This window comes from Electrophorus electricus, unplaced genomic scaffold (assembly GCF_041902795.1).
Source record: "Electrophorus electricus isolate QZ-2024a unplaced genomic scaffold, ASM4190279v1 Scaffold32, whole genome shotgun sequence".
Taxonomy (NCBI): Eukaryota; Metazoa; Chordata; class Actinopteri; order Gymnotiformes; family Gymnotidae; genus Electrophorus; species Electrophorus electricus.
This window is the reverse complement of record NW_027658605.1, coordinates 1120889-1265067: the sequence shown is the minus strand read 5'-3', so window position 1 is coordinate 1265067 and position 144179 is coordinate 1120889. Positions and strand designations below refer to the sequence as shown.

The 144179-nt window shown below is 40.5% G+C and overlaps 4 protein-coding genes and 1 long non-coding RNA gene across 5 annotated transcripts; all 5 read right to left on the bottom strand.

The window, feature by feature from the left end:
- Positions 1 to 29322: 29322 nt before the first annotated feature.
- LOC145655694 (homeodomain-interacting protein kinase 1-like) lies at positions 29323 to 72778 on the bottom strand. The gene is made up of 9 exons (XM_081709184.1): positions 72738 to 72778; positions 35146 to 35497; positions 34213 to 34580; positions 33536 to 33659; positions 33144 to 33248; positions 32941 to 33027; positions 32458 to 32639; positions 32184 to 32263; positions 29323 to 29601 (listed from the first exon to the last, which is right to left on the bottom strand). The coding sequence occupies exons 1-9, from the start codon at positions 72776 to 72778 to the stop codon at positions 29396 to 29398; spliced, it is 1545 nt and encodes a 514-aa protein (XP_081565310.1). The 3' UTR covers positions 29323 to 29395.
- Positions 72779 to 74805: 2027 nt separating this feature from the next.
- On the bottom strand, positions 74806 to 75789 carry LOC145655707 (uncharacterized). The gene is made up of 3 exons (XR_014121686.1): positions 75731 to 75789; positions 75080 to 75183; positions 74806 to 74974 (listed from the first exon to the last, which is right to left on the bottom strand). It is a non-coding gene; the product is annotated as an uncharacterized LOC145655707 (long non-coding RNA).
- An 89-nt stretch (positions 75790 to 75878) lies between these two features.
- Positions 75879 to 77867, bottom strand: LOC145655693 (protein NDRG1-like). The gene is made up of 6 exons (XM_081709183.1): positions 77642 to 77867; positions 77410 to 77530; positions 76910 to 76972; positions 76736 to 76796; positions 76296 to 76382; positions 75879 to 75887 (listed from the first exon to the last, which is right to left on the bottom strand). Exons 1-6 carry the CDS (start codon positions 77703 to 77705, stop codon positions 75879 to 75881), a joined length of 405 nt encoding a protein of 134 aa, XP_081565309.1. The 5' UTR covers positions 77706 to 77867.
- Positions 77868 to 101984: 24117 nt separating this feature from the next.
- Positions 101985 to 109060, bottom strand: LOC145655692 (homeodomain-interacting protein kinase 1-like). The gene is made up of 10 exons (XM_081709182.1): positions 108943 to 109060; positions 105691 to 106106; positions 104987 to 105360; positions 104204 to 104327; positions 103657 to 103776; positions 103450 to 103536; positions 102968 to 103149; positions 102594 to 102824; positions 102211 to 102337; positions 101985 to 102083 (listed from the first exon to the last, which is right to left on the bottom strand). The coding sequence occupies exons 1-10, from the start codon at positions 109058 to 109060 to the stop codon at positions 101985 to 101987; spliced, it is 1878 nt and encodes a 625-aa protein (XP_081565308.1).
- A 25381-nt stretch (positions 109061 to 134441) lies between these two features.
- LOC145655691 (homeodomain-interacting protein kinase 2-like) lies at positions 134442 to 138330 on the bottom strand. Its single transcript, XM_081709180.1, has 5 exons — positions 138211 to 138330; positions 138008 to 138094; positions 137525 to 137706; positions 137230 to 137309; positions 134442 to 134647 (listed from the first exon to the last, which is right to left on the bottom strand). The coding sequence occupies exons 1-5, from the start codon at positions 138328 to 138330 to the stop codon at positions 134442 to 134444; spliced, it is 675 nt and encodes a 224-aa protein (XP_081565306.1).
- Between the last annotated feature and the right edge of the window lie 5849 nt (positions 138331 to 144179).

Sequence of the window (144179 nt, the reverse complement as noted above, 5' to 3'; positions counted from 1 at the left end):
TATTTATATAGCGCTTTTTAGAACAGATGTCACAAAGCACCTTTACAAATGTCCAAGTCCAAGCCACCAGTGAGCAAGCCAAGGCTGACAGTGGCAAGAAAAAACCCCACTAGAGCATGAGGAAGAAACCTTGAGAGGAACTAAAACTAAACGGTGGGCCCATCCTCCTCTGGCCGACAACAGTCACCACAATAATAACAATTACCGAGAAAAATATAATTATAAAATGAAAAAACAAGTAAAGTGTCTTGGTACAGGTAAAGAACCTGCACCTTTCGATCTAAGCAGACATGGTGGTTTATAATGAACTAAGAGTTCTCTAAGGAACTGTGGGGCAAGACCATTCAATGCTTTGTAGGTAATTAGAAGTATTTTATAATCAATATGAAATTTTATTGGGAGCCAATGTAAAGTATCTTAGATAGCCGTGATGGATTCAGATTTTGTCGTTCTAATGAGCACTCTGCCTGCTGCATTTTGAACTAGCTGGAGCTTGTTTAACCACTTAGTAGTACAGCCTAATAGTAGGGCATTACAATAGTCCAATCTTGAAGTAATAAATGCATGGACTAGCTTTTCTGCATCATGTGAGGAGAGCATGTTTCTAATATTAGAAATGTTCCTAAGGTGGAGAAAGGCCTTCCTAGAAATATTATTTACATGAGCTTCGAACGAGAGACTGGGATCCATGATACCGCCAAGATCTTTATCTGTGAGGGAAGATGTGACTGTGATTTCATTGAGGTTCTTTGAGTAATTAGAGGATCTAGCTGTCTCTGTGTCTAATAGAAGCACCTCTGTTTTGTCAGGATTAAGTGAGAGAAAGTTTCTCAACATCCTTTATGCATTCGGTTCTGATTCAGATATGCGCTTAGCTGCTGAACTACAGCTTTTTCTAGGATCTTGGAAATAAATGGTAGGTTTGAGATCGGTCTGTAGTTTGACAGCTGACATGGGTTGAGGTTAGATTTTTTGAGAAGTGGTCTGATTACTGCAAATTTGAATGATTTAGTAACGTAGCCAATATTTAAGGATTAGTTTATTAAATTTAGTAAAGGTTCAATTACTTCAGGTAGAATTTCTTTAAGAAAGTGTGTGGGCAGTGAATCTAGTAAGCACTGGAGGACTTTGAGCGCAACATCAGATATGCAATTTCTGGCTCTTGGATAGGTGTAAAAGATTCAAAAGTCATTTTTGGCTTGGTTGTTCTTGGTTGTACCTAAGTAGTTGCCCGATGTCATATTAATGCTCTTAACGTTATCTCTAATGTGCTTTATTTTCTCATTGTAGAAATTCATGAACTCTTTACTACTATGGTGGTGATGTAATCTGAGCATTGGTGTCAATCTTATTCTTAGTTAGATGGGCAATTGTACTAAAAAGAAATCTAGGATTATTTTTTTCTTTTTCTATTAGGTTTGAGAGATAAGCTGTTCGAGCGGTAATAAGTGCTTTTCTAAACTTGAGAAGGTTCTCCTTCCATGCAAGCCGGAAGACTACAAGCTTAGTGTGGCGCCATTTACGTTCAATTTTTTATTTAAAATGTGAAAGTGTTTTGATTTAAATTGCAAATGTGGTCATTATACCAAGGTACCAATTTTTTGTCCCTAATTTTTTTATTCTTAAGTGGGGCAACATCATTAAGTGTGCAGCAGAATACTGATTCTAAGCATTCAGTTATTTGATGAAGTTCTGTGGCGTTTGAGGGCATCCTAGTCACAAATAGTATGTCTGGGAGACTGCCAATGTCATGTTATGGCCCCACCCCCTCCTCAAACGTCTTGGTTTGTGTGTTCATCCGTGTTGCCATGTCCTCTCGTGTTGTCCACCTGTTCTGCATTATGTGTAATCGTCTTTAATGTATATACATCCCCTGTGTCGTAGTGTGTTTGTTGATGTTTAAGGTGTACAGAGCATGTGGGTTGTTTTATGTATCATTCGTGTGTGTAATAAACGTCTGGTTAATCGTGCCTCTTCCCCGCATCCTGTTTACCTCGAGACGTTACAGAAACACCAACCGAAGAAGGATGCCTGGGAAGGGTAGGAAGAAGGGGAGGAAGGGGAGTAGACACACTTCCCCAGCTCGTGCATGCAATTCCCCCGTGTTCTTGGCTACCCTGCTGACTCCCACAATACGGGAATGTGGTCCTGGGACGGAAGTGGAGGAGTCACAAGGGACTGCGTCCGACTACCATGACTGGTATAATGATTTCCAGTCCTCGGAGTTGTGTGCAGCAGAATACTGATTCTAAGCATTCAGTTATTTGACCAAGTTCTGTAGGGTCTGAGGGCATCCTAGTCGCAAATGATATGTCTGGTAGATTGCCAATAAAACCAGGTGCAGTGGCTGATGTGATTGTGCGTACATAGTTCAAATGAAATTAAGGAATGGTCTGAGATGGAGTAGTATAACTACATCTACACCATACCTCAGTACTAAGTCAGGCATATGTCCACCAGAGTGTATGGGTTCTGTTATACATTGGGTAAAACGAACTGATTCTAATATAGAACTAAAGGCCCATCAGAGGGTCTTGGCCACTATCAAAGTGAATATTGTTGAAATCACCAACAAAAGTGTAAAGGGAAATCTGCAAATTCCTTAATAAATTCTGAGTAGCGTCCTGGTGGCCTGTAGATGCCAATTACTGGAAGAGGCTGGGTGGGCTTTTTATCACTGGCTACATGATTTATGCTAGTAAAAATCATTTCAAAGGCTTTCTGGTTTATGCTTAATGTATCAATAGAAATAACTGCAATGTCACCTCCACGGCTAGTTAGACGAGGGTGGTGTACATAGCTGTAGCCAGAAGGACACGCTGCATTTAAAGCTATGTACTCGTTTGGCTTGATCCAGGTTTCTGTTAGGAAAAGTACATTACATCTATGATCTGTTAGTATTTCAGTTATCATGAGCATTTTAGATGCTGATGATCTAACAGTTAGTAAACCCAGCTTTAGATAAAAGGAGTTTTCTGTGAATCAGTTACTTTAATACTAATTATGTTATTAAGAGCATACTACAGCATCGGACATCGCCTTCGCTAATTGACACACCTCTTCAATATTATTTTCAGTAATCTCTGACTGACGAAGGCGTATATCGTTAGCTCCTACGTGAATAACTATCTTAGAAAACCCATGCTTGCCTAAAACCTTAACACTACCTGCAACATCCGGCGCCCTGGCACCTGCTATACAGCTAACTGTTGCTGCTGGTCTCCCTAAAGGCCTGCTAATTTCACGTGTCGCAAAATAAAGTCCCCTATAACCAGAGCACTTCTAGCGCTTGAGTCTTCTCCGTCAGACTAGCAATTCAACTACACTTCTCACAGATAAAACTATCGCTAACGACGAAGAATAAACATGTTGCAAAAAGCAAAATGTTAACGTTACTTACGTTTCTGGTAGTTCCTTAGATGTAGTTTGTGATGATAAAGTAGTTTTCGATGGAAGTTGCCACCATACCTGGTATGGTATTAATCCACAAAATAGCACATCAAATCGAATTATTTGGCTAGTACAGGGTTATGCAATATTCCCTCAACTCAGCAAAATGCAACAGCTTGAATTCCTTAACTGATTAATAATTTAAAAAAAAATCTTTCCTAACTATAAAAATATAGCTTACCCATTAGAAAGATTAAACATCCAGTGTGTGTACCCTGGCAGTTTAATGTAAAAGGCAGCTCCGACTGGAATACGTTTAAGCGGTCTCGGGCGCCATCTGGTGGCGACTTGGAGTCATTATCACGCTCTCATTTCTTTTATATGGCGGGACAAGTGTTTTGTTATCCTACCTATCGAGCAGTCCTACCTAGATTTAATGCACTTATGTACATTAGTATTCGTCCAGGCTTCTGGTGTTTATTTTGGATGTATATATTATAATTAGGCTACTGTGGACATTTTCTATTTTGTAAAGCTACAGCACCTGTACTTCACACACGTGTAATAATCGGATCTAGAAAGTTGCCAGCCCTGTTAAAATATTAGGTTTATAGTATAATAGTTTAATTAAACAGACAAAGCGTTAATCACAATCATTTGCATGATGATTAATCTTGAACCAAAAATCTCACCGGGAGCTGTAGTTCTCTTTCCAGACACACACCCAATAAAACTGTGCTTGATCATTTCTTGTTGATAGCCACTGACTATAGGATCAATAGAATAGTACAACCAAATAATCTTTATTGTTTTGCTTTACTGTAATACAATTTAGAATTGCGATGTTACCCTTTTAAGAAGAACTGAACACACTGTGATAAGAGCAACTGGATGTAGCTTTATTGACATGCTGGTCAAGGACTCACATCTAATATGTTTAAAATACATTAATTGAGGCCAAATGCAGCATAAAAACTTTTTTAATTTATACAGAACCAAAACAATCAACATTAAAATATATAAAATATATAATGTATAAAAATATGGGTATTGTTAAAAAAAAATTAAAAAAAAAACTAATCCTAACCCTAAACCAGTAGCACAGACGTGTGTCCCAATTTGTCTGGGACAGCAAGAGAGAGGGAGAAAGATAGATAGATAGATAGATAGATAGATAGATAGATAGATAGATAGATAGATAGATAGATAGATAGATAGAGAGATAGAGAGAGAGAGAGAGAGAGAGAGAGAGAGAGAGAGAGAGAGAGAGAGAGCTACTTGAAAAGAAATGTGAGCTATGTCCTATTTTCCTTTCTTTACTGCAACACTGTCATGGGACCCAATGTTAATGCCTTTCTTTTGTTCCACTTTCCCACTGTTCACTTTACTATGTTATGAGATGCTATGAAAGGAAAAATAAAACATGCCACAACTACTGTACGCATAATAAAGCACAAATAGAACATGAAAGTCCAAGCTATTGTGATCTTTGGCGTCCAAGAGCTCGTCTGCGACTGCCTCTTGCCGTAGTTGTGACAAGTCACCACAAGAGGTCTCTGTTAAAGCAAACATACAAAAAAGACAGGTCTTCTGTGACCTACGGCATTAATTCTGCTTACTCCAGATACAAAAACAAGTATACAATTTTGCAAAAGGTGCAGTCTTGTATGTGAGATTTGTTTATAGATCTGGGAAATGTCAAAGTATATGTATCCATACCCTGCCTGTTCAGACACAGAACAAATGTGTAAATATAATAGATAAATGCATTTGTTATAATAATTTTAACAGAATTCAATACATATATTTTGCATAATTGATGAGAGAAACATTATCAAATAAAACCAAGACAAACAGCTGGAAAAGAATCGCGAGGATCCCTTTTTTAAGTGCACACTGTTCAAGTTCAAGTTTGGTTTATTCGTCACATACATAGTCATACACAGTATAACTGTTTGCACAGACAGCAGTGCGAGCCACTGCTAACCAGACTGGATCTGCTTCTCCAGAAAATTGGTTATTTCAGTGATCAGTAACATATAATTTTCTAATTTAAGGCATATGTTTTGAACAGTTTGCATACTTTTAGGGCACGCACACTGGCTTTGAAAATTACGTGAACTGGCTTTGATGTGGTATGAATGAACAAACAGAAATAAAATGGATCATTAACAATGCATTGGTCAAGGAATGTGCAGTCATGCAACCCGCAGTCCCTCGCTCGCCCTTGGCCAAAACTAGTCGAGGAATAGCAAACCCATTCCTGATACGGTAGGCTTGGACAAAACTCCAGTTGTTTCTGCACAGTCCGAGTTCGCTACGTCTCAGCGCCACCGAACCAGAGACAGTAAATCCCCTGGCACTGCAGGTACACGGGCATCTCGTCGTTCACGGAAAAAGCAGGATGTGGTTACTTTACAAGTTTTATCACACTAGGTTCTTGTCCGTTATCACACTTTGGGCTCTTAACACTTCTTTTTATGCTCACGGTTTATCTGAAAACCATTTCCTTTTTTCCCACCTACACTTCTTTCTTAAAGCCGTGTTTTACGGTACTTCACTCCTTTAGTTCACAGTCGTAATTGTAAGCGATACATCTAAAAACTTTTGTCAAGACCTCTGAACGAACATGGACATGGCTCATCCGTTTTGAACAGGTAAGCAATTCAGTAATGCTTAACTAATTCATGCTATACTTTATATTAGTATAAGTTACTAAAAAGGCTGACGTGTATCTAGTTATTTATTTAGCTAATGGTTGAAATAATTTATCATGCACTGTATGATTTAACTCGGTAGGCCTTAGCGTCATAATTAATTTTTAGGTCTAGATAAAACATACATCTTAACAAATGATCATTACATATTATGTACATTATGTACGTATCTATTCTTTTTGCGAGCTAGGAAAGGATATTATCTTTATTCTGATTATTTTTGATCAATATCAAATATGACCATTGTGTTTTAGAGTACGTGAAACATTTTGATTGACTGAAACTCGATGGCTATTCTTATTCTCATGGCTAGCTATACAGAAAAACTTGAACTTCGAAGTAGGTAATTCTATTTCCTTAAATGAATCATTAAATGATGTAACATCTATTTGTTCTGGTAAAGAAGATACCATCATGATGATCTTTTTATGCTCACGGTTTATAATTCTATTTTATGTATCTCCGTAGGTTCACACGATCACGAGTTCCTTGTTCCTGATAACATTGTATGGTGTTATACATGTTGGCAACCTCTGTATGATGAGCTGATGAACAAAATAAACCCGAGTTACAATTTTTTTTCAGTTTTAAAGGCCACTAAAGTCTTTTGCAGCTCCTCTTCATAAAAGATCCCATCTATATTTTCCCCATCAAAATCCCGTAATTTGTATACAGGAGGGTCTCTCCTTAGACATTCAGAAACAGTAAAATATTCATCCATAAAGTGATTCATCCTGCTCGTGCCCTTTCTCAAAATGTCTTTTTAATCGTGACATTCTGATGGTATCACCGACTTTAAACTTCAATCTTAGTTTTTCCACCTTTTTCAGTTGAAACAACTTCACGGTTTTAAACACCGTGAAGGAATTTCCTTCGTTCACTTCAACGGCTTTCATTTGAATGCTTCTGTGAAAGCTGTTGTTATAAGCATGAACCAAGTCTTGTACCACATCGATGTATTTTCTCGTATTGATGGCTGTGAAGTATCTCCACATTCTGGTTTTCAACATCCTGTTGAACCGTTCACACACTGATGCTTTTTGTCCCGTCCCAGTAGCAAATTGATTGACGTTGTTTTTTTCATTAATGTTTTGAATCCTTTATTAAAAAATTCTTTCCCTTCATCAGCCTGAAGTTTTTTAGGAACTCTGCCTTCTTTTAGAATTGAAACAAAGGCTTTGGTAACCTCAGCACCTGTCTTGTTTTTCATCATGCATACCCAAGCATACTTGGAAAGTATATCTATACACGTTAGCATAAATTTCATGTTCCCGTTATGTTGGTCATGTCCACCAAATCGGCCTGCCATTGTTCATCTGTGTTTTTTTTACAATGACTCTGTTTCTTTTAAATTTCACAGAGATTGGTTTATGTAGCATGTATGCATCCTGAGCTGCTAACCAGTTTTTGATTTCCTTATCATCAATCCGTTTACCGATTTCATCCACCACGGACCTTTGCAGACTCTTGACCCCTCCATAGGATCCTGGGTTTGAAGGAGTGTAGTAAATATTTTTCAGCAGACGTTCAGTCATGGCGAAATGATTGAAACACAATGAAAAGAGTGCTAGATTGGATTATGGTTTTATTAGCATCTTTTTGGCAAAAGAGGTTATGTTTACGTTACATTCAATTAAAAATGAAAGCATGCAATCAAAGGTTTTATATACATCAACCTTTTCATCGTTACTTAGTTTCAAAACACATACATCTATTACATATGTGAATATATATATAATATATGCCCGTTTTTACATTCATCGGGTTTTCAAACATATGTGAAATAACATGACATATATATATATATACATATACATATGTGTAAAGGATAACATGTATTATTGGCTTCCGATACTAGAGAACTCCACTGACTAGACTCACATACTACACACATCAGCTTTTCCAAATTATATGCGGATTTGATATTATCGATTTACGGTTCTGACTCTATTTTCAAGGGTTTTACAGAACAGCGTGATCAACTTCGTCCTCAGCACTCTTTTTTTTTTCTCGGTTAAAGGACCAGCGCTGGTGTCCATGCAGATTCCCATTTGGCTCAAGCACCAGGGTTCAGGCTTGTGTGCAGCTTCCAGTAGTATTCGACATCGCCGTGTACCTGCTCCCCGCACGCTATCGTTTTCATTGTTCAGGTTTTCATGCAGCTTCCAGTAGTCCATGACGTCGTCATGTACCTGCTCCATGCACATGCTATCGTTTTTTTCATTCAGGTTTTCGTGCAGCTTCCAGTAGTCCACAACGGCGTCTTGTACCTGCTCCCCGCACACGTTATTGTTTTTTACTATGAACTCTTTGAGAGTGGATTTGATATTCTGTTCTTCCTGCAGGTCGGTTACCACTACCTCAGCGATTGCCTGAATCTTGCTAGAGGATGGAGGTATCTGAATGCCGCACAGCTTCAAAGCTCTGGCTAGAGTATGTATGAACCACGGCTTGAACAGTTTATTGTATCAGCTTAGGTGTGTTAAGGCTGAAATAGGATTCATCCGGATCGTACAGGCATGTGTGCTGACGCTGACTAGGATGGTCAATAGCACAGCCGTGACAGTTTTCTCTCATATCTTCATCAATATTTCTATACAACAGATTCCTGATCACAGCTCGAACGACAACTGCTAGCACCGGTGGGTTGATGCACCCATCGGTTTCGTTGTTATTCATGTTTTCACTAAAGCTTGTTTCAGAGGGTCCGCTCTCACTGTCATTCACACCTGCAAGAGCCACTTTATTGTCATGAGTTCATTGTTGGAGTATAAAATATCGGACCTGTTTCTAGACTCATCGTTTCAAGCTGTAATATTTCGGCGGGTCCATGCCCCCCCTATGCATATTAGATGGGCGGGGGTGTGTGAGGTGGGGGTAGGAAATGTTTCTCTTTGTCTGTTGTTCGTAGGTAGTTGGCTAGGCAGAAGGAATCGTGGGTCTGACCAGGTGGGACCACAGACAAGTTCAAGTTCAAGTTCGGTTTATTCGTCACATACATAGTCATACACAGTATAACACGCAGTGAAATGGTGGAGAGTGCTCTGTCCAAACTGAGGAAGAGAACCAGGGGTGCATAGAGAAAAAAATATATATACAGATAAATATATATATTCTATGTATGTACAAAAATATATTAACAATGTATGTACAATATATGTATATTATGATTATATACACAATGTACAATGTACAATGACAGCACAAGGGACCTTGCATCAATAGATTAAAAATTGCTTCACCAGAGCACTAAAGAATCAAGTTCATTTGCGTTTTTATTACATTTTGCTGTTACTTCAACCCAACCCTGCTGGAAGCAGCTTTTGTGCATTGCCAATGGGGGGAGCCTTGCAATGCCATCCATGGTTGAGCACTTGTTCACCAACCTCTGACATTCAGAACTCTAAGGATTGGAGACACCATTCTTTTACTTTGGGAGGAGAAATTTTGAATGAATGCAATTTTAAATATAATCAGTAAATTAGTCAGCCTGTGATATTGCTGTTTCTGTCCTTTTCTATCCACCTGTTTCCTGTAGGATGACTAAAGAAAGTTTCGTTCCTAGAGCTTCCTAAGTTCAACACTGTTTAGTCAATACACAATTCAATTCAATAGAAATAAAGATCCAGACTTTGAAATAATTGAAGAGAACTGCTGGTCCTGTCTTTATTCTGAGCTCAATGTTACAAATGAGGCATTGACAGGAGAATGTCTAATAGTCTCAGGTGGGCACATCTTTTATACATTTTCTTCAAGGACCCTTACATAACCATTTTTATTTTTTCATAATACTTGTCCAGGTTCCAATATTGTTCTCCAAACCATACATTATTCAGTGTTTGCAAATTGATATTCAATACTTACACCAACCGGTTCTTGGTACCATTATGTTCTACCTGAACTACTTTTTTTTTTTTTTAAAGGCGATCCTATTCTATATCACCGGATGCCCATATTGGTTCTTCCAGTGATGTCCATATTGTTTCTACCAGTGTATTTTTCCGCTTAAGATATCTTTATTACCTCATTTCCCCTCTTTCATGACTTTTGTCATGAACCCATTATAGTCAGCGTTTTTGTTTGCAATCTATCGATATATTTTTTTGATAGTGTTTTAATAGTTTGTTTATATACTTAATATAACTCAATTGGTTAATTGACTATCCCCAACCTTTCATTCCTTCTTACCTATACGTTGTGTCCAAGGCGGCTATCTCTGCCAGCAGAGACCCTATCTAATCATCATCAGGCATGGGGCAGGATAGTTGAGTTGTTCCTTCTACTAAGATATTACACTTCATAATTTTACTAATACTGTGAGTAACTGTAACCTATTGATATGAACTACTGTATGTGAGCTCACTAATACATTCCTAACCATCTAGGAAGTCAGGAAGGTTCTCTTGCTGTGCTGATTCGGTACACTGGATGATTAGACATAATGTATAAAGCAAAGTAAAAGAAAACAACAAAAGTAACTGGGAAATGCGAGATAAGTAGGAACAAAAAACAAAATTGGATAAAATAAAATAAAAACATAAACCGCCATCAAGTAGGAGCTGAATTTATATCCTTACCCAGCAAGACAAGACAGTATTACCATCGCTCTAATTTAGAACGAAATCTACTGCATCACCATGAATGGTCATGCTAAACATTTTATCCAGCCTCTACCTTAAACAAAAATGACCTAATGTCAATCAAATAGAAGAAGACTAAAACAAAGAAAGTCATCATGTAGTCAAACAGTAAAGAAATGATAACAAAACAAAAAACAAGAAAAAATAAATAAAACCATAAAAGCGAAAAAGCCATCATGTAGCCTCCATGCTCCTCCTCATTTCCCCGAATATCAAATACACAAATTTAAAGACATAATTTATGCTGAGGCCTAGAGAGGTCTTTCCTCTATGAAACCAGTTTATTCCGGACCATCCACACTTTTCTGATACAATATCATTTTATTACCTCAAGAGGGCCCCCAGTACAAATGTAGAAATGTGTCTACATATTTGATCTTTTTATTAACCACTGCTCCTCTAACACACATAGACACATATTTCTTATTGTTTAATTTCTTTCTACTGGACAAATTTGTAACTTGCTATGTTTTTCTCAGAACGACGACTGGTTTCCAAAGTTCTGTCCAGGCAACGAGCAGCTTTTACCTTCTCCTTACCGTCATTACTTGGTCTTAACCATCAATATTTGCTCCTTTTCTCACTCACATCCATATCACCCACTCTCCCTGACCTGTCAACATCCTCATACTTTCTGAATGAACCAGAGTGAACAGGAAATAAAAAGTATAGAACGAAATCTAAAAACATTAACGTTGTCTGAATATGACCGAGACCATTGATGAACACTGCATGAATGTGTGACTATTTAACTTTCCAGGAAACTTAGACATGATAAGCTAAAGTCAGTAGTAATGGTTGATTGATTTCGCATTTACAAACTGACCCATTCTCACCAAAAATGTCTGTTTCCACTTAACACAATTACTGACACTTTTAAGTAAAATATTTATTTCTACAACTACAGTTTCAGCGCGAAAGGCCGTATTGACGTTAAGGTTGCCTTTTCCTGCAAATCAAGCGTTAGATAGTCAGTAGTAGTGAGTGTTATAATAAAAAGTGAATCATTAGCAGATGAGAACACTGATGCATCCTAACACAGCTGGTGAGTGGAATATTTAAATGTATTACCTCGATATTGTGACTACAGTCTTGCCTAACATTCATTTTTGCAGACTTGCCCCTCAATTAAACGATACACAAAATCAGCTAGCTAGCAAGATATAGAGTTAACCTAGCTAGCTAATTCTGGTTCATACTGGGTCATTTGACATACAGCTGGTCATAACGACATAGCTACAAGTTTATCCTTCGGTCATACAGTTTGATGCATTAATGACATTTACCATCTCCAGTTAACATTTTACTTCACGTTTTGGCATTTTTACCACAGGTTTTTACCATAGCGTTTGTGTACTCAAAGTTTCGTTGAATAGTTAGCTAGCTGGCTAGCCTAGCTAGCGCTAGACCAAAGGCAGTGATCTAACAGAAAGAAACAAAGCAGAACAAAAATGGATTTTCACATGAATCATTGAAAAATAATTAATCATATTGGTGACCCTTGTTAATAAAAGGGGACAGAATAGCCTCGCCATTACTGGAATTTTCTATGTTTACATTGTGTTTTAGTGCCATTTCTGACGATTTTGTATCATGGCAAGTTTTAGCCACCTACCGTTAGCTAACTGAAGGCTAATCGGTTAATGTAGTTATAACAGGAGGAAAGCAGCATAGGCTACGGTGAAATTTAGGTTACCTTCACATTACGATATATTAATTAGTTAACGTTAGTTTAGTTTGTTTAAGATCAATAAATAATACGATTAGTTTAATTTTAAGTAATTAACATGTCACTGGCCAAATGAACACAGAAGTATCAAGAAGACGTGGGCGAAGTAATGTTATAGCTTTATTACTGGCTTGGCCCACAATGTGAGGAGGGTCGAACTGCTGGCGTGTGGTTCAGTTTAACATCAATATTAACGAAAAGGTAACCAGTATTCTGGTTATTCGATGTATCCTGTTTTGTCGAAATGTCATTTTACTTTTTATGTTATGGTTAAGCACAACATCGAAAAGAACTACGCGGGTCCACCAGAAACCTGACCTGATGGTGATTGATGTACCTGTGTGTTAACGCGTGGTTGCACCGCTCCGTAGGTAATAGAAATCGACCGAACACTGGCGCTTTATGTGGACATAATTTAAGCCCTGCCCTTGAGAGAAAGCAAGATATTTATAACTTGGCTATAGAGCAAAACATCCGTAACCCAGTCCCGTAAGTAGCATATTTTAATCACGATAAAACGAGACAGTCGTGTGTATATTTATGGCATTTGGCGGAGGCTATTATCGAGAACGACTTACAAAAGTACTGTTGTCGTTTACTCATAGAATGAAAACATTCTAGCCAGTATAGTAGGTTAGATACCAATGAACTAGAATACAGTATATTAGCATACAGTAGAATACAGTATATTAATGTGATGCCTAGAAGTGCAAAATACATATAATCTCTCTCAGACAACAATCGGTGCAATAAACAATAAGCACTAGAGCTTCCTTTAGTCAGCATCAGTGCAAAAAACAATACCCTATAATAAGTACTAGAGTTTCAGTTAGTCAGCATAGGAGCATGGAAAGTGTTCATTTAAATATTCCACAAATAGATGGGTCTTCAGTCTGCGTTTGAAGATTGCAAGGGACTCTGCTGTCCAGAGAGCAAGCGGACATTTGTTCCACCATCTAGGATACAGGACAGAGAATAGTCTCCATGCTTCTCTTCCATGAGACTTGAAGCATGGTGTTTCAAGGCGAGCCGTACTTGAGGTTCGAAGTACTCGAGGTACAGATCAGGCTTTTACCATTGACATCATGTATTGAGGGACTGGTCCATTTTTGGCTTTGTAGGTTAACATTAAGTTTGTAAATCTGATGCAGGCAGCTACTGGAAGCCAGTGAAGGGAGCGCAGCAATGGAGTAATGTGTGAACCTTTGAAGACTGAAGACCAGTCATGCTGCTGCATTCTGGACAAGTTGTAGAGGTCTGATGGCTCTTAGAGCAAGACCACCTAAATGCTGTCACCTAAATGAGAAACCACAGCCAGGAGTCTCTAGGTGGGTGCACATTCCTGCAACCAACAACTACATCTGTTTTTTTTTCATACGATTAACTGAAAATGCATCATGGATCGTTGAAACCCCATCTCTGTATTAACAGGCCTCTTTCATTCTCTCTCATTCTGTCTCTGTGTCTCTCTCAGCCTGTATCTCTCTTCTTTTTGGTCTCTCTCTCTCCTCACCGGTGGGCTTACGTGCTGTCTTCTAGCTCCCTGTCCTTCTCCTCTGTCATTTACTACTGATGGATTAAAAGAACTTAGTCATTATGGCAGATACTTATACACAGCCATATTATCACTCCACTGAAAGAAAATGGCACAACTCTACCTGGCTGGGGACTGGAGTTTGCCCCCAGTTTATCATTTTGCTTTTCTTGGGGTTTTTCCTGGGTTCCCGCTGCTCCACTGAGGACAAACCACAAAGCCATTCAGTCAGCATTTTGTAGCTAAATGGGAATGGGTGGACAGAGAAGTATGTGGGCACGGGTTGATGGTACGAGCTCACCTCGACTGCTGTCTGAGAGAAGCCACCCCAGGAAGGGCAGAGAGATCCAGCTCGGACGGGACGTCCATCACGTCTGAGAGCTTTTGGCCCAGCATGTCAAACCGCTTAATGTGGAGGATCAGAATACTGTTCCAAGAGGAAAAGTGACTTAAGGACTGGAAGTGTGTGTGAGTGGAGGAGGGTGTGTGTGTTGGACTGGTTTAAAACTCATTCTTTAAGGTCATCTACGTCAGACGAGACTCACTGTGGCAGTGTGAAAAACTCCACCTCTTCAGTTGCCTTGCAGCCTACTTCACACACAAAAACGCTCAAGTAGTGTTGGCTGAAAAAAGAAAGAGACCCTTTCATTGAGAGTGATAAAATCAAAATGGCAGCATGTCATAACTGTATTCTCTCCTTTACAACACAGTAATGAAGCGTTATCCAAAGAGGGTGTGTGACGTGACAGACCTTAAAGTAAGTGTGTAGACTGTCGGTCATAGTAGGGCTCAGATTAACAGAGAGGTAGTTGTAGACATCCACTCTGCAGCTCTGCTGTCCACAGCTTTCACAAAATGGAGAACAGAAATATTAAAACATTTGCACAGAAATAACTTGCTGCATCCCTTATACAGTGTGTGAGTTATCACATGCTAATATGCTTGTGTATGTTTTACTAGTAGATAACAGCTTATCTAATGTGGAGCATCAAAACAGTAAACATGTACACTAATGGAAAGCCAGCAGAGCACGTAGAATGCTCAGTCCATGTCAGTTATGTTTTCCCAAACTCACACACTCTGGGATTTGAAAGTTATGTGATGAATAGAAGCTGAACTGGTGAGCATTTTAAATGTTCACATTTAAGTTATGTATGTTATGAAACTTTCATGAACACTTTAAACAGATGTCCGGAGAAAGCGCCTGCTCTCGGTGAGAAAATGTACACTTTAAACAAGCACGTTAAGACTGGTTAAGACCAGTCCATTAACACAAATGAGATATGGAACAGTGATACATAATTACCTGGTGCATGTGAGCACAGACTTGATATGAAACTCAAAAGTTTTCCACAGGGCAGATGTAAGAGAAGAAAGAGGCCCCGAGCCTCTCTTCCTCCTCTTTCAGCTGCAGTAACTCAGGAACTCATGGGCATCCTTTGGAGGACAGCACAGGAGAACATCAGAGGAGGCTTTGCTCCTGGACTTCAACAGCAGTGAAAAAACAAAGGTGCCTGTGTTCAGTTCCTGCAGGGTACTGCGTGAGGTTCTGAGGTGTTCTGAATGGCTGAGGGGGCCGTTTAACTGGACATGATCATAATCTTCTTCAAATGCAGGGCAGCGGGCTGAAACACACTCAAGCAGGGCTCCCAGGAGCTGAACCTTCTGCTTTGTGCTCCGACTGGTGAGGCGGGCCTGCTGCAGATCTGCAAAACATCTACACCCAGCAACAGGGAGACCAAGTGGTTTATATCTCTGAGCTTCACAGCACCTCCTTAAGCACTCATGATTAAACTGTTCATTTAGACCCATCTGAAGCCTCTGGTTCTGAACGGACATGTGTGCTGGTGTGTGTAGACATGCCTGGAAGAGCAGGATGTTCAAATATATGGCACAGAAATCCAACCGGAGGGCTCTCGATTGGAAGAATGTGGTTGGACCAAATCCATATAAGAGTCTGAAAGTGTGTGAGTAAAGCGCACTTTTGCGGCAATTAAAGTGTGTAAGGCTCACTCTAGCAATGATGAAAGTGTGTAAAGTGCACTCTAGTGACGATGGTGCGCATAGCTTTAGCAGGCCCGTCCAGAGCGCTCTGTATTTGTCCATGACGTCTGCAGTGTGGATCAGCGCTCAAGGAACAGCTCACATCACACCTAACCTCAGCAGAAAACACCAGACTCCACATGCTGATTGCCTTGCGAAAGCACAGACTGCCTGCATGATCCCAGCAATGTTCCTCTTTAGGACTTTGGGAGCAAGTCCCTCCTACCACACAGTAAGTCCAGTGCTCCCAAATTATATAATCATTTCTGCATTAACCTTTGAGTTTTAATTGGGTTTTTCAGCAAAACATATTTACTGAGCTTTTGCTGAAATTTAGGATATTCTATTAGTCATATAATGCTAATGTTCTTCTTGCTGTCCTGGTTGCCATGCTGGTTGCCATGCTGGTTGCTGTTCTTCTTGCTGTCCTGGGTGCCATGCTGGTTGCCATGCTGGTTGCTCTTCTTGTTGCCATGCTGTTGGCCGTTCTTGTTGCCATGCTGGTTGCTTTTCTTGTTGCCATGCTTGGCGCTGTTCTTGTTGCTGTGCTGGTTGCTGTGCTGGTCGATGTGCTGGTTGCCATTCCTGTTGCCGTGCTGGTTGCCGTTGTTGCTGCTGTCCTGGTTGGAGTGCTGGTTGCCGTGCTGGTTGTGGTTCTGCAGAACTGAGTCTTTGCTCCTCCATTTCCTGTACCATGTAGGTATGCTCAGAGATTGCCCTGTATGCACTCTCAACATCATTTGGTCTTTGCAGCCTTACAGCTACTTCCAATTCATTCCTCATGATTGGTGTTGTGTATTTTGAATACACTATGTCTGCTTTTTCCCTGGCAATTTTCTTCATTTCCTGCAACAAAATGCTGTTGGTTGTCTCAGAGAGGAGTGTATCGTAGTGCTGCTTGTAGCTGTTCCATTCACAATTGCATTTAAAGCAAACCTAAAGGGAAAATGAGTCGTGAGTAACACCACAGCTGCTTAAGAGGTACCATAGAAACAATCCACCAGCCATGAGGATCAAGCCATACGTCTACATTTTCTCTTTCATGAGCATCATTTCTTTCTCTGTTTATAAACAGTATAATTACAGGAGGTAAAAGCAGATACAGTACTCCATTTACATGTACACCAGGTTTGCAGGAGCAATGAAATTCCATTTCAAAGATGCTCTGGAGGATGTAGAAACTATGAAGATGAGAAAAGCGTTGGCAGCCGTTGAGAGGAGGCTGAATAGTTTCTGTGGTACATGAGGTTACTTCACTCAATTCACTCAGTTCAACTTCAGATGAAGAAAAATTGTGAGAAAAAGTTGATGTCCAGCTGCCCAAAAGCCCTGCATCCCGTCTTTAACTTGTGTGATCGCTTTAGAGGTGTCAGCAGTCCAAACAGAATCTGATTCCAAAGGCGAATCCCTCGGAATGCTTCAATTATGGAATGTATCATGAGGAGGACATTGGGTATCCACAGGTTCCTCTTGGAAATATTTCCAACCACATTAGCAAGTTTCAGTATAAGTAACATATGTTAGAGACTTATTGTTAATTTCATATTGATGTGTAAAATTTCTTTTTGTTTTCAGTACCTATGAAAGATTTTGTCTGTTTTCTTGCTTTTTTTTTTACCAAGTTTATTTTTTTGTATGTGATGTTGTTATTAATTCCATTCTTTTCTAGGCTTATTTACATTTCCATTCACGATATTTAGCAGATGTTTTTATCCAGAGTGACTTACAAAAGTGCTTTATCATTTACTCAAGGAATGAATACATCCTAGCCAGTGCAGTACGTTAGAGTCCAAGATACCATTGAACTAGAATACTGTTGAAATACAGGGATCAGTGCTGATGCCTAGAAGTGCAAAATACTCTATAACAGATATCGATAAGTTCGGAAAACAATACTCTAGAATAAGTACCAGGGGTTCAGTTACTCAACATAGGTGTAGGATCAGTGCTCATTTAAATATTCCACAAATAGATGGGTCTTCAGTCTGCGTTTGAAGACCACAAGGGACTCTGTTGTCCAGACAGTAAGCAGACATTTGTTCCACCATCTAGGATCCAAGATAGAGAATACTCTCGATACTTGTCTTCCATGAGACTTGAAGCATGGTGTTTCAAGCCAAGCCATACTTGAGGTTCGACGTACTCAAGGTACAGATCGGGCTTTTAACATTGACATCAAATATTGAGGGACATTTTTGGCTTTGTAGGCAAACATTCAGGTTTTAATCTGATGTGTGCAGCTATTGGAAGCCAATAAAGGGAGACCAGTCGAGACCAGTCTTGCTGATGTGTTTTGGACAAATTGTAGAGGTCTGATGTCTCGGAGGAAGACCAGCAAGTAGCGAGTTGCAGTAGTCTAGCCTTGAGATTACAAGAGACTGCACAAGCACCTGGGTAGCTTCCTGTGAGAGAACGGGCCGAATCCTTCGTATGTTACAAAGGAGAAATCTGCAAGACCGTGTTAGATTAGAGAAGAATGTCAAAGGCTGGTGAAAGGACTAGAAGAATCAAAACACATGACAGTTTGGCAGCTTTAGCAGCAAATTTTTCCGTCACTGCTATGAGGGCCGTTTCTGTAGAATGTGCCGGTTTGTAGCCAGACCGATTGATCACTTTATGCAAGTGCATGTACAACCAATGTTTCAGGAACTGCTTAAATATTAGGTTTCATACCTCAAATGTTAATCAAAATGAAGATTTTGAGGAAAATAAGTTTAATATGTAACTTTTCTCTGAAATATACCACCACTTTACTGGATATTATTGTTACTGACTTGTTCACAAACAGTAAATGTCATTCTTTGCAGTACAAATCTTTGTAAACTTTGCAGAGAATTAATTTATTATGATTATTCTTTATGTCTTTGGTTTGGCCTTTTTTGGGGCAAATATTGTTTGAAACTGGATGTTTGACAAATCACATTTTTTTTTTTTACACACAAAAGGGTCTCTATACGAAAAAAAAGTTGATAGTCATATAAGGGTTCTTTTGAAGAAAGATGTACCCATCCACCAGTACCCATCTATCAGCTACTTACTCGGCTGCTGCTAAAAATAGGGATTTCAAATATTTTTTGAACTATTGACTTATTTTCCCAATAACCAAAATGTCAGTGCAGCATTCTAGAAATGTCACAATTGTCACAATGTCACAATGATTATTCTTTATGTCTTTGGTTTGGCCTTTTTTGGGGCAAATATTGTTTGAAACTGGATGTTTGACAAATCACATTATTTTTTGTTACACACAAAAGGGTCTCTATACGAAAAAAAAGTTGAAAGTCATATAAGGGTTCTTTTGAAGAAAGATGCACCCATCTACCAGTACCCATCTATCAGCTACTTACTCGGCTGCTGCTAAAAATAGGGATTTCAAATATTTTTTGAACTATTGACTTATTTTCCCAATAACCAAAATGTCAGTGCAGCATTCTAGAAATGTCACAATGCATATGACATCACAACAGCTTTGACGTCACTACAAGTATATAAAGGTGAGCGCAAGCATTTATATGTCATTTCACTTGACAGATTTCAGCAGTTATAAAGTTGGAAGACAATAGAGTGAATTAAACCTAATCGTAGGTCAACTTTCCAGAACAAGGTACGGTTGAATAAGTCAATTTTGTAATTACAGAAGGCTATTTTCCATCTAATTGTATGTGTATGTATCTGTCTGTCTGTCTAAATGTCCGCTTAGCTACTATAGCTAGAGCTTTTCTAATTTTATGATGAACGGTCTGTCTGCTGTAGTTTTATATAGTTATGGAATGCATTGACGTTCCACCTGTTTTCTCACACAAGGCTTTATGTCAAGCATAAGCGACTGCTTTTTATGCTATTTAGATTTTGCTGTTTTAAAGGTACAAGACAAGTAATATAAGTGATTAAACCAAATTTCATCACCATACCCGCCCTTTCTCGTCTGCCCACAATTGGTGACGTATTTCGATGTGGTACGTCCACGCTGCAGGTGCGTATAACGTTCCTAAGTGCGGGCAGTTTGAGACGAACAGCTCTACTTAGCAGAGAAGAGTCGATCCACAGTAGCGCCCCTCTCTCTGCGTCTACCTCTGTTCACTCACTAGAGAGAATCTGCTTAATATAAACAATTTAATTTGATAATTTTGACCATTAACACTTTGTGCGCTGTGTGAGCAAAAACAATGTATGTATTCTGTGCTTTCTAACTTTCACAGCAGTTGTCGGTTATGTGTTGATTCTGTCAGATGCCCTCACGGTTATAAAATCATTTTAGCGGTGCCGAGCCACAGGTTGAATATTTGGAAGTGACTGTTGGTTAACACGTAAGCTAGTGTTAATGGGTGCGTTTCAGTCGCTGTCATACTCGTCCCGTTGTCTGAAACGGAAAAAAATATATGTAATAGAATTATCAAAAAAAAAGACTTATTGCTTGAAGCAGTGAAGCGAAAACGGGTTTTATGTTATGAGCAAATTTTTTGGCCCTTAACTCAAAAGAGAGTTCCATTTGAGAGTTCCAAAGTCTAGAGTTTAAAAGTACCTTGTTAATGGCTATAAATGAACAGTTTAAATGCGTAAAAAGAGCAGCTGACCTGTTGCTTGCCATATGGGCTAGTTAGCTCACCTTCATATGTACTGCTAACCTGACTGGTTACTTATCTTAGTTGGCCTTCTCCAACAGTCACCATTACGTGGGGTCAGATATTTGTTAGCTAATAAGTTACTTCCATATACCCACCAACACATTCTACAGGTCAACACATTCCTGCTGCCCCTTTTGTGTATGTGTCATGACTGTTTACTTAATGATGTTTAAGTTGTTTGTGACCTAATTATTAACCACTAATAAAATCAGTTTAAACCATTCATAAACTTTTTGTATTCAATGCAGTAAGATTTAGCCTTTGGAACTAATGGTTTAGGGATATGCATACCCAGCTGCTTGCCTGTTGAAATTTGCCTGTAAAGGTGTGCTGCCATTCTGATTGCTTTCTTGCCTGTTTTCTGTCCTCCATGAGTGTTGGTCTGCATACTGACAGTCTTTCTGAACTGACTGCCATTCACATGTATAACTGTCTGCCTTCTGATCCTCAAGCCTGCCTGCTTACATGTTAGATTGCTGTCTGTCCACCAAACTGTAAAAATGATTTATGCTTTTGACTTCATATTGCCTTTTCAGAACAAAGTATTCCAGGAGAGTCCTAAGAAAACTTGGACCAGGACAAATGGAGAAACAGAAGCGTCTTTTTGGCAGGAAGATGTAAGGCCTTTGCACTACAATGTTAAAAAATCTTAGAATAACAATATTAATTTAAAATGATTCTTATTTATATAGCATATTCCTTATAGAACCCAAAATCTCAAGGTGCTTTACACTGCAATGAACGAACAGTATTCAGTAATAAAACATTGATCAAATAAAACAGTTAAAAGTCACAAAATATAAATGTAGAAAATGAAATTAATTGAAACAGAATTTAAATTAAACCGGCTAAACAAGCTGAACAATTAGATCAAGCTAAACAAGCCACTATTTAATCTGTATTAAACACCAATAGAGCTTGCACTCTAAATACTTTCTGGACTATTCCAAAGTATCGGAACGATGAAACATGAAACAGATGAAACATGTTTCATCAGCCTTGTTATTTTAAAAGATTAGGAAGTAATGTTAAAGGAATTAGTCTTATTTTCCTTATAATGTGCTAAAGTAGAATAAAATAATTTTGATTGTATTGTGCAATTAACAAAATACAACATGGACCTGAGCTCTATGAGTGATTCATCCATTAAATAGAGAATAAGAATAACAATCTATAAACTTAGACACAAGCTCTCTCAAAATAATTTGATCATGGATTTTAGTTCAGGCTGTTGATGTTTGAAGAATGACAAACAAACAACATTTCCTTATATATTTTTTTTGTTTCCATAGTAAAATTCCTTCACCTCCAAAAGTGGCACGGGCTTCTTCAGTATTTAAAAAGGTGAGTTTAAAATGACCAAATTTGTTATTCATCATAAAATCGAATTGTTGCTAATAAGTGAGATGTCAGCACAGTTGTTATGTTATCCTGATATTTAATTTCTTTTTATTCAACCTCTTCTATGGTTCTCAAAACAAGAGCAAGTCAAAAAGCACAAGACAAGACGAGAATAAACCTGTGAGGAATGACAGCAAAATGCTCCTTGATAGAGCCAAAAAAATCATCCCAGACTTGGAGAAGCTCGATATTGCACCAATCTTGACCCATTTTGTGATGGATCTGACTAATGAGTATGCCATTTTTAAACCTTTTTTTCTTCTTCTTCTTCTTCTTCTTCTTCTTCTTCTTCTTCTTCTTCTTCTTCTTCTGCTTTTTCAATTTATCATTTTTATTTTTGGTATACTTTTGAATGTATGAGATTTTTAGAATAAATATTAATTATAGTTCTAAAGAATGCTTTTATTCACATTCTTTTAGGCAGTGGACATCTATCCGGAAAGCAATCCCTAGTCCAGTAAGTCATACTACATTGCTTACACATCAACATATTTTAAATGGGATTCATATTAATTCTAAACCAAACAACCAAAACCATTTTGGAGCAATTTTCAATGTTCGCCTTTCTATGTTATCTCTCCTTTCTTTCACAGGAGACAAAGGTCATGATCTCTCATATGGGTTCATTCATTGCGGACATTGTCACTGAAGTAACTGTGATGGGTCTTCTTTCATCTCTGGAAGAAATGTTAGATGTTGATCTAAAATCAGTGTTGCTTTCAAATTCCAAGAAGGAAACTGCAGATTTGCTGAATGCTTTCCGTACCAGATCTTGTGAGATAAATCATTCAGCTTCAGTCCACGTGAAGGAGGGGACAGCTCATATAGACTCTCTAAGCAGAGATGTTAGGACTGCAGTTATTGATACGCATCGCAGTTGCCTGGATGACCATGAGAGAGACCAAATTGTGATGAAATTCCACTCGACTATGGAAGATACAAATTCAGAAGCAATGAGTGAGCTTCTGATAGGAGATACTGAGAGTTTGACATCGTTATCCTCAGATGTCCATGACGATGGTACATCTAGACCTATAAGTACCATTCCTATAGCTGGCTCTCCGGTTTCGGATATGCTTCAGCGCTTTGATGATGAGATGGAGGAATTTGCTGAACTGTCGCAAGACATCAATCCCCACATAAAAGGAAGGACACATTTTTTGTCCCGTCATTTAATAAATCCTGACCTTGAAGGGGTCTCATCTTGTGAGCTCTGTGGTATGGTCATGCCAATCTACCTAGAGCAGGATGACTTGAAATCATCACAGGCATCATCAGAGCTATGCACAGATAGTATGAACACCTCCTCCGACGTCATGGCAAGCCAAGTTATGGAGTTGGTTGTCCCACCCTCTGTGAAGAAGGCTCAAGAGTCCCCCAGTGTACACAATGACTGGTCTTCCCTGTTCAGCATCGATATACATAGCTCTCCATCACTACAGTCTGAGATGTCTGCTAGGTCACCATGTACTGAGCCTGCTCTGGACAATCAGAGCAAAACCATGAAAGCCCAGAAGGGGAGATTGCATTTCCTATTCCCCTTCAGTAAGGTCTCAAAGAACTTAAAGGTAAAACATTTGACTTATTTCTTATTTAGATTTTGTTACATTATTAATTTTTAAAGTAGTGCATATTTGAATTTCATTTCACACTGAATGTGTATATATCACTTTGCATAAATGACATAATTTGTTCTAAATTATATTCTGTTGCATTATTACTGGTTTGTATCTGTACTTTTAGTTATAAATGTACTTATGCTCTGATATTTTTCTACTAAATCATTGTTTTGTTTTTGTTAGAAACTCAAAAAGAAAAGCAAGGAGCACCCTAACACTGTGGCTGCTGCTGCAACTACAGGTAAGAACATATTGCTAGAAACATATGACAATTTAGTTGTTAGACAGAATATCACAGTTATATCCATTTTTTAAAAATCAATAACTTTTTTGTCTTATGATAGGTAGTGAAGATGTTTCCCCCATCTCGTCACGTTTCACGAGGATGTTATCGTTCTTTACAAGGCAACGCTCAAATCATCAATAAAGCCTGAAACATCAATTTGCTGAAAATGTGCAAAAATGGCTGGTTTTTGATTACATTTACATTTACATTTACAGCATTTAGCAGATGCTCTTATCCAGAGCGTCTTACAAAAGTGCTTTGTCCTTTACTCAAAGAATATATCCTAGTACAGTACAGTAGGTTAGAGTCCAACATACCAGTGAACTAGAATATGTAAAAGTAGATTTGGTGAATACATTGTAACATTGGTAGTGGGATGGACAATTCTTTGTGCAAGAATGATGTTATTGGTTCATTTTTCTGCGGTTGCATTTAATATCACTATCCTTATGTATTTATATATCGCTTTTTACTGCAGATGTTGTCACAAAGCAGTTTTACAAATGTCCAAGTCCAAGCCCCCAGTGAGCAAGCCAAGGGCGACAGTGGCGAGGAAGAACTCCCTAGAGCATGAGGAAGAAACCTTGAGAGCAACCAAGACCCAAAGGGGAAGCCCATCCTCCTTTGCCTGGCAACGCTCACCACAATAATATCAATTTTAAGAGAGAAATAAATAAATAAATGAAAAAATAAGCAGTTAATGTCCAGTCCAATTTGCTAGAGGCCCTAGTCTTGACGCGATGGTGTGCATGTGTCCAAAGCCCATCCCACAAGAGAGCATCCATTAAGAGCAAGGGAGAAGCAGTTGGCTAGGGTGGAGCTGTGGTGGCCTACAGCAGGGCACATCAGGGGGTGGTGGGAAGAGCCATGGCAGCTGAGACGGGCTGAGGCTCAGTAACATCATGACATCAGGAGTAGGTGTACCTCGGCAGAAAGAGAGACTAGATTATTAGGCATGTCCAGGTACAAGGGTGTGTAAATTAGGGAACTATAATGTGCAAAGATGGGCTCCGGCAGATCTAGCTATGGCAGCACAGCTAAAAGGAAAGAGCCAGAAGGAAACACAGGCACGAGGGCACCCTGGAACATCAGCACTCCGCCGCTCTCAGTCAACACACTCGAGTGACAAAAGAGAGGTGAAGTGACAGCATCATAACATCCCAGTTTATCATAACTCTCAAAACCCATGGACCCCCAAGATGGGAAGTAGTTAATAAAATACCTGACTGTACAGATACTAAAAAGAAATCTAGGATTATTTTTGTTATTTTCTATTGGGCTCAAGAGATAAGATGTTCGAGCAGTAATAAGTGTTTTTCTATAGGTGAGTAGGCTCTCCTTCCATGCAAGCTGGAAGACTACGGGCTTAGTGCGGTGCCATTTATGTTCTATTCTTTGAGTGTTTTGTTTTAAATTGCGAATGAGATCATTATACCAAGGTACTACATTTTTGTAGCTAATTTTTTTATTCTTAAATGGAGCAACATCATTAGGTGCACAGCAGAATACTGATTCTAAGCATTCAGTAATTTGATCAAGTTCCGTTGGGTTTGAGGGAATCCTAGGCGCAAATTATTAGTCTGGGAGATTCCCAATAAATCCAGGTGCAGTGGACGATGTGATCGTGTGTCTGGTATGATAGCGAGGCGAGGTTACGATAGTGTGGCTCATGCATAGTTTAAATGAAATTAGGGAATGGCCTGAGATGGCACCTGACTGGGGTAGTATAACTACCTTCTCCATGTCTACACCGTATGGCAGTACTAAGTCAAGCGTATGTTTACATTTACATTTACAGCATTTAGCAGTACGCTGTTATCCAGAGCGACTTACAAAAGTGCTTTGTCATTTACTCATAGAATATATCCTAGTACAGTACAGTAGGTTAGAGTCCAACATACCAGTGAACTAGAATACTGTAGAATACTGGGATCAATGCTGATACCTAGAAGTACAAAACACATAAGGTCTATCTTAAACAATGATAAGTGCAATAAACAATAAGTGATAGAGTTTGTTAATCAACATCATTGTAATAAACAATACCCTACAATAAGTACTAATTTAGTCAGTCAATATGAGAGCAGGGTAAGTATGTCCACCAGAGTGTGTGGGTTCTCTTTGTACATTGAAACCAATTGATTCTAATATAGAACTAAAGGCCAAGTTCAGAGGGTGTTGGGCACTATCAAAGTGAATATTGAAATCACCAACAATAATGGCACTTTCTACTAGAGCAGATCCCTCTCAGTATCTACAGCTAGACAAAACGCACCTGCCACCTTGTGGTCAGTTGAAGTATTTGCTAGTGATTCTAGACAGGTTTTCCAAGTGGACTGAGGCGTTTCCTTGTTCTAAGGAAGATGCCCGCGCTGTGGTTAAAATCCTAGCCAAGGAGATAATACCGAGGTACGGTGCGCCTCGGGTAATAGATTCAGATCAGGGACCCTGTTTCATTTCTATGGTAACTCAGAAACTATGCACCTACCTAACTATTGACTGGAAGTTTCACATCCCTTACCATCCTCAGTCATCTGGCATTGTTGACAAAATGAATTATACATTGAAACAAAGGCCATGATGGAAAACAGGAAAGAAATGGATAGATCTTGTCCTTCCTAGGTCTTCCTAAGTTCAAGACTGTTAACTCAATACACACTTTAAAACACTCAATACACAATTTAATTTTTTAATAATACTTGTTCAGGTTCCACTATTGTTCTCCAAACCATACATTATTCAATGTATGCATATTAATATTCAATACTTACACCAACCGGTTCTTGGTACCATTATGTTCAACCTGAGCTACTTGCATTTTATTTAAAAGGCGATCCTCTTCCATATCACCGGATGCCCATATTGCTTTTATTACCTCAATCTACTGCCAGCAGTGTTGTGTGAGATCAGAATGATGCCCAGTGCCACCACCAAATTGTCACTATTTGAGGTCGTTTTTGGTAGACCATTTACCACCCCATGGGTCAGAGGTAACCCAGGTGTTTCTCAGTCAGGTGACACAGCCATAGCTGATGACTGACAGACAAATCCTCTAAGACTTGGCTTGCGTTGCTTTGGTGTTACAGGAAAGGTTTGAAGCCCTTGTTTTTGTCTGTCTGGCATTCAGATTTCCTGAGCAGCCATGTTGTGGTTCCTAATTAGGAACATGTTCCAGCCTGCTCCATGCAAGCTGGAGCACTGGATCCACTCTTTAAATGTGCCTTTTTAAGGTGACAGCTTATAAAAGTCATCTCTGATTATTTTTTTTGTTGTTAGCTTTTTAATCTGTCAAGTCTGTAATTTTCCAGATTTATATCCATTAAAAAAACAGATGCTCTAAAGGGAGGGGGTGGACTCCTTCAGTGGTACAGCAGAAGTTGATAACTTCAAAATCATTTACAGCAGCTTCAACCTTGTACTAACAGAACAAATACGGACACAGCATTAACTGAACTATGGCCTGAGTGATTTAAGTAATTAGTGAAACTGGCACAGCACCACCAACCGTTTATTAAAGAAAACGTGTATGACACATGATTATCTTAATTCTTTTAATTAAAATAGTCCCTTGCAAGGCATATTATTCAATTATGTTCAAAGAGGTACATAGAGCATGCTGGCAAAACCGAACCGTTGAAGATACTACAGGAAATAAGAAATTTCCATAATGTGAATGAAACATTTATTTAAATGTATTGAATATTGCACATCTCAGAGCCTCCAGAGGTGGAAAAGACCAGGCCAGGTGAGCCATAGGTTGAATTGGACCCCGAATCCGAGGGCCAGGGTGTCCCCACCCGAATCCGAGGGCCAGGGCTCCCGCCAGACGCATGACGCTCGAATTTGATCTTCTTGAAGTAATTAACTAGAGTTAATTGAAAGCGGAAGAGGATGCCTGGAGCTGCGATGCCATACCTTTAGGGAAAGATGAAAAAAGGAACACGAATCAAATAAATGAGACTGTTTGTTCTTCGAGGCTGAATGGGATGTGCCATAATAACCTTCAATTACTATATTGGTGTCCAAGCTGAAATTCAACTTGATTACAATAGCCGCAAGCCATGCAGATCTAGTTATGGGCTTTATTCAAAATTAAAACTAAAACAGAAGTAGATTTTAAAAAACACAACCACAATTCTGTGATTTATCTAATGCCAGCTAGTTAACTTCATAACTTATTCTCTGTTGATTTTCCCACCCTTAATCTTGCAGAAAGAAGGCTCAAGAAAATCAAGCGGATGTAAATCACAATCATCCATGTTGTTTTGCCTCCACATCACCCTGAAAGCGCTTTATTTAAATAATCTAGCTGTGCTGTATCGACAGGTATGAGAAGATTCCCACAGAATATCAATTTACTACTCTATGGATTCTTCATGACTTGGCAGTAAGGTAATAATAACAGGCAGGTGTAGCATCTAAAAGTGGAAAGTCCAAGTGCACGTGTTATTAGCTAGCCAGTAGACAAGATCAAATACAAGGTCACAAATTTTAACCTGCCCTTTATATGGAAAATCTGCAATATTTTATATTTGCCACATCGTTAGTGGATAGGTAGCTAGCTATAGTAATTAACCTGCAAAATGTGTTCTTAATCTGTTGATTGCAACTGTCAAACATTTTTTAAAAATGTGTTGAATATTACCCACTCACAGCCTACAGAGGTGGAAAAGACCAGGCCAGGTGAACCATAGAACAAGTTGAACCCTGAATCCGAGGGCCAGGGCGACCGCGCCCGAACCCGAGGGCCAGGGCTCCCGCCAGACGCATGACGCTCGAATTTGACCCTCTTGAAGCAGACGAGCCCACTAGAGGTAACTGAAGCGGAAGAGGATGCCTGGAGCTGCGATGCCATACCTTTCGGGAAAGATGAAAAAAGGAACACGAATCAAATAAATGAGACTGTTTGTTTTTCGAGGCTGAATGGGATGTGCCATAATAACCTTCAATTACTATACTGGTGTCCAAGCTGAAATTCAACTTGATTACAACAGCCCCAAGCCATGCAGATCTAGTTATGGGCTTTATTCAAAATTAAAACTAAAACAGAAGTAGATTTTAAAAAACACAACCACAATTCTGTGATTTATCTAATGCCAGCTAGTTAAATTCATCACTTACTCTCTGTTGATTTTCCCACCCTTAATCTTGCAGAAAGAAGGCTCAAGAAAATCAAGCGGATGTAAATCACAATCTTCCATGTTGTTTTGCCTCCACATCACCCTGAAAGCGCTTTATTTAAATAATTTAGCTCTGCTCAATTTCAGCTTGATTACAATAGCCGCAAGCCATGCAGATCTAGTTATGGGCTTTATTCAAAATTAAAGCTAAAATAGAAGTAGATTTTAAAAAACACAACCACTATAGTAATTAACCTGCAAAATGTGTTCTTAATCTGTTGATTGCAACTGTCAAACATTTTTAAAAATGTGTTGAATATTACCCAAGTCACAGCCTACAGAGGTGGAAAAGACCAGGCCAGGTGAACCATAGAACAAGTTGAACCCTGAATCCGAGGGCCAGGGCGACCCCGCCCGAACCCGAGGGCCAGGGCTCCCGCCAGACGCGTGATTCTCAAATTTGACCTTCTTGGAGAGGGAGATCCCACTGGAAGAAACTGAAGGGGAAGAGAATATAACTTTAGCGAAAGATGAAAACTGACCACTAACCAAACGAATGAGAGAGATTGTTCTTTGAGGCTGAATATGATGTGTCATAATAACCATCAATTACTATAAAGGTGTCCAAGCTGAAATTCAACTTAATTACAATAGCTAGCCAGCAGCCAAGATAAAAGGTCACATGCCACACAATTTTAAGCTTCCCTTTATACGAAAGAACTGCAGTATTTTAAATTTGCCACATCGTTGGCGGACAGGTACCTAGCCATAGTAGCTAATTATCCTAGCTAGTTCACACTTCATTCTCCCCCAAATGATCCCATTATCGACAGGTATCCGTGCTTAGACATGAAGACAGTTCATCGACCGAGGACTGACATGCAGCTGTCACAGCTCTTTTAGAGCAATCCGACGGTTAGCGAGCCAATGCTAGATAATAACGTTAATTGCAGCTACAGCAAATAGTTGGCAGTTAATCTGCAAGTTAACTAACGTGCTCCATCGCCATGAAAATTAGAATCTGTTGCCGCAAGAGATGTGCATAAGTAATGTGTGAACTAGCTAAGTTAACCATCTCAAATAGACAGCTTGTCTGTTAGCTAACCTAGCTAGAGAGCCCAATGTTACCTGAGTCGTTGAATTCAAGTCCGACTTGACACTTTAGCCTTTCCCATTAGGCCTCATCGTCTTTTTAAACAAAATTAACATACTATTCATAAAATCCATATAGAGCAAGTTTTATGGATGATCTGCTCAGTGAAGCTGCATTATTTCTGTTATAATACGGACACGGCAGCATTTTCACGGCATGTTTTCTTAATCTGTTTATTGCAACTGTCAACACATACGAATGATTAATAATTAATGTAAACTGTTATGCAGCGAATTAAAGATACTATATTTTCCTGTTTCCCTAGAAATAATCCAAACTGCAGTGTCTGCTTATTTATGCTGAAGCACACTTAAGTGGGTATAATTTTTGTGGATTCCACATATACATTAAAAGGAAAATGTTGCCCAATCATGTCAGAAATAGCAAAACAAAAAAACACAGGCTCCGAGTTACTGAAAGAGAAGTACGCGATGAGGTCCTGGTAGAGCATAGGCACAGGTTGGTCATACGTGTTTATGAGGAGTTTAATTTAAGCAAAATCCTCATCACACACCCAAGAAGTCAAAGCCTGCAAAATCCCCAAGCAGCAAGACTGCATCAAGTTAGCACTGGCTGAAGCAAAAATAGTGCTGTGTCCTGCTCTGTGGCTCATCCACTCTACCAGTCTCTTAGTATTGGGCTTAGTGTGCTTAATTCATCTTGATGTCCTAACTGACATTCAAAAAGAAATGGATGTGAGAAGACAGTGTAGGAGTTCAAATTTGAATTGGCTTGAAATGTAGGCTGAAGTGCTCTTCTGCAGCTGAGCAGCTCATTTTCTGCTGAGCATCTTCACAGCCCTTACAAGGAGAGCATGAAAATGATGGAGGGGACAAGAAAAATCAGAATAATGCTTTAAGGACTGGACACATTTACAGCTTCTCACACTAAACAAAGTACTCCAAGGTAAAAAGTTCATCAAAGTAAAACATGTTTCATCCATCTTTCTGTGAACTGATATTTTAATGACTGACAGACAAATCCTCCAAGACTTGGCTTGGGATGCTTTGGTGTACAGGAGAGGTTTGAACCCCTTTCATTAAAGAAAACGTGTATGACTCAGGTGCTAGGGTATTATCAGAATGTAATTTATTCCAAATGTAAACACATGATTCTCTTAATTAGAGATTCCCTTATAAGGCATATTATTCAATAATGTTCATAGAGGTACAAAAAACAAAACAAAACAACAAAACCCTACTGAGTCTGGAAAAGAACATCTTTATCAATAAAAAGTATCAAATGACCTGAACACAGTTGTACCACCATTACAAACTCCTTGCTTGAGTCTGCATGTATACATGTATGATAGTAACATATCAGCCAATGAATGATGGACTCGAGTTTGTACTCGAGGAAAGAAAGAAATTTTCATAATGTCATAAAGAATCAAGTGTTTGGAAAACGTCTAGGAAAAGAAAGAAACATTTATTTAAATGTGCTGAATATTGCACAAGTCGCAACCCTTGAAAAACCAAGAAGAGTTCTCGGTCTGCTTAAGTACTGTGTACTGCAAAAACACAAGTAGAATTGAATTTTCCACAAATACACATACAAGAACCATAGAAGAAAGCATAGTGTTGGTCTTATAGAACGAGAGACACAAAAACCTCAGCTACAATGATCAACAATTACACAATGAAGTTTGGATTCAACGGAATTTCGTTTTGAACTACGGTAGAGGGGCCTCTTTATCGGCTACTCGAATACTAGGCAACAACCTGATTCACCATTTGTGGATCACATTTGAGCAGTAACATGATTTGGTAGAACACTTGCATTTGAAACCATTTTTGTCTTCTTTTATAGGTGGAATCGGAGGCCAGTTTGGTGATGTTTTAAATCTACTTGAAGAATAACAAACAAACAAAAAGCCAACCCTAATGTAACATTTAAAAGAAGCACCAAAGTGGGCATCAGATTTACCATCAAACAGGGTCTTGCTGCTGTCGAAGCCTGTGCACTGCCGCTTGCAGATCTCCATGTTCTGCAAGCAAGATTTCACACTGCAGCGAGAGACACACACACACACACACACACACACACACACACACACACACACACACACAGGTGGGGGGGGGGGGGGTTACAGTACTAGCAGAGAAACTCTGATGCTATTTGGATTTCTAAATTAACACGGTGTTCCTTAAAATGTTTTTGAAACACTGACATGTAGATTGGAAGGCCTGGAGCAACTCACTGTGCACTCTGAGGGAAGTGGAGGAGGTGGGTCATGGTCAGAAACAGGTGGTTCACGGTCTTCACTGGCGTGATCCTTTTGTGAGCGTCTAGCGTGAGCATCTTCTTTAGTAGGTCGATGAACTCCCGCCGGTCGGCCTTCTCCGCCAAGACGTCGGTGCCTTTCAGACTGGTCATATTGACCTGCGAGAGAGACCCATGGGTGAGTCATATTATTCACCAGCAGAGGGCGGCAATGCACCCAATACGAACGAAGTTCTGCAGCAAATTTCTACGCACTGCTCTGCCCTTCGCAGATGCCGTTCTCCAGAGCGACTTACATGCGCTACTCATTATGACAGCAGAAACGCTCGACCTTTCAGCTAGCACCTTGTTCTACCTGCTCTATAATGTGAGCTGCGGGAGCCCTTTGTCACGTTCTTCAATTTCACATCGCAACACTAAAAGAAATGCGTATAGTTACGCGCACAAAAGCCCAAATAACCTGCATCATGTCGTCAAGGCAGTTTAAAATGTACTTCCGAGTCTCTTTGGACTTGATGCCACGCTCCGCCTCATGCTCCGAAGGTGTCTGGAGAAAGGAAAGAAAAAACAAACCATTCAGCTCCACCATTAAGTTACATGAAGTCATTAAGTTACGTCCCTTATAAAAAACACATGGCATTTGGCATTTGAAGACAGGCAAACCTTGAGTCTCCACAGGGGGTAGCAGTAGAAATAGTAGTGCGTCTTGGTCCCTGCGCTCAACATGCACTCTGCTGGTAGGCCCTGCGTCTCGGAGATGTAACGGATCTGCAGAGACACCATACGGCAAAAGGATTATGACTTTATTTTGAGTTAATCCTTTCATTTTCAAAGTGCATGTCTAAAAAAACAGGCCATAGAAACTCATTTATATTAATCCTAAAAATGAGCGGGCCGACAAAGCAGCTAAAAGGTCAAACTACACACACACAAACACACACACACACACACACACACACACACACACATATCACTACAGCCACAAAACCACTACAGGTCTGCACCACTGATGCTGTACGGGCGTTAAGGCACAGCTCAAAGGACCATGTGCTTACCTGATCATATTCGGAGGCTCCGGGATACAGGGGCCAGCCCAGGAACAGCTCAGCAATGACACAGCCCAGGGACCACATATCGATGGCCTCACAGAATGGGAGACCCAGGATGATCTCAGGCGATCTGGACCAAAAACACAGAGATCGCCATCATGAAATCAGCCTCGGCTGATAATTCCGTGGGGGGGGTGTTTGTGTTCCTAGACATTACACACCCACTATTCTAGTGTAACATGGAACCAACACTACAATGCACCAACACTACAATAATGTTCTGTTTTGCATTAAGTAAATACAGAGTACCAATGCAGTTAAACACCCGTTACTCAGTATATTACACTGTTAATTAACAGTGTAGCTACAATGTAATAGCGGTTTTGTACAGACTTGCTAAATACTGATATTACCAAAGCCTGCAGTTCAGCGCATCCTAACTAATCTCAGACACCGAAGACGGTTCATTAGGTGTTTTGCTAAATAACAGCACTCACATGACCCAATAAAAATAAACCACTTATAAATCAATCGTGCTCCAGTTAACTGTAATGCTCATCATAGGCTTTTAATGTGTAGCAGGGTTATTACAACTGTCCACAACATGCAGCTCTACTCTCAAGCACACTAGAGTGCAACGAGTGCATACTTATTTCTAACACGCCTCAGCACGTGTCCCTCACCGGTAGTATCTGGACTGCAGGTAGCTGGGGCCCTTGGAGAAGTGGCTAGCTGAGCCGAAGTCGATGACCTTGACGCGGTACGGCTGCCTGACGGGGTCCACCAGCATGATGTTGTCGGGCTTGAGGTCGGTGTGGATCAAGCCCAGGCTCTTCAGTTTCATGAGCGCTTTGGCGACCTGCTGCAGCACGGGCCGGATGCATTTCAGCAGCAGTGGGCTGAACTTGCTGCGCTTGAGGAAGTCGTAGAGGCTCTGCCCCAGCATCTCGAACACCAGGCATATGTGCTTCTTGTGCTGGAAGCACTCGTACGCGCGCACGAAGTTGAACTCGTCGGCGTTCTCCCTGCTCAGCCGGCTCAGGATGCTCACCTGAGGAGGAGCAAAGGAGGGAAGACAGAATACGCGTTAAGCCGAAGCTACGTGGTCACAGCTTCAAAGTTTGATACTGCTGACAAATAGCCTACTTATTTTCAATAGCATCAAGCACTTTGTGTACTTCCCTTCAACCATTTACTTCTACAGGATTTGGGAGATGCAATTATGGAAGTGGTCCCTTGGAAATGAACCCATGAACTTGCTTTTGGTACTCAAACAATGCAGATTAATGCTCTTTCATAACAATAACATTTTTAATGCACATCCAAACAGGCATGGCTTACACAACTGAAGCTAAATCTTCTTTTTAGAGTAAGCTTCAAGCTGTCCGTGTGTTATCCGAACTAGTTCCTACTGAACTAGTGAAAATTAGAACTAGTGTGCCAAACAAGTATTTCTGTGCTACCCTGGCTGTATACAAATTCCACGGTGTGCGTTAGCACATCTGACACCAACAGAACATATGTTGTAAAACTGAAACAAACAATAACAGAATCAGGGCTACAGCTGATTCTAGGCCATATCAATAGCTCATTTAAAGCAGGCACAACTTTCCCACCTCGTTCTGGCCCTGTCGAGCATAGGACGGATGACTTTTCAGGATCTTGATTGCGACTACTTCACTGGTGCCCCGCTTCCAGCACTTGGCGACCTGGCCAAAGGTTCCACGGCCCAGGGACTCCAAAACCTCGTAGCTGTTGGAGACGGAGCGGAGGATCTCGTTCTGCACCAGTTGGTACTCGCAATCGCTGCCCCTGGCCACACGCTTGGACAACCCAGGGGAGGAGAGCTCCTCCAGGATCTGTACACTGTTGCTGCTGTGTGCCTCCTCTCTCTTCCTCTTGAGGCTGCCCCGCTTCTGATAGCCGTCAGCACGCCGCGAGGTCAATGCCTCGTCTCCGCCCTGCCAGCTGGAAGAGGAGGAAGACGACGACGAAGCCTCGTCCGAGGCTCCAGAGGGGGAAAAGACCATGGCAGGTAAGCCATCGATTGAATTGAACCCCGGATCCGAGGGCCAGGGTGTCCCCGCCCGAATCCGAGGGCCAGGGCTCCCGCCCCGTGCAGGATTCTCAAATTTAACCTTCTTGGAGTGGGAGATCCCACTGAAGGAATCTGAAGGGCAAGAGAATATACCATTATGGAAAGATGAAAACAGGACTACTAACCAAATGAACGAGAGAGATTGTTTGTTCTTTGAGGCTGAATGTGATGTGCCATAATAACCATCAATTAGCTAAATTAGCTAAATCACAGAGCTTTGATTTTTTTTAAAACATCTACTGCTGTTTTAGTTTTAATTTTGAATATTTCTTTCTGAAGCAGAGCAGAGCCCTGATCGATGCCATTGTTTTTTGGGCAGGCTTTAGCAAGTGATTGCTTTCTCTTTACACGCTTCTCAGAAAAGACAAGTTCTTTGTCTTGCGTTACTCAAAGGTGGTTCTGTGTGCTAAAACAACATCTTGACCTTTCAGCGATGCTGCCACACTGAAAAACAGAAGGCCAAGAAAAAAACAGCTTCTATTCTTAGACTCTCTGGCACTCTAAGTGCTTGCTGATACCTTGCTGACTGCAGTATTTCCTACACCTTTCCAACTGAGAGGCTCCTGAACTTGCAGCACCTCTGTCAATTAATCAATTGCATAACAAGAGTTCATCCACTCTATAATTGAGGGAGATACCCCCTCTAATCATTAATGCTCATCATTACAAAGACCATTAGTGTAAGCTGATGAAAAATGTTTCAATGTATTTAAAAGGTAAAGAACAGAGTAGCAATGTAAAGATACCATTTATAATGCATTACATTTTAGTCTTTAACACAATCTCTTGCCCTGAAACAGTGTTTAGGGCGATTACAATGCTGTTTCAATGTGTTTAAAAGGTAAAGAACAGAGTAGCAATGTAAAGATACCATTTATAATGCATTACATTTTAGTCTAAAACAAAATCTCTTACCCTGAAACAGTGTTGTTGGGCGATTACAATGCTGTTTCAATGTGTTTAAAAGGTAAAGAACAGAGTAGCAATATAAATATTCCATTTATAATGCATTACATTTTAGTCTAAAACACAATCTCTTGCCCTGAAACAGTGTTTAGCGCGATTACAATGCTTTGAAACGCTGTTTCAATGTGTTTAAAGGTAAAGAAGAGAGTTGCAATGTAAAGATTCTACTTATCATGAATTACATTTTAGTCTAAAACACAATCTGGGTTTGTGTGTATATAAATGATGTAATGTTACTGTTGTGGAACAAATTACTTCCATTTCCATTTTTAAGGCAAAAATATTAAATGTTGGAATTTATCATTACATATTCATATGAATATGACTTTAATTTGTATACATATTTGTTGACATTAGCTATTTTGATCAGTCATTTTTGTGTCTGGTTGTTCTAGCTCATATTTAGCACGTTGTCCTTGACCATGTCCCTCTGTCCACAGGGTGGTGGTGTTGGACTGTGTTACAGACACGCTGCTGTTTTCCTGCAAGGTGCTAGTGGTCGGATTTGTAGGTGAGAAATATAGAGTGAAGTCATGTGTATATTACCCATACTACACTTCATCACATTCTGACCATGATGGCACATGGCAACACACTTTAATAGGTAACTCTGAGGGTTTTTCTACATTCCCTGTAAGGTCTGCTGGCTTTCTTCTTCTTCTCTGGGAGAATCAGGCTGCCATATGACAATTTCCAGCTTCAGCTGCTGCATTATTACTGGTTGCCCGTTATTGTACGTATTGTAACCTCAGAAAAGCTCAAGTGCTGACACTTGCGTCTGTGTGAGAACAAAACATCAGCATATTCAGTACACTGAAGAAATGGTTCTTTCTTTTTTAGATTCCAAAATGCTTATTGACAGTGATTGTAAAGTCACTTTGTTTGTAAATAACCATGATTTACACATTTATTCTGGACAGCAGTTCCTCTCATAATACTGAAGGCCCAGCATGTATATCTACTACTGCTGTTTTTTTAGACGGTGATTGTGGGAGCTTATTTCATCGCGCAGGGCTTCTTTAGTGTGTACAGCATGTGTGTGGACACCCTTTTCCTCTGCTTCTGTAAGCTGCACACACACACACACACACACACACACACACACACACACACACACACACACACACACACACACACACACACACACACACACACACACTCTCTCTCTTCATTCCAGCAGTTCATAATGACATTGGGCACACACAGTCGAAAGCTTGTATGGTCTCGTCCCTTTACTTCAGGGAGAATAGAATTATAAAAAACATTATTAGCTCACATTTCACTCTCAAGCTACTACACATATGCCAATCATGAGGACTATATTGGTTTTATTTCCACTATGATGTTTCTGTCTCCTCTAGTGGAGGATCTGGAGCGTAACGACGGCACCGTGCAGAGACCATACCTCCGATTTACTCCTCCACATCAGCCGACTTTAAAAAACCATTTAAAGCTCTACACATCATGGATCACAGAATGTCTGTTATTAACGCTATACAAGAACTATACTAAGGCCATAGATCTAGACTAAGACTATAAAGTTATTTCACTTAGCTAAATAACTTTAATACATAATTTAAATCATGCAATGTGTAATAATATTTCTTGTTTTTGTTCAGGAGATGTGCAGACATTATCTGCTGTATTATTTTTGTGGCTGCCATTGTCACCTATATTCTTATTCGCTCCCTGGGTAAGAAACATTTCCAACTACACTTTCATGGGGGAAAAAAAATCATTATTATTGTGGGCTCAAGCGGAAGGTCTTTTACCCATGTATGGCTTGTGAGATATCCTTCTAACGGAGGTTCTAACACAGCGTGGCTGCTTGGAGACTCTCGTCATGTCGTGTTGCCCCAGAACTCCACTGGGATGTTTTGTGGAGCTGGAGTCAATGTGTAAGTCCCTCACATACTGGATAAGTATTTATATCTTCACAGGAATACCAAAACAGCACACCCAGTATGTAAGGAACACCGTCAGTATTCTTTCGAATGGACTTTAGTGAGTCGGACTAGGGTTACAATGGAGCTGTGCAGGTGCAAATCATGTGGAAACATGAAACATCAACAAGACAAGATGGGTTAGACTTTAGCTTTAAGATTTTCATGATTGGCACTGCACAGCAACAAGTGGAACCAATCAAATCACTTGTGTTTAATGATTGTCTCTAAACCAAGGGGTCCAAACTCAGGTCTAGGAGTGTCACAACACTGCAGAGTTTATTGGTTACCCCAGTCCAATTCACCCTCGAAGAAAGAACACTTAGCTGGGTAGTGGTGTGACTCTCCAGCACTGAATCCTGATACACATACTCAAAAAATTGAATAAAAATTGTTTATTTAATTGGCTAATATTCATGTGTCAAGCTGCATTTGTTTCCTGCATCCTCTCGTGTTTCAGTGACAAACCAAACGTCCTCTACTTTGACCTTCTGAAGTGTGCCAGAGCAACGACAGAAATGGACGCCATTCTAGAGGGTCTCCAGTGTCCAACCACTCAAGTGAGATTTCCACACAAATGTCCTGTTGACATTGTACAGAAACCAAACACGTATGTCAGTAGCCTTTTAGAAATATGCACATGAGACTCATTTATTACAAAACAGTTTAGCATGTAGTATGTGAATGCCAGTTTGTAAGTCTGGGGGCTTGGGTCTCCTTTTGCTGCTTGGTTTGGGAGCCTTTTGCTCTATCATGCAATGAACAATGTGTAAATAGTGTAGATAGAAATATAAAAAGCAACACTGTGTTTAGCTACTCAAATAAGATCTCCTTCACTCTGTGTGTTTGTGCGTTGGTTTGCAGGTCTGTGTTAAAAAATGCCCTTCAGAGTTCTGGAAGTTGCCCCCAGAGGCGTATGCCCCAAATGCCCTGCCTAAAGACTTCTTTCAGCAGCAGTATTGTGACCCTAGACTTGACCTCGCCCAAACCACATTGGTAAAACCTCACACTGCAAATAAGCAATGTAACCAGCTTCATCTCTGAGAAATAAACCCTCACCTCACTCTTGACAGAACAGAATTTGTCGTATCAAAAGTCTTTGCAATATGCAACTCTTTGTACATGTAATTCATGCATTGGCTTAGCCACTCACGCATACATAGCATTTGTGCATACATAGCATTCTGCATGTTAATGAGATTTTCACATGCATTTCCACTACAGAGTGTCCAAGACATCCTCAATCAAGAGCTTTGTCCATATTTCTACACGCCAAGTAAACCAGGTAAAGACAGCAGGATTACACAACTACCTGTTAATTTGTCCATTCTGTTTTGTAACAGTTTGACTATGCTATGTACCAAAACATAACCAAACCACCAGGAAAGTACTTATACCTGCAGTGATAAGTCAGCAGGTTTAATTGTTAGTCATATTATTTTCTGTCTCTCCCTCCACCCAGAACTAGGGAGATGTCTGCCTAGCTTTGACTGGCAGGACGTTCCTCCAGACTTCTCTCTCCCTGGATTCGCTTCCGTTAATGAAACAGTCGAGCACATAAAGGGATATATGGAGTAATCCTTCACACACACATTTCACTCTCAAGCTACTACACATATGCCAATCATCAGGACTATATTGTTTTTATTTCCACTGTGATGTTTCTGTCTCCTCTAGTGGAGGGTCTGGAGCGTAATGACGGCACCGTGCAGAGACCATACCACATGCCCAGGTCTCTGTGGCAAATCCTCCACAAGAGAGACAGCTTTCTCCCTTAATGAATAAACCATCCAGCATATATTTGAGTCTTTTTTCTGTTGTTGTAACTGTAAAACTGTTCTCAACAGCATTTCGACCACTGTTTTGTTCAAAAGAGATCTGACGGGGCGGCCTCTGGACTGATCCAGTTTTGACCGAACGGCAGACACACACTGGATGTTCTGGCAAACATTTACATATCTGGCTGGACCTTAACCATGTTGCTCTGTTTATTTGATACGCCTACTCTTTTCATATACCGCACTGCTTATTGTGTAGGAGTAGGCTTGCTCCTAAATGTGGAGTATATGAGAGGCTTAAGGGGAAGTTGATATATTTAATTGAGTTTTAGTTCTTTGCCAACCTCTCTCATTATGTGTGAAAGATCACATTTCATGGGATGCTACAATATATTTTTTTTAATTCCTGAGTGTAATAATGTCAAGATTGGCCACCCTCCTGGACTCCCTCTTTCCGTGGTTTCACGTCTTGCGCTGCAGGCCGCTCCCCCCTGCAGCGTTGGTCAAGACGGGTAGACGCTTACCTGGGATCTCGTCGTTATCAAAATAAACGTGAGCCTGCTTCTTCCGGGAACGACGAGATGCCCGTGTACAGGCAGCCACGACCAAGGCACACAGCAGGGTTTAAATACATGAACTAGAAACGAGGGACAGGTGTACGCAATCAGTGTGAGGACAAAATGAAACCGTGGAACGGAACAAAACACAAGACATGGAAAACACGGAACATGGAAGGGACTGATCGTGACAATCAGCATAGATTATTTAACACAAAGATTCAGAACTGCTGGTGCTGTGTATTTAATCATCTAATATAGACACCAGTACCTCCACTAAAGCCTGCCATAATGATATCAACATCAAATGCAAAAAAAGTAATTTTGTTTCCAATAGTAAAACCAAAAAAAAAAGCCAAACAAATAAAACGTGATGATGGACATGCGCCTCTTTAAAGGATTTTCTCAATAAATATATGTAGAATTTATGACTATAACAGAAAACAGCAAAGAGAAAAATGCAAGAATGCATATGGCGAAGGACGTATGGCAAGTATGGCAAATTCCTCCTAAATGTCTATATGGTTCCATCAATGCAATATTTGAAGCTCTATGAAATAAACAAACCAAATTGTTATCAGAACACTCCACTATATTCATGAAAAACACTTTCTCATGTACTCATGGTATAACTCATTTTTACTGTAGGAATTTGGAATAATAGGATGGCAAAATCCTGTTCATGCCTATTCTGTTCCATATATGCAATAGTTGAAGCACTATAAAATACACAATTCATATTGTTATCAAATCCTTCCAATATATTCTTGAAATACACTTTCTTGTGTATCCATACTATTACGTTCCAATGTTTTTACTTTAATTTGGAGTAAAAGGATGGCAAAACCCTGGTTTTCTGTATGGCTTTAGCCACTCCTGCTGCATGTTGGGTGTCTTTTTTCCATGTTGTCTAGCTGTGTGCTCACATGCATGAGTACTTGTCTCTCTCCCCCTTTCTTAGCTCACAATCTGATTCCAGTTTTCGAGTGCAAAATACAGTCCTTGCTGTCACGTAGGAACCCAAACCAGGCGAAACTCTCTCTCCTGGGGGCTACGTGTTGACATACAAGCTGACAGCAGGGCCCAAACTTCGGGAATTAAACCTTAACAAGCTTGCCTCTCTAGGTAACTCAATTAGCGAGTAGGCTTAGTTAAAATAACAGCTTTAGTGAGCAAGGCTCCGATGAAAAACGCAAGTTATGATGGCCATTCACACTCCAGACACATTTTTTCGTAACTCAACAATGACTCCTAAGTTCTTTCAAACTTCTCAGTAAGGAATTCAAATCTGAAAAAGGACGTTCAAGAATAGTTTTGAGATGTCATTCACCTGGTTCTGAAAACTTGACTTGTAGAGTAACATACCATGCTGATGAGGTTACAGTGTCAAGCGTGAATGTGTGGAAGCTTGACTTGGAAAAAAGACAATGAATTGGCCATCAAGTCTACAACAAAAGCATGCCAGCTAACATTGGTACTCACCCCAACCTGCCTTTGCACTGTGCAATTCCAGCAGTCTTAAACATTGTTTTGCATTTCAAACTGTACAAGACGATGCATCTGAAACCTTGACCAAACTCCATGGCACAGTGCTCCATCGATAGTTGTTCTCAATATTGGTCTACAGATTTTCTGGAAACTATCATGCTAGATCATTAAGATATTGTGCTTTTGTCACAACAAATGTGAAATCAAAAAGGCATTCTATCTGCTGCCACAACTGCACAAAATATTTTTGTGTCCCACATACTTCATGCTCATTTCGCTATACCGCTGTTATTTGTAGTTGGCATGTGAGCTATGGCAGGCTGTTTCCTATTGGTTGTTTTTATACGCGTGTTGCGTATATGTGTACTGCGAGATTTTAGAGCAAAATTTCTGACACTGCATGAGGAGACATGAGATGCCCAGTCCAACATTTCAGTAAAAAAAAAAAAAAAAAAAAAGTCAATCATTCATATTTTGAAGCACTATAGACTTTTTATGGTCTGAAGCTATAGTGGAATGGTTTTCCAGGCTGGACGAGGTATGAAGTGAAAACACGGACTCGATCATCTCCACGTGTGGACTCTGTGTCCAGCAGGGCCTCTCCAGGAGCCTGGATAGTGACCGATTTGTCCCCTCTGCTGTCCCTGCTCTTAGAGCGGTGCCTGTCTCTCCGATCCCTGAAACAGCACCACACACGCACGCGCACACAGATGAAAGGATGGCAAAATCCTCATAAACATGTATTCGTTCCACTATATAATCAGTTTTTGAAACTCTAGAAAACAAACTAGTCAAATTGTTATCAGATCCCTCCACAATATTCATGAAATCCACTTTCTCATGTACCCATGGTATGACTTTCAAGTGTTTTACTGTAGGAAGCTTGAGTAATAGGATGGCAAAATCCTCTTAAACATCTGTTCAGTTCAACATATATCACTACTCGAAGATCTATAAAATACACAATTCAAATTGTTATAAAATCACTCCACTACGTACTTGAAATAAACTTCCTCCTGTACCCATGATATGACTTTCAGTCATTTTTACTGCAGAAATTTGGAATAATGGAGTAGCAAAATTCTGTCGAATGTCTATTCAGTTCCATATATGTAATAATTGAAGCTCTATAAATAAATCAAATCAAATTGTTATCAGATCACTCCACTAAATTCTTGATATACACTATCTTATGTACCTGTGGTATGACTTTCAGTCATTTTTACAGTAGGAATTTAGAGTAATAGGATGGCAATATCCTGTGAAATGTCTATTCAGTTCACTATATATCACTACATGAAGCTGAGTGAAATGCACAAATCAAATTGTTATCAAATCACTTCATTAAATTCTTGAAATACAGTTTCTCTTGTACTCATGAATGACTTTCAGTCATTTTTACTGTAGGAATTTGGAGTAATAGGATGGCAAAAGCCTGTTAAATATCTATTTGGTTCACTACATATCACTTTTCCTTGTACCCATAATATAATGTTGAATATATTTACTGTAAAAATTTAAAGTATTGGGATGGCAAACTCATGTAAATTGCCTGTTTGGTTATATACATGCAACTTTAGAAAGTCTTTAAAATAAACAAATCAAATTGTTATCACATATCACTACTATACTCTTGAACTACTATACTATACTACTATTCTCATAGTCAGTGTAGACGTAGTTTAGGTAGGGGACGGGAGACGTTGTCACTTAGCCTCACAGGTTACATCTTGGCGATAAGCCTAAGGTTACATTATTATGTAAAGATTATTTTATTATTTGTGTAGCTTTTTTTGTACGTTAAAAGCACAGTAACCACGGACAGTTTAATCGTATAGGCCTAAATATTCGATACAGGACATGGAAAATTGAGCGCGAGCATCCCATAGCATGGAAAGCAGGTGCTCGTGACCAAGCTGCCTTTGTTGATGAGCTAAGAACGAGAACGTGCTGTGACTTCCAACATCACAATGTGTCAATAACCTGGAATGATGCGTCATAAGAATAGATTATCGAATGCAAGATTATTTTTTACTGAAACATTACACATTGCGGACTCTGTGTGATGGCGCTTATCGAAAGTGCAAGGGAGTGTACTGTAGTCAGCATGCCAGATTATTGCGGTGAGTTTTGTTGTTGTTGTTTTTTCCAGATATAGCCATATGCCAAAGATTTTATGAGAACCCATACGTCAAATACAATGGTTAAAAAAGAAAAAAAAAATGTACAAAACTAGCTTGTACATTTCATGTTAAAATAATAAATGTTCTTACGTACTTGGTAGGTCTACCTTATATTAAAAACATTTATATAGTGTACGATCTGTAACTGTGTATCAGATCGAAAGCGTATGTGTGCAGAAGGTGTCATAAAAAAAAAAGAAAAGTGTTGTAACGGCCCTAGTGTCGCTGGACAAGGAGCAGGACGGACAGACGTGTATTAACACACGATAAAGACACCGGCGCTCATATGCAACATAAACAGTGAACATAAAACACGAATACAGATAACGAACTATGTGAACACGAACATGGGCATTGACCGACTAAGATGCACACTCCCACAGCGGTTTAAACACACAGACGTTACAAGACTAAACCATGTGCAGTTGCGCGTTAATTACACAGGCGTGGTTACAAACAAGACTATGAACTCCCACTGCACGCGGCGGGCCGTACCACATGGCTAGTGTGAAGGGGAGCGTTCCATGACAACTGTATATAAAATGTGTTAGACAAAATATAGCGTACCGGTCAAAGGTTCAGACACGCGTGACTGAATATATGTTTTTCAAAGGTTTAAATTCATTCTAATGTAATGGTATATACTTAGAATTTATAGAATATATATATTCTTCAATTCTATCTTCTCAGGGGAACCTCCTCCGTATGAGCCCATTTTCAGGCGACCAGTTAACAAGAGGCGAGTCCGGCAATCTCTCAGTGCTTCTCCGATTTACTCCTCCACATCAGCTGACTTTAAAAAACCATTTAAAGCTCTACACATCATGGATCACAGAATGTCTGTTATTAACGCTATACAAGAACTATACTAAGGCCATAGATCTAGACTAAGACTATAAAGTTATTTCACTTAGCTAAATAACTTTAATACATAATTTAAATCATGCAATGTGTAATAATATTTCTTGTTTTTGTTCAGGAGATGTGCAGACATTATCTGCTGTATTATTTTTGTGGCTGCCATTGTCACCTATATTCTTATTCGCTCCCTGGGTAAGAAACATTTCCAACTACACTTTCATGGGGGAAAAAAAATCATTATTATTGTGGGCTCAAGCGGAAGGTCTTTTACCCATGTATGGCTTGTGAGATATCCTTCTAACGGAGGTTCTAACACAGCGTGGCTGCTTGGAGACTCTCGTCATGTCGTGTTGCCCCAGAACTCCACTGGGATGTTTTGTGGAGCTGGAGTCAATGTGTAAGTCCCTCACATACTGGATAAGTATTTATATCTTCACAGGAATACCAAAACAGCACACCCAGTATGTAAGGAACACCGTCAGTATTCTTTCGAATGGACTTTAGTGAGTCGGACTAGGGTTACAATGGAGCTGTGCAGGTGCAAATCATGTGGAAACATGAAACATCAACAAGACAAGATGGGTTAGACTTTAGCTTTAAGATTTTCATGATTGGCACTGCACAGCAACAAGTGGAACCAATCAAATCACTTGTGTTTAATGATTGTCTCTAAACCAAGGGGTCCAAACTCAGGTCTAGGAGTGTCACAACACTGCAGAGTTTATTGGTTACCCCAGTCCAATTCACCCTCGAAGAAAGAACACTTAGCTGGGTAGTGGTGTGACTCTCCAGCACTGAATCCTGATACACATACTCAAAAAATTGAATAAAAATTGTTTATTTAATTGGCTAATATTCATGTGTCAAGCTGCATTTGTTTCCTGCATCCTCTCGTGTTTCAGTGACAAACCAAACGTCCTCTACTTTGACCTTCTGAAGTGTGCCAGAGCAACGACAGAAATGGACGCCATTCTAGAGGGTCTCCAGTGTCCAACCACTCAAGTGAGATTTCCACACAAATGTCCTGTTGACATTGTACAGAAACCAAACACGTATGTCAGTAGCCTTTTAGAAATATGCACATGAGACTCATTTATTACAAAACAGTTTAGCATGTAGTATGTGAATGCCAGTTTGTAAGTCTGGGGGCTTGGGTCTCCTTTTGCTGCTTGGTTTGGGAGCCTTTTGCTCTATCATGCAATGAACAATGTGTAAATAGTGTAGATAGAAATATAAAAAGCAACACTGTGTTTAGCTACTCAAATAAGATCTCCTTCACTCTGTGTGTTTGTGCGTTGGTTTGCAGGTCTGTGTTAAAAAATGCCCTTCAGAGTTCTGGAAGTTGCCCCCAGAGGCGTATGCCCCAAATGCCCTGCCTAAAGACTTCTTTCAGCAGCAGTATTGTGACCCTAGACTTGACCTCGCCCAAACCACATTGGTAAAACCTCACACTGCAAATAAGCAATGTAACCAGCTTCATCTCTGAGAAATAAACCCTCACCTCACTCTTGACAGAACAGAATTTGTCGTATCAAAAGTCTTTGCAATATGCAACTCTTTGTACATGTAATTCATGCATTGGCTTAGCCACTCACGCATACATAGCATTTGTGCATACATAGCATTCTGCATGTTAATGAGATTTTCACATGCATTTCCACTACAGAGTGTCCAAGACATCCTCAATCAAGAGCTTTGTCCATATTTCTACACGCCAAGTAAACCAGGTAAAGACAGCAGGATTACACAACTACCTGTTAATTTGTCCATTCTGTTTTGTAACAGTTTGACTATGCTATGTACCAAAACATAACCAAACCACCAGGAAAGTACTTATACCTGCAGTGATAAGTCAGCAGGTTTAATTGTTAGTCATATTATTTTCTGTCTCTCCCTCCACCCAGAACTAGGGAGATGTCTGCCTAGCTTTGACTGGCAGGACGTTCCTCCAGACTTCTCTCTCCCTGGATTCGCTTCCGTTAATGAAACAGTCGAGCACATAAAGGGATATATGGAGTAATCCTTCACACACACTCACACACACATTTCACTCTCAAGCTACTACACATATGCCAATCATCAGGACTATATTGTTTTTATTTCCACTGTGATGTTTCTGTCTCCTCTAGTGGAGGGTCTGGAGCGTAATGACGGCACCGTGCAGAGACCATACCACATGCCCAGGTCTCTGTGGCAAATCCTCCACAAGAGAGACAGCTTTCTCCCTTAATGAATAAACCATCCAGCATATATTTGAGTCTTTTTTCTGTTGTTGTAACTGTAAAACTGTTCTCAACAGCATTTCGACCACTGTTTTGTTCAAAAGAGATCTGACGGGGCGGCCTCTGGACTGATCCAGTTTTGACCGAACGGCAGACACACACTGGATGTTCTGGCAAACATTTACATATCTGGCTGGACCTTAACCATGTTGCTCTGTTTATTTGATACGCCTACTCTTTTCATATACCGCACTGCTTATTGTGTAGGAGTAGGCTTGCTCCTAAATGTGGAGTATATGAGAGGCTTAAGGGGAAGTTGATATATTTAATTGAGTTTTAGTTCTTTGCCAACCTCTCTCATTATGTGTGAAAGATCACATTTCATGGGATGCTACAAAATATATAGTTTTTAATTCCTGAGTGTAATAATGTCAAGATTGGCCACCCTCCTGGACTCCCTCTTTCCGTGGTTTCACGTCTTGCGCTGCAGGCCGCTCCCCCCTGCAGCGTTGGTCAAGACGGGTAGACGCTTACCTGGGATCTCGTCGTTATCAAAATAAACGTGAGCCTGCTTCTTCCGGGAACGACGAGATGCCCGTGTACAGGCAGCCACGACCAAGGCACACAGCAGGGTTTAAATACATGAACTAGAAACGAGGGACAGGTGTACGCAATCAGTGTGAGGACAAAATGAAACCGTGGAACGGAACAAAACACAAGACATGGAAAACACGGAACATGGAAGGGACTGATCGTGACAATCAGCATAGATTATTTAACACAAAGATTCAGAACTGCTGGTGCTGTGTATTTAATCATCTAATATAGACACCAGTACCTCCACTAAAGCCTGCCATAATGATATCAACATCAAATGCAAAAAAAGTAATTTTGTTTCCAATAGTAAAACCAAAAAAAAAAAGCCAAACAAATAAAACGTGATGATGGACATGCGCCTCTTTAAAGGATTTTCTCAATAAATATATGTAGAATTTATGACTATAACAGAAAACAGCAAAGAGAAAAATGCAAGAATGCATATGGCGAAGGACCTATGGCAAGTATGGCTAATTCCTCCTAAATGTCTATTTGGTTCCATCAATGCAATATTTGAAGCTCTATGAAATAAACAAACCAAATTGTTATCAGAACACTCCACTATATTCATGAAAAACACTTTCTCATGTACTCATGGTATAACTCATTTTTACTGTAGGAATTTGGAATAATAGGATGGCAAAATCCTGTTCATGCCTATTCTGTTCCATATATGCAATAGTTGAAGCACTATAAAATACACAATTCATATTGTTATCAAATCCTTCCAATATATTCTTGAAATACACTTTCTTGTGTATCCATACTATTACGTTCCAATGTTTTTACTTTAATTTGGAGTAAAAGGATGGCAAAACCCTGGTTTTCTGTATGGCTTTAGCCACTCCTGCTGCATGTTGGGTGTCTTTTTTCCATGTTGTCTAGCTGTGTGCTCACATGCATGAGTACTTGTCTCTCTCCCCCTTTCTTAGCTCACAATCTGATTCCAGTTTTCGAGTGCAAAATACAATCCTTGCTGTCACGTAGGAACCCAAACCAGGCGAAACTCTCTCTCCTGGGGGCTACGTGTTGACATACAAGCTGACAGCAGGGCCCAAACTTCGGGAATTAAACCTTAACAAGCTTGCCTCTCTAGGTAACTCAATTAGCGAGTAGGCTTAGTTAAAATAACAGCTTTAGTGAGCAAGGCTCCGATGAAAAACGCAAGTTATGATGGCCATTCACACTCCAGACACATTTTTTCGTAACTCAACAATGACTCCTAAGTTCTTTCAAACTTCTCAGTAAGGAATTCAAATCTGAAAAAGGACGTTCAAGAATAGTTTTGAGATGTCATTCACCTGGTTCTGAAAACTTGACTTGTAGAGTAACATACCATGCTGATGAGGTTACAGTGTCAAGCGTGAATGTGTGGAAGCTTGACTTGGAAAAAAGACAATGAATTGGCCATCAAGTCTACAACAAAAGCATGCCAGCTAACATTGGTACTCACCCCAACCTGCCTTTGCACTGTGCAATTCCAGCAGTCTTAAACATTGTTTTGCATTTCAAACTGTACAAGACGATGCATCTGAAACCTTGACCAAACTCCATGGCACAGTGCTCCATCGATAGTTGTTCTCAATATTGGTCTACAGATTTTCTGGAAACTATCATGCTAGATCATTAAGATATTGTGCTTTTGTCACAACAAATGTGAAATCAAAAAGGCATTCTATCTGCTGCCACAACTGCACAAAATATTTTTGTGTCCCACATACTTCATGCTCATTTCGCTATACCGCTGTTATTTGTAGTTGGCATGTGAGCTATGGCAGGCTGTTTCCTATTGGTTGTTTTTATACGCGTGTTGCGTATATGTGTACTGCGAGATTTTAGAGCAAAATTTCTGACACTGCATGAGGAGACATGAGATGCCCAGTCCAACATTTCAGTAAAAAAAAAAAAAAAAAAAAAAGTCAATCATTCATATTTTGAAGCACTATAGACTTTTTATGGTCTGAAGCTATAGTGGAATGGTTTTCCAGGCTGGACGAGGTATGAAGTGAAAACACGGACTCGATCATCTCCACGTGTGGACTCTGTGTCCAGCAGGGCCTCTCCAGGAGCCTGGATAGTGACCGATTTGTCCCCTCTGCTGTCCCTGCTCTTAGAGCGGTGCCTGTCTCTCCGATCCCTGAAACAGCACCACACACGCACGCGCACACAGATGTATATAAACATTTATATACACAGTATACTCCAAGTTGGTACATAAAGCAACATAAAATGGATAATCGTTAAATAACGATACGGTGGTACCCTCAGTGTTTGCAGTAGTGTACATTCACATTTGTATGTTCTAGACAAAACATCAATGCCCGCCCACATTTAGGCAAAAGGGAAGAATGTCGGGAAATGGCATACGCACCTGTGCTTGCGAGAGCTACGGGAATGGGAGGACTTGTAGGAGTAGCCTGAGTACTGTGACTCGTTGTCCATGTCTGGGGCCAGTGCCTGGGGTTTGTGGACCTCAGCTCCACCCCTGGAACGTTCTGTTGCTCTGCGCAGTTGAGTTTTGCGCTCTGAGATAGATTTAGAGGATAGCGCCAGCGGCAGCTGCAGCAGTTCAACCTTACTCCTGAGAGAATCTATTTTGAAGGCTGAAGAGGAGGAGGACTAACCTGAGGGAGGAAGAGAAATAAGTATACCTTTAAAGCAAATACCATAATCCAGAGCAACACATCTCAGAGTGAACACGCTCCCTGTTAATCAAACCAAAGACTGGTGGTGTCAGCACAAAGCTCTATCTGCTCTTAAAGGTGAGCTACAAGTGCCCACAATTTCATTACAATCTGTTCTCATTCAGAATGAACAAGTGCATATAAAATCAGAGCAACACCATAATATGTAGAGATCTATAAAGATCTCTTTTTATATATTTCAATGAATCCATTAATGTCCCGGAACAGTGATAGTATAAAATTAAGTCACATTTTGAAAATGAACATCTTGAATACACACTGAAAATTCAAACAAAGGTTGTAGTCTTCATCTATTAATTGAACTGTGCAAGAATAATGAACAAACCAGAAAATAGCATTACACACTACTTCACCTTCAAGGTATTAAATGTGTTTCACCCTAAGGAAGCAATTTACAAAAACAGGCCCATCATTCAACAACTTTGTGAATCAGTGCTTTCACAATTCTCACACTCACCACAAGGTCTCATCACACACACACACACACACACACACACACACACACACACACACACACACATACACACACACACACACACACACATTCCCCAGCCATCTCCCATCATCTCCAGGGTTACCAAGCTTGGCTCTTACCAAGGGAATGAATAAGGGGGTACAGGAGCAGTGAACAGTGTGGGGGCTACGTTTCTATGGTTACATGACCTTTAACCACACAACCCTATTTCTGGGGAGAGCAAAAATATGTCAGTGAGCTGTTTGTATGTTTACCTGGGTCTTTGTGTGTGTGGTCAGCTCTAAAATAACAGCAGCAACTGTCATTGAAGAAGCTGTTGTGTGGGCCTGAGTAGGTACTAAACACATTCTTAAGAATAGTGACTCTTAATCCAATTCCTTTAATGAAGAACCACAACTTTCCTCACTTTCTATTTCTAAATGTCTGTCCCCTTCTCTCTGATTGGCTGTATATGAAGGGAACGCAAACTTGATTAGGAAGCCAAAAACACAGACCTCCTCTTTCTGCTGTGTCTATGTGCATGCACTTCTCACTCACCCACTTGTCAGGGATTGTTTACAAAACTGATAATACAGTCAAGGATACTATTTGTCGAGGGCAGACTCCCAACACATGCCACTCATCAATCTCAAATAGGGGCTCTTGGATTCTCTCACACACACACACACACACACACACACACACACACACACACACACACACACACACACACACACGCACACACACACACACACGCTTCTCACAGGAATTGTAAAAACAGTAGGCCTACATTTGAACAGAATAGAATGGGACCATAACCCCATACATTTTATGATAAAGTTTAAAATAAAAACTCATATATAAAAACATAACTCTCGAAGAAAATTAAGAGATCAGTCCAAATTAGTATCTCTGCGTTTGGCAATGATTTCAATTCCACAGTCTGTTGAATTCCACCACATGTACAGCTCTTTGTATTTAATGAGATTCTGATTAGGTAATCAAAGCTTATTTAACAAGCAGTGTGAAAGACTGGTGGAGAACACCTCAAGATGCATGAACAAGCTACAATCAAAATCTGAGATATTCCACCAAATACTGATTTCTTAACTAATCCTAAATTAAAACATTAGTACCATAATCCTTAGTCCTTAACACTGATCTTAGACTATTTCATTCTTTTTTGAACCATAACATTAGCCATTATACAACAAAGGCCAAACTGGAGTCAGTGTAAAGGAGCCACTTCTACCAACATCTTAACAGATCAAAGTATAAATCCTTTCATATGTGTCAAAAACCAACCCTGGCATCACTGAGCCATTTCAAGAGGTGAGGGACGAGCTTCACAGAATTTACACTACACAGAATGTGCCTCTTCATCGGTAATGACATGATATCAGACAACAAATATGTTCCTTTTTGTCCCCTGCAATGTTGACAGGAGTCAGTCCAGAACAGGGCTGCACAAATAAGTATACAGTAATGAGCAGTGAAGATGATGTCTTGCCACAACACAATGGCAATCCCAGTAAGCCCTGCCTTATCCATTGTGCGTAAAGAGAGGCCAAACCTTTATTTTCTATTCTGTAGAACGCTTAAAGAAATAAAATAAACTCCTTCCACACTCTTTATTCTTTGCTCTCGCATAGTGTTAATTTATAAAATAAAGGATACAACATAGACATATGATGATATTAATGCAAAATACCCTCTTGGAGCCCATGTGCCTTGCAGGGGTCCCAGTGCAAAAGAACCTGAATTTGTTTAAGTCACCCATCCACACATTCCATAAGGCGAAGAGAGATGAGGACCACCATCTTGCCTCAAGTTGACATGGGCACATTATGGGTTCTCGAGCAAAATGGCACCTGTTGGATTGCCAGTTTGTCACTGATGGCGTGAGTGAGTATTAACATACATGTATTGGGCAAAGTGCTTGGGGGGGGGGTCCCTTTAGTGGGCAGATTCATTTCCTCAGCCATACATTTTCAGTCTCATTTTAGTTCCATTTCTTCATCTTCACTGACTAATTTTTTTTTTTAAACTGTCACCTCAGTTCCCTTGTTCCAACTTTAGCTTTACCTGATAAAAAAAAACACCTCACATATCTGGACTTTCATTTGAATGCTTTTTATTCCAACTCGGTGCATGTGCTGAAGGTTCGTCTGTCCTGTCTCTCTCTTCTCAGTTGCAGACAATACAATATTTGCAGGTTTCTCCCAGGAGAAAGGCATGCTGGGATTCTAGTAAAGAGCTACACCGGATGTATGAAATGGCAGGAATGCCACACCCTTATTGTGTGTGTTCATGTTTCAAATGTGTAAGTAAAACTCTTTACAATGTCTCGTGTAATAAATCAGAATCCTGTAGAATGGATCTCGGGCTGAGCTGGTTCTGTTGGCCCTTCTTCGTTACCTAAACAGGTTGGAAAGATGACCATACAATTGTTACAGTCTGCAGGGGTAGTACACCATAAGCAACATAATTACATCAACTCCAAAATCAATACTAAACATTATTCAAATACATACATAAAATTCTTAAAGTTGAAATTAGGAATTGCTACAGGTTTGAAGGCCAGTTTTCAGTCTGGCAATAGCAAGACCCAAGATCTGCGGTGATGTTTTAATATTCAACTGTGTGCTCCATTTAAACTCAACCCCAAATTATCCCAGTGATTCCAGATTAGTTCTTTTTGTTTGGTACAATCAAAAAGAATTGTGCTACAGCATTAAACAGGTTTAGCCCCAGTATTTATAAATTGCTTCTTTGACACACTTACCATCGCTCGACCCAAGATAAATAGATGGTGTCCTGATAATGGAGGAAGACCCATGGATGGTGTCATCTGAACTGACTGACAGGTGACTTTTTTCTCACCATTGTGAGCAGTCTACACTGGTCTGCTTCAATCTCCTATGAAAATGAAAACAAGGAGTTAACCAGGATCTCACAAGTGCACAAAGCCATTCTTTTAAAACATAACATGAAAGTGCTAGCTAGCTGCAATGATAGTGTGTGTGTGTGTGTGTGTGTGTGTGTGTGTGTGTGTGTTTGAGAGAGAGTGAGTAATATATCCACTTTACCCTAAGCTGATGCAGGTTTTTCATCAGTCCCTCCATTCTTTGAAAGATTCCATCCACATTTTTTATCATGCGCTGCCGTATGCTTGCTCGTGATTGGCAGGGCCTCGTTTCATGCCTCAGCATCTCCAGGTGTGAACGGCCTTTTGGTGACTGGCAAGGCATCTCCTGCCCTTCTTGCTGTGAGGACAATGATGTCACTTTCTGCTTCTGACTGGCAGCCTCTAAAGGATCCAAGGATCCAAGGATCAACAGTCTTAGTGTCCTGACTGGCAGAACACAAAGGGTGCAAAAAAGTTGGTAAATATCTGAGCTGCTAAAATTCTATTTATAAAAACACCACCACCACCACCAGAAATATACTGTTTAACTATCATAGTGCAACAATGACTGTGTAACGGAGTGTAACAAATTCTTACCATCTTGAAAAGCAGCATCAGCCACTTTAGCTTGTCCTCCCACATAACCCTGCCCACCAGTATGCATGTAGGCTTCTGATTGGTCAGTTGGGATAGTAGGTGTGAGAACATTTTCATCATCACTCTGTGAATCTCTCTCTATCGAACCAGACTCTTCTGATAGGGAGCCATCTAGGGACCAAAGGCATCAGCCATAAGTACCACAGAGAGCAAATCCTATGACATTGTATACAAACAAAAACAAACATGGGCTTACCTAGACGACCGACTTGATTACCATGCAACCGTAGAACCGCAGACCTAGAGGAGATGTCAGGAGTCCAATCATTGTAAGTGCATCTTTGAAATTCTGCCTTCTCTTAACAGCATTACAGCAGCATTAGAAAACTTTAAAAATCCTGAGTACTTACGGAGCTGTTGATCCTTGCTCGGTGGCTTCAATGCCTCCAGAGGCCGAGGAGATGGTCTTTTCTAACAGGTTCTTCCATCTGTGGAAACATCGCTAAAGCCATCAGGTCCCAATTTCTACAACAGCACAATGTTGTTAAAATCATCTGAACATAAATGGCCTGACACCATAAATGTTATCACAAAACAGACACAGCAGTGCTGACTGGTTGACCTTGATGAGAAGATGGTGGGTCAGAGAGAGACAAAAAAACAAACTCACGTGTTTTTCTCAGAGGAAGTCCCAGCCACCAGCTCGTATATCTGTCTCTCTGATGTACTGATCACATACAAGGCCTTGTTATCTGATAGAGAAGAGCAGGCTGTCAAACAATGTATTCAAACTAACCCAAATGCAATTTGTAACTGGCTTCTTAATTTTTTAAAAATAAAATAAAGACATAGTTATTCCAGACCCATTCATCTATTCTGTCTATTCACAGCTGTAAGAATAACTACAAATATACCTGTAGCCACAGATCTGACAAGAGATGAATCCAAGCGAACAACGGGGCAAAAGGGGGTTTTGAGGTCCGTGTTCCTACCCCAAACCCCACCCAGTGAGCGCGCAGGACATCGCAAGATCAAACGGTCACCTGAACCCCTTTGGAGTAGCACCAACAGGTCTGAGAGAAGCAGAGCATGAATGTCTGAAACACACACACACACACACACACACACACACACACACATACAGAGTGAGAATGGACCTGTCAAGTAATCATTTGCAAGAGGAAAAACAAAAATGTGATTTGTTCAGCTGTGATGATCTCTTACCTATAGCTTTATCTTTACTAACTTTCCAAGTCAACGGTCCTTCGTGGATCATTTTCTTAGTGGTCAGGTCCAGATTCTACATAGAAAAAGAATATAGTTAATAATTCATACTCTGGATCAGGTGCTCCAAGACCAGAGAAGCTGTTTGGAAGGCAGATGGTGGATACATAGTAAGGCCGTACCTTGAACTGAGCAGCGACAGGACTGGCCTGCCTCTCCAGAGGGGACAAGTCTAGCCTGCGCTGATAACGGCTGAGCAGTCGCCGGTGCTCCGTCTCCCTGACGACCTCATTGACAGCTCGTAGTATCCCACGGCAGCACGCCTGTGCCCTCACCAATGTCTGCAGGTCTGGAGAACCAGCTGTTGTGGGGGCACATACTAGTGTTAATCCAGGAGAAAGGGTGTGTGTGCTTGCCTCCTTGGTAAACTGGTATGTGTGTGTATACTGAAGTGTTTTCATGGTTCAATACATTGTGTGTGAGTGTTTCTATACATGCCTTCTGTGTGTCTGATGATGTTATCCAGCAGCAAGGGGTATTTGGTGAGTCTCTGCATCTCAGACACTAGAAGGTCCTTTAATTGTAGTCGGCGGCAGTGAGGGCTGGCTTCACATTCCTAACACACACACACACACACACACACGAATGAGCCAAGGACATCTAAGTCCAAATGTGGATTCTGTTGACTGCAACACCAATTTATACCTAAAACAGCATCACTAGAAGTTATGTGCTGCAATAAAAGTCAAATATAAAAGACTGGATAGTCTCCAATTCAAAGTATGGGTCAACCAATTCACAACCCAGCCCACTAACAAATATGGCAGAAGCTCTAGTGTTTGTAGGTTTGTCCAAAGGCTTTATACCTCTAAAAAGTGTTACCTGTATAAGGTGCGCGAAACGCGGGTCTTTGCATTTATTTTTAATGAGCTCCAGTGCCTGACTCTGCTGACTGCACAGGTGAGACACCTGCTCCTGGAACTCCTCTCCTGCAGCGTCTTCAAACTATCACGCACACACACAAACACATGAGCTACTGACATATCAAGTAAAGCAACAAGTATATCCCACACTGCACAGAACAACCCCTTCATTTTAGACAGCACCAAAAGATGATGTGAACTAGAAAGGGAGTAACACTAGCCAGCTCTCACTCTAGACACCATGATGTCTCCGATGCCTTGAACTATAGAAGAGTCCCTCAGCCTCTTCATGGACTCACACAGATTCGCTGAAACACAAATGCAACACCACAAAACAGAATCTGTTTAAGCGAGCCAGTGTATATGTGGTTTGTTAGAAAGTTGTGTCAGTGGGCAACAGAACTCTACTTGTGTCATGAAGGCCACCGCAGAAACAACATGTACAGCCTCCAGTCCATACCTGCTCACAGTAATGGCATGGTGCCGATAGCTGATATTGTTCTGTCATTAAATTCTCAGTTTGGGTGGGTTTTACACTTCTTTAATCTTGATTATGATTTAGACACCAAGTAGGCTTCAGAAATTTAGGTTTGAAAACACACTAAGACAAATGGAGCAGATTTACACGCACACACACACGCTCGCACACAGAGAGACTGACCATGAAGACTGTAGACCTGGGGCAGGTTGGGGAAGATACAGGAAAGTTCTTCGACGGTCAAAAGGTTCCTCATCTTCTGGAAGAACACCTGATCGAGAACCCTGAGAGTCCGCAAGTGAGATGCTTCCGTTGTGAACAGCTCTGAGGAAGAGGATATAGCAAAGTCACTACAATTTCTTACAAACGTTACACAATTCAGAATTCCACATTTTCATGAGTCAGGATAGAATTATCATATGTGCATAATAAATAGAATACTGTATGTTCAAAAGATTTAGTAGCTATTTAGTTTAAGTTAGATCAGTAAATAATTTTTTTCATTTTACATGTTAACTGTGTACTGGGAGTTGTCTTTTATAGTCAGTTGCTGTGCACCACATTTGCTGTTTTACCATATATGACAGCCTGCCGTTCGATCTCCCGGGAGCCGAGAGAGGCGAGTGTGTGCGGCTCCACTGTCTCCTGCCAGTTCTGACAGTGGACCGTGTCCTCTTCCAAAGGAGGTGCATCAGGCAACAACGCCAGTGGTGTATCCACACTCCTACAGGAAGGGAAGGAGGCATGGGGAAAGAGAGAAAGAGAGACAGAGCTTCAGCAGCAACTTACTAAGATAAATCAAGGTGACGGATATGGATGTTAAAGAACTGGACGGCAGGTGTGCATGTGTGCTCATTAGCATCAGACTAATGAGGTGTATATAGTTATAATTACATCTCAGTCATGCTCACGGATCTCTGCGTCCTGGTGCAAGGCGGTGACATACCTGTCCAGAGTAGATGCTGGAGGCCGGACATTCATGGCTCAGGAACCTCAGCAGCTCTTCCACTAGTGTGTCTACTGAAATATCTTGAATGTTGGATGATCTCTTTAGTGTTCGTTTCAGTATCTGTTCATTCAGCTGAAGAACACCTTTTCTGAACGGGTTATCAGACGCAACAATGGTCCTTAAAAATTCCACATTACCTATTATGATGTAATAAACCGAGGTGTGAGAGCTGCAGTAGTGATCTAAGCCAGTTAGCTAGCTAGCTATGTTCTTGTCCAGACACTTTAATGCCTCATGGCTGGTGCAATGACACAATATTCAACATTTCCCTCTGATTCTACTTTTAATTATGTGACATTAGCTAAGCAACTATAAAGCTACTCTTGTCCAAAAATGCCAGTGTCGTTAGACGTATCAAAACGTATCAAACATAGCTTTAGCTAGGCTAGCTAATCAGACCTTCTATGAAACAATCACAACTTAGTAAATTCATAGTTGTTAATCACAGTAAAGTGTTTTTTCTTTTTGTTGTTTAAAAAGAGTTACCTTGTTACCTTGCTAGCTAACAGTTAGCTAGTAACAATGCCTTCAAAAGTAGTTCTCCACTGATACAAGATACCTAAGAGAAGTTTGGCTCGGAATGTGACTGATTGAAAAACAAAAATACATCACAAATAGCGTTATGCAATAATACCTAAAGTGCATGCATCAAATACAAACAGTCCCCAATGCAAACCTCTTTTACAAGGCAGCTATTTAGCATCTGCTACTTCTGCAAAACAAACCCAGTCTTGCATGTTAGTGTTAGCTATCCAGCTAGCTAGGCATTGCTCCAGGACAGGTTTTAGTATAGCCAAAATAATTTGATTGCCTGTTAATTTTTTTAAAAAGTTGATGTAGAGATGTGACATTTTACTAAGCGTGCCCTGATAAAAAGCTAATAAAATAGCTAAGGGCCAGATTCTGTTATATCATTAGTTAGTGTCATGTCCGTTGATGCAGGAAAGAAGAGACAGGAAACAGTGCGTTACCCTGTGGCCTTTTATTAATGCAGAGCTCTTGAGATGTCACTTCACAACACAGTGCGAGTGAGATCTAAAGCATAACTTTGCAACAGACAGACATATTTCTCTCGCCTTGTGCCACTTCTGCTTTTGTGTTTTTCCATCTCAGCCGTCACCTCTGTTTGACCGTCTCGTACACATGTCTTCTTGCATAATCACACATATGCACGTCTAGGGCATTTCCTGTTATGTCTGGACATACAGTAATTATTTTATTTATTCAAGCATTAGTCCTATTCCATTCTGCACATTATTCTCTACTAGTGTAAGCTTAGCATTCATTTAATTTCTGAAACTCCACAATTCCCCCTTTTGATCTCTACAAAGAGATCACCAATCACACTCCTTTATTCTGGCATCTCCTGTCTCTACGTCCCTTTCCCCCTGTATCAGTGGCATCATCGTGGTACCCTCATGCACATCTTTCCTTTCTATCATAGCTGAGATTAGTCTAACCATTAACGCCCTAATACATGGAATACAGCAGCACCCGCATGTCACAGCAATTCCTGTGAATGTGGCTAATGAAACCATCAATGACACAATTAAGTCTTTCCACTGACCGAACCGGCTCACCATTCAGGATTCCAACTGGTTGTTTATGCCTGAATTCTCATGCATTTCCTCTGATAGGGTCTTCAAACCATCCAATGCTCTACTAACCGACCCATCCGGAGCGGTATTATTAGGAATGAATGTACAACACACATCCTCAAGCATAGCGCAGACACCCCCCTTTTCCGCCAACAACATGTCTAATGCCATACGATTTTGCACCGCCATCAGTGAGGTTGGTCCCAGCTGATCTCTAAGTCCTTCCACTGCATCCCTAGTCAGGTTGGCTAGCCTGAGGACATTATAATGTACATAGTTAATCCGATCCACATTTTTATTTGGAGTAATGGGGAATAATGCAGAAAGTATCGGAATATTCTCAAATCCCCCTGCTATCTGGTCTGCTAACTTATATCTGTCCGGAACTCCGCGAGGTATTCCTATTGCATCTATGTATGTGGGGGTATTCCTTGTTAAATCAAAATGGTATGCCTCTCGCTACTGTCTTGCTGCATCAGTTACCGGGTCCCTGTGTAGTTTTTTGCCTATCAGTAATAAAGGAGCTGCTAACCTGACCATGGCGCATGTCGCCTCCGAATTCTCTGGCATGTTAACAACCAAAGTCATCCTTCCACAATAATCATACAATCCTGCTCGTGCCCATGAACCCACAGACTCGTTCCCAGTGACCGTGCGGTTACACCATTCCGCCGGGATGTGCAGCAAGCGTACTTGAGGTGTGCTTGAACTTCTAACGAAGCACGTGTAGTTCCCCTCCCCCTTTTCGGGTGAAAATAGTCCTGTCCTGGTTCTGTTACTGATGGGGGGGAAAATAACGCTCAAAGTGTCACAATTCTTAGGGTTTCTTTCCTTAGTCAGGCCAATCATGCACGCATAACCCTTGGGGTCTTTTTGTGGGAATAGGGGTGCCGGGGTGGTTATAAGTCTGGGTCTTGCGGCTGCACATGCTACACATCCACCAATCTCTACCCCCATTCTTCTTCACCGTCTTGTTGTTAATGTTTTAATCCTTTCCTACTGCCATGCTATTATTTAACCCAAGCGTGACCAAACTGTAAATGGAAACACACAACACAATACACCAACAAATAATCAAACAACACAATTGTCCAGAAGTCATCACTGGTGTTCTGTTCTTCTTACTTCGGGGTCTAAGGGTGGACTACCTTGACCCTTTTGCTCCCGGGGATTATTCTGCCCCTTCCGGGTCAGGTGAGTTAGGTGATGTTTCAGCAAGGTCCCTCGCTGTCTCTTGCAGACTCCTCTGCGGTGACTCTGCGGCGGCGCACTGGCTCAGATGAAACCACGTTTCCCCTTTACCCTTCAGGCGTACGGCGTGGCTGGTTCTTTCTGTCACCTGGAATGGACCTGTCCACCTCGGCTCACTCCATTTTCTCTTGATGACTCTCAGCAGCCCCGAGTCCGTAATGGGTATCGTCTGGGTTTGTCTGCTCCCCATCCGGTCCCCCTCCTGCGTGGAGAAAGCTGAAACGATACTTTGCAATTCATTAAAGTATGATGTGTGTGTGAGATGTTTTTCTTTTCTCATTTATTGTTAAGGGTCCCTGGGGTCCTGGAAATCCTCAACCTGTCTGCAATTCAAAAGGGGTAAAACCAGTTGTTGCATTCACTGAACATCTAATTTGCATTAATGCCAAAGGTAAGGCATCAACCCAATTTAATTTTGTCTGTGCACAGATTTTGGCCACTTTGTTTTTCGCATTTAGATTCATCCTTTCCACCTTACCTTGAGACTGAGGATGATACACTGCCCCAAATGAATGTTTCAGACCCAGCATTTTCTCTAACTCCTGCAAATTGCGCGCTGTAAAATGAGTGCCATTATCTGATCTCACCTTTCTCTGAAACCCATGGTGAGGAATGTACTGGTTCACCAGGAACTTTACCACTGAAGCACTGTCTTCCCGTTTTGTTGGCCACGCTTCCGGCCACCCTGTGTAGTTGTCTACGCACATCAATTCGTACCTGTCACTGTTAAAGCTGGAGACTATGTACTGGTGAAGGTGAGCTCTTACTTCAGTTTGCTACTCCTACATGTATATCTGTCTGTGTTGAGACTAAAACAGGAGCATGTTTTTACACACACACACACACACACACACACACACACACACACACACAGATATATATGAGCTGTATGTGTGGAATATTTATTCTGGTAAGCCTGTCTGTGATATGTAATATACATGGCTGTGAAATATACTGTACAGTTGTGGCTACATTTCCATAATTATTGGTGACTACTCTCTCCTTTAGAGATTACCTCAGCCAGCTCTCAGAGTCTGCAAGGCCACGCCTTCAGCCACGCCTCCCTGAGTGATGGACACCCCAGACGCCTATTGATGCACAAGCAGCTGCATATTAGCCTGTAGGTTCCACCTTCTTAGTATCAGGACTGGGTGGGAGTGTGTGTCACAGACCTATAGGTCTTCCCAGCTCCAGCTCTTGGAAGCCAGTATGCTCAGTGAGGAGTGTTCACTGCCTCAGTCACCCTGTCTCCTCATTATCAAGCTCATTATGAGGTGATTCAGGCATGGTGAGGCAGAAAACCCCTGAAAATATGCAGGGAAGTTTCCTCAGAACTTGAGCTCAGTGTTCCTGAAGTGCAGTTTGAAATGAAATAAGGCTTTTCATTTTTTCATTCATTCATTTATTCAGAATCATGTCTGACTCATGTATGACTCGGTGTTAAAGGAAAGTTTTAACACAGATTTTGTCTGGGTACACACTTTGCAAACTTCAAACTGCATGATTAGCAGACAGTATTGTAGCTATTCAAGTTTATGATCAATAATGTAAGGTAAGTGTGTGTCAACTCTGGGTGGGTCAGGGTGTGTTCTCCCCTAAACATACTTCTGACATAATGATTTGTTTAAACACTACAATTCTCTATATCCTAATAATTACTGCCACATTTTAATAACCTGTAATACACTGTAAATACAGCATTTGTAAGCTTTAAATTTACAAACATGAACAATCATACTATAGCAAATACATGATACTCATACCTGTGACATAGTGTTTTGAACAGACATTTGCTGCCACACCTGCTATTTTAGCAGGCTAAATAATCTACCTTCAGAAATGCTAATATGCTTAATTTCATGCAAGTGCTAGTGTTCCTATTTGCTTGCTGATGTGCATGGAAGCACCATATTATTATTATTATTACTATTATTATTATTACTATTATTGTTATTACTATTATTATTATTATTATTATTATTATTATTATTATTATTACTATTATTTTTATTATTTTTATTATTATTGAGTCAAACTGCTATCAAGTTAGCTGGTTGCTCTTAACTAGTAGTGCGAACAGGACAGGGGACTTGGGGAAGACCCAAAGGGTGAGGTTTGTGTGTGTACATTCTCAAGTCCTGGTGCACAGCCACTGACATACATAAACACTGCTATCTGGATCTGGAATTTTTAACATTAATGTACAGACTATTCTTTCTCCTTAAAAAATTCATTATGGTAATAATTATGGCAGTATATGTTCCCCTGCAAACAAATGCTAGGCTGCAGGCTGCACGATGCTGCAATCAACCAGCTGATGGCAAATCCAGACAGTGTTGTTATTGTGGCAAGAGACTTATTGTAAATGCATTGCCATTAATTGAGAGTCATTTTAAAATATTTTTACTCTCCCACTGCGCATACTCCCGTTTTCATAAATTGGTAAATATACATGTTGCTGCTTGTCACACAAACTTTTGTTGTACACAAGTAATAATGAGAAAAGGACTCATCATATGTTTTATGATATAGCTAAAGCTATGCATTTATCAAGAGGATTTAACACATTACAGAACACATCTAGTTAATCCTTTCCATGATTGACCCAAGGGCAGATAGCAATTATTTAAGTGTTACTATGTTTTAATTTAATAATAAAAATGACCATATGAACCTTTTTGCTTTATATTTGTTTATATTCAGCTGCCTTTATAATGACAATTATTTATGACAATTTATGACAATGACAATTTACAATACATTTTCAGTGAGTGGTATAATTAAAGTAAAATCATTGTTAAATAAGTCTCATTCTTGTCTCAGATTCAAACACTACAAAATCTTGGTCTTTGCTTGAATGATTTTTTAATGGTCCTGACTACAACACTATCCTTTGATAAGCTTGGAAGTTGTACACTACTGTGAGAGGAAGTTACATTCAGCTAGGAAAGAACCAACAATCAAATAATATACACAGATTAAGATGGCCATTAAAGATCCCAAACTAAGATTAATGCACTAATTAATAAACTACAACTTGTTTGCAGGAGTTCATCAGTGTTTTATCATTGGCATAGGTAAAGGGGTTTTCAGGCACAAGTTAAAAAAGGCACAAGTTGTCAAAGCATAAGAATAATGACCATAATGATCATAAGAAAGCCTTTCTGAGCCAAAGATCTGAATTAACAGGGAATAACAGGAGCACTTGCAAAACTGTGCCTAAGTGTATCCAGAAAGCACTGTTGGGCTTTTGTAGGAAAAAAAGGTTACACAAAGGTTACACTGATAAAACAGTTTAATCTGAACGAAGAATCAAGACCCAGGAGCTGTAAAAGAATAAGTTAATCTCTGCATTGCTCTCTATATAGGGGGAGTTTTACAACATTGGAGTGCACAAGAAACCCGCTTTTGCCCCGACACCATTTTCACTGCCACCTGATGAAAGCAACATGCTGTATATGGGCATCTCTGCCTTCACTGTCAACTCAGCAGGCTTTGTGTAGAAAAATGCAGGAGCACTCACACTCAGAATCACAGACGACATGGTGAGTTTAAACCACTCCTTGCCATCACTGAGGGAAAGGTGTGGATGTGGTTACCTTACAAGACCAGGCTATTTAGTTAGAAGACTGATGAAGAAGACTGATAACTTTATACTGTTCTCCCAGTGCACATTAATAATCCCTTAATAGTGTAATAAATGAATGGACAAATAAATGATCAACAGTCCCTGAAAATGAAACAAACGTTTATCCTTCCAGATTCCCAGAGCCTCTCCATATCGTCTGAACACCAAGACATTTGAAGCCTTAATTCCGCAGGTATAAGAGATCACTTTCTGTATTCATCACACAAGCATGCAGAAACTGCGGATTTTATATTCTCACATAGGTTTCCTAACACAGTAGACTGAATCTTAAAGGAATAATAAGGTTTAAAGAGTAACAAATAATATGATCTCATTAGCAACACAACCATATTTAGATGAAGAATTTCCGAAAAGAACAACATTTCACATGATGATGCTTGGATGAAATGTGTTGAAAACACTGAGTTCTTTTGCTTTTGGTGCTAAAGGCACTTGCAAGTACACCTTACACAGATTGATGGTGGTAGTATGGTTGGCATTCAGTTAAATCAATTAAACTTTGGACAGGGGTAGATTTGTCCTTCATACTGTTATTCAGCACAGGTAATAGCCATTTTGGGACTTTGTATCACTTTTGGGAGGCTGCCGTGTTCTCCTTAAAGTACCCAGGTTGAAGAGTGCTGGGCCCAGGAGTATTATCACCTGCTCCTGCATTTCTGCCGATGAAATAGTGAGACGGATCCACATCCTGCCTGCTTATTGGGGACGTACTGTTCTAGCAGCTCTTCCTCATCTGTCCATGCTCATACCATGGGTTGCTGTACTGTTTCCATGCTTATGTGGTACTCTTTCCGCAGGATGCTATGGAACTTTTGGTGCTCCCTGCTCCTCTCTGGCATTTGTAGCTTGACCTTCCTGGTGATTTTTTTGCAGTCCACGTCACTTTGCCAGGAGCTTCCTTTTGCTGATTAGCAGAAGCAGGAATACCTCCTGTCCTGCCAGGCTTTTGCAGTCATATTAGGCACATTGACTGCTCCGCTCTTACCTGCTTTCTATATCTTATGTTTGGGCTACTTGTGGAAGTGACATGAAAGCAGTGTTATGTTTATGTTAGTGTGGAGTTTGATATCTTGTGGAATTTCCACCACGCTGTTAGTATCATGGCCACCCACAAATTGTTGATCATGAATGTTCTTTAATTGATTTGACTGATAAATGGTAAGTCTGACTTTTAGATCTTTGCATAATGTTTGCTCTATGTCTATCCATATTCTGTCTGATATACTAGGTTTTATCCATTTTATTCCATATTGTAGTTGATTTGCAATAATCAACTACAGTTCTGTAATGTTGTGAGTTTGATTTTATGTGATTTATTTTTCCAGTAGAATCAAGTTATGATGTTGTCCAAAGATTTTAGACAGGTTGGTGGCGCTGGAATAATTGAAAACAAACAATTTCGTTTAGGTTATATTCTCATTTTAATTATTGCAGTTTGTCCAAAGAGTATAAGGTGCAACTTTGTCCATCAATGAAGTTCGTCGCTTATTGTTTTAATAATTGGATGACTATTTATTCTGAATAACAGACAACTGGGAAGTGAATTTAATACCCAGATATGTAATATGATTGGTATTCAGGGGGATGGGGAATGTTTTTAATTGCATCATAAAGATATGCTGCTAATATATAGTATAATACACAAATATACTACTGGAGATACAATTTGACCAGTTATGTGTGATGTTCTGTGATGATCATATAGAACACCACAGACAACTGTGTGGCACATCACTGTTAAACCTCCTGATTGCAACCCGGGGCATCGTGAACTGTACAACATGACCCTCAGACAATGATCTCTGAGTGAAAACGATAAACATAATCATCTTCATATCATCACTTTCTCTTCAAGTTCAGTGGAAGAGAGGTCAGTGAAAGGGAGTTTTAATACCCTTTCCATTTTTAACTTTAATAAAAACACAGATGGAAAAATTCCAGAAAGTGAGACAGAGAAAGGAAACTAGACTTTAAAATGGTGCTGCCCTCTTGACTTACAACTGTAGATTATTGAAATTATTACAAATGTCTGACGCCAAAAGGGATTGTGTCAGTGTTTCACTACTCAGTATTGCATTTGGTAGACAGTATAAACAAGCAGACTATGGTTAAAAAAATCACAGAAATAAAGCAAACACCAATATAATCTTGAACCACCTAGTGCCAGGAAACATTAGATTACTGGAACAAAATCAGACAACTAGCAGAACAACTTTTTAACCAATGATGCAGATGCACTTTTAGTGGATTTATTTATCTGTATTTCAATCCACTAAAGTTTTTCACTTGATCTAACATTACATTTAAGACCGAAATCCTGTTACGTCTCACAGAAGATTCCACTGATCAAGCTGCTACTTACCCATCCTGGTCCTGGAGTACCTTTGCTCTGTACACTTTAGTGATGTCTTGGCTACCAACAAGCCTATTTTAATCCATCAGATAGTAACCAAACGCTCCTTTGCTGCAGAGCACAGAAATCATTCAAATTTGCAGTCAACAGATACATCTGGGCCAGATTTTGGATCAATGGACTAGGCTGGAACTGCACATATACTGTATATGCAAAATTCAAAATACGGGGAGTGGTTGGTCTCTTTTGCAATCAAATCTGAATACTATGGAATTCGTTTCACATTTGTTTAATTTGACAGATTTTAAATGGATAATGGACATCACTAGACAAAAAGGAATAAACAACTATATGAAAAGGAACAAAACCAAAAACAAAGGAAGACTTTAACACACTTGCCCAAACAAGCACTAAATCTGACAAAAATAGATCAACCAATGACATAGCTGTGAAGGAACATATTAGCCATTGTTTTCTTGTCATCAACAGTAATTTTAACTGATTGTTAACATACTGTTCAAGTCTTCAACTGATTTGCTCCCAACATACGAATGGGTACAAATATGGTTCATTACCCAGCTGCACAAATTGCTTCTGACATACTGGGCAGCTACAGGGTTCTTCTCCCGTGTGGATTCTGACATACTGGGCAGCTATGGGCTTCTTCAGTTGTGTGGATTGTCTTCTGCTCCTCCATGTGGCCTGTTTCACCAAAGCCCTTCCTGCAGTATTTGCAGCACTATGGCAAGCGGACACCCTTGTGTGAGCGTTTAGGTGCTTCTCAAGAGTCTGGGCAAGTTTGAAACACCTGCCCTAAACATCACTGACATTATTTCTTGTAGGTGATTAGCCACGTGTTTCTCTAGTCACAAGTACTTTTTGATTTATTTGGTTTTTTAAATAGGTAATTTTATATATAATGGCAACAAATGACATTTTAAGTTTTATGACAAAACGTGCAAACAAGCTGGCCTGAGAGGTGTGTAGCGGGATATGACTCAGTGCATCTCTGGTGCTGCTTTTGATGAGTACAGTGTCATGAGTGTGTCTGTCCAGCGGTGCAAAGAGGGGATACAGCAAGGCATGGCATGGTGTTTATTCATTCGTTTGCATAGAAAATGACGCCTTTTCACATTGTGGAACTACAAATATGGCGGTCTTTTTTGTGCGGCGTAGTAAAGACATATGTTGTGGAATTTTGAACAAACAGCAAGTCAGACGTGATTAAGAGAGTAATTTAATAAGAAAAAGAATAAAATAAATGTTTGGCTCTCCTCAGGTAGGGAGCCCCGAGTATACAAAACCGTGGCTAGTTATACTACTCCTGTGCTGTCTTTAACCAATCATCTTTTCTTAAGCAGCTCTTCTTTCCTTTGTTGCTGTGGCTATAAGCCAATCAGCTCTCAGCTTGTTTTTTTCCACAAACCAACCCAAACTGTCTCCAAACAGTGTGGGTTGTGTGTCAAGTTGACCTTGATGTTAACAGTTCCTGATACATGTTCAACTTAATCAGCAACAGGCGGATATAAATGTGCAAACAGCATTATTAATTTAAGAACACAAGGATCAGTGTGATTTTATATGAATCACATAATACATAGTTTCGTATCATTTTCCATCACACGTAAAAACAGAGTCTCACCGTATTGTCGGGCAGGAGGATCTGGACTCATTTATTACTTAATATCTTACCCCATCTAGCGGTCATTAGAGGTTAGTCTTGAATTGATTTCTGTCGTGCAATATTTTAGATATAAATGTTTACATTTTCTATTACAGAACACGGCAAAGTATAGTCAACCAGTTCTAACCTTTTGAGAAAAACTTTAACTTCAAAGTAGGTGAATCTATTTACTTAGATTGAACCAATCGGATCACAGTTTATTTACATAGCATCAATGCTTTGAGTGCTTTAGATATAAGGACATCATGGCGATCTTTCTGCTCACACCTCAGTCAGTCTAGAATTCTGTACTATGTGTTTCTATAGCTTCCAACTTTCACGAGTTTCTTGAATCTGTGGAGAAAAGTGCAGACTCAGGTACTTTCTTATTTGTGAACATTTATACATTTTATGTAATTTTTTTATCATCTATAATGTTTCATTACTTTTCATTTATAGATATAAGGACACAAAAACAGTTCATATACTCAATGAATTGTTACAAGATAATCTTTTCTAGAGAATGTTTACCATTTGTTAAAAGACTGATTTATTTCTAAAGGTTTATGCAGTTTGTTAATTTGTCACATGGAGGCAGAAGGGGTGAATCTGATATACCCCTCTTCCATCATCAACTATTCATCGAGTCCTCCAGTGGAGCTTGTACAACCAAAGAAACGCATACAGCGGTCACCGGCGGTTCTAAGTTACATCTAAAGAGGTCTAGGCCTATACACACTGTTCCACCTGAGGTAATAAAATGTTTTGGGGTAAAGGTATTTTCATGAGGCGATCTGTGATCTAATTATAATAGGCTTTGAAGCTCTCTGCAACAGGTGCAGAGTGGTGCAAGACTGTGTTTGAAAGCATAAAGAGGAATAATGTTTCTGGGGTATCTCAAGGCCTTTTTGGGTCTGTAAGTGCAGAGCAGAGGCTCTGATGCAGGTGGTTTCAAGGCCTCTGTGGAAGTCTACGGCAGATGACTCTGGACTGTTCCCGTGAGAAATAGCTTCCTAAGTATTGGGAAAGATCCCGGCTTTTAAAAGACGTGAAAGCCTCTTCGAGAGTTCTGTGGCTAAGCAAGGTTCATTATCTTACCATAAGAGCAGGGTGATACTGACCTGCAACATCATCTTGCAGGTGTTTGATGGTATGAGTTGAGATCATCTTTGTTAAAAACAAAAAAAACAACAACAAAAAAAAAAAACAGGAAAATCTTCCAATAGGATATACTGGGGTCAAGCTTCAATTTGTACAATGATAGATCTCAATTTGCATATATTGAATAATGTATGGTTGAACACAGTGGTGGAGATTTCAAACACCAGTATGTAGAGAAGGTGTGGCAATCACATAATCAGTTGTGAAAACTGGATAAAAATGTGTGTTCCTTGTGTGATTATTAGACATATTCTGGACTATGCCTCGTTTGTATGTAACGCTGAGCTCAAAATAAATAATGGACCTACTACTCTCTTCAATTAATTCTTGAGTCTGCATCTTTATTTTCTGTTTAAAGAGGACTTAATAAAATTACTGGAATGTGGGCAATATCTAGTAACACAGTGCCGAGTCTGCTAAACGTAGATCCCAGCCTTTTATATGGCCTCTTCCCTTTAATTCTACTGACTATAATTAATGTAAACCTTGTCGATTCTGGTGTTTGCTGTATAGAGGTAGCGAAAACTTTGCTAAAACAATGAAAAATATGCATCCTGTGAAAAGTTTATTGAACAATATAACATTGTTCCTTACCCAGAGCCATAACACGTCATTGATGGAAATCACACTGATGTGAGGGCGGTATGGGCCAACTCAACTGTATTTCCTGATTGTTTTATTCTGCAGGAGGATGTGGTCCAAATATTTAAAAAATCACAGGTTTGTTTAAGAGGACATAGTCGAACAGTTTGGGCTTACTGTTATTTTAATACTAGTGGTAACTATTAGTAAATACAACAATCTGACCATCCTCATACTGCATTGAGTGCTGTGCAGCTAACAAAGATGATAAAGGGTAGAAACCGAAAGGTATGAGAAGGGATGAAAAGTAGTAATGAAGTTTGGAAAGTAATGTCGTTCCTAAATACCCAGTCAGTTAGTTTTAAAGTTAAACATTCAAACATAACATGAAGAGTCAGCCTTCAGAATTAGTTAAAGAGAATAGCTGGTCCCATCCTTTATTGCCGGTTAACCTTAACAAACATTATTGAGGCACCCTTCGTGAAGGTCTAACTGTCAAACAGAGAACCCATATTTTTATACACTTTTCAGAAGTGGTTATGTATTCACCCCACCTTCCTTTACATATTAGTGTTTGCATTCACCACCATTACATCTGAACCACACAGTAGTCAATATATGCAAACTGCTATTCAATACCCACACCAGTTGGAAGCCATTACCACTACATTCCAAGAGAAGATTTGTATTAGCCTTGTCCTAAAGAAGATTGTTTTTCTATATGGTCCTGAGCCTGGTGGAGAGTTCATATATCTTACCCTGAGGTCCACCAAAAGCCTACGCAGGATCCTTTACTGAAGCCTGAAGCCCTGTATGTAAGTCATTCTGAAAGGACACAGAATCTCTAAACTCCCTTATGTTTTATGTTATTAATCTGTCCAATGCACTGTTAGGCCTCTTTTCCCTGTAAACACGCATGTTATTACCTCAGTAATAACAGGGACCACCTCTTGTAAAGAATTTATTGCATTTGAAAGTATGGAAATGTGGTCAAAGGTGATGCTAGAAACATCTCCCTTTAAAGGTTAGAAAAGGATATGGAAAGGTGGCTACATGCTTAAAAGCTAAAATGTTACATGTAACTAAACTGTGAGAGATGCCTTTATAAAGAACAGTGTGTGAATCTACAGGGGATGCAGTGGCTGATGTGATCGTGCGTCTGCTATGATAGCGAGGCGAGGTTATTATATTGTGGCTTGTATGTAGTTCAAATGAAATTAAGGAATGGTCTGAGATGGCATCCGACTGGGGTAGTCTGACTATGTTCTCCGTGTCCACCGTATGTCAATAGTAAGTCAAGCGCATGTCCATCAGAGTGTGTGGGTTCTCTTATACATTGGATGAAACCAATTGATTCTGATATACAGCTAAAGGCCAATCTCAAAGGGTCTTGGGCATTATCAAGGTGAATATTGAAATCACAAAAAATAATGGCTCTTTCTACAAAAGTGACTAGATTAGAAAGGAAATCTGAAAATTCCTTAATAAATTCTGAGTAGGGCCGTGGTGGCCTATAGATACCAAATAGTGAAACAGGCTGGGTGGGCTTCATATCGCTGGCTACATCATTCATTTTAGAAAAAAAAACAAAATTTCCCCTTTTTTCCTCAATTATCCTGTTATCTTCAATTCCCTGCTCTAAAGCGATTACTCACGTAATACTAGTCAGAGTTTTAGGGTGCCCCAAAAGGGTGCATTAGGTGCATTAAAGTTACTAATAAAGACATCAGAATATTCCCTGTCTTTCAAGTAGAAAATAAATCAGAATACCACAGAAATGTATTTGCTATTAAGTAACCTAGAGCCTTAAAGATTATTTTGGACTTCAGTGGACGTAAGAACAATAGCAGGTAAATAAACTTTATTTATTTATTTATTCCTTAATATGGCATTCTCTAAAATGATGTAAATACATTGAAAATATGCAGTACAAGTGCAGTAAAATAATTCAATGTTGTACTTCTTCTTCTTCAAAGCAGAGCATTGGGTACTTAATACCATTGAACTGTGTCAAATCAATGTGCCCTATTACCATTGAATTTTTACTATTACTATTACAACAGTAATGTAAATAATGTGATACAAATAGTTAATGAAGTACAAATTCATGAAACTCACATGCTGCTAGTATGTTAAAAGTTATAAATGTAAATGACAATTAATTATTCATACTGTTGTTGGTGGGGAATTCAGTAGATTGACTGATTTAAACAACTCCCAAAGTATTTGCATAACCTGAAACACACATTATGAAGACTTCCATTAAAATTACATTTATTTCAAGATTAGACTAGGAATGGAAAGAAGTACAATGTAAGAAAAAATCAAATAGGTCCTCTGAAAAAGCTGAAATTGTCAGTCATGTAAAGCTTTTACAAGATGAAGCATAATGTCATGGAATGTTAGCCTCCCTCGAGTCATGTGGTTTGGCCTGCCACGTTCAGTGGGAGGGCTGTGTTTGCAACCACACCTGCACCTTGTTCGTCTCAATGTATATAAACCCGTGTTAAAGTGTACAGGGTGTTGGTCATTGTCGGTGTAATGTCTGAATGTAACATGTTTATGTTAGATGTATTCTTGTGTATCATGTTTGTTTAACTTCATTTGTTTCAGGTCCATGTTTATTGTTTCTAATACGTGAGTGCCACTGTCATTTATGTTAATAAATGTTCGTCCCAGTCGGTGGAGTCTGTGCGTCCTGCCCCTCGCCCTATGGCACTCGGGCCGCCACACGTAATCACAGTGCATTATTTCTTTATTATATTAAACTTTTGTACTGGTGTTAAAGCAGGCCAAATATTATACATTGATTCATATACTAAGTACTAAAAGTGTTATACATTGATTGATGCGGAGAAAACTATACATCAACTTTTTTATGGCTACTAAATAAAGGTACAATACTGAGCCTGATAAGTATAAACATTTTAAACAGCTTTTTATCGTTTAGGGTTTTTTTTTCCTTTTGTGCAAGTCTAAATTAGTCCACTGGGACAATGACACACAAACACTAACACCAACACATCAATGGTCCCTCAATTTAGAGTATTTTTTATTTGAAATGGAGCCGAACTGAGCATGACAACACTGGGATGGAGCAGCGGGTAGGAGAGCCTCATCTTCAGCGTTGCTTGGAGGTGCTCTCCATGGAAGTGATGGCCCAGGGGTGGAAGAATGCCATTCTGGTGGAGAAGGTGGGGTGCCAATGAGACAGGTGTGTCATGCCTGCAGAAGACACTGTCAGAGGCAGATAAGCAGAAGGACAAGGTGAAGTAACATAGCTCAAGGTCCCTACTTAACTGCACCATTTAGAAAGCATGCATAACTTAAAGATAGTTGTGAAAGCCTGAAGGTCTACAACAGGCAGTAATGAACTTTTCTAAACTGGATTTATGGGTTTTACATTGCGCAGAGGCTGAACGATTTTTAATTTCGACCTTTTGTCAGTGTGTTTACAGTATTTACTTACTGTAGCCCAGTCCTTGAATGAAGTATTTCAAGGCTTCTGCCAGCTTGCCAGGCTATAAGGTAAGAACAGGACACAATAGATTACACAGTGCATCACTCAGTTTGAATGCAAGAGCATTATTTTAATGGGTAACGACAGACCTGATCAAGCTGTGGTAGACCTCCACAGTCAGCCATCTTCATGAGGGACAACATGAAGGACAATGTTATTCACCACAAGTTCATCACAAAGTTCTAGATTTATAAGCCCCCAGTGACATATAATGACTTCTGCATTTATAATGAGAGTCAAATAAAAAAAGCAAAACATAACATTTTAAGTATCGCTTTGCTGAGGTTTGAAGGTCACTAACTTTGAGGAGGGTTGTCTTTGAGGGATTCATTTTGGAATTGCAGTCAACCTACGACGGAAAACACAAACATTTGCACGCAGGCTCCCAGGTACATATAGAAGTTTGATTTGAATGCTGGGTTGGATTTTGAATGTTGTTTTTAAACTTCTGCATGTAAAACAAGCTGTACATACCACAGCATCCACCACAGGAGAGTCATCTCCTACCACCAGAAGAGTGTGACACCTACAGCAACAAAACCTTTCAGGCATGTGGTGGCACAGGGGCATTTTACATCAAAAAATAACATGGAATAAGGATAAAAGAGAAACAGTTTCTCACTTACTTTAGAGTCTTTCTACCCAGAGAAGTTCTCTTAATGTTCAGTTTACTTCGGCTGAAAATTGATCAGATCTAATAAGACTGGGAGCTGTTCATATGACAAACAAGTCTAGAAGCAGAGAGCTCAGAAGATTCCATAGAATGCAGATGTCAGTCATACCTGTTGTAGGACTTCATAAAATGCAGAAGGTTGGTCTGGTTAATCCTTTTGCTGATGTTGTGACGGAAGGTCTTTACAAATTCTGCCTTCTTCTTAATCTCCTCCTGCCACGGTGCCATAAAGGAGTCAGTCCAAGACACAATCAGTCACAAAACATTAAAACTTGATGTGAATATGAATTTAAATGTCTCTTCCTCTATATGCACAGTCTGCACAGGCACTCGAGACAGAAATGTATAATAAAAGGAATATGTAAAAAAAAAAAAAAACATTGTTGACCTTTTGATGGACAATAATGTAGGCATCTGGTTCTTTAGTTACGAAAAGGACACAGTCTAAATTCAGGACAGCTCATTTGGAACACTCATCTTTAGTAATAAGGCATTTAACTTTTAAATATTCTAGTTCAGTGTTTAGTGACCCAGTCCACAGTACACATGAAATGGCCCACATGTTTATTCTAACCCAGCCCAGTACAACTGTACCAGGTGTTCATTTTCCTAATGGCTTGGTTTAGGAGCTAGGATGATGTTGTCAGGAGCTGGGATAGAGGGAAAATGTGGGATGTCAGATGTATCACAAGGACTGGGTTGACAAGTACTGCTCAATAATACATACAATATACATTTCATTTTAGGCGTTATTTCGTACCTGACCGAACAGGTGGGAGATGACAACACTGGGGGGACCAAGGGCCCAGCTGGAAATCTGTGGAAAGTGTGGGTTGATCTTTAGTGGCTGGAGTACACATAAGCTTTGATCAAATACATTACTTTATTAAAAGAGGCTTGACACTGTTCTAAGGATCCTAAAAGAATAAAAATATAGGGTCGATTGTCACCATATGATTGGCATGAAAGGTTAACTGGAAACTGCAGAAAACTAAGAGTAATATGCTGAGAACTATTTGTTATCACATTGAAAGTTATATGGATTCAGTGAACAGCCAAGACACAGGGAACAAGACAGTTTAAATACATGAAGTAATAAGAGTTAAACAAGACAGGTGCAAATAATAAGGAGCGGAGAAAATGAAGCTAAGGAACGGAACCACAACAAGGAAGTAAAGCAAAACAAAAGACATGAGACAGGGAAACCATAGACATGGACGCTAGGTGGGACCAGCTAAACGACATAATTGTAGAGATACAGGGATCGTGATGATTAAGCAGGGTGTTAACAGAATGATAATTACTATTGCATTAGACTGTGATACCTTGGATGCTGCCCGGTCTGCCCAGCCCTCTACCTGAGCATTAATGTTCATCAGGACAAGGCCCTCAACCAAGTCTGGGTACTTCAACTGCAAGACATTTATGCATGAGCAGTCAAAGGGAGATGAACCTTCAGGGCAAAATTACTTACTATATGTCAAACTGTTGTAGTTAAATGAGCAATTAAGAGTCTCCATATTTGGCATTCTTGCACTTTACATTGCACTTAGAAAAAGGTTTGTTTACATGTGCAAGCAGAGGAACAATAGTGAAGTGTCAGTATTCTGGAGAGTTGATGTCTAGCTAGCTTGACAGTGTAATGATTAGGATTATGCTGCAAGTATCAACACTTTGTTACAAAGCAAGAATTTCACCAAGGAGTAATCCTTGTTTGATCATTGTGTTAAAATCTATTGGGAAGAAAGACAGTGCTACAACTCACAGCGAACCGTGTGAGGATGTTTGCTCCTGCTCCAACACCCATTCCAATAACACTCTTAATTCTGTGGAGAGAAAAAAATGTACATAACTTTAAACCATTAAAGCGCAAGGTTTCAGATTAGAACAAGGATTGACAGTTTAATCTCAGAGTAAATGGCTAATCTGGTTCACTCACTTAAAATGCTTGAGCACAATTGGGAGGGTCTCGGAGAGCTTGTCCATTGAGGGATATGTGAATCTACAGGAAAAAATTGCCCTGAGTGAGTTATAATTCTAAGGGACGCCACTGATTCTTCAGGATTTGAACCTGCTAAACCTAGCTATGATGTACTGGGAGCCACAGCCATCAATGTAGCATATGAACGCTAAGAAAAAAGTTCATGAAAGAAACCCTGGTGCATGACAAGCCGGTGCCAGCTAGACATGCTGACAGTCAGGGCCTCCAGATGTTAGTTTAGGTGGGCACCAACACCATGGCATAGAGTCGTCCTGTCTGACTGCCAGGAAGGAGTGGTCTGAGGGCAGACGGAGGGCTATGGAGTAGGTTCTGATAAATATACATTCTGGAAAAAATTGTATGGGGTAGCTGAAGGTCACATTTTAGATTAGATTTAACCTTGGAATGTCTTTCAGCCCCTGAAAGAACATTGTGGCATATGGTGCACTCACGCTCACCCTGCAGGGAAGGTGCTGGCACCCTCATGTTGCCCAGGAGCGTTGACCTGACACACGGCAAAGTGTCGCATGATTTCCTGCATGTCCTCATCATAGAAAAGAACGTCGAAGCAAGTTTTGTCTGCAGACATGCATTCCAGGGTCATTACAACACAATAAATGATGCTTATGCTAAGTTTTAGACTTTAGAGCAATCAGCTACGTGCCACAAGCAACAGTATCAGAGTCTTACGGTTCATTCCGATGTCATGGTAGGTGAGGATGACCGGTCGGTTATCCCTGGGGATACCTGCCATGGTGCAGCATACAGTGCCAAAGGGGGTCTCCACATTGTCCTCCTATAAGACCCAGGTGGAGTATAAAGGTCTAGGTCTAGATGTATAAGAAAAACCTCTAAAAAGAGGTCTGATTCCACTGCAGTGGTTTTGTGTGTCAGGACATTACTCTGTCACACTTAGAACTACTTCTGTGGAATGAGCCTCTTATCACGAGGAATGTCAATCATTTATTTATTATTTATCATTAACCAAGTTAATTTGTTTACAAAAGATCATGTTTGACTCAGAAGACACATGACAGTGCTTGAAAACATGCTTTATGGGTAAAAGCTTTAGCCTATTGAAACATCTGTGAAAAGGTAGTGCTACTTACCACAACTTGACCCCAAAATGCCCCCTTAAAATCCTTCAGACAAAACACAGAGAAAAATAGATTTTGGAGTGGTAACATTTCATTCTGGATGTGAAAAGATCCATCCCATAGACTTTATTCTATTAACAGTACTCAATGTCTGAAAATACAGCCTTATTTTACCGGACACAACGGGTCCATACAAAAGGCATCATCAGATGTTTCTTCATCATCCTCCAATAGAGGGTTATAGAGGGCCTGGGGGTTAAGAAGCAAAAATTCTCAGTACAAAGTTAGATAAAACTTGGTTGTAAGGTAGTATTAAACAAGTATTCTCTTTTTAAAACATTTGCCCAACCTACCCTTTTTGCCATTATCCCAAAAGTTGACGAGCAAATATTCCTCGCTAAATCGATTCCCTGTCTGAATACCGTCTGCATTGCTGGTGCCACTGTAAGGGTCGTTTCCTTTTGGTCACAGAGATTCAGTACAGACTTATTTGGATATTAGGCTGTGCAGTTCCAATTTAGAATATTTGCAGCTCTCCTGTAATAGTAATATTATGACATCACTAAAATACTTTTGAGCAGTTTAATGACAGATTCCCTAAAATCTATATGACAAGAACACCATGCCACTTTTTAATGCTTGATGAAGTATGTTTTGGATGTTACAGCTGTTTTTCTGACAGACCTTCTCTGTTTGAAATGCATCAAAATGATCCCTAAGAGACTAAAGATTCCACTGTACCTTGTTCTGTAAAATTCAGTAGTAATCCACCACCTATGGTTAGGTTTAATTCACCCTATTGTCTCCCAACCTTTGAACTGCTGAAGTGTGTCAAGTGAAATAACATATAGATGCTTGCGCTCACCTTTAAAATAGATGTAGTGATGTCATAGCCATTGTGACGTCATAGACATTGTGATGTTACTACAGGGTTGCGCTGACATTTTGGTCATTGGGAAAATAAGTCAAAAGTTTAAAAAATATGTGAAATCCCTATTTTTAGCGGCAGCTGAGTACGTAGCTGAAAGATGGGTACAGTTATATAGACATTTATTACAGTTTTCCAATACAACACGAAGTCCCTCCATGCAGGCACTACATGGGTTTTTGATAAAGATCAAGACATTAACTGTAATACAGAGAGAGGTCGGTAGAGTAGGCAAAACTGTCATCAAGTAAAATTACTGTTACTTTAAAATAATAACTACTGAAGTAGAAGTAAAAGTAGTCATTTAAATTATTACTTAAGTAAAAGTAAGAAAGTATCTGTTACAAGAATACTCAAGTAGCAAGTTACTTCACTGGAACTCATTTAATAGCAGTTTAATGCCATTGAACTGTGTCAAATCAATGTGCCCTATTACCATTGAATTTTTACTATTACTATTACAACAGTAATGTAAATAATGTGATACAAATAGTTAATGAAGTACAAATTCATGAAACTCACATGCTACTAGTATGTTAAAAGTTATAAATGTAAATGACAATTAATTATTCATACTGTTGTTGGTGGGGAATTCAGTGGATTGACTGATTTAAACAACTCCCAAAGTATTTGCATAACCTGAAACACACATTATGAAGACTTCCATTAAAATTAAATTTATTTCAAGATTAGACTAGGAATGGAAAGAAGTACAATGTAAGAAAGAATTAAATAGGTCCTCTGAAAAAGCTGAAATTGTCAGTCATGTAAAGCTTTTACAAGATGAAGCATAATGTCATGGAATGTTAGCCTCCCCCGAGTCATGTGGTTTGGCCTGCCACGTTCAGTGGGAGGGCTGTGTTTGTAACCACACCTGCACCTTGTTCGTCTCAATGTATATAAACCCGTGTTAAAGTGTACAGGGTGTTGGTCATTGTCGGTGTAATGTCTGAATGTAACGTGTTTATGTTAGATGTATTCTTGTGTATTATGTTTGTTTAACTTCATTTGTTTCAGGTCCATGTTTATTGTTTCTAATACATGAGTGCCGCTGTCATTTATGTTAATAAATGTTCGTCCCAGTCAGTGGAGTCTGTGCGTCCTGCCCCTCGCCCTACGGCACTCGTGCCGCCACACGTAATCACAGTGCATTATTTCTTTATTATATTAAACTTTTGTACTGGTGTTAAAGCAGTCCAAATATTATACATTGATTCATATACTAAGTACTAAAAGTGTTATACATTGATTGATGTACTATACATATATGAACTGTTTTCTGTATCCTTATGTCTATAAATTAAAAGAATTAAAACATTTAAATGATAAATAAATTACAATAAATGTATAAATGTTCACAAATAAGAAACTACATTGGTCTGCACTTTTCTCCACAGATTCAAGGAACTCATGAAAGTTGGAAGCTATAGAAACACATAATACAGAATTATAGACTGACTGATGTGTGAGCAGAAAGATCACTGTGATGTTCTCATATCTAAAGCACTCAAAGCATTGATGTTATGTAAATGAACTGTGATCTCATTGGTTTAAGGAAATAGATTCACCTACTTTGAAGTTCAAGTTTTTATCAAAAGGTTAGAACTGGTTGACTATACTTTGTCTGTTCTGCAACAGGAAATTTAAACATTTATATCCGAAGTATTACGCGATAGAAATCAGTTCAAGACTACCCGTTATTGACCGCTAGATGGGGGAAGATACGAAGAAATAAATGAGTCCAGATCCTCCTGCCCGACTTTACGGTGAGACTCTGCTTTTACGTCATTAAAACGCTAAAGAAAAAAGGCCGCCATATTTGTAGTTCCAAAACGTGAAAAGGTGTCATTTTGTATGCCAAAGAATGAATAAACACCATGCCATGCCTTGAAGACGACGAAATTGCAATCAATTTAGCTAGCCATAAGAATAAGAATAGCTGTTTGATTTACATAATCACAAATATATTGCATGTACATACATCTACATTTCAGTCGATCAAAATGTTTCACGTACTTATAACCGCAACTTTATGTTACAGCGGTCATATCAGATATTTACCAATATAAAACGCAACAGGTGTCGTGTTCTGTAATAGAACATTTTAACATTTATATCCATATTACACTGCATAAATCAATTCAAGACTGTAGAGTCGTCGTACCAAATGACGTAAACTCAATATAAACCGCTGACTTAATTTAATGAACAGTATTAAGATAATGAGTGAGTACAGCGAGTCTTGTCTTACTGATGCCTGTTCTAACTGAACATAGGCAGACTCCTGCATGCTGACTGGTCTAGTCACCAAACACCTGCAGCTATGGCAGCTCGTAGCAGGCAAACAGAACAGTCATTTATTCAAATGATCTACACTGACAACAGTTCTGGAATGTTACCCCTGCCATAGAATTAAAAAGATTCAAGTTCAGCAAATGTTAGCGCATTTGACAATGGGACAGAGACAGAGCAGGACGAAAATCCACCCTCTGCCGACTGAACAAGAGCGGCGGAGGATGAGCAATGACTGGCCCATTAGACCAATCTTGAAGCGGATAGATTTCTGGGCAGAACGTGACCAAAGCTGGAGGTTCCCTGCTCGAAGATCAGGCACTAGCAGGCAAACCGAGCATTGCACAGGCCATATTTGAAATTCCCACAATGCTTTTCTCACCGGGCGTATGTCGGGGCAATAACGTTGTCAGTTGGTCCTACCAGACAATTATCAGCATGACGAGAGCCTTTCATATCAATAAATTCTGACAACACTTTGAAAGTGATAAGCAGTGGTTAGCTCGAAAGTTATTCATAAACAAGCACGTTGAAAATTACGAAGCAAGAGACTTAGATCAGCTGTTGTCTCTATCGATGGTCTGAGTGAACCATGTGTTCTTAGCATGCAGGTATGGTCTAACGCCTTATGTGCTGAGTTGCTGTTTCCATATTTTAAAAATAGAACATTGTTAAACGGCATCTGTAATAGTTAAGGAAAGTGTGTTATAAGTATAAAGTGTTACAGTAAGTGTTTTGGCCCCTGACTGCCATTAGGACAAGCCAAGACAACCGCTCACTACGTTAGCTTATCTACTTGTTAAATCAGCCTGAAATTAAGATACAGATAAAAGTGTTGATTTTTATACTAAGATTTTAACAACTTGAGCCAAAGTATTCAGAATGTAAATGTTTGGTCTAGCAGGTATGGCCCACAACTGATGCAGAGAGTGCATGACATGGCAGAGGGGATTCATGTTGGCAAAATGCCCTCCTACGAATTAGTCCCAAATACTGAAGCAAAAAAGAGGCCGAATTCATCTGATGGAAGTAAGTCTAAAAGGGCTTCTTGATGATGTTACCCTGGTGACTTGCATTCTTTCCAGATGCTCAACAACCACTAAAAGTAGTGCATTGCTAAAAACTACTACTTGTGCTGGAGGTGTTGAAAATATGGTTTCCTTGTCATTGTCAGTTTGATTTTATAAGGTTCTACGTGGGCATCGATAGGAGCTGAAACTGTGCATGTGTTGCCCCTCTGAGGAGATGAGCCAATGAGGAAGATGCCCGTGTTGAAATTTGGCTCTAGACCACGCTTTGAGCTGGTGCACTTTGTCAGCGGTTGAAGTTGCAGCAGCATTGGCGGAGTGGGACGCAATGGGGAGAAGGAGAACGAGAAGGATCTCAGGAGTGAGAAGCTGAACAGCGGCAAGCAGCGGGAGGCTGGAGACAAAGCCTCTCCTCTCCCTTCTCTGACACAAACACAGTCACGCGTTATATACTCACATAATCCAAAATCCAGCATCTTTTATTTGCTGTTAGCTGGCAAAGAGTAATCAGTATAGTCAGATTCCTTTAATGTAAACACTTGGGAAAATTCCTGCCATGATATCACTTTGGACACAGGGAAAATCTGATAGTAAATATTCTGGCAGGGACAGGCCATGACGACTAAGGAAAGTTTATAATGAAGGTTAATTACACCATTCCATAAAATATAGATTCAGTTAAAATGATCAAACTTTTAAGTCATTCACTTTTATTTTTATGTAGTTAACCCTTTCTTACCGACTTAGTACAATGACAGGAGTTCATCAGAAACACTCTCAGTGGCATTTCTGCTTGAATTGGCTTGACTTAGAAATGGTTGGCTAGAAAATTCCTGCCATGAGATCACTTTGGACACAGGGAAGATATGATAGTAAATATTATGACAGGGTGAGGTCATGACTGCTTAGAAAAGTTTATAATGAAGGTCATGAAAGGTCAGTTTTGACTAATTGCAAAAAACGCCATGTAAACATTAGAATGGGAAAGTCAAGTGGTCTGAGCGAAGCGAACTGCGAACGAGGCATGGACCAGACTAACCAGGACCAATATTTTGAAAGGGATCAAAGGAGGATGACATCAAGAATAATTCTGATGATCAAGTGGTGCACGGTCAAGCAAATTGCAGCCAGATACAATGCTGTTGCTCCAACTAACATGTCTGAATGCACAGGTCATCACCTTAGCACATTTGGATGACCTGTTCAGATGATCTGTTCGAGTGTCATTGCTGTCTGAGGCAAACAGAACGGCAAGACTCCAGTGGGCAGAAGAGCAGAAAACTAAACAGTGGAACATCATCTTGTCAGATGTATCCAAAATTCTGTTGCACTATGATGATGGGAGGGTAAGAATTTGGCATAAGCAGCATGAATTAAAGAGTCCTTCCTGTCAGGTGTCAACAGTTCAAGCTGGTAGAGGTGGCATAAAGGTGTGAGGAATGTTTTCTTGGCACACCATGGGTCCTCTGAAATCAGTAGATGTTTGAACAGAAGGGCTTACCTATGTATTGCGACCGAGTGCATCCCTTCATGCAGCTGCTTAAACTATGGCAGAAGGACACTTTCAACAAGACAAGAAACCCTGCCGCAAGGGTTGTATAATCACGGATTTGTTCCAGTATCAAGACAGCAAATTTTCAATGTTTTCCTGGCCTTCACAGTCCCCAGATCTTAATCCTATAGAACATCCCTGGGTAAAGGTATAACAGGCAGTTTAGAACATGTCAGTCCCTCTATGTAATTTGAGAGAAAATATCCTATGAAGATTGGACCAAGATTCCTGCAGAGTATTTTCAGCATATAGTGGAAACTATGCCAGAAAGAATTGCTGCAGTTCTGGAGGCCAAAGAAGGTCCAACATGCTATTAAATGGGTGTACTTAAGCCAGATACACTGTGTCCTATAATAGGATGTTGCTGGAATGTATGTGGATGTTGTTGGAATGGCCGCAGAGTTGCAGCAGCAGTACAGGTAGTCTGTGATCCTTTCCCCGATCCGAGTGAGTTTGCCCTATTACACGGTGTCGAGTTATGATGTGAATGTTTAATTACACAGGATGGATTGTGGGCGACGGAACCGAACAGCCTTCAGGATTCAAATAGAGAAAGGTGAAACTTCTCCAGCCTTTGAGTTAATCACAGGACTATTGCATAGCAATTAGGGATAACAGAACAGCTTTCGGGGGTTTGGGTGGGGTGCCTTATCCGCCCCTTTAACAGAGTAGTCACAGTTCAAATTTCCCTTCTTCCATTGTTTACAAGGCATTATACATGTGGTTTATTTATAGTGCACAGAGTAATATGCAGCGAGTCTGGTCTGTCTGCTTTGGAAGAGAAACATTTGGCCAAAAGAGCAAGACACAGCCAGGAGGATGATTGGTAAGAGCACATCATAATATGCACCTTAAAGCTGTGCTCTACAGCTAGGTCCTGTTCCATGACTGCATATATAAATTTACTACTGACATTGCCATTTATATCTGGCCATTTACAGTGCACTCTTGCTCAATGCAGCACTTGAAGCTGATTTTCCATTGTGTAGTTATTATGTTCAAGAGATGTTTGACCCGGTCAGGTTGACACACTTTAGTGAGGGCAGAAGTATCCTAGAGGACACTACAGACAGTGACGAAGACATCTCAGAGCGCGAGGTGAGAGGTTGAGTTTTTTGTTACTCTTTCTACGACATACTTTTCATGCCAGGTACTATTGTCCAGTTCAGCCAAATTTAATTTACTGCCTTGTATTATCATATATAAATTGCTGAACATCTTATCACTCAGTTTCAAACATCCCCTCAGCTGTTTTAAGCCATTTCGGTTATTCAGAAGTACTGCTAAATGGATGTGGTGGGAAAATGAGAGCACATCAAACACAGACAGCTTTATGCATTGAGTAGTAAAGAGTAAAAGTTTATTGAGTTCTGTCCCCTGTATAACAGAGTAAGAGGACTGACCCGCAGTACGGTCCCCCTCCCCTTATACACAGAACAGAAGAAAGAGAAAAAAAAGAAAAACGACTCCTACAGAGTATTGGCTAATTCATGTTTTGGTTAGCCTGAGCGCTGAAGGCTTCTTCTATCTCTATGGTTAGAACGGTATGTGAGCAGCTGGTGTACCTGACTCACACGCTTATCTGCAGACTGTTATGCTGTGACTATAGAAACATAAAGCAAAGTAAAATAAAGCAAAGTAAATTTCCACAAAATGAAGTAAGGTAAATTTCCACAACATTTCCCCCCTTTATTCTATATCACACATTATCACACATTTATTCAGCAAATAGCACTACGATGTCTTCATGTGGATCACCAGCACCGCCCATCTTGGGGAGCAGAATGTCTTCACTGAGCTGCGGTTGGTCATTGGCATGGCCGCTGAGCGCTGGCATGGTGAACACACTAGAAAGACGTCTGACACGCAATGACAAAAAAGGAGGTAAACACAGAAGAAGAAGAAAAAGAAGAAGAATGGGTAGCAGAATGGGCAACGCTACAGCCGCTACTGGAACTGTAGGCTGCGGAGTGAAGGCAGATCACATATGATTCATATAATCAGTAATATTAGCGCTGAGATCTGGAATGTAAAAACAGCAGGAAGTGTTAATCATTTTGCACACTCCTCCTTCCTTCATGGTTAGGAGATTTAATACCATTCTATGTTGAAGCACTACTGCCCTTATCGCTTGTTGTTCTATCTTTACGGCACCTATTGCTGCTAAGGTGTCATTAACTACTTGCAGTAACTGATAAGCTAAGCCACTGATCTTTTGCAGGGCTGCTACTGTGCCACCGCCCAGGAAAAGGGACCAACCAATGGTTTCACCCGGAGTGGTCCATGGGTCCCTCAGAATTCTACCACAAGAGTCTATGCTGGTTATGTCTCTCCTCACCCTGTGCTGCTTGGCATGGGGAAGTGTATACACCTGTGTCCTTGGGCGCACTACAGCTGGATAACAACATCCAGTCCAGTTCTGTGGCAATTCACCATAGGCCACCGAACCACCGACCCGCATTACATTCCAATACCCCTGCAGGGTTGTCATGGAGCAATTCCACAGGGAACTGCTATTGGAGTCACTGCAAGTGCCGTTGCTGTGCACCTGCACATAGTCGACGCATCTGGACCAGCCTTCCGGCACCTGCTGCTTCATCTGCTATACAAATATCTCACCCTTACTAGCTGCCACATGCAGCATCATTTTCGGTGGTGCGGGGTTAGTGGGACTGGGACAGTTTGAGGTCTGGTTAATAACCTGGCACATAGAGATTGTCATATTCACTTCTCCTACGTCTGCGTTTTTCAGAGGGATTACAGTCCATGGAACACTGGTATGCTGGCACACCAGGCACTCTTGCTCGATATGTTGGGCATGCACAATGACTGACATACACGCTGTATTTTGCTGGCATTTAGCTGCTAATCGTTCTGCCTCAGTGGCGTTGGGACCCTGAAATGGCAACAAGTCTTCTGATAAGTCGTGGGATTCTTCATCCATGTTAATATGCAGTCTATGTTCTGACTGTGTTAGCTGTGTCTGATTTTCTCTATGTGGCAGTGCTACATGTGTCAGAGGCACACAAATGTCAGCCCCCACCCTTTCTATACAGCACAGATAGCTACCATTGGGATTGTTCCAGTTTCCTCGTAACTTTACCTGAATGGCATTTCCATCCCCGGGCGCACTGGCAATAGTAAGATTGACTGTTTAACTTCACTATCAGTTCTGATGTCCCATACATAGTTTCTGTTTGCAGAATAATCATAAGAACCAGACGGAACCCTAATGATTTGACTCTGCTTTGTGGTGTTTTCTCTTAGGTGACCTGTAATTGTCTGCTGCACTGGCTTATTGAAGGCTTGATACCATGGGATTTGTTCCTTGTTAGAGGTGCTAAAATAGCCGTTGTTTAACCTGGTCCAATAACCGGAGGAGGAGGTATCCCAGGTTATACGTTCGGATGTACTCAAGTGGACACTATGCCAGACCCCAAGTATCACAAGCACCAACACACCCATCTTATGGGTTTCTTGACGGTTCCGAGTGTTGAAAGGGTAGGCCTTGCCTTTAACACCCTACTCAACACAGTTCCAACTCAACCAGTACTTTAATATGCTGTCCACGATTCCCCCTTTGCTCATATGGCTACGCCCATGAGCAATTCTGATTAGGCCCTGCACGTATGATTTGGGTAGGCAAGGTTTGCCCGTAGGTGTGTGTGTCCAAGCACCATTGTACACTGTGCAGTCTAGTTATCTCCACCTGGTGCGCTCGGTGGCGGTAGCCCATGACTGAATCTCCCGTAATGTGGCCTGCGGGGTAGCAGCGGTTTCCTGTATTGCTTGCACAGCGGTTTTAGTTGCAGCTGCCTTTGCTACTCTATCTGCAAAATTATTCCCCTTGCTGATTTGGTCTTCTGTAGTCTTGTGAGCTGCACACTTAACAACTGCAATTGTCTTTGGCAGCAAAATGGCTTCTAGCAAGATGGCGATGTCTAATATATTTCCCCGAGCTTGTCAGGAATTGCCTATGTTTCCATATGGCTCCAAAATCATTAACAGTTTTGTCTGCAGCTAGTTTGCATGCTTCCGTCAGTGCTATTAGTTCAGCAGCCTGCGCTGAATAGGAGGATGGTAATACTTCTGTTTTAAGTATTTCATGATCTGTTACTACCGCGTATGCTTCCCTATTGACCCCTGTGTCGTCCCTGCTTGCTGACCCATCCACATAGAGGCATAGGTCTGGGTTACTTATGGCTTCTTCCAAGAGATCAACCCGCGGTATATATACTTCAGCTAAGATTGCTGTGCAGTCTTGTGGATCTCCATCCTCCTCCGTAGGAAGGAGTGTAGCTGGGTTCAGTGTTATACACCTTTTGACAGTTATATTAGGCATATCTAAGAGGGTGGTGTGGTATCTCAGCTACCACTGGGCTGAGAAGTGTGACACTCTTTGGTCCTGCAGTATTCGGTGTACTGCGTGTGGGACTAAAAGAGTAAGATGGGAGTATGCCACTATGGTTTAGGTAGCGAAATTAGGGCTTGTGGTCGGTTTTGAGACAGCTTGTGTGTATTTCCCTTAATGATATGCCCCAAGAACGTCACTTCCTCCTTAAAATTCTGTAATTTTGCTCTACTAGGTCAGTTAGATGTATGTTACATCTGAAATATTTCCATCAGCTTTTACGCAACATACTAAACAAAGGTTAGGAACAGGCTAACTCAAATCAGGCTAACTCTCAGCAGGTCAAAAGTACTTCAGACTGCAAACTATGATCTTGTATTTTATCAAATTTTATCATAATTGTAACGCAGGGAGGATTGGCAGGATACAAAAGAGGAGCCATGATGCATACAACGATGTTTATTTAGAGACATGGAAGACAACGTAGCAATAAGGCTATCGTGGGATCAAACACTGACAACGTTAACGTTTACACAAAGGACTTATATACGCAAACAATAACAACACAACGAAGGGCAGGCGTGAAACACAAGTGAGCGTGGCCACACGGATGAACACACACACACACACACACAAGCAAACGCACACGGGGAGACGTTTGGGGGGAGGGGCCGTACCGTGACAAGAATATGTTCACACATGCTCTCTCTCTCTCTCTCTCTCTCTCTCTCTCTCTCTCTCTCTCTCTCTCTCTCTCTCTCTCTCTCTCTCTCTCTCTCTCCCCCCATCCTTTCAGCCTTTGGGTTTCAATAATACCCCCAGGGCAGACAGAGCCACTATTCAAGCAATGTAATATTCTGTAATATTCTGCTCTGGCTCCTCCTACCTCTGCAATGACATCCTCAGCTTTTATTTCAGTGGGTGTTGCATAGCCACTCATAAATATAAGTATGCCCCTGCCTGAGCTCCTGAAATTACTACAGCCTATTAAAAAAAAACCCTAATGAGTGAGCTTTTACGTAACATACTAAACAAAGGTTAAGAACAAGCTAAATCAAATCAGGCTAACTCTCAGCAGGTCAGAAATACTTCAGACTGCAAACCATGACCTAGTATTTTGTCAAACATGTTTGTTATTACATTATCAGTGACTTAGCCTTGTTAAAGTAGATGAGGGCTTGTGGTCGTGAGAGAGTGACAATAAGCAGCAGCATAACCTTGTAGAGCAGCACCTGCTCCGAGTTACGCATACGCACCAACGGGTCCGTGCATCTCTGACTACAGGTGAACAAACCGGTACAGTGTGCTGGCGTAAGTGCCATTAACCACTCTAAACTGGAGTTTTGAGTGTATATACGTGGAGGAAGGACAAGTAGTTAAAGAGCATTTCGTCTCCACATGTGTTGTGGTTGCTGGCGGTACTGGTCAGCGCAGGGCACGTGTGTCAAAGCTGGACATACTCCTGTCCAGTGATCTGGCAATGCAAAACAGAGACACTGAGCTGCAACAGAGTTCCAGAGTTTTAACAAGAATTTTGACTTATTGACAACTCGCATATAAGAACAAAGTGAAAGATTTAAGATCATGCTTTTATGTTTCCAGAAGATTAACTCACCTGCCTTTCAGAGACGTGCAGAGCGGAACTTTCAAAAAGCTTATCAACGTGATGAGAATGTGAGGTTTAGGTTCATCTATAGTGTTACAGTAACAATGTGAAATATGGATATTGAGGTCAGCATCACTTAAGAGTGTATGTGTGAAACATCCTTGTCACCATAAATTTGTGTTGTTACAAAATTAAGCAGTCCATCCAGTTTCATTTACCTGATTTATTAGCAGCCTGTGCCCACGGTCTGACTCAAGTATTTTTATTTTTATTTCCTCCATGTTGTTTATAATAGGCCTACAGTAAGAAATCCTTTTAAAGGTGATCGCCATTTCTCCCATTGTATACTGTTGAAGCATACGAGTTTTTATTCACTGAGAGATATGTCATTTATGGGGATTAGGTACAGCGCGTTTTGTTCAGGACATTCACGACGATATATGGGCTAAATGGGATTGTAAAATAACTAGCTAGCTAGCCATGTATTTAGACAGAACCTGAATTGTGTTACATGGGGATTTTTATCCCATGTTTTTAAGGCTGCGTTATGTACAGCCTAGCATAAATAAATACGCAAGAATGCAGAGCACAAATAGTCCATAGTTTATTTTCCCTTCTATATAAGCCCGCAGGTTCATAGGTGACTAGCTTTTATAATTTCATGTGTAATTTGAGCATAATGGTGGAAACTTCAAAGAACAATATGGAAAAAAAGGAGGGTTGTTTACATAATTGCCCTTGAAAAAGTTTATAAGAATTAAACTCTTGTGTACCCCTCCGACATTCTCCGGAGGGTCCCTCAAAAGCATGTTTATATTTAAGTTGCAATAAAGGACGGGACCAGAAATTCTCTTCAACTAATTCTGATATCAAGTGGAAACAAGTTGTCAGGTTCTGGTCCGCACCGAACCAGGAACGCAGACACAGACACGTACACACATATCCGCACAAATCACCCACGACGACCACTGCTCGGTTCACAATCACACACTTATCAACCATCACGATCACCTGCTTCTAATTAACTCTCTCCCTATTTAAACCCCTCATGTACCATCCTCCAGTGTTTCCCATTTAGCATACTGTGGACTAAAGCTGAGCCTGTCTTCATGAGCTTCCACACATCTGTGTTTTTAAAACTTTTTGGCAGTGCTTTGTGTGACTAATATCCTGCCTTTTTATCCCTCACTCATGTCTTGCTCAGGTGTCAATATGTCACATAACTAAATTAGTGTTCTATTATTTTCTTAATTTGTACAAGAAGTACAAATATGTAGCTATCTAACATTTATAATGTGTATTGTTTCTTATTTTGTTAACATTAAAATGTAAAACCAAGTGAAAACATTTAAATGTAAAAACAGGTTTGACACTGCTTTGGATCTAGTGAAAATACTAGAAGCTGTCAACACCATGACCTGAGCAGTCTGCATTTAACACAGAGAGAGCCAGAGACAATGTACGACAACAACCAAAGGTATTCAGATCTTAAGGGAATCCTTTTACTTAGTCTTCAATTATGCACTCCATAGATGTCATGAGGGACAGCCTCACAAGAAAGGAGGCCTGGTGCATGGCATGCAGTGGTGCCTATCATGCGAACACAGAGAGAGACAGAGACAAGGTAGCAGACAACAACCAATGGTGTTCAACTGCTGTCAGGTCTTTCTCAGTAAACTTCAGAGAATGAAGTACAGGGCAAGCACTTGAACATGCACATGTTCTTCCCTGGATACAGACACTTTGCCTCAAAGACAGTTGCCTCACAGGTTTGTTCCAAAATGACTTCCCTTGTCACTTATTCCCTTATGCAACAGGAATCGAAAAGAAAGGTGTGAGCAAGTACACCCTCCACTGACAAGCTCCTGTTGTTTAAGTGTAAATGGATTCTGTGACTTGAACAAGTCTGCTCCTTCTCTCATCCAATATAGAAATTGCTCACCGAACTACAATGAGTGAACAAGGTCTAATGAACTTGCTGTGAGAATGATCTCAGTAATTAACTCAAAAAGGATACGCTCAGAAGTGATGATTTTTTTTAAAGTAGGAAGGATTTTGATATTTCAAGCTTGCCAGCAGAACTAGCTAGCCTAACCTGGGATGACAGCCAATGCACAGCATCACAGCTGGGGGAAACGGATGTGAAATGTCAGTTTAATCGGCAAGGCTCAAGGCAACAGGGTCCTGTCCCTTGACTTAGGTTGATCTAGAGGTATTTCAAGAAACTTCTCAAGCGCACTTTAGTGGCAAAGAACAATATTTTCACTTGAACAGGGACCACAGATTAAAAGTCTGATGCTCTACTGACTGAGCTATTCAGGAGAGAAGCAATATCAGAAACATTACAAGTGCAATGTACATGTATGCAAAGAAAATTGAGTTCATGTGTATCGCATTAAGATGTCAATCTGCCTATGGAACATAACACCTCTTACGAGGCTCGATTTTTGCTCTCAAGCTGCTATGGTTTTGTCATGTTGTCTAAGAGAAGAGGCTTTGGTCGGTGGAGTGAGTCTTTGATAACTAAGATTGTAACTAAGATTGAAACTGCTCACCGCACTACATCGAGTACACAAGGTGTAATGAACTTGCTATGAGAATGATCTCAGTAAGTAACTCAAAAAGGATAGGCTCATCATGATGCATTAGCTAACATTCGGCACTCATACACAAGTGTGAATGTTCAACATTCATTCAAGCATCTCGAGGTCACAGTCTGTAGTGTGTACAAAAGGAATCTAAAGAAAAGGTTTGAGCAAGTGCATCCTCCACTGATAAGAGATATAACTTTAGACTCCAATTGTAACATTAGAAAAAAAGATGTACATACAGTCCATTTGTTTAAAATGTTCTTTGATGTGAAGCTCATATTATTTTGCCCCCACTTACGCAGAACTTGATTGTTGGAAGAATACAACAGGGGAACTTTCAGTTGTACTTCACATGACTGACACTGTGTAGACTTTAACTAATGTACAGTTGTGTAGCTTTAGAGTTGTGTACAATTAGAGCAAGTGACCTAAGCAACATGTTTTGCATACACAGTTTGCCTTAACAAATCTATCACTTCATCATGGTCAGAATATTTGTTATAGATACATGTAATGCTTCAGCATTGCTACTAGTTCTAATACACTCAAACTAGTGCACCAGAGTGGGTGATGGTAATGGTACTGTTTGAAGCAAACCTATATGACTGGGGTTGGGCTTCCACACACTGTCCCTTTCTCCCAATTCACAGAACGGAAACGACTCGTTTTCAGCCTGTTTTTTTTTTTTACACAACCAATTTCCAACCTCTATAGATATCGCTTGGAATTCAACAGGCACCTGTTGCTACTGCACCTTTAAGACGGATGTAAGATAAATGAGCTCCTTTATGATTGGCTGCCCTGTATTGTGCTTCATTCAAAAGGTACTCAGAGCTGAAATGCCTGAGAAAGGCAATTTAAGTGGGTGTGCTAAACCTCTATAGGCTGACTAGGCAGAGATAGGTCAATAAAGTGTTCTTGTGACATTAGAAATACAAATTTCAATATGGGGGCATTTTTGCAGCTAACTAAAACACTGACCTAGTTAAGAATTTTAACATTTAAAATAAATAAATATATAATATATATTAAAAGGTGAATGTTACTTATTTCACTCTGAATGTAAAACAGTCCATATTGTGTTAAATGGGATTTCCATCCCATGTTTTTAAGGCTGCCTTATGTATAAAATAAGCAAGAATGCAGAGCATGAATAGGTCAGTCTTCCATTCTGTATCACATACCTACCCTTGATAACACTGTGGTAACTGGAAAAAAAACAACCCTTTTTACTCAGTTGTCACTACTTCCAATAGACTTCACGCTAATCTCATAGAAGTCCACCCCTTTCCGTGTCCTCCGGAAACAGCACTTCCGTTGTGTTGTGACAGGATTTGTTCCTGAAGTTGTATGCGTTTTCTAAATTTGCACCGCATTTCTAAAGTGTGTTACCACTTTGATGAATATGCTTTGTGTATTTGCAGCACGATGGGTTTTCCAGGACACCGTAATTTATGCATGTTTAATTCCATCTTTTATTCACGTACTAAGCCCAACTCTATAGGCTAATATTTATAAAACCGAGATAACCATAGAAACGTCTTCATCTGTGCTTGATACTTTCACGGAAAAACGGAACTGCTGCTTGTCAAGCTTGTTTCATCAGGTTTTATATCATCGTCATGACGTGTTTGAATTGATCCCAGGCATATGCAGTCCTCATCAAAATCCATGCATGTCCTAGGCTGTGAGTAAGCTATGTTCTCTCTCTGGTCACAGTTGGCAAATAAATTGTGCATATAGATTGTGGGGAAAACACTTTAGCACGTGTTCTCCAAAGAAGTGTCTTAATATGAGCTATCTAGCTAGTTCCAATGTCAACTGTAATCATAACACTGGGTTTCTCTCTGTGCTCAGGTGTCTTATTCGCATGCCAGTAACATGTTAGCGATATTGCAGTAGTGTGAATTTTTATGTTGCCCGTGATGAAAGGTGACAGCGAATAAAAATCCAAACATTTTTTTTGTTCAGGTCTTTTTAACGGTCATAACCCACACATATTTATCTAACAAAAAAATCAGGTTCCCTAAACTATCCCACATGTCATACTGAAGAAAAAAAAATCACTTGTTGCTAAGAGATAGTAGAAGCACAGTAATCCTCTACCTGTAAAAATAACTGAACGTTACAACTCTGGCTTTGAATACATTCTTATGGATTCTATTTACAGTGTGGTTATACAATAAAATAAGTTGTACATTAAAATAATTGTAATTATTTACAGGTGCACACGTTTGCCAGAGCGCAAGACTAATTGCGTCTTAAAGTAACAATGCTTATAGATGTATGTCTAGAGAAATTAGGGCGCAAATGTAAATTTGTAGCCAGTTATCTATGATAAAACGTAACCTGTCATATTTGGAACATTTCTCCTTACCACAGGGCGAGACAGTGAGGATTTTAGGAAAAAACATTACGCTACCTGAATTTACCAAACTATACTGCGGAAGTTAAAGAATCTTAACGTTTGAAACGCTTACACACACACACACACACACACACGTAAATAATATTTATTTTCAAGAGGGTGACAACGTATGAGAACTGAGAACTTGCATCAGTAATGACAAAATAATACATATTCAGAACATCTAAGAGTCAAAACTCCGTTTTAAAACAAAACAATGAGGTGCGCTGTATCGCGAATATCAGTTAAAGGACCTGTAAAAACCATATTTGATATTTTACTTAATTCTCTAATCGAGTAGATCACAGATTCGAACAGGATGGGCTGTGTTTGCTCGTGTATGAAGGTATGTATGTTTTTTCCTACACTTTGGGAACGATTTTAAATACGATAATCTGAAAAGGATTAAGATTTATTGTGCATGTCACGGAACGCTTCCACTGGTCACGTGGTATGGCCCGCCGCGTGCACTGGGAGTTCTTCGTTGACTGTCTCGTGCGTAACCTTGCCTATGTTGTTCAGCACACACCTGCATCGGTTTACTCTTGTCATGTTTGTATGTATTTAAACCCTTGTTAGTGTGTGCCTTATTGTCAGTCGTTGATCATGTTCACGGTCACAGTTTGTGTTATACGTGAGTGCCGGTGTCTGTATCGTATGTTAATAATCGTTAATAAACGTCTCCGTGGAGCGAGTCTGTACGTCCTGTTCCTTGACCAGCGGCACTCGGGCCGTTACAGTGCGTAACTAATTAGCATTTTCCTGTAAAAAAAACTAGCGCAAATGCAGATGATTAAAAAGTTTTGTTTTGTTTTTTTTAAATCAAAATGAGATTCTTGTAAGAATACCGAGATATCGCTAAGTCGCGATAATACTGCATATACAAATCAATACGTTTCTACAATGCTTTTCTACAGAAAAAGAAGAAGGAGAAAACGAATAGAAGTTGGTGGAGACACATAATCTCATCCTCCAAAGTGTCTGACTCCTGCGTGGCATTAGACGGTCACGCCGCGAATGTGACCACCTCCACTTCTTGCCCCTCTTCCTCTGAGGGGTCCCTGATCTTCAGTACTGCTTCTTCCTTTTCACCTGTGGACATATCCCACAATGCCTCTTCTACCCAGTCGTGCCTTCCTGGTCAAGCCTCCTCCTCCTCCTCATATGAGTCGCTCAGGACTACAGCAGTGATTGTTCCTGGTTAGAGCTCAGCAGATTTGATCATGTTGTTCAAATGCATAGTCTGTTTTTGGTTAAGGACATTTACTCCAAGTTTCTGTTCTCTATACAGAGGCTGCAGATAAAGATGTGGACTCCGTGCGCATTGAGAGGTGGGTACATTATCAAAATTCATCTTCGTGGCAGAGAAAAGTGTGGCATGGTGGTTACCCAATGGCACTGCCATTGTAACTTCCTTAGGGCATAAAACGAGAAAAAACATCATTGTATTTTTCATTCTTCACACCTTTATCTGTCTAAGGGTTGTTATGTGAACATTTTGTGCATAACTGGCCACTCTGTATTCATCTCTCCCTTCTTTTCTCTCTCTCAGGTTTCCGGCTGTTCTGATGCAGGCAGACACTCGTGTTCAGCCGCGGAATTTATTGCGACAGCTGCTGCACGTCCTCAGGAGTAAAAGGATGCGTCAGATTGGTCAGGGTGAGGGCCAAGGCCACACCCCCATCCATTCCGCTGTCGAACACCTCAACATTCGGCAGCTCGGGTAAAGACGAGAATACACACCGCGTTTTACTACACAGCCTATTAAGAGTAGATGATTTTACAGTTTACACAGGTGAAGCTCAGTCTTTTTCTCCTATACAAATACAAACATATTGTAATTAAATGAGCAGTAAGTCATTTAGCAGTTCTTCTTCACATTATGAAACAGCCATTATACTGACATGTAGTGGCCTGGATGTTTCAGAGCTTGTGCACTAAATCTATTTTTAACATGGATGACCTGTTAGGTTTCCCAACATTGGGAACAGCTGCTATATGAACGCCACTCTGCAGTGCCTACTGAGTATCTCCTGCTTCTGGAGACCCATCAGAGCTCAGTCATCCTGCTTGACGGATCCTTCTAGTTGCCAGATGCTCAGGTACCCGTTCAGAACCAGAGGCTTCACATGGGTCTAAATGAACTGTTTAATCATGAGTGCTTAAGGAGGTGCTGTGATGCTCAGAGATATAAACCACTTGGTCTCCCTGTTGCTGTGTGTAGATGTTTTTCAGATCTGCAGCAGGCCCAGCTCACCACTCGCAGCACAAAGCAGAAGGTGCAGCTCCTGGGAGCCCTGCTTGAGTGTGTTTCAGCCCGCTGCCCTGCATTCGAAGAGGACTATGAACAGGTCCAGCTAAATAGCCCCCTCAGCCATTCAGAACACATCAGAACCTCACGCAGTACCCTGCAGGAACTGCACACGGCCACCTTTGTTTTCTCACCGTGCTGCTGTTGAAGTCCAGGAGCAAATCCTCCTCTGATGTTCTCCTGTGCTGTCCTCCACAGGATGCTCATGAGTTCCTGATGCTCTGCTTACTGCAGCTGAAAGAGGAGGGAGAGAGACTCAGGGCCTCTTTCTTCTCTTACATCTGCCCTGTGGCAAACTTTGAGTTTCATATCAAGTCTGTGCTCACATGTACCAGGTAATTAGGTATCACTGTTGCATATCTCCTTTGTGTTAATGGACTGGTCTTAACCAGTCTTAACATGTTTGTTTAAAGTACATTTTCTCACGGAGAGTAGGCGCTTTCTCCGGACATCTCTGTTTAAAGTATTCATGAAAGTTTCATAACATACATAACTTAAATATGAACATTTAAAATGCTCACAAGTTCAGCTTGTATTCATCACATAGCTTTCAAATCTCAGAGTGTGTGTGAGTTTGGGAAAACATAACAGACATGGACTGAGCATTCTAAATGTTTTCTGCTCTGATGCTTCACATTAGATAAGATGTTATCTACTTGTAAAACTGAGCAAATTAGCATGTGATAACTCACACACTGTATAAGGGATGCAGGAGATTATTTCTGTGCAAATGTTGTAACATTTCTGTTCTCCATTTTGTGAAAGCTGTGGAAAGCAGAGCTGCAGAGTGGATGTCTACAACCACCTCTCTGTAAATCTGAGCCCTGCTACGACCGACAGCCTACACACTTACTTTAAGGTTGGTCACCTCACACACCCTCTTTGGATAAGGCTTCATTACTGTGTTGTAAAGGAGAGAATACAGTTATGACATGCTACCATTTTGATTTTATCACTCTCAATGAAAGGGTCTCTTTCTTTTTTCAGCCAACACTACTGGAGCGTTTTTGTGAGTGTGAAGCAGGCTGCGAGGCAACTGAAGAGGTGGAGTTTTTCACACTGCCACGGTGAGTCTCGTCTGACGTAGATGACCTTAAAGAATGAGTTTTAAACCAGTCCAACACACACACCCTCCTCCACTCACACACACTTCCAGTCCTTAAGTCACTTTTCCTCTTGGAACAGTATTTTCGTCCTCCACCTTAAGCGGTTTGACATGCTGGGCCAAAAGCTCTCAGACGTGATGGACGTCCCGTCCGAGCTGGATCTCTCTGCCCTTCCTGGGGTGGCTTCTCTCAGGCAGCAGTCGAGGTGAGCTCGTACCATCAACCCATGCCCACATACTTCTCTGTCCACCCATTCCCATTTAGCTACAAAATGCCGACTGAATGGCTTTGTGGTTTGTCCTCAGTGGAGCAGCGGGAACCCAGGACAAACCGCAAGAAATGCAAAATGATAAACTGGGGGAAAACTCCAGTCCCCAGCCAGGTAGAGTTGTGCCATTTTCTTACAGTGGAGTGATAATACGGCTGTGTATAAGTATCTGCCATAATGACTAAGTTCTTTTAACCCATCAGTAGTAAATGAGAGAGGAGAAGGACAGGGAGCTAGAGGACAGCAAGTAAGCCTACCGGTGAGGAGAGAGAGAGACCAAAAAGAAGAGAGATACAGGCTGAGAGAGACACAGAGACAGAATGAGAGAGAATGAAAGAGGCCTGTTAATACAGAGATGGCGTTCGATCCGTGATGCGTTTTCAGTTAATCGTATGAAAAAAAAGATGTATTTGTTTGTTGCAGGAATGTGCACCCACTGGCACCTACAGACTCCAGGCGGTGGTTTCTCATTTAGGTGACAGCATGGACCATGGTGAGTAATCTGACATTATTTATACACGTGCAGTAGAAACTATTAAATGACTAAGGACCACCGACTACTCCGACAGGCCACTATATCAGTGACACAGCTGAGGGAGAAGGACAGAGCTGGTTGTCATTCAGTGACTTAAAAGTATCAAGAAGCACTGAGCCAGCCATCCTGAAGAGCAGGACAAAAACAGCCTACCTGATTTTCTACGTGCACAGGTAGAATCTCACCTTTCAGACTTGGGAATGTAGGTACCTCAGTCTAGGAGCACTCTAACAGAAACAAGTTTTACAAGCTTTTATATGTAGGGAGTAAATTAGCCTTTACTGTGCCCTGGGACTGCAGGTCTCTTGTGCATGACAGGTGAGTGAGGCCTACTCCCAGCACCGGTTGGCAGGTGCTAACCTTCTTTCTCAGTCCTTTCACCCTTCCCTCTCTGCAAAAGAATTTAAAAAATTTTAACACATTAAAATGAGCCATTTTTTATTCTCCACAAAATAGTAAATGCCCCCTCTGGCGTTCTTGTTAAAACACTTTTTCCATATTTTTAACCCATAGATGTATAACATGAATAATACTATACTTGTCAAGTCAACATATTTAGATGAGGTGTCCTAGTGTCAGTTATTGTCTTCTAATCGCTATTGGAGATGTACAAGTCCCCTTTCTTTATCCCCAACATTGTTCATACTAAAAGATTAATTTATTTTCCAAGTAGCACATGGCAGTGATTAAACACCTATTTACATGGACGTCACTTCCATCGCCACATATGAGAACACTACCAGGGTGCTTCACTGACGGAGGAAGAGCTTCAGTCCTTTTTGAGAAATAACCAACTTGTATTTTAATTTGCAGATGTTAGGAGTGAACCAGCATCTGTCTATAGTTCTTTTAATTGTGAGCACACATATTTAAACCCTTGTTTTGTTGTTGTTTGTCAGTGTTTGACCCCATGTATGCTGCTTTGTTGTGTTTTAAGACTGCCTGTTATGTTCTAAGTAGTGTTAATGCTTAATGTTCTTCGTGTTTGGTTTTGTCTTGTTCTGTATGATAATAAACGTCTGTGGCATCTGAACCGCAGCTCATCTTTGCATCCGGCTTCACGTCACAGGAACACCGACCGTTGAAGGTTGCCTCGAGCCAAGGGAAAGAAGAAAAAGGGGAAGAAGCAGTGTAGCTGCTTCTACCCAACCCATGCAGGAGAATCCTCCATACTTGTGGGAACACTCCCTGTCATCACATCAGGGGAGAGTATCTCTGGAGGATTTTGGGGGGGCCCTGGTGGTGGTCCAGGATCAGATGCTGCAGAGTCCTGCCTACCTTCACTGGATTACCGGGACCCGTACGATTACGACTACCAATATCCAGGGACAGACTCTGCAGGGTCCTACTATCCCCTCACGGACTACCAGGAGGATTACAGCAGGAGTGAGGAGTATGTTGACGTCGGCCTCAGGTCAGACACCGAATCCGACCGCTCTGAGGATCCATCAGTGGAGGTGGAGGAGGCCCGCCATGAGGATCCTTCCTGTGGTTTATAGACCGGGTCAGAGGACTCTGAAAGCGACGAGCCTCCGATGTTAGTGCTTAATGTTCTTCGTGTTTGGTTTCATTTTGTTTTGTGTGTTAATAAACATCTGTCCCATGTGAACCACGGCTCGTCTTTGCATCCTGCCTTGTCTCCCACGTCACAGAACAGCAATTCATCTACACTTCTCACAGATAAAACTATCGCTAATGGCGAAGAATAAACATGTTGCAAAAAAGCAGTAAGAGCTAGTATGCAGAAACAGTGGTGTTAGCGCGAAACAGTTTCAAAAACAGGAGTCTCCTTATGAAGGAAGGAGGTTCTTATGAACCTCTGTATTTTGACAGCAAGTATTGACCATGTGCCATTAAAACCATGCCAGGTATGGTATTAATCCACAAAATAGCACATCAAATCTAATTATTTGGCTAGTACAGGGTTATGCAATATTCCCTCAACTCAGCAAAATGCAACAGCTTGAATTACTTAACTGATTAATAATAATAAAAAATCTTTCCGGACTATAAAAACATAGCTGACCCATTCGAAAGATTAAACATCCAGTGAGTGTGTATCCTGGCATGTTAAGGTAAAAGGCGTCTCCGACTGGAATACATTTAAGCGGTTTCGGGCGCCATCTGGTGGCGACTTGGAGTCCTTATCACGCTCTCATTTCTTTTGTATGGCGGGACAAATGTTTTGTTATCCTACCTATCGAGCAGTCCTACCTAGATTTAATGCACTTATGTACATTAGCATTAGTCCAGGCTTCTGGTGTTTATTTTGGATGCATATATTATAATTAGGCTACTGTGGACATTTGTATTTTGTATAGCTACAGCACCTGTACTTCACACACGTGTAGTAATCAGATCTAGAAAGTTGCCAGCCCTATTAAAACATTAGGTTTATAGTATAATAGTTTCATTAAACAGACAAAGCGTTAATCACAATAATTTGCATGATGATTAATCTTGAACCAAAAATCTCGCCAGGAGCTGTAGTTCTCTTTCCAGACACACACCCAATAAAACTGTGCTTGATCATTTCTTATTGATAGCCACTGACTATAGGATCAATAGAATAGTACAACCAAATAACCTTTAATGTTTTGCTTTACTGTAATACAATTTAGAATTGCGATGTTACCCTTTTAAGAAGAACTGAACACATTGTGACAAGAGCAACTGGATGAAGCTTTATTGACATGCTGGTCAAGGACTCACATCCAATATGTTTAAAATACATTAATTGAGGCCAAGTGCAGCATAAAAAAATATTTTAACTTCACACAGAACCAAAACCATCAACATCAAAATATAAATGTATAAAAATATGGGTATTGTTAAAAAAAATGTTAAAAATGGGGCCTCCCACAGAAAGGCATGGCACAGTCAGCGACTTCAATTCAAAGTTTTTTATTCAAAGTAAAAAAAAACAAAAACAAAAAAACACTTGGGCAGGTTGGTGGCGCTCTACACGAACTTGGGCAGACACTTGGGGCTGAGCGGGATGTATGTGGACATGTCGGAGTGCTGCGCCGTCACGCAGCTCATGACGTTCGCCCGCCGCAGCTGGGAGTTGGGGCCAAGGAAGGGAAGGAAGGGTTAAACAACAAGATGAGTGACGGCAAGGAAAGTGTTAGGAAGGATTTCATAATGGCTTTAAAAAGACGAGGCGAGGGCACCTGGTGGGCTGGACTTTGGTGTCATCTTCGTCCTCCGAGTCGCTGGAGATGATGATGACGCTCATAGCTGGGCTGGGCGTGTCAGAGATGATAATGGGCTCCGATGCGTCGCCCATGCCATGCACGGGGGAGGACACAGGTCTGGCACAGGGTCAGAGGAGCACGTCAACACTCTCAACACACACTGCACACTCGAGTGAACACACACAACCTATCACCAAAGTGTGATGGCACAGAGCCATCCAGCACTTGTTACAACAGTTGTACCCACTATGCAGACCCACACACTAGACCAGTAGGTCTCGAGTCCTGTTCTAGGGTTCCCTTGCACTGAATTAGTGTGGAGTTTTAGCGCTAATGCCAACCATTAAAAAGTGCAATAAGAAGCAGGGAGTACCTAGCCCGGCTCTCTGCTTGGCGATCTTTTGACCTCTTGAACCCGCCCTGCTGTGCCGGTTGTCCCACCTGGCTGTGCTGGGCGAGCCAGCTGCTGAAGGTGTCATTGAGGTTGGCAGCTGTGCTGGCCCCGCCCCCCGCCCCACCCCCACTGCCAAACAGGCTCTTGCTGCCATCACACCCTGTGCACTGCCGATTGCAGATCTCCATTTTCTGGAAGCAAGATTTCACACTGCAGCGAGAGAGAGAGAGAAAGAGAGACACGGGCGGGGGGCAAGTTACAGTACTACCATTTGGATTTGTAAATTAAGATGGTGTTCCTTAATTTTTTTTAAAAACTGTGACATGTAGATTGGAAGGCCTGGAACAACTCACTGGGCACTTTGAGGGAACTGGAGGAGGTGGCTCATGGTGACAAACGGGTGCTTCAGGGCCTTCATCGGCGTGATCCGTTTGTCAGCGTCCAGCGTGAGCATCTTGTTCAGCAGGTCGATGAACTCCCGCCGGTCTGCCTTCTCCGCCGAGACGTCTGCGCCTTCCAGACTGGTCGCATTGACCTGCGTGAGAGACCCAGGGGTGAGTCATATTAAACACCAGCAGAGGGCACCGATCCACCTAAGACGCAGCAAGTTCTGCAGCAAGTTACTATGCATTGCTCTGCCTTTCGTAGATGCCGTTCTCCAGAGCGATTCATGTGCGTTCCTCATTATAACGGCACGAACGCTCGACCTTTGAGCTAGCACCTTGCTCAACCTGCTCTACAACGTGAGCCGTGGAAGCTGTTTCTCACGTTCTTCAAATTCACATCACAACAGTAAAGCAATGCGTACAGTTATGTGCACAAAAGCCAAAATAACCTGCATCATGTCGTCAAGACAGGTGAAAATGTACTTCCGTGTCTCTTTGGACTTGATGCCATGCTCTGCCTCATGCTCTGAAGGCGTCTGGAGAAAGGAAAGAAAAAAAATCAACCATTCAGCTCCACCATAAAGTTACATGACATCATTAAGTTACATCCCTTATGAAACAAACACATGGTATTTGGCATTTAAAGACTGGCAAACCTTGAGTCTCCACAGGGGGCAGCTGGAGTCAGGGCTCCTGTGGAAATAATAGTTGCTCTTGGTCCCTGCGCTCAGCAGGTACTCTGCTGGTAGGCCCTGCGTCTGGGAGATGTAACGGATCTGCAGAGACACCACACGGCAAGAGGATTACGACTTTATTTTGTGTTCATCCTTCCATTTTCAAAATGCATGTATAAAAAAAAAAAGAAAAGAAAAACAGGCCATAGAAACTCTTATTTATATTATTCCTAAAAATAAGCTAGCCAAAGCAGCAGCTAAAAGCTCAAACCATACATTCACTCTCTTCCTTGCTAGCCATTATGGACTCCCTAACAAACTGCATAGTTAGAAGAACGGCCATTTCCATTAGCAACACTACGCCACTCTTTTCACAAACAAGATTTACGTCTTCATCACACAGTGAGAAAAGTGTGAAAAGAAAGTGAAAGAACCGACCCCAAATCAGCGAAATTCTACAGAGCTCCGTGAATCCAAGCCCAAGATGCGTGAAAAAGACTAGGCACAGCTCAAAGGCCCGTGTGCTTACCTGATCATATTCAGAGGCTCCCGGATACAGGGGGGAGCCCAGAAACAGCTCGGCGATGACACAGCCCAGCGACCACATATCCACGGCCTCGCAGAAAGGGAGACCCAGGATGATCTCAGGTGACCTAGACCAAAAACACAGATATCGCCATCATGAAATCAGTCTCGGCTGATTCCGTAGTTTGTGGTGATTCGGCGGCAATTGCTTTAACACAAACGGTGCTGAATTCATTCATGAAAATGTAAAAGGTTTAAATAGTATTTTGTTGATGAGTCCAGGTTTTTTTTTCCCCCCTACACACCACTTTACATTACACACCCACTATTCTAACATGGAACTATATGCAAAAATGCACTGACACTACAATGATGTTCTGTTTTCCATTAAGTAAATACAGAGTATCAATGCAGTTAAACACTGTTACTCGGTAAACAACACGGTTAATTAACGGTATAGCTACAATGCAACAGCAGTTTTGTACAGACATGACCAATACTAATATTACCAAAGCCTGCAACTCGGAGCATCTTAACTAATCTCAGACATTGAAGAGGGTTCATCAGGTATTTTGCTAAATAACAGCACTCACATGAATCACTAAAATTAAACCACTTATAAATCAAATATGAATCAGTCGTGCTCCAGTTAACTGTAATGCTTATCACGATTTTAATGTGTAGCAGGGTCATCGCAACTGCCAAAATGTGCAGCTCTACTCTAAAGCACACTCGAGTGCAACAAGTGCACACTTATTTCTAACACGCCTCAGCACGTGTCCCTCACCGGTAGTATCTGGTCTGCAGGTAGCTGGAGCACACGGCCTCGGAGACGTGGCTAGCCGAGCCGAAGTCGATGACTTTGACCCTGTACGGCTGCCTGACGGGGTCCACCAGCATGATGTTTTCGGGCTTGAGGTCGGTGTGGATCAGGCCCAGGCTCTTCAGCTTCATGAGCGCTTTGGCGACCTGCTGCAGCACGGGCCGGACGCACTTCAACAGAAGCGGGCTGAACATGCTGTCCTTCAGGAAGTCGTAGAGGCTCTGCCCCAGCATCTCGAACACCAGGCACATGTGCTTCTTGTGCTGGAAGCACTCATACGCACGCACGAAGTTGAACTCGTCTGCGTTCTCCCTGCTCAGCCGTCTCAGGATGCTCACCTGAGGAGGAGCAAATGAGGAAAGACAGATTTAATTTTTCTGCACTTTTTTTTTTAATACACATCCAAACAGGTATGGCTTATGCAATTGTAGCTAAGCCTTCTTTTTATAGTAAGCTTCAAGCTGTCGATGTGTTATCTGAACTAGTTCCTACTGATGCTTTGAAAATTAGAACTAGTGTGCTGATACCAAACACAAGTGTTTTTGTGCTACCCTGGCTGTATACAGATTCCACAGTGTGAGTTAGCACATCTGATACCAACAAACAGAATCGGGGCTACAGCTGATTCCATATCAAAAGCTCCAAAAAAGCAGGCAAAACTTTCCCACCTCGATCTGACCCTGTCGAGCAAAGAATGGATGGTTTTTCAGGATCTTGATGGCAACCATTTCATTGGTGTCCTTCTTGGAGCATTTGGCCACCTGGCCAAAACTTCCACAACCAAGGTAGTGCAGAACCTCGTAGCTGTTGGAGGCAGAGCAGAGGATTTCATTCTGCACCAGCTGGTATTCGCAATCACTTATCGATTTGCTGCTATCTGCGGTACAACCGGAGTACGCAATGGACTGGGTGGAAGAGGTGGTTGTTCCGCTCCTGGCCACGCGCTTGGACAATGAAGGGGTGTAGAGATCCTCCAGGATCTGTACGCTGTCGCTGCTGTGTTCCCCTTCTCTCTTCCTCTTCAGGCTGCACCGCTTCTGACGGGCGTCTTCTCCCCGCTGGCTGGACGACGACGCAGCCTTGTCTGAGGCTCCAGAGGGGGAAAAGACCAGGGCAGGTAAGCCATCGGTTGAACTGAACCCTGGATCCGAGGGCCAGGGCGTCCCCGGCCGAATCCGAGGACCAGGACTCCGCAGGTAGTAATTGCTCTCGAATTTTACTTTCTTGGCGATCCCACTGGAGGAATCTGAAGGGGAAGAGAATATTCCTTTAGGGAAAGATGAAAACAGGGCCACTAACCAAAGGAATGCTATGCAGATCTAGTTAGGGGCTATATTCAAAATTAAAACTAAAACAGCAGATTTAAAAAAAAACAACAACAACAACAAAACACGATCTATGATTTAGCTAACGCTAGCTAGCTAACGCTAACGCTAACCGCTAGTTAACTTCATAACTTACCCTCAGTGTTGATTATTTTCCCACCTTTAACCTTACGGAAAGAAGGCTCAAGAAAACCGAACGGATATAATTCATGATCATCCATGTTGTTCTGTGGTTCTTAATTTAAAGAATTGAAATTATTAGCACTATATCGACCGGAGTGAGAAGATTTCCACCAAATATCAATTCGCTACTCTACGGACTCTTCGTTCCATGGCAACAAGGTGACATGGACAGGTGTAACGTCATAAACTGCTGCACCTACGGGCCCAAACTGGCAGACTCATATAAATCACTTGATAGCATCGAATATTAAATACTACATTTATCAACATAACATTTCTTAGGACTAATACATGTACCTGCTTACCGATTTCAGCCGTCTACATGCATCCGTTCTCCAGAATCCCACGCTAAATATTTTGTGCTTTTCTGGTAAATTTCCACAACAATCGTGGCTGTCATTTTAAATGGCATTTTAAAACATGCTTCCAGTATAAGATAACTTCAGATTTTGTCAAAGAAAATTCAATTACATAAAAAGTGGGGTGGGTGACTTCATATGTTTCCTGGGCAAGTGGCGTGATTGGCAGGTGTTTCAACAAATGGAGGAGGTGTAGATGAAAACGTAGACCCTTCACTTGTCTTATTTAGTTCTCCTTTTAACCGTTTAAAGGTCCGCGTGCTGTCAATCAGCTTCCCATTTATTATAAGAATGATTTGAACGCCAATACTTTTGGACATCATGGAAAGGAAGAGGCTTATTTGAGCTGAAGTTTATGTGGAGTTGTTTGGGAGCTTCTAGCATGGACTAGCTACAATGTATAAAGTATACTATTTCTTTACAGTATTATGGTATAGATTCTGTGGATTCCATATATACATTAAATGTAAAATGTTGCCCAGTTATGTCAGAAATAGCAAACAAAAACCACAGGCTCCAAGTTACTGAAAGAGAAGTATTAAATGAGGTCCTGGTAGAGCATACGTGCAGGTTTGTCAGACATGTTCATGAGGAGTTTAACTGAAGCAAAATCCTCATCACACACCCAAGGAGTCAAAGCCTGCAAAATCCCCAAGTAGCAAGACTGCATCCAGGTAGCACTTGCTGATGGAAAGCAAAAAATAGTGCTGTATCCTGCTCTGTGCCTCATCCACTGTACCAGTCTCTTAGTATTGGACTTAGTGTGGTTAATCAATCTTTGACTGTGCTGATTACATTTATGTCATTTAGCTGACACTTTTATTCAAAGCGACAATTATGACTGAGTACGATTTGAGCAATTGAGGGTTAAGGGTTTTGCGCGGGGGCCCAACAGTGGCAACGTGGCAGTGAACCAGCAATCTTCCGAGAACAAGTCAAGTACCTTAACCGTTGAACTACCACTGCCTGTGTTTATATATTGTACTATTTAAAGATTTTGCAGTTACTTGGATTTTGTCAATATAGCAACATGCCCTCAGTCCAGCAGAACAGGAAATCTGAAACCTGATAAATTACCTGTTTCAATTTTTGTTTTCTATTTTAAACACACACAATCCCAAAAAGATTTCTCTGTAGTAATACAGTTCACTACTATAGTTATAGAATTAGCTCCAATTACCCCACAATATCCCTTTAAATTAAGCCAAAATTCAAAGTCTGAGGTGAAGATCCTATAAAGGTTACATAAGAGCTTGATGTTACATGTGTTTTGAACAAATACTGCCACTAAGTGCCAAAGAACTATTTTTTATAGTTACACCTCCCATGGAATTCAAAATACAACAATCAACTTGTTAAACACATTAATCACACATTGCATTTGAGATACATTTAATACAGTTTGTTAGTCTGTTTGTAAAAAACACTATTTTTTTTTAAAAATGAAGGCATTAAAACAAACAATAAGCCCAGAAACTACAATAATCAAGTTCAATAATCGAGCTGATGTTCAATGTCCGAATCCCTCATGTCTCTCCGTGTTCCTCTTCCTCTCACAGGCAAGGATACAGGCTTTCCTCTGGCCAAGCGAGTAGGCCACGGGCCAATGGTAGGGCTGGTCAGGGAGCTGGTGACGAAGGGAGCTGCTTCCTGATCTATCGTGGGATGACATCACAGACTGCTGGACCTGTAGGAGGAGCCAAAAAAAAAAAAGGGCACCAAGATATCGATAGGTATGTCAATATTCCCAGGCCCCAGCTAAACTACTGCCCAACATTGGAAACCTATTATAGCGTGTAATTATTATGAACCTATTATAGCGTCTAGATTCCACTATTACTGCCTCGTAGTAGCAGGGCTCTGCTGTACTATAAATGTGTTTCTGTCTTCTACTAAAAGTCTCTTTTGGCAGTGTAATTTATTTTGGTCAAATGGCTGCATGACCGTTTTCAAAACAAATTTATAGAGGTGTTGGTGAGGTGATCCTTCCTGAGTTCCCCGGCCAGCAGAGCATGAATGACCTGAGTGGGCGAGCAGCTCTGCACCATGGCACCGAGCGCAAGGTCCTTGTCCTCCCTGATGAAGAGGTTGCTTTCGCCCGCCTTGTGCGGCAGCATGCAGGCAACCAACTCCGCCTTGGCGTCCATGGCCCTCCACAGGTCGGTGGACATGTGCGCCAGTGTTGTCATGGAAGCACGCGACACCATGGAGCTCAGATTCTTCAACTGAGACAGTGGACATGGGGCTCAGGTGTTCAGGCACGCCATGGGGATGTGCCTGTTTAAACACGCCGATCGGACTCATCCGATATGTGGCAGATTTACTTGGTGTGTCAGAGAAGGAAAAGCATCAGTTTGTACTACCTACCATGTTTAAGGACAAGATATTCCTCGCTAGAACATTCCAAATTGACTCTTCATCAGGTTAGAACCATTTTGGTCACAAAACAGAGCAATTCCAGCTCGGACAGCAAAATGCGAAGATCCTTTTTGGGCCATTGTTTATATGATTTGATTAGAGAATCTTTTGTCCCTGAGAGGGCCCCTCTGGACCACAGTCAGGCACACATCGTGGAGCTTGGGAAGCAGGATGTCGGTGTGGTTCTGGGCCAGAGACTGCACCAGAGTCAAGCTCCCCTTCTTCTTCTCCCTAAAACAGCGTTAGAACACGGTGTACATACCTGGTGTTATGATATCGGTAATGCTAAACAGGTTTCATTAATAAAATCAACTTTTAAAAACACAGAAACAAATGTATTCGCTGTCAGGGTGACCCTCACTAATTTTTATATTTATTTTTCCAAAGCATGCCATTTGTGTATTTTTAGGTATGCTCTGTAATTATAGCTCTTTGCCACCTGCCTGAAGTGGGGCCGCTCTTCTCTGACAGCAGCCTGTGGGCCGCGGATCCTTCGCTCTCTCTGGGGCTCATCCAGTGGTGGGAAATGGCTCACAGAGGAAGCATCTGCCTCAGAGTGGGAGCTACTCTGGCTTTTCCTCAGGGGATCAAATCAAAAATCAAAATCAAAAGTTATTTATATAGCGCTTTTTAGAACAGATGTCACAAAGCACCTTTACAAATGTCCAAGTCCAAGCCACCAGTGAGCAAGCCAAGGCTGACAGTGGCAAGAAAAAACCCCACTAGAGCATGAGGAAGAAACCTTGAGAGGAACTAAAACTAAACGGTGGGCCCATCCTCCTCTGGCCGACAACAGTCACCACAATAATAACAATTACCGAGAAAAATATAATTATAAAATGAAAAAACAAGTAAAGTGTCTTGGTACAGGTAAAGAACCTGCACCTTTCGATCTAAGCAGACATGGTGGTTTATAATGAACTAAGAGTTCTCTAAGGAACTGTGGGGCAAGACCATTCAATGCTTTGTAGGTAATTAGAAGTATTTTATAATCAATATGAAATTTTATTGGGAGCCAATGTAAAGTATCTTAGATAGCCGTGATGGATTCAGATTTTGTCGTTCTAATGAGCACTCTGCCTGCTGCATTTTGAACTAGCTGGAGCTTGTTTAACCACTTAGTAGTACAGCCTAATAGTAGGGCATTACAATAGTCCAATCTTGAAGTAATAAATGCATGGACTAGCTTTTCTGCATCATGTGAGGAGAGCATGTTTCTAATATTAGAAATGTTCCTAAGGTGGAGAAAGGCCTTCCTAGAAATATTATTTACATGAGCTTCGAACGAGAGACTGGGATCCATGATACCGCCAAGATCTTTATCTGTGAGGGAAGATGTGACTGTGATTTCATTGAGGTTCTTTGAGTAATTAGAGGATCTAGCTGTCTCTGTGTCTAATAGAAGCACCTCTGTTTTGTCAGGATTAAGTGAGAGAAAGTTTCTCAACATCCTTTATGCATTCGGTTCTGATTCAGATATGCGCTTAGCTGCTGAACTACAGCTTTTTCTAGGATCTTGGAAATAAATGGTAGGTTTGAGATCGGTCTGTAGTTTGACAGCTGACATGGGTTGAGGTTAGATTTTTTGAGAAGTGGTCTGATTACTGCAAATTTGAATGATTTAGTAACGTAGCCAATATTTAAGGATTAGTTTATTAAATTTAGTAAAGGTTCAATTACTTCAGGTAGAATTTCTTTAAGAAAGTGTGTGGGCAGTGAATCTAGTAAGCACTGGAGGACTTTGAGCGCAACATCAGATATGCAATTTCTGGCTCTTGGATAGGTGTAAAAGATTCAAAAGTCATTTTTGGCTTGGTTGTTCTTGGTTGTACCTAAGTAGTTGCCCGATGTCATATTAATGCTCTTAACGTTATCTCTAATGTGCTTTATTTTCTCATTGTAGAAATTCATGAACTCTTTACTACTATGGTGGTGATGTAATCTGAGCATTGGTGTCAATCTTATTCTTAGTTAGATGGGCAATTGTACTAAAAAGAAATCTAGGATTATTTTTTTCTTTTTCTATTAGGTTTGAGAGATAAGCTGTTCGAGCGGTAATAAGTGCTTTTCTAAACTTGAGAAGGTTCTCCTTCCATGCAAGCCGGAAGACTACAAGCTTAGTGTGGCGCCATTTACGTTCAATTTTTTATTTAAAATGTGAAAGTGTTTTGATTTAAATTGCAAATGTGGTCATTATACCAAGGTACCAATTTTTTGTCCCTAATTTTTTTATTCTTAAGTGGGGCAACATCATTAAGTGTGCAGCAGAATACTGATTCTAAGCATTCAGTTATTTGATGAAGTTCTGTGGCGTTTGAGGGCATCCTAGTCACAAATAGTATGTCTGGGAGACTGCCAATGTCATGTTATGGCCCCACCCCCTCCTCAAACGTCTTGGTTTGTGTGTTCATCCGTGTTGCCATGTCCTCTCGTGTTGTCCACCTGTTCTGCATTATGTGTAATCGTCTTTAATGTATATACATCCCCTGTGTCGTAGTGTGTTTGTTGATGTTTAAGGTGTACAGAGCATGTGGGTTGTTTTATGTATCATTCGTGTGTGTAATAAACGTCTGGTTAATCGTGCCTCTTCCCCGCATCCTGTTTACCTCGAGACGTTACAGAAACACCAACCGAAGAAGGATGCCTGGGAAGGGTAGGAAGAAGGGGAGGAAGGGGAGTAGACACACTTCCCCAGCTCGTGCATGCAATTCCCCCGTGTTCTTGGCTACCCTGCTGACTCCCACAATACGGGAATGTGGTCCTGGGACGGAAGTGGAGGAGTCACAAGGGACTGCGTCCGACTACCATGACTGGTATAATGATTTCCAGTCCTCGGAGTTGTGTGCAGCAGAATACTGATTCTAAGCATTCAGTTATTTGACCAAGTTCTGTAGGGTCTGAGGGCATCCTAGTCGCAAATGATATGTCTGGTAGATTGCCAATAAAACCAGGTGCAGTGGCTGATGTGATTGTGCGTACATAGTTCAAATGAAATTAAGGAATGGTCTGAGATGGAGTAGTATAACTACATCTACACCATACCTCAGTACTAAGTCAGGCATATGTCCACCAGAGTGTATGGGTTCTGTTATACATTGGGTAAAACGAACTGATTCTAATATAGAACTAAAGGCCCATCAGAGGGTCTTGGCCACTATCAAAGTGAATATTGTTGAAATCACCAACAAAAGTGTAAAGGGAAATCTGCAAATTCCTTAATAAATTCTGAGTAGCGTCCTGGTGGCCTGTAGATGCCAATTACTGGAAGAGGCTGGGTGGGCTTTTTATCACTGGCTACATGATTTATGCTAGTAAAAATCATTTCAAAGGCTTTCTGGTTTATGCTTAATGTATCAATAGAAATAACTGCAATGTCACCTCCACGGCTAGTTAGACGAGGGTGGTGTACATAGCTGTAGCCAGAAGGACACGCTGCATTTAAAGCTATGTACTCGTTTGGCTTGATCCAGGTTTCTGTTAGGAAAAGTACATTACATCTATGATCTGTTAGTATTTCAGTTATCATGAGCATTTTAGATGCTGATGATCTAACAGTTAGTAAACCCAGCTTTAGATAAAAGGAGTTTTCTGTGAATCAGTTACTTTAATACTAATTATGTTATTAAGAGCATACTACAGCATCGGACATCGCCTTCGCTAATTGACACACCTCTTCAATATTATTTTCAGTAATCTCTGACTGACGAAGGCGTATATCGTTAGCTCCTACGTGAATAACTATCTTAGAAAACCCATGCTTGCCTAAAACCTTAACACTACCTGCAACATCCGGCGCCCTGGCACCTGCTATACAGCTAACTGTTGCTGCTGGTCTCCCTAAAGGCCTGCTAATTTCACGTGTCGCAAAATAAAGTCCCCTATAACCAGAGCACTTCTAGCGCTTGAGTCTTCTCCGTCAGACTAGCAATTCAACTACACTTCTCACAGATAAAACTATCGCTAACGACGAAGAATAAACATGTTGCAAAAAGCAAAATGTTAACGTTACTTACGTTTCTGGTAGTTCCTTAGATGTAGTTTGTGATGATAAAGTAGTTTTCGATGGAAGTTGCCACCATACCTGGTATGGTATTAATCCACAAAATAGCACATCAAATCGAATTATTTGGCTAGTACAGGGTTATGCAATATTCCCTCAACTCAGCAAAATGCAACAGCTTGAATTCCTTAACTGATTAATAATTTAAAAAAAAATCTTTCCTAACTATAAAAATATAGCTTACCCATTAGAAAGATTAAACATCCAGTGTGTGTACCCTGGCAGTTTAATGTAAAAGGCAGCTCCGACTGGAATACGTTTAAGCGGTCTCGGGCGCCATCTGGTGGCGACTTGGAGTCATTATCACGCTCTCATTTCTTTTATATGGCGGGACAAGTGTTTTGTTATCCTACCTATCGAGCAGTCCTACCTAGATTTAATGCACTTATGTACATTAGTATTCGTCCAGGCTTCTGGTGTTTATTTTGGATGTATATATTATAATTAGGCTACTGTGGACATTTTCTATTTTGTAAAGCTACAGCACCTGTACTTCACACACGTGTAATAATCAGATCTAGAACGTTGCCAGCCCTATTAATATTAGGTTTATAGTATAATAGTTTAATTAAACAGACAAAGCGTTAATCACAATCATTTGCATGATGATTAATCTTGAACCAAAAATCTCACCGGGAGCTGTAGTTCTCTTTCCAGACACACACCCAATAAAACTGTGCTTGATCATTTCTTGTTGATAGCCACTGACTATAGGATCAATAGAATAGTACAACCAAATAATCTTTATTGTTTTGCTTTACTGTAATACAATTTAGAATTGCGATGTTACCCTTTTAAGAAGAACTGAACACACTGTGATAAGAGCAACTGGATGTAGCTTTATTGACATGCTGGTCAAGGACTCACATCTAATATGTTTAAAATACATTAATTGAGGCCAAATGCAGCATAAAAACTTTTTTAATTTATACAGAACCAAAACAATCAACATTAAAATATATAAAATATATAATGTATAAAAATATGGGTATTGTTAAAAAAAAATTAAAAAAAAAACTAATCCTAACCCTAAACCAGTAGCACAGACGTGTGTCCCAATTTGTCTGGGACAGCAAGAGAGAGGGAGAAAGATAGATAGATAGATAGATAGATAGATAGATAGATAGATAGATAGATAGATAGATAGATAGATAGAGAGATAGAGAGAGAGAGAGAGAGAGAGAGAGAGAGAGAGAGAGAGAGAGAGAGAGAGAGAGCTACTTGAAAAGAAATGTGAGCTATGTCCTATTTTCCTTTCTTTACTGCAACACTGTCATGGGACCCAATGTTAATGCCTTTCTTTTGTTCCACTTTCCCACTGTTCACTTTACTATGTTATGAGATGCTATGAAAGGAAAAATAAAACATGCCACAACTACTGTACGCATAATAAAGCACAAATAGAACATGAAAGTCCAAGCTATTGTGATCTTTGGCGTCCAAGAGCTCGTCTGCGACTGCCTCTTGCCGTAGTTGTGACAAGTCACCACAAGAGGTCTCTGTTAAAGCAAACATACAAAAAAGACAGGTCTTCTGTGACCTACGGCATTAATTCTGCTTACTCCAGATACAAAAACAAGTATACAATTTTGCAAAAGGTGCAGTCTTGTATGTGAGATTTGTTTATAGATCTGGGAAATGTCAAAGTATATGTATCCATACCCTGCCTGTTCAGACACAGAACAAATGTGTAAATATAATAGATAAATGCATTTGTTATAATAATTTTAACAGAATTCAATACATATATTTTGCATAATTGATGAGAGAAACATTATCAAATAAAACCAAGACAAACAGCTGGAAAAGAATCGCGAGGATCCCTTTTTTAAGTGCACACTGTTCAAGTTCAAGTTTGGTTTATTCGTCACATACATAGTCATACACAGTATAACTGTTTGCACAGACAGCAGTGCAAGCCACTGCTAACCAGACTGGATCTGCTTCTCCAGAAAATTGGTTATTTCAGTGATCAGTAACATATAATTTTCTAATTTAAGGCATATGTTTTGAACAGTTTGCATACTTTTAGGGCACGCACACTGGCTTTGAAAATTACGTGAACTGGCTTTGATGTGGTATGAATGAACAAACAGAAATAAAATGGATCATTAACAATGCATTGGTCAAGGAATGTGCAGTCATGCAACCCGCAGTCCCTCGCTCGCCCTTGGCCAAAACTAGTCGAGGAATAGCAAACCCATTCCTGATACGGTAGGCTTGGACAAAACTCCAGTTGTTTCTGCACAGTCCGAGTTCGCTACGTCTCAGCGCCACCGAACCAGAGACAGTAAATCCCCTGGCACTGCAGGTACACGGGCATCTCGTCGTTCACGGAAAAAGCAGGATGTGGTTACTTTACAAGTTTTATCACACTAGGTTCTTGTCCGTTATCACACTTTGGGCCCTTAACACTTTTCAGTGCATTCCACATCTGAGAGTGGTGTTGGGGAGGGGTGGATTGTAATTTACAGCTTTTATCTGAAAACCATTTCCTTTTTTCCCACCTACACTTCTTTCTTAAAGCCGTGTTTTACGGTACTTCACTCCTTTAGTTCACAGTCGTAATTGTAAGCGATACATCTAAAAACTTTTGTCAGGACCTCTGAACGAACATGGACATGGCTCATCCGTTTTGAACAGGTAAGCAATTCAGTAATGCTTAACTAATTCATGCTATACTTTATATTAGTATAAGTTACTAAAAAGGCTGACGTGTATCTAGCTATTTATTTATTTAGCTAATGGTTGAAATACTTTATCATGCGTTATATGATTTAACTCGGTAGAGCTTAGCGTCATAATTAATTTTTAGGTCTAGATAAAACATACATCTTAACAAACGATAATTACATATTATGTACATTATGTACGTATCTATTCTTTTTGCGAGCTAGGAAAGGATATTATCTTTATTCTGATTATTTTTGATCAATATCAAATATGACCATTGTGTTTTAGAGTACGTGAAACATTTTGATTGACTGAAACTCGATGGCTATTCTTATTCTCATGGCTAGCTATACAGAAAAACTTGAACTTCGAAGTAGGTAATTCTATTTACTTAAATGAATCATTAAATGATGTGACATCTATTTGTTCTGGTAAAGAAGATACCATCATGATGATCTTTTTATGCTCACGGTTTATAATTCTATTTTATGTATCTCCGTAGGTTCACACAATCACGAGTTCCTTGTTCCTGATAACATTGTATGGTGTTATACATGTTGGCAACCTCTGTATGATGAGCTGATGAACAAAATAAACCCGAGTTACAATTTTTTTCAGTTTTAAAGGCCACTAAAGTCTTTTGCAGCTCCTCTTCATAAAAGATCTCATCTATATTTTCCCCATCAAAATCCCGTAATTTGTATACAGGAGGGTCTCTCCTTAGACATTCAGAAACGGTAAAATATTCATCCATAAAGTGATTCATCCTGCTCGTACCCTTTCTCAAAATGTCTTTTTAATCGTGACATTCTGATGGTATCACCGACTCTAAACTTCAATCTTAGTTTTTCCACCTTTTTCGGTTGAAACAACCCATACAAGGTTTTAAACACTGTGAAGGAATTTCCTTCGTTCACTTCAACGGGTTTCATTTGAATGCTTCTGTGAAAGCTGTTGTTATAAGCATGAACCAAGTCTTGTACCACATCGATGTATTTTCTCGTATTGATGGCTGTGAAGTATCTCCACATTCTGGTTTTCAACATCCTGTTGAACCGTTCACACACTGATGCTTTTTGTCCCGTCCCAGTAGCAAATTGATTGACGTTGTTTTTTTCATTAATGTTTTGAAACTTTTATTAAAAAATTCTTTCCCTTCATCAGTCTGAAGTTTTTTAGGAACTCTGCCTTCTTTTAGAATTGAAACAAAGGCTTTGGTAACCTCAGCACCTGTCTTGTTTTTCATCATGCATACCCAAGCATACTTGGAAAGTATATCTATACACGTTAGCATAAATTTCATGGTCCCATTATGTTGGTCTTGTCCACCAAATCGGCCTGCCATTGTTCATCTGTGTTTTTTTACAATGACTCTGTTTCTTTTAAATTTCACAGAGATTGGTTTATGTAGCATGTATGCATCCTGAGCTGCTAACCAGTTTTTGATTTCCTTATCATCAACCCGTTTACCGATTTCATCCACCACGGACCTTTGCAGACTCTTGACCCCTCCATAGGATCCTGGGTTTGAAGGAGTGTAGTAAATATTTTTCAGCAGACGTTCAGTCATGGCGAAATGATTGAAACACAATGAAAAGAGTGCTAGATTGGATTATGGTTTTATTAGCATCTTTTCAGCAAAAGAGGTTATGTTTATGTTACATTCAATTAAAAATGAAAGCATGCAATCAAAGGTTTTATATACATCAACCTTTTCATCGTTACTTAGTTTCAAAACACATACATCTATTACATATGTGAATATATATATAATATATGCCCGTTTTTACATTCATCGGGTTTTCAAACATATGTGAAATAACATGACATATATATATATATATATATATATATACATATACATATGTGTAAAGGATAACATGTATTATTGGCTGGGTGGACTACATTATGCTAGTAAAAATAATTTCAAAGGACTCGAAAATCATAACCAGCTTTCTGGTTTTCCTTAGTCACTTAATGGTTTCTACTGCACATGTATGAATAATATCAGATTACTCTCCATGGTCAAGGCTGTCACCTAAATGAGAAACCACAGCCAGGAGTCTGTGGGTGCCGGTGGGTGCACATTCCTGCAACCAACAACTACATCTGTTTTTTTCATACGATTAACTGAAAATGCATCATGGATCGTTGAAACCCCATCTCTGTATTAACAGGCCTCTTTCATTGTCTCTCATTCTGTCTCTGTGTCTCTCTCAGCCTGTATCTCTCTTCTTTTTGGTCTCTCTCTCTCCTCACCGGTGGGCTTACGTGCTGTCCTCTAGCTCCCTGTCCTTCTCCTCTCTCATTTACTACTGATGGGTTAAAAGAACTTAGTCATTATGGCAGATACTTATACACAGCTGTATTATCACTCCACTGAAAGAAAATGGCACAACTCTACCTGGCTGGGGACTGGAGTTTTCCCCCAGTTTATCGTTTTGCTTTTCTTTTCATTCAGTCAGCATTTTGTAGCTAAAGGGGAATGGGTGGACAGAGAAGTATGTGGGCACGGGTTGATGGTACGAGCTCACCTCGACTGCTGCCTGAGAGAAGCCACCCCAGGAAGGGCAGAGAGATCCAGCTCGGACGGGACGTCCATCACGTCTGAGAGCTTTTGGCCCAGCATGTCAAACCGCTTAATGTGGAGGATGAGAATACTGTTCCAAGAGGAAAAGTGACTTAAGGACTGGAAGTGTGTGTGAGTGGAGGAGGGTGTGTGTGTTGGACTGGTTTAAAACTCATTCTTTAAGGTCATCTACGTCAGCCGAGACTCACCGTGGCAGTGTGAAAAACTTCACCTCTTCAGTTGCCTTGCAGCCTACTTCACACTCACAAAAACGCTCCAGTAGTGTTGGCTGAAAAAAGAAAGAGACCCTTTCATTGAGAGTGATAAAATCAAAATGGCAGCATGTCATAACTGTATTCTCTCCTTTACAACACAGTAATGAAGCGTTATCCAAAGAGGGTGTGTGACGTGACAGACCTTAAAGTAAGTGTGTAGACTGTCGGTCATAGTAGGGCTCAGATTAACAGAGAGGTAGTTGTAGACATCCACTCTGCAGCTCTGCTGTCCACAGCTTTCACAAAATGGAGAACAGAAATATTAAAACATTTGCACAGAAATAACTTGCTGCATCCCTTATACAGTGTGTGAGTTATCACATGCTAATATGCTTGTGTATGTTTTACTAGTAGATAACAGCTTATCTAATGTGGAGCATCAAAACAGTAAACATGTACACTAATGCAAAGCCAGCAGAGCACGTAGAATGCTCAGTCCATGTCAGTTATGTTTTCCCAAACTCACACACTCTGGGATTTGAAAGTTATGTGATGAATAGAAGCTGAACTGGTGAGCATTTTAAATGTTCACATTTAAGTTATGTATGTTATGAAACTTTCATGAACACTTTAAACAGATGTCCGGAGAAAGCGCCTGCTCTCGGTGAGAAAATGTACACTTTAAACAAACACGTTAAGACTGGTTAAGACCAGTCCATTAACACAAATGAGATATGGAACAGTGATACATAATTACCTGGTGCATATGAGCACAGACTTGATATGAAACTCAAAAGTTTTCCACAGGGCAGATGTAAGAGAAGAAAGAGGCCCCAAGCCTCTCTTCCTCCTCTTTCAGCTGCAGTAACTCAGGAACTCATGGGCATCCTTTGGAGGACAGCACAGGAGAACATCAGAGGGGGCGTTGCTCCTGGACTTCAACAGCAGTGAAAAAACAAAGGTGCCTGTGTTCAGTTCCTGCAGGGTACTGCGTGGGGTTCTGAGGTGTTCTGAATGGCTGAGGGGGCCGTTTAACTGAACCTGATCATAGTCTTCTTCAAATGCAGGGCAGCGGGCTGAAACACACTCAAGCAGGGCTCCCAGGAGCTGAACCTTCTGCTTTGTGCTCCGACTGGTGAGGCGGGCCTGCTGCAGATCTGCAAAACATCTACAGCCAGCAACAGGGAGACCAAGTGGTTTATATCTCTGAGCTTCACAGCACCTCCTTAAGCACTCATGATTAAACTGTTCATTTAGACCCATGTGAAGCCTCTGGTTCTGAACGGACATGTCTGCTGGTGTGTGTAGACATGCCTGGAAGAGCAGGATGTTCAAATATATGGCACAGAAATCCAACCGGAGGGAAGAATGTGGTTGGACCAAATCCATATAAGAGTCTGAAAGTGTGTGAGTAAAGCGCACTCTTGCGGCAATGAAAGTGTGTAAGGCTCACTCTAGCAATGATGAAAGTGTGTAAAGTGCACTCTAGTGACGATGGTGCGCATAGCTTTAGCAGGCCCGTCCAGAGCGCTCTGTATTTGTCCATGACGTCTGCAGTGTGGATCAGTGCTCAAGGAGCAGCTCATATCACATCTAACCTCAGCAGAAAACACCAGACTCCACATGCTGATTGCCTTGCGAAAGCACAGACTGCCTGCATGATCCCAGCAATGTTCCTCTTTAGGACTTTGGGAGCAAGTCCCTCCTTTCACACAGTAAGTCCAGTGCTCCCAAATTATATAATCATTTCTGCATTAACCTTTGAGTTTTAATTGGGTTTTTCAGCAAAACATATTTACTGAGCTTTTGCTGAAATTTAGGATATTCTATTAGTCATATAATGCTAATGTTCTTGTTGCTGTCCTGGTTGCCGTGCTGGTTGCCATGCTGGTTGCTATTCTTCTTGCTGTTCCTGTTGCCGTGCTGGTTGCCGTTGTTGTTGCTGTCCTGGTTGGAGTGCTGGTTGCCGTGCTGGTACCATAGAAACAATCCACCAGCCATGAGGATCAAGCCATACGTCTACATTTTCTCTTTCATGAGCATCATTTCTTTCTCTGTTTATAAACAGTATAATTACAGGAGGTAAAAGCAGATACAGTACTCCATTTACATGTACACCAGGTTTGCAGGAGCAATGAAATTCCATTTCAAAGATGCTCTGGAGGATGTAGAAACTATGAAGATGAGAAAAGCGTTGGCAGCCGTTGAGAGGAGGCTGAATAGTTTCTGTGGTACATGAGGTTACTTCACTCAATTCACTCAGTTCAACTTCAGATGAAGAAAAATTGTGAGAAAAAGTTGATGTCCAGCTGCCCAAAAGCCCTGCATCCCGTCTTTAACTTGTGTGATCGCTTTAGAGGTGTCAGCAGTCCAAACAGAGTCTGATTCCAAAGGCGAATCCCTCGGAATGCTTCAATTATGGTTATGGTATGTATCATGAGGAGGACATTGGGTATCCACAGGTTCCTCTTGGAAATATTTCCAACCACATCAGCAAGTTTCAGTATAAGTAACTTATGTTAAGAGACTTATTGTTAATTTCATATTGATGTGTAAAATTTCTTTTTGTTTTCAGTACCTATGAAAGATTTTGTCTGTTTTCTTGCTTTTTTTTTACCAAGTTTATTTTTCTGTATGTGATGTTGTTATTAATTCCATTCTTTTCTAGGCTTATTTACATTTCCATTCACGATATTTAGCAGATGTTTTTATCCAGAGTGACTTACAAAAGTGCTTTATCATTTACTCAAGGAATGAATACATCCTAGCCAGTGCAGTAAGTTAGAGTCCAAGATACCATTGAACTAGAATACTGTTGAAATACAGGGATCAGTGCTGATGCCTAGAAGTGCAAAATACTCTATAACAGATATCGATAAGATCGGAAAACAATACTCTATAATAAGTACCAAAGGTTCAGTTACTCAACATAGGTGTAGGATCAGTGCTCATTTAAATATTCCACAAATAGATGGGTCTTCAGTCTGCGTTTGAAGACCATAAGGGACTCTGCTGTCCAGACAGTAAGCAGACATTTGTTCCACCATCTAGGATCCAAGATAGAGAATACGCTCGATACTTGTCTTCCATGAGACTTCAAGCATGGTGTTTCAAGCCAAGCCATACTTGAGGTTTGACGTACTCAAGGTACAGATCGGGCTTTTACCATTGACATCAAATATTGAGGGACATTTTTGGCTTTGTAGGCAAACATTCAGGTTTTAATCTGATGTGTGCAGCTATTGGAAGCCAATAAAGGGAGACCAGTCGAGACCAGTCTTGCTGATGTGTTTTGGACAAATTGTAGAGGTCTGACGTCTCGGAGGAAGACCAGCAAGTAGCGAGTTGCATTAGTCTAGCCTTGAGATTACAAGAGACTGCACAAGCACCTGGGTAGCTTCCTGTGAGAGAACGGGCCGAATCCTTCGTATGTTACAAAGGAGAAATCTGCAAGACCGTGTTAGATTAGAGAAGAATGTCAAAGGCTGCTGAAAGGACTAGAAGAATCAAAACACATGACAGTTTGGCAGCTTTAGCAGCAAGTTTTTGCGTCACATGCTATGAGGGCCGTTTCTCTAGAATGTGCCGGTTTGTAGCCAGACCGATTGATCACTTTATGCAAGTGCATGTACAACCAATGTTTCAGGAACTGCTTAAATATTAGGTTTCATACCTCAAATGTTAATCAAAATGAAGATTTTGAGGAAAATAAGTTTAATATGTAACTTTTCTCTGAAATATACCACCACTTTACTGGATAATATTGTTACTGACTTGTTCACAAACAGTAAATGTCATTCTTTGCAGTACAAATCTTTGTAAACTTTGCAGATAATTAATTTATAATGATTATTCTTTATGTCTTTGGTTTGGCCTCTTTTGGGGCAAATATTGTTTGAAACTGGATGTTTGACAAATCACATTATTTTTTGTTACACACAAAAGGGTCTCTATACGAAAAAAAAGTTGAAAGTCATATAAGGGTTCTTTTGAAGAAAGATGTACCCATCTACCAGTACCCATCTATCAGCTACTTACTCGGCTGCTGCTAAAAATAGGGATTTCAAATATTTTTTGAACTATTGACTTATTTTCCCAATAACCAAAATGTCAGTGCAGCATTCTAGAAATGTCACAATGCATATGACATCACAACAGCTTTGACGTCACTACAAGTATATAAAGGTGAGCGCAAGCATTTATATGTCATTTCACTTGACAGATTTCAGCAGTTATAAAGTTGGAAGACAATAGAGTGAATTAAACCTAATCGTAGGTCAACTTTCCAGAACAAGGTACGGTTGAATAAGTCAATTTTGTAATTACAGAAGGCTATTTTCCATCTAATTGTATGTGTATGTATCTGTCTGTCTGTCTAAATGTCCGCTTAGCTACTATAGCTAGAGCTTTTCTAATTTTATGATGAACGGTCTGTCTGCTGTAGTTTTATATAGTTATGGAATGCATTGACGTTCCACCTGTTTTCTCACACAAGGCTTTATGTCAAGCATAAGCGACTGCTTTTTATACTATTTAGATTTTGCTGTTTTAAAGGTACAAGACAAGTAATATAAGTGATTAAACCAAATTTCATCACCATACCCGCCCTTTCTCGTCTGCCCACAATTGGTGACGTATTTCGATGTGGTACGTCCACGCTGCAGGTGCGTATAACGTTCCTAAGTGCGGGCAGTTTGAGACGAACAGCTCTACTTAGCAGAGAAGAGTCGATCCACAGTAGCGCCCCTCTCTCTGCGTCTACCTCTGTTCACTCACTAGAGAGAATGTGCTAAATATAAACAATTTAATTTGATAATTTTGACCATTAACACTTTGTGCGCTGTGTGAGCAAAAACAATGTATGTATTCGGTGCTTTCTAACTTTCACAGCAGTTGTCGGTTATGTGTTGATTCTGTCAGATGCCCTCATGGTTATAAAATCATTTTAGCGGTGCCGAGCCACAGGTTGAATATTTGGAAGTGACTGTTGGTTAACACGTAAGTTAGTGTTAATGGGTGCGTTTCAGTCGCTGTCATACTCGTCCCGTTGTCTGAAACGGAAAAAAAAATATATGCAATAGAATTATCAAAAAAAAAAGGACTTATTGCTTGAATCAGTGAAGCGAAAACGGGTTTTATGTTATGAGCAAACATAAATGGAGAGTTCCATTTGAGAGTTCCAAAGTCTAGAGTTTAAAAGTACCTTGTTAATGGCTATAAATGAACAGTTTAAATGCGTAAAAAGAGCAGCTGACCTGTTGCTTGCCATATGGGCTAGTTAGCTCACCTTCATATGTACTGCTAACCTGACTGGTTACTTATCTTAGTTTGCCTTCTCCAACAGTCACCATTACGTGGGGTCAGATATTTGTTAGCTAATAAGTTACTTCCATATACCCACCAACGCATTCTACAGGTCAACACATTCCTGCTGCCCCCATGACTGTTTACTTAATGATGTTTAAGTTGTTTGTGACCTAATTATTAACCACTAATAAAATCAGTTTAAACCATTCATAAACTTTTTGTATTCAATGCAGTAAGATTTAGCCTTTGGAACTAATGGTTTAGGGATATGCATACCCAGCTGCTTGCCTGTTGAAATTTGCCTGTAAAGGTGTGCTGCCATTCTGATTGCTTTCTTGCCTGTTTTCTGTCCTCCATGAGTGTTGGTCTGCATACTGACAGTCTTTCTGAACTGACTGCCATTCACATGTATAACTGTCTGCCTTCTGATCCTCAAGCCTGCCTGCTTACATGTTAGATTGCTGTCTGTCCACCAAACTGTAAAAATGATTTATGCTTTTGACTTCATATCGCCTTTTCAGAACAAAGTATTCCAGGAGAGTCCTAAGAAAACTTGGACCAGGACAAATGGAGAAACAGAAGCGTCTTTTTGGCAGGAAGATGTAAGGCCTTTGCACTACAATGTTAAAAAATCTTAGAATAACAATATTAATTTTAAATGATTCTTATTTATACAGCATATTCCTTATAGAACCCAAAATCTCAAGGTGCTTTACACTGCAATGAACGAACAGTATTCAGTAATAAAACATTGATCAAATAAAACAGTTAATAGTCACAAAATATAAATGTAGAAAATGAAATTAATTGAAACAGAATTTAAATTAAACTGGCTAAACAAGCTGAACAATTAGACCAAGCTAAACAAGCCACTCTTTAATCTGTATTAAACACCAATAGAGCTTGCACTCTAAATACTTTCTGGACTATTCCAAAGTATCGGAACGATGAAACATGAAACAGATGAAACATGTTTCATCAGCCTTGTTATTTTAAAAGATTAGGAAGTAATGTTAAAGGAATTAGTCTTATTTTCCTTATAATGTGCTAAAGTAGAATAAAATAATTTTGATTGTATTGTGCAATTAACAAAATACAATATGGACCTGAGCTCTATGAGTGATTCATCCATTAAATAGAGAATAAGAATAACAATCTATAAACTTAGACACAAGCTCTCTCAAAATAATTTGATCATGGATTTTAGTTCAGGCTGTTGATGTTTGAAGAATGACAAACGAACAACATTTCCTTATATATTTTTGTTGTTTCCATAGTAAAATTCCTTCACCTCCAAAAGTGGCATGGGCTTCTTCAGTATTTAAAAAGGTGAGTTTAAAATGGCCAAATTTGTTATTCATCAGAAAATCGAATTGTTGCTAATAAGTGAGATGTCAGCACAGTTGTTATGTTATCCTGATATTTAATTTCTTTTTATTCAACCTCTTCTATGGTTCTCAAAACAAGAGCAAGTCAAAAAGCATAAGACAAGACGAGAATAAACCTGTGAGGAATGACAGCAAAATGCTCCTTGATAGAGCCAAAAAAATCATCCCAGACTTGGAGAAGCTCGATATTGCACCAATCTTGACCCATTTTGTGATGGATCTGACTCATGAGTATGCCATTTTTAAAACTTTTCTTCTTCTTTTTCTTCTTCTTCTTCTTCTTCTTCTTCTTCTTCTTCTTCTGCTTTTTCAATTTATCATTTTAATTTTTGGTATACTTTTGAATGTATGATATTTTTAGAATAAATATTAATTATAGTTCTAAAGAATGCTTTTATTCACATTCTTTTAGGCAGTGGACATCTATCCGGAAAGCAATCCCTAGTCCAGTAAGTCATACTACATTGCTTACACATCAACATATTTTAAATGGGATTCATATTAATTCTAAACCAAACAACCAAAACCATTTTGGAGCAATTTTCAATGTTCGCCTTTCTATGTTATCTCTTCTTTCTTTCACAGGAGACAAAGGTCATGATCTCTCATATGGGTTCATTCATTGCCGACATTGTCAGTGAAGTAACTGTGATGGGTCTTCTTTCATCTCTGGAAGAAATGTTAGATGTTGATCTAAGATCAGTGTTGCTTTCAAATTCCAAGAAGGAAACTGCAGATTTGCTGAATGCTTTCCGTACCAGATCTTGTGAGATAAATCATTCAGCTTCAGTCCACGTGAAGGAGGGGACAGCTCATATAGACTCTCTAAGCAGAGATGTTAGGACTGCAGTTATTGATACACATCGCAGTTGCCTGGATGACCATGAGAGAGACCAAATTGTGATGAAATTCCACTCGACTATGGAAGATACAAATTCAGAAGCAATGAGTGAGCTTCTGATAGGAGATACTGAGAGTTTGACATCGTTATCCTCAGATGTCCATGACGATGGTACATCTAGACCTATAAGTACCATTCCTATAGCTGGCTCTCCGGTTTCGGATATGCTTCAGCGCTTTGATGATGAGATGGAGGAATTTGCTGAACTGTCGCAAGACATCAATCCCCACATAAAAGGAAGGACACATTTTTTGTCCCGTCATTTAATAAATCCTGACCTTGAAGGGGTCTCATCTTGTGAGCTCTGTGGTATGGTCATGCCAATCTACCTAGAGCAGGATGACTTGAAATCATCACAGGCATCATCAGAGCTATGCACAGATAGTATGAACACCTCCTCCGACGTCATGGCAAGCCAAGTTATGGAGTTGGTTGTCCCACCCTCTGTGAAGAAGGCTCAAGAGTCCCCCAGTGTACACAATGACTGGTCTTCCCTGTTCAGCATCGATATACATAGCTCTCCATCACTACAGTCTGAGATGTCTGCTAGGTCACCATGTACTGAGCCTGTTCTGGACAATCAGAGCAAAACCATGAAAGCCCAGAAGGGGAGATTGCATTTCCTATTCCCCTTCAGTAAGGTCTCAAAGGACTTAAAGGTAAAACATTTGACTTATTTCTTATTTAGATTTTGTTACATTATTAATTTTTAAAGTAGTGCATATTTGAATTTCATTTCACACTGAATGTGTATATATCACTTTGCATAAATGACATAATTTGTTCTAAATTATATTCTGTTGCATTATTACTGGTTTGTATCTGTACTTTTAGTTATAAATTTACTTATGCTCTGATATTTTTCTACTAAATCATTGTTTTGTTTTTGTTAGAAACTCAAAAAGAAAAGCAAGGAGCACCCTAACACTGTAGCTGCTGCTGCAACTACAGGTAAGAACATATTGCTAGAAACACATATGACAATTTAGTTGTTAGACAGAATATCACAGTTATATCCATTTTTTAAAAATCAATAACTTTTTTGTCTTATGATAGGTAGTGAAGATGTTTCCCCCATCTCGTCACGTTTCACGAGGATGTTATCGTTCTTTACAAGGCAACGCTCAAATCATCAATAAAGCCTGAAACATCAATTTGCTGAAAATGTGCAAAAATGGCTGGTTTTTGATTACATTTACATTTACATTTACAGCATTTAGCAGATGCTCTTATCCAGAGCGTCTTACAAAAGTGCTTTGTCCTTTACTCATAGAATATATCCTAGTACAGTACAGTAGGTTAGAGTCCAACATACCAGTGAACTAGAATACTGTAGAATACAGGGATCAATGCTGATACCTAGAAGTACAAAACACATAAGGTCTGTCTTAAACAATGATAAGTGCAATAAACAATAAGTGATAGAGATGTAATGTGGCCATAATTATCATATTTTTACATTTGATATTGTTTTGCAATACAGCAGAAGTTCAAATTTGGTTATGCTGCTGTGTTGGTTACAGATCATCACAGACTGGTCCCAAACAACAAACAACAAATTAGGGCATAGTTCACAACATAATCTACAAATAGTTTTAACGAAAATAAAGCATCTGCAAGTCCTAAAATGTGTTTTATATTTCTGTTGAAACATGAATCATTAATTGCCAGCCCTTTTAAAGTTTCATATATTTTTTTTCCTATTTTAAACACACAGAATCCCAAAACGATTTCTCTGTAGTAATACAGTTCACTACTGTAGTTGTAGATTTAGCTCCATTTAGCCCACAGTATCCCTTTAAATGAAACAAAGATTCAAAGTCAGAAGTTAAAAATCTATAGGAGTTAAATAAGAGCTTGATGTTGGATGTGAGATGTGTTCTGAACACATACTGCCAGTAAGTGCCAAAGAACCATTTTTAAATACAGTTACACCTCCCATTGAATTCAAAATACGACAGCCATCTTGTTAAACCCAACACTCACACATTGTATTTCAGATACATTTAATAGAGTTTCTCTGCCCAGAAACTACAATAATCAACTTCAATAATCCATCTGATGTTCAATGCAGGAATCCCTCCTGTCTGTCGCTGTTCCTCTTCCTCTCACAGGTAAGGGTACCAGTTGACTTTCCTCCGGCCGAGCGAGTAGGCTGCGGGCCGGTGGTGAAGAACGGAGCCGCTTCCTGACCTATCGTAGGATGACATCACAGACTGCTGGAACTGTGGCAGGAGCCAAGGCAAAAAAAAAATGGCAACAAGATATCGATAGGCATGTCAATATTCCCAGCACCCAGGTGAACTACTGCCTACCATGGGACTGTTGGAAACCTATTAAGATAGTATTGAGATTTTTATTTTAATTTTTTTACAAATCTATAAACTAAAAACAACATTATCTACTGACATACAACAATGTACAAAACAAGACACAACATATAAGAATTTGAATTTTAAAACATGTAATACATATCGATCTTCTTTCAGCCCTACAAAAGGCTTCTTGATGAATCAGAAAAGAAGATCGACGGCCGTGGCCCGACGACGGAGGTGGTCGTAGCAGTGGTGTTGGTTCGGGCGGGCTGAGGACTCACACAGTGGCATGCCCTTGAGGTAATAAGGAGTGTTTACAGGCAAAAGAGACCGAACAATGCATTAGACATATTAATAACATAAAACATAAGGGAGTATAAAGATTCTGTGTCCTTTCAGATTGATTTGCGTACAGGGCAGAGGCATCTGCAGGCTTAAGCAAAGGATCCTAGGTAGGCTTTGGTGGACCTCAGGGTAAGATATATGACCTCTCCACCAGGCTCAAGACCATATAGAAAAACAATCTTCTTTAGGATAAGGTCAAGAGAAGCCTTCTCTTGGAATGTGTTGGAACATATTGATTAATGTATGGTTTGTATATAATAGTGCCGAATGCAAATAACAATATGTAAAAGTAGATTTGGTGAATACATTGTAACATTGGTAGTGGGATGGACAATTCTTTGTGCAAGAATGATGTTATTGGTTCATTTTTCTGCGGTTGCATTTAATATCACTATCCTTATGTATTTATATATCGCTTTTTACTGCAGATGTTGTCACAAAGCAGTTTTACAAATGTCCAAGTCCAAGCCCCCAGTGAGCAAGCCAAGGGCGACAATGGCGAGGAAGAACTCCCTAGAGCATGAGGAAGAAACCTTGAGAGCAACCAAGACCCAAAGGGGAAGCCCATCCTCCTTTGCCTGGCAACGCTCACCACAATAATATCAATTTTAAGAGAGAAATAAATAAAAAAATGAAAAAATAAGCAGTTAATGTCCAGTCCAATTTGCTAGAGGCCCTAGTCTTGACGCGATGGTTTGCATGTGTCCAAAGCCCATCCCACAAGAGAGCATCCATTAAGGGCAAGGGAGAAGCAGTTGGCTAGGGTGGAGCTGTGGTGGCCTACAGCAGGGCACATCAGGGGGTGGTGGGAAGAGCCATGGCAGCTGAGACGGGTTGAGGCTCAGTAACATCATGACATCAGGAGTAGGTGTACCTCGGCAGAAAGAGAGACTAGATTATTAGGCATGTCCAGGTACAAGGGTGTGTAAATTAGGGAACTATAATGTGCAAAGATGGGCTCCGGCAGAACTAGCTATGGCAGCACAGCTAAAAGGAAAGAGCTAGAAGGAAACACAGGCACGAGGGCACCCTGGAACATCAGCACTCCGCCGCTCTCAGTCAACACACTCGAGTGACAAAAGAGAGGTGAAGTGACAGCATCATAACATCCCAGTTTATCATAACTCTCAAAACCCATGGACCCCCAAGATGGGAAGTAGTTAATAAAATACCTGACTGTACAGATACTAAAAAGAAATCTAGGATTATTTTTGTTATTTTCTATTGGGCTCAAGAGATAAGATGTTCGAGCAGTAATAAGTGTTTTTCTATAGGTGAGTAGGCTCTCCTTCCATGCAAGCTGGAAGACTACGGGCTTAGTGCGGTGCCATTTATGTTCTATTCTTTGAGTGTTTTGTTTTAAATTGCGAATGAGATCATTATACCAAGGTACTACATTTTTGTAGCTAATTTTTTTATTCTTAAATGGAGCAACATCATTAGGTGCACAGCAGAATACTGATTCTAAGCATTCAGTAATTTGATCAAGTTCCGTTGGGTTTGAGGGAATCCTAGGCGCAAATTATTAGTCTGGGAGATTCCCAATAAATCCAGGTGCAGTGGACGATGTGATCGTGTGTCTGGTATGATAGCGAGGCGAGGTTACTATAGTGTGGCTCATGCATAGTTTAAATGAAATTAGGGAATGGCCTGAGATGGCACCTGACTGGGGTAGTATAACTACCTTCTCCATGTCTACACCGTATGGCAGTACTAAGTCAAGCGTATGTTTACATTTACATTTACAGCATTTAGCAGTACGCTGTTATCCAGAGCGACTTACAAAAGTGCTTTGTCATTTACTCATAGAATATATCCTAGTACAGTACAGTAGGTTAGAGTCCAACATACCAGTGAACTAGAATACTGTAGAATACTGGGATCAATGCTGATACCTAGAAGTACAAAACACATAAGGTCTATCTTAAACAATGATAAGTGCAATAAACAATAAGTGATAGAGTTTGTTAATCAACATCATTGTAATAAACAATACCCTACAATAAGTACTAATTTAGTCAGTCAATATGAGAGCAGGGTAAGTATGTCCACCAGAGTGTGTGGGTTCTCTTTGTACATTGAAACCAATTGATTCTAATATAGAACTAAAGGCCAAGTTCAGAGGGTGTTGGGCACTATCAAAGTGAATATTGAAATCACCAACAATAATGGCACTTTCTACTAGAGCAGATCCCTCTCAGTATCTACAGCTAGACAAAACGCACCTGCCACCTTGTGGTCAGTTGAAGTATTTGCTAGTGATTCTAGACAGGTTTTCCAAGTGGACTGAGGCGTTTCCTTGTTCTAAGGAAGATGCCCGCGCTGTGGTTAAAATCCTAGCCAAGGAGATAATACCGAGGTACGGTGCGCCTCGGGTAATAGATTCAGATCAGGGACCCTGTTTCATTTCTATGGTAACTCAGAAACTATGCACCTACCTAACTATTGACTGGAAGTTTCACATCCCTTACCATCCTCAGTCATCTGGCATTGTTGACAAAATGAATTATACATTGAAACAAAGGCCATGATGGAAAACAGGAAATAAATGGATAGATCTTGTCCTTCCTAGGTCTTCCTAAGTTCAAGACTGTTAACTCAATACACACTTTAAAACACTCAATACACAATTTAATTTTTTAATAATACTTGTTCAGGTTCCACTATTGTTCTCCAAACCATACATTATTCAATGTATGCATATTAATATTCAATACTTACACCAACCGGTTCTTGGTACCATTATGTTCAACCTGAGCTACTTGCATTTTATTTAAAAGGCGATCCTCTTCCATATCACCGGATGCCCATATTGCTTTTATTACCTCAATCTACTGCCAGCAGTGTTGTGTGAGATCAGAATGATGCCCAGTGCCACCACCAAATTGTCACTATTTGAGGTCGTTTTTGGTAGACCATTTACCACCCCATGGGTCAGAGGTAACCCAGGTGTTTCTCAGTCAGGTGACACAGCCATAGCTGATGACTGACAGACAAATCCTCTAAGACTTGGCTTGCGTTGCTTTGGTGTTACAGGAAAGGTTTGAAGCCCTTGTTTTTGTCTGTCTGGCATTCAGATTTCCTAAGCAGCCATGTTGTGGTTCCTAATTAGGAACATGTTCCAGCCTACTCCATGCAAGCTGGAGCACTGGATCCACTCTTTAAATGTGCCTTTTTAAGGTGACGGCTTATAAAAGTCATCTCTGATTATTTTTTTTGTTGTTAGCTTTTTAATCTGTCAAGTCTGTAATTTTCCAGATTTATATCCATTAAAAAAACAGATGCTCTAAAGGGAGGGGGTGGACTCCTTCAGTGGTACAGCAGAAGTTGATAACTTCAAAATCATTTACAGCAGCTTCAACCTTGTACTAACAGAACAAATACGGACACAGCATTAACTAAACTATGGCCTGAGTGATTTAAGTAATTAGTGAAACTGGCACAGCACCACCAACCGTTTATTAAAGAAAACGTGTATGACACATGATTATCTTAATTCTTTTAATTAAAATAGTCCCTTGCAAGGCATATTATTCAATTATGTTCAAAGAGGTACATAGAGCATGCTGGCAAAACTGAACCGTTGAAGATACTACAGGAAATAAGAAATTTCCATAATGTGAATGAAACATTTATTTAAATGTATTGAATGTTGCACATCTCAGAGCCTCCAGAGGTGGAAAAGACCAGGCCAGGTGAGCCATAGGTTGAATTGGACCCCGAATCCGAGGGCCAGGGTGTCCCCACCCGAATCCGAGGGCCAGGGCTCCCGCCAGACGCATGACGCTCGAATTTGATCTTCTTGAAGCAATTAACTAGAGTTAATTGAAAGCGGAAGAGGATGCCTGGAGCTGCGATGCCATACCTTTAGGGAAAGATGAAAAAAGGAACACGAATCAAATAAATGAGACTGTTTGTTCTTCGAGGCTGAATGGGATGTGCCATAATAACCTTCAATTACTATATTGGTGTCCAAGCTGAAATTCAACTTGATTACAACAGCCGCAAGCCATGCAGATCTAGTTATGGGCTTTATTCAAAATTAAAACTAAAACAGAAGTAGATTTTAAAAAACACAACCACAATTCTGTGATTTATCTAATGCCAGCTAGTTAACTTCATAACTTATTCTCTGTTGATTTTCCCACCCTTAATCTTGCAGAAAGAAGGCTCAAGAAAATCAAGCGGATGTAAATCACAATCATCCATGTTGTTTTGCCTCCACATCACCCTGAAAGCGCTTTATTTAAATAATCTAGCTGTGCTGTATCGACAGGTATGAGAAGATTCCCACAGAATATCAATTTACTACTCTATGGATTCTTCATGACTTGGCAGTAAGGTAATAATAACAGGCAGGTGTAGCATCTAAAAGTGGAAAGTCCAAGTGCACGTGTTATTAGCTAGCCAGTAGACAAGATCAAATACAAGGTCACAAATTTTAACCTGCCCTTTATATGGAAAATCTGCAATATTTTATATTTGCCACATCGTTAGTGGATAGGTAGCTAGCTATAGTAATTAACCTGCAAAATGTGTTCTTAATCTGTTGATTGCAACTGTCAAACATTTTTTAAAAATGTGTTGAATATTACCCACTCACAGCCTACAGAGGTGGAAAAGACCAGGCCAGGTGAACCATAGAACAAGTTGAACCCTGAATCCGAGGGCCAGGGCGACCCCGCCCGAACCCGAGGGCCAGGGCTCCTGCCAGACGCATGACGCTCGAATTTCACCCTCTTGAAGCAGACGAGCCCACTAGAGGTAACTGAAGCGGAAGAGGATGCCTGGAGCTGCGATGCCATACCTTTCGGGAAAGATGAAAAAAGGAACACGAATCAAATAAATGAGACTGTTTGTTTTTCGAGGCTGAATGGGATGTGCCATAATAACCTTCAATTACTATACTGGTGTCCAAGCTGAAATTCAACTTGATTACAACAGCCCCAAGCCATGCAGATCTAGTTATGGGCTTTATTCAAAATTAAAACTAAAACAGAAGTAGATTTTAAAAAACACAACCACAATTCTGTGATTTATCTAATGCCAGCTAGTTAAATTCATCACTTACTCTCTGTTGATTTTCCCACCCTTAATCTTGCAGAAAGAAGGCTCAAGAAAATCAAGCGGATGTAAATCACAATCTTCCATGTTGTTTTGCTTCCACATCACCCTGAAAGCGCTTTATTTAAATAATTTAGCTCTGCTCAATTTCAGCTTGATTACAATAGCCGCAAGCCATGCAGATCTAGTTATGGGCTTTATTCAAAATTAAAGCTAAAATAGAAGTAGATTTTAAAAAACACAACCACTATAGTAATTAACCTGCAAAATGTGTTCTTAATCTGTTGATTGCAACTGTCAAACATTTTTAAAAATGTGTTGAATATTACCCAAGTCACAGCCTACAGAGGTGGAAAAGACCAGGCCAGGTGAACCATAGAACAAGTTGAACCCTGAATCCGAGGGCCAGGGTGACCCCGCCCGAACCCGAGGGCCAGGGCTCCCGCCGGACGCGTGATTCTCAAATTTGACCTTCTTGGAGAGGGAGATCCCACTGGAAGAAACTGAAGGGGAAGAGAATATAACTTTAGCAAAAGATGAAAACTGACCACTAACCAAACGAATGAGAGAGATTGTTCTTTGAGGCTGAATGTGATGTGTCATAATAACCATCAATTACTATAAAGGTGTCCAAGCTGAAATTCAACTTAATTACAATAGCTAGCCAGCAGCCAAGATAAAAGGTCACATGTCACACAATTTTAAGCTTCCCTTTATACGAAAGAACTGCAGTATTTTAAATTTGCCACATCGTTGGCGGACAGGTACCTAGCCATAGTAGCTAATTATCCTAGCTAGTTCACACTTCATTCTCCCCCAAATGATCCCATTATCGACAGGTATCCGTGCTTAGACATGAAGACAGTTCAGCGACCGAGGACTGACATGCAGCTGTCACAGCTCTTTTAGAGCAATCCGACGGTTAGCGAGCCAATGCTAGATAATAACGTTAATTGCAGCTACAGCAAATAGTTGGCAGTTAATCTGCAAGTTAACTAACGTGCTCCATCGCCATGAAAATTAGAATCTGTTGCCGCAAGAGATGTGCATAAGTAATGTGTGAACTAGCTAAGTTAACCATCTCAAATAGACAGCTTGTCTGTTAGCTAACCTAGCTAGAGAGCCCAATGTTACCTGAGTCGTTGAATTCAAGTCCGACTTGACACTTTAGCCTTTCCCGTTAGGCCTCATCGTCTTTTTAAACAAAATTAACATACTATTCATAAAATCCATATAGAGCAAGTTTTATGGATGATCTGCTCAGTGAAGCTGCATTATTTCTGTTATAATACGGACACGGCAGCATTTTCACGGCATGTTTTCTTAATCTGTTTATTGCAACTGTCAACACATACGAATGATTAATAATTAATGTAAACTGTTATGCAGCGAATTAAAGATACTATATTTTCCTGTTTCCCTAGAAATAATCCAAACTGCAGTGTCTGCTTATTTATGCTGAAGCACACTTAAGTGGGTATATTTTTTGTGGATTCCACATATACATTAAAAGGAAAATGTTGCCCAATCATGTCAGAAATAGCAAAACAAAAAAACACAGGCTCCGAGTTACTGAAAGAGAAGTACGCGATGAGGTCCTGGTAGAGCATAGGCACAGGTTGGTCATACGTGTTTATGAGGAGTTTAATTTAAGCAAAATCCTCATCACACACCCAAGAAGTCAAAGCCTGCAAAATCCCCAAGCAGCAAGACTGCATCAAGTTAGCACTGGCTGAAGCAAAAATAGTGCTGTGTCCTGCTGTGTGGCTCATCCACTCTACCAGTCTCTTAGTATTGGGCTTAGTGTGCTTAATTCATCTTGATGTCCTAACTGACATTCAAAAAGAAATGGATGTGAGAAGACAGTGTAGGAGTTCAAATTTGAATTGGCTTGAAATGTAGGCTGAAGTGCTCTTCTGCAGCTGAGCAGCTCATTTTCTGCTGAGCATCTTCACAGCCCTTACAAGGAGAGCATGAAAATGATGGAGGGGACAAGAAAAATCAGAATAATGCTTTAAGGACTGGACACATTTACAGCTTCTCACACTAAACAAAGTACTCCAAGGTAAAAAGTTCATCAAAGTAAAACATGTTTCATCCATCTTTCTGTGAACTGATATTTTAATGACTGACAGACAAATCCTCCAAGACTTGGCTTGGGATGCTTTGGTGTACAGGAGAGGTTTGAACCCCTTTCATTAAAGAAAACGTGTATGACTCAGGTGCTAGGGTATTATCAGAATGTAATTTATTCCAAATGTAAACACATGATTCTCTTAATTAGAGATTCCCTTATAAGGCATATTATTCAATAATGTTCATAGAGGTACAAAAAACAAAACAAAACAACAAAACCCTACTGAGTCTGGAAAAGAACATCTTTATCAATAAAAAGTATCAAATGACCTGAACACAGTTGTACCACCATTACAAACTCCTTGCTTGAGTCTGCATGTATACATGTATGATAGTAACATATCAGCCAATGAATGATGGACTCGAGTTTGTACTCGAGGAAAGAAAGAAATTTTCATAATGTCATAAAGAATCAAGTGTTTGGAAAACGTCTAGGAAAAGAAAGAAACATTTATTTAAATGTGCTGAATATTGCACAAGTCGCAACCCTTGAAAAACCAAGAAGAGTTCTCGGTCTGCTTAAGTACTGTGTACTGCAAAAACACAAGTAGAATTGAATTTTCCACAAATACACATACAAGAACCATAGAAGAAAGCATAGTGTTGGTCTTATAGAACGAGAGACACAAAAACCTCAGCTACAATGATCAACAATTACACAATGAAGTTTGGATTCAACGGAATTTCGTTTTGAACTACGGTAGAGGGGCCTCTTTATCGGCTACTCGAATACTAGGCAACAACCTGATTCACCATTTGTGGATCACATTTGAGCAGTAACATGATTTGGTAGAACACTTGCATTTGAAACCATTTTTGTCTTCTTTTATAGGTGGAATCGGAGGCCAGTTTGGTGATGTTTTAAATCTACTTGAAGAATAACAAACAAACAAAAAGCCAACCCTAATGTAACATTTAAAAGAAGCACCAAAGTGGGCATCAGATTTACCATCAAACAGGGTCTTGCTGCTGTCGAAGCCTGTGCACTGCCGCTTGCAGATCTCCATGTTCTGCAAGCAAGATTTCACACTGCAGCGAGAGACACACACACACACACACACACACACACACACACACACACACACACACACACACACACACACACACACACACAGGTGGGGGGGGGGGGGTTACAGTACTAGCAGAGAAACTCTGATGCTATTTGGATTTCTAAATTAACACGGTGTTCCTTAAAATGTTTTTGAAACACTGACATGTAGATTGGAAGGCCTGGAGCAACTCACTGTGCACTCTGAGGGAAGTGGAGGAGGTGGGTCATGGTCAGAAACAGGTGGTTCACGGTCTTCACTGGCGTGATCCTTTTGTGAGCGTCTAGCGTGAGCATCTTCTTTAGTAGGTCGATGAACTCCCGCCGGTCGGCCTTCTCCGCCAAGACGTCGGTGCCTTTCAGACTGGTCATATTGACCTGCGAGAGAGACCCATGGGTGAGTCATATTATTCACCAGCAGAGGGCGGCAATGCACCCAATACGAACGAAGTTCTGCAGCAAATTTCTACGCACTGCTCTGCCCTTCGCAGATGCCGTTCTCCAGAGCGACTTACATGCGCTACTCATTATGACAGCAGAAACGCTCGACCTTTCAGCTAGCACCTTGTTCTACCTGCTCTATAATGTGAGCTGCGGGAGCCCTTTGTGACGTTCTTCAATTTCACATCGCAACACTAAAAGAAATGCGTATAGTTACGCGCACAAAAGCCCAAATAACCTGCATCATGTCGTCAAGGCAGTTTAAAATGTACTTCCGAGTCTCTTTGGACTTGATGCCACGCTCCGCCTCATGCTCCGAAGGTGTCTGGAGAAAGGAAAGAAAAAACAAACCATTCAGCTCCACCATTAAGTTACATGAAGTCATTAAGTTACGTCCCTTATAAAAAACACATGGCATTTGGCATTTGAAGACAGGCAAACCTTGAGTCTCCACAGGGGGTAGCAGTAGAAATAGTAGTGCGTCTTGGTCGCTGCGCTCAACATGCACTCTGCTGGTAGGCCCTGCGTCTCGGAGATGTAACGGATCTGCAGAGACACCATACGGCAAAAGGATTATGACTTTATTTTGAGTTAATCCTTTCATTTTCAAAGTGCATGTCTAAAAAAACAGGCCATAGAAACTCATTTATATTAATCCTAAAAATGAGCGGGCCGACAAAGCAGCTAAAAGGTCAAACTACACACACACAAACACACACACACACACACACACACACACACACACACACACACACACACACACATATCACTACAGCCACAAAACCACTACAGGTCTGCACCACTGATGCTGTACGGGCGTTAAGGCACAGCTCAAAGGACCATGTGCTTACCTGATCATATTCGGAGGCTCCGGGATACAGGGGCCAGCCCAGGAACAGCTCAGCAATGACACAGCCCAGGGACCACATATCGATGGCCTCACAGAATGGGAGACCCAGGATGAGCTCAGGCGATCTGGACCAAAAACACAGAGATCGCCATCATGAAATCAGCCTCGGCTGATAATTCCGTGGGGGGGTGTTTGTGTTCCTAGACATTACACACCCACTATTCTAGTGTAACATGGAACCAACACTACAATGCACCAACACTACAATAATGTTCTGTTTTGCATTAAGTAAATACAGAGTACCAATGCAGTTAAACACCCGTTACTCAGTATATTACACTGTTAATTAACAGTGTAGCTACAATGTAATAGCGGTTTTGTACAGACTCGCTAAATACTGATATTACCAAAGCCTGCAGTTCAGTGCATCCTAACTAATCTCAGACACCGAAGACGGTTCATTAGGTGTTTTTGCTAAATAACAGCACTCACATGACCCAATAAAAATAAACCACTTATAAATCAATCGTGCTCCAGTTAACTGTAATGCTCATCATAGGCTTTTAATGTGTAGCAGGGTTATTACAACTGTCCACAACATGCAGCTCTACTCTAAAGCACACTCGAGTGCAACAAGTGCACACTTATTTCTAACACGCCTCAGCACGTGTCCCTCACCGGTAGTATCTGGACTGCAGGTAGCTGGGGGCCTTGGAGAAGTGGCTAGCTGAGCCGAAGTCGATGACCTTGACGCGGTACGGCTGCCTGATGGGGTCCACCAGCATGATGTTGTCGGGCTTGAGGTCGGTGTGGATCAAGCCCAGGCTCTTCAGTTTCATGAGCGCTTTGGCGACCTGCTGCAGCACGGGCCGGATGCATTTCAGCAGCAGTGGGCTGAACTTGCTGCGCTTGAGGAAGTCGTAGAGGCTCTGCCCCAGCATCTCGAACACCAGGCATATGTGCTTCTTGTGCTGGAAGCACTCGTACGCGCGCACGAAGTTGAACTCGTCGGCGTTCTCCCTGCTCAGCCGGCTCAGGATGCTCACCTGAGGAGGAGCAAAGGAGGGAAGACGGAATACGCGTTAAGCCGAAGCTACGTGGTCACAGCTTCAAAGTTTGATACTGCTGACAAATAGCCTACTTATTTTCAATAGCATCAAGCACTTTGTGTACTTCCCTTCAACCATTTACTTCTACAGGATTTGGGAGATGCAATTATGGAAGTGGTCCCTTGGAAATGAACCCATGAACTTGCTTTTGGTACTCAAACAATGCAGATTAATGCTCTTTCATAACAATAACATTTTTAATGCACATCCAAACAGGTATGGCTTACACAACTGAAGCTAAATCTTCTTTTTAGAGTAAGCTTCAAGCTGTCCGTGTGTTATCCGAACTAGTTCCTACTGAACTAGTGAAAATTAGAACTAGTGTGCCAAACAAGTATTTCTGTGCTACCCTGGCTGTATACAAATTCCACAGTGTGCGTTAGCACATCTGACACCAACAGAACATATGTTGTAAAAACTGAAACAAACAATAACAGAATCAGGGCTACAGCTGATTCTAGGCCATATCAATAGCTCATTTAAAGCAGGCACAACTTTCCCACCTCGTTCTGGCCCTGTCGAGCATAGGACGGATGACTTTTCAGGATCTTGATTGCGACTACTTCACTGGTGCCCCGCTTCCAGCACTTGGCGACCTGGCCAAAGGTTCCACGGCCCAGGGACTCCAAAACCTCGTAGCTGTTGGAGACGGAGCGGAGGATCTCGTTCTGCACCAGTTGGTACTCGCAATCGCTGCCCCTGGCCACACGCTTGGACAACCCAGGGGAGGAGAGCTCCTCCAGGATCTGTACACTGTTGCTGCTGTGTGCCTCCTCTCTCTTCCTCTTGAGGCTGCCCCGCTTCTGATAGCCGTCAGCACGCCGCGAGGTCAATGCCTCGTCTCCGCCCTGCCAGCTGGAAGAGGAGGAAGACGACGACGAAGCCTCGTCCGAGGCTCCAGAGGGGGAAAAGACCATGGCAGGTAAGCCATCGATTGAATTGAACCCCGGATCCGAGGGCCAGGGTGTCCCCGCCCGAATCCGAGGGCCAGGGCTCCCGCCCCGCGCAGGATTCTCAAATTTAACCTTCTTGGAGTGGGAGATCCCACTGAAGGAATCTGAAGGGCAAGAGAATATACCATTATGGAAAGATGAAAACAGGACTACTAACCAAATGAACAAGAGAGATTGTTTGTTCTTTGAGGCTGAATGTGATGTGCCATAATAACCATCAATTAGCTAAATTAGCTAAATCACAGAGCTTTGATTTTTTTTAAAACATCTACTGCTGTTTTAGTTTTAATTTTGAATATTTCTGTCTGAAGCAGAGCAGAGCCCTGATCGATGCCATTGTTTTTTGGGCAGGCTTTAGCAAGTGATTGCTTTCTCTTTACACGCTTCTCAGAAAAGACAAGTTCTTTGTCTTGCGTTACTCAAAGGTGGTTCTGTGTGCTAAAACAACATCTTGACCTTTCAGCGATGCTGCCACACTGAAAAACAGAAGGCCAAGAAAAAAACAGCTTCTATTCTTAGACTCTCTGGCACTCTAAGTGCTTGCTGATACCTTGCTGACTGCAGTATTTCCTACACCTTTCCAACTGAGAGGCTCCTGAACTTGCAGCACCTCTGTCAATTAATCAATTGCATAACAAGAGTTCATCCGCTCTATAATTGAGGGAGATACCCCCTCTAATCATTAATGCTCATCATTACAAAGACCATTAGTGTAAGCTGATGAAAAATGTTTCAATGTATTTAAAAGGTAAAGAACAGAGTAGCAATGTAAAGATACCATTTATAATGCATTACATTTTAGTCTTTGACACAATCTCTTGCCCTGAAACAGTGTTTAGGGCGATTACAATGCTGTTTCAATATGTTTAAAAGGTAAAGAACAGAGTAGCAATGTAAAGATTCCATTTATAATGCATTACATTTTAGTCTAAAACACAAACTCTTGCCTTGAAACAGTGTTTAGGGCGATTGCAATGCTGTTTCAATGTGTTTAAAAGGTAAAGAACAAAGTAGCAATGTAAAGATACCATTTATAATGCATTACATTTTAGTCTAAAACAAAATCTCTTACCCTGAAACAGTGTTGTTGGGCGATTACAATGCTGTTTCAATGTGTTTAAAAGGTAAAGAACAGAGTAGCAATGTAAAGATACCATTTATAATGCATTACATTTTAGTCTTTAACACAATCTCTTGCCCTGAAACAGTGTTTAGGGCGATTACAATGCTGTTTCAATATGTTTAAAAGGTAAAGAACAGAGTAGCAATGTAAAGATACCATTTATAATGCTTTACATTTTAGTCTAAAACACAATCTCTTGCCGTAAAACAGTGTTTAGGGCGATTAAAATGCTGTTTCAATGTTTAAAAGGTAAAGAACAGAGTAGCAATGTAAAGATTCCATTTATAATGCATTACATTTTAGTCTAAAACACAATCTCTTGCCGTAAAACAGTGTTTAGGGCGATTAAAATGCTGTTTCAATGTTTAAAAGGTAAAGAACAGAGTAGCAATGTAAAGATTCCATTTATAATGCATTACATTTTAGTCTAAAACACAATCTCTTGCCCTGAAACAGTGTTTAGCGCGATTACAATGCTTTGAAACGCTGTTTCAATGTGTTTAAAGGTAAAGAAGAGAGTTGCAATGTAAAGATTCTACTTATCATGAATTACATTTTAGTCTAAAACACAATCTGGGTTTGTGTGTATATAAATGATGTAATCTTACTGTTGTGGAACAAATTACTTCCATTTCCATTTTTTAAGGCAAAAATATTAAATGTTGGAATTTATCATTACATATTCATATGAATATGACTTTAATTTGTATACATATTTGTTGACATTAGCTATTTTGATCAGTCATTTTTGTGTCTGGTTGTTCTAGCTCATATTTAGCACGTTGTCCTTGACCATGTCCCTCTGTCCACAGGGTGGTGGTGTTGGACCGTGTTACAGACACGCTGCTGTTTTCCTGCAAGGTGCTAGTGGTCGGATTTGTAGGTGAGAAATATAGAGTGAAGTCATGTGTATATTACCCATACTACACTTCATCACATTCTGACCATGATGGCACATGGCAACACACTTTAATAGGTAACTCTGAGGGTTTTTCTACATTCCCTGTAAGGTCTGCTGGCTTTCTTCTTCTTCTCTGGGAGAATCAGGCTGCCATCTGACAATTTCCAGCTTCAGCTGCTGCATTATTACTGGTTGCCCGTTATTGTACGTATTGTAACCTCAGAAAAGCTCAAGTGGTGACACTTGCTTCTGTGTGAGAACAAAACATCAGCATATTCAGTACACTGAAGAAATGGTTCTTTCTTTTTTAGATTCCAAAATGCTTATTGACAGTGATTGTAAAGTCACTTTGTTTGTAAATAACCATGATTTACACATTTATTCTGGACAGCAGTTCCTCTCATAATACTGAAGGCCCAGCATGTATATCTACTACTGCTGTTTTTTTAGACGGTGATTGTGGGAGCTTATTTCATCGCGCAGGGCTTATTTAGTGTACAGCATGTGTGTGGACACCCTTTTCCTATGCTTCTGTAAGCTACACACACACACACACACACACACACACACACACACACACACACACACACACACACACACACACACACTCTCTCTCTCTCTCTCTCTCTCTCTCTTCATTCCAGCAGTTCATAATGACATTGGGCACACACAGTCGAAAGCTTGTATGGTCTCGTCCCTTTACTTCAGGGAGAATAGAATTATAAAAAACATTATTAGCTCACATTTCACTCTCAAGCTACTACACATATGCCAATCATGAGGACTATATTGGTTTTATTTCCACTATGATGTTTCTGTCTCCTCTAGTGGAGGATCTGGAGCGTAACGACGGCACCGTGCAGAGACCATACCTCCGATTTACTCCTCCACATCAGCTGACTTTAAAAAAACATTTAAAGCTCTACACATCATGGATCACAGAATGTCTGTTATTAACGCTATACAAGAACTATACTAAAGCCATAGATCTAGACTAAGACTATAAAGTCATTTCACTTAGCTAAATAACTTTAATACATAATTTAAATCATGCAATGTGTAATAATATTTCTTGTTTTTGTTCAGGAGATGTGCAGACATTATCTGCTGTATTATTTTTGTGGCTGCCATTGTCACCTATATTCTTATTCGCTCCCTGGGTAAGAAACATTTCCAACTACACTTTCATGGGGAAAAAAAATCATTATAATTGTGGGCTCAAGCGGAAGGTCTTTTACCCATGTATGGCTTGTGAGATATCCTTCTAACGGAGGTTCTAACACAGCGTGGCTGCTTGGAGACTCTCGTCATGTCGTGTTGCCCCAGAACTCCACTGGGATGTTTTGTGGAGCTGGAGTCAATGTGTAAGTCCCTCACATACTGGATTAGTATTTATATCTTCACAGGAATACCAAAACAGCACACCCAGTATGTAAGGAACACCGTCAGTATTCTTTCGAATGGACTTTAGTGA

Bases quoted from the DNA above. Each gene is read 5' to 3' on its own strand.
- LOC145655694 (XM_081709184.1), bottom strand. From the start codon at position 72,778: ATGGTATTAAGTACCCAATGCTCTGCTTTGAAGAAGAAGAA. The intron at 33,660-34,212 runs GTGAGGGACACG...TTTTTGGTCCAG, and splicing joins CTGCAGTCCAGATACTACCG to ATCGCCTGAGATCATCCTGG. The intron at 33,028-33,143 runs GTTTGCCTGTCT...TCCTTTCTCCAG, and splicing joins ACCCCCTGTGGAGACTCAAG to ACACCTTCGGAGCATGAGGC.
- LOC145655692 (XM_081709182.1), bottom strand. From the start codon at position 109,060: ATGTCCACCGACCTGTGGAGGGCCATGGACGCCAAGGCGGAGTTGGTT. The intron at 103,537-103,656 runs GTTTGCCAGTCT...TCCTTTCTCCAG, and splicing joins GCCCCCTGTGGAGACTCAAG to ACGCCTTCAGAGCATGAGGC. The intron at 102,338-102,593 runs GTACTCCCTGCT...ACCCTGTGCCAG, and splicing joins CAAGCAGAGAGCCGGGCTAG to ACCTGTGTCCTCCCCCGTGC.
- LOC145655691 (XM_081709180.1), bottom strand. From the start codon at position 138,330: ATGGTGTCTCTGCAGATCCGTTACATCTCCGAGACGCAGGGCCTACCA. The intron at 137,707-138,007 runs GTTATTTGGGCT...TCTCTCTCGCAG, and splicing joins GCCTTGACGACATGATGCAG to GTCAATATGACCAGTCTGAA. The intron at 137,310-137,524 runs GTGAGTTGCTCC...CTCTCGCTGCAG, and splicing joins CACTTCCCTCAGAGTGCACA to TGTGAAATCTTGCTTGCAGA.
- LOC145655693 (XM_081709183.1), bottom strand. From the start codon at position 77,705: ATGGCAGGTATCCCCAGGGATAACCGACCGGTCATCCTCACCTACCAT. The intron at 77,531-77,641 runs GTAAGACTCTGA...GCATGTCTGCAG, and splicing joins CCATGACATCGGAATGAACC to ACAAAACTTGCTTCGACGTT. The intron at 76,797-76,909 runs GTGAGTGAACCA...TTCTCTCCACAG, and splicing joins ATTGTGCTCAAGCATTTTAA to AATTAAGAGTGTTATTGGAA.